Source organism: Podarcis cretensis, assembly GCF_951804945.1.
Source record: "Podarcis cretensis genome assembly, chromosome: 14".
Classification (NCBI taxonomy): domain Eukaryota; kingdom Metazoa; phylum Chordata; class Lepidosauria; order Squamata; family Lacertidae; genus Podarcis; species Podarcis cretensis.
In genome coordinates, this window is record NC_137183.1 from 19134721 (window position 1) to 19256616 (window position 121896).

General features: G+C 44.7%; 4 protein-coding genes across 9 annotated transcripts; 2 read left to right on the plus strand and 2 right to left on the minus strand.

Moving 5' to 3' along the window:
* Window positions 1-7663: 7663 nt before the first annotated feature.
* LOC307202754 (ras-related and estrogen-regulated growth inhibitor-like protein) lies at window positions 7664-15791 on the minus strand. The gene is made up of 4 exons (XM_079952956.1): window positions 15567-15791; window positions 13790-13843; window positions 12089-12165; window positions 7664-10582 (listed from the first exon to the last, which is right to left on the minus strand). The coding sequence occupies exons 1-4, from the start codon at window positions 15703-15705 to the stop codon at window positions 10157-10159; spliced, it is 696 nt and encodes a 231-aa protein (XP_079809082.1). The 5' UTR covers window positions 15706-15791; the 3' UTR covers window positions 7664-10156.
* A 6127-nt stretch (window positions 15792-21918) lies between these two features.
* On the plus strand, window positions 21919-45319 carry KIF7 (kinesin family member 7). Of its 4 annotated transcripts, none has more exons than XM_079954171.1 (19): window positions 21919-22383; window positions 23673-24069; window positions 25554-25754; window positions 26237-26654; window positions 27162-27699; window positions 28699-28842; window positions 29707-29904; window positions 30964-31157; window positions 32722-32834; window positions 34063-34215; window positions 35592-35794; window positions 35939-36136; window positions 37257-37382; window positions 38014-38190; window positions 40004-40219; window positions 40907-41113; window positions 42638-42836; window positions 42939-43085; window positions 44577-45319. In XM_079954171.1, exons 2-19 carry the CDS (start codon window positions 23742-23744, stop codon window positions 44951-44953), a joined length of 4137 nt encoding a protein of 1378 aa, XP_079810297.1. In that variant the 5' UTR covers window positions 21919-22383; window positions 23673-23741; the 3' UTR covers window positions 44954-45319. The 4 variants fall into 4 exon arrangements, with proteins under 4 accessions (XP_079810297.1, XP_079810300.1, XP_079810299.1 ...); XM_079954174.1 differs by lacking the exon at window positions 21919-22383 and adding an exon at window positions 22387-22440 and having other exon boundaries at window positions 23681-24069; XM_079954173.1 differs by lacking the exon at window positions 21919-22383 and adding an exon at window positions 22414-22435.
* Window positions 45320-45776: 457 nt separating this feature from the next.
* On the minus strand, window positions 45777-83815 carry TICRR (TOPBP1 interacting checkpoint and replication regulator). 3 transcript variants are annotated; one of them, XM_079954154.1, is made up of 22 exons: window positions 83554-83815; window positions 67207-67492; window positions 65736-65977; window positions 64964-65198; window positions 63822-63960; window positions 62134-62276; window positions 61717-61926; window positions 60392-60525; window positions 59156-59256; window positions 58292-58385; window positions 56785-56864; window positions 55119-55358; window positions 54745-54841; window positions 54398-54461; window positions 53296-53442; window positions 52016-52106; window positions 51816-51877; window positions 51240-51380; window positions 49848-49993; window positions 47496-49629; window positions 46510-46629; window positions 45777-46185 (listed from the first exon to the last, which is right to left on the minus strand). In XM_079954154.1, exons 2-22 carry the CDS (start codon window positions 67457-67459, stop codon window positions 46070-46072), a joined length of 4989 nt encoding a protein of 1662 aa, XP_079810280.1. In that variant the 5' UTR covers window positions 67460-67492; window positions 83554-83815; the 3' UTR covers window positions 45777-46069. The 3 variants fall into 3 exon arrangements, with proteins under 3 accessions (XP_079810280.1, XP_079810279.1, XP_079810281.1); XM_079954153.1 differs by lacking the exon at window positions 83554-83815 and adding an exon at window positions 68289-69197; XM_079954155.1 differs by lacking the exons at window positions 67207-67492; window positions 83554-83815 and adding an exon at window positions 68289-68416.
* A 202-nt stretch (window positions 83816-84017) lies between these two features.
* Window positions 84018-120778, plus strand: RHCG (Rh family C glycoprotein). The gene is made up of 11 exons (XM_079954330.1): window positions 84018-84387; window positions 99536-99722; window positions 101588-101738; window positions 105450-105597; window positions 105968-106134; window positions 110048-110185; window positions 112832-112968; window positions 113972-114096; window positions 117448-117521; window positions 118551-118644; window positions 119647-120778. Exons 1-10 carry the CDS (start codon window positions 84195-84197, stop codon window positions 118620-118622), a joined length of 1392 nt encoding a protein of 463 aa, XP_079810456.1. The 5' UTR covers window positions 84018-84194; the 3' UTR covers window positions 118623-118644; window positions 119647-120778.
* The last annotated feature ends 1118 nt before the right edge of the window (window positions 120779-121896 follow it).

The window sequence follows — 121896 nt, forward strand, 5'->3', positions numbered from 1 at the left end:
GAGAATCCTAAATGTGATGGTGAATGATGTGTTTAAACTAAAATTTGTTATGTAAAATTTAATAAAAATATTTATAAAAGAGAATTGTAGTTAAGCAACACCTGGGAGGCCACAGGTTCCTGCTGTAGACTTTCTGCACCAAGCCAACAAGTCCTTCTCCAGCTTTATGAATCCTTGCCAGCTGGAATTTCTCTTTAACTCTTATCCTGCCACTCCCCTACATGCACACACTTGCTGTAATGAGCAGAAATCCAGAGATGCCACACAACAGGCAGGATACAGTGTTGATGTGTGGGAGATGCTGTGGCCTCTGCCTTTGGGAATGTCAAGGTAAATATACTGCATGTCTCCGGGCTGTACTCTGGCAACCCTTTGGAGTAGGAGAAGAAGCGGGGGTGGGGGTGCGGGGCAGAACAAATCTAAAAGCCAGTAGGATTGTCACTTTAAAAAAACCTATTAATTTCCCTCTTTCAGTGTTCTGTTAGCCCCCAGGCAGACAGAAATTTGGAGCACATCAAGCTGCCAAGAAAGGCATAAAAATGCCAGTCTCGATCTATGTAAGACTTCCTGGCAAATGGTCTAGTACAGGTAAATTATTTCTTGGTTGGACCCAGGGAAGTATGCAGTACATTCCCCAAAAGTCCAAGAAAGAATATCAACAGGTTAGTATGGTAGCTATGTATCCTATTTTTTCAGAGCACTATCCTTTATTCGAAAATGTCCCTATTTAAAGGGTACTTTAGACCAGACTTGGACCAAGGTAAAGGTAAAGGGACCCCTGACCATTAGGTCCAGTCATGACTGACTCTGGGGTTGTGGCGCTCATCTCGCTTTATTGGCGTACAGCTGGCGTACAGCTTCCGGGTCATGTGGCCAGCATGACTAAGCCGCTTCTGGCGAACCAGAGCAGCGCACGGAAACGCCGTTTACCTTCCCGCCAGAGCGGTACCTATTTATCTACTTGCACTTTGACGTGCTTTTGAACTGCTAGGTTGGCAGGAGCAGAGACCGAGCAATGGGAGCTCACCCCGTCGCGGGGATTCGAACCATGACCTTCTGTTCGGCAAGTCCTAGGCTCTGTGGTTTAACCCACTGAGGCATCTAATCATAAGCCTGCATTTTTATTGAGGCCTGATCAGGGCCTGTATTTTAAAATGAGCTTAAAGATTTTCAAATGTTCATGCCAGGCAGGAGACCAGCTGCCTAAGAACCTTGGCAAGATGTTTATTCTCCTAGACAAGGGGCCCCCCTGATTTATAGCAGAAAACAATTCTCAAAGTCAAAGGGAATTACAGGCTGACAGCCAAGGTTACACTGACCCTACATATTACAGAAGATAAAAAAGCAGAGATAAACATAATTAAGAGTGGGTAAATAGTAAAATAAAACCATGTGCCTCCCATTCAACTTGAGCCATATTTTCCTAAGGTTGAAAGGTCAAGAGCAGTGAAAAAGGCAACTGGCTTGGCTGGAGAAGAGGTTTTCTTTCTATTTCTGAGGCTGGAAACTGTTCCTTACTTTGAAAAGGTTTATTCTTCTAAAAAGCTATCTATGTTATGTATTATTTATATTGGCTTAAATGTAATTATGCAAAGGAATTAGAAGCTAAGAAATGTTAAATCCTTATGCTAGATTCTTATTTCATATAGTTGGAAGAGATCACAGGGGCCATCAGCCACCAGCCCAGCCCCCCTTGCCAAGCAGGAAACATCATTAGAGCACTGGTTGTCAGGCCTTTGTTTAAAAGACCTTCAAGAGAAGGAGATCTTTCAATGATGATGTAAATTCAAGATCCTTGACATCTGTTTAAGATAAAAATTTAAGATTAACCATCTGTTTTGGAGGGCAATAGGGCGAGGTGAGCTGGTAATTAAGGTTCCTTGTTGAGACACATGTAAGATATATTACTACTTATTTGTCATTTATAGATAGAAGAATATATAGCTTTTTGTTTCCCATAAAAGGGCAGAAGGAAATGGGTGTATCTTTTGTGATTGGTTCTAGCAAACAGCCAATAGGAATTTCAACCAGGCTGATTGGACAGAGGCAGCCACAGGAGGAGCAAGGGGGCTGGATTAAGGAAATATAAGTGCTGGCCAGAATGGCAGGAGGCAGGCCAGAGCTTGGTAACCATATACCACTGTGCCTCATATTTATTTGTCTGACAAATAAATTATTATTTTAATTTCTCTATTGCTGCGTTGAATATTTCATTCCAGCTAAGCGTTAACCACAAGCAGGGTGCTACACCACAGCGCCACCCGCATCCCTAGACTTGGACCAAACTGCCCTTTAAATAGGGAACACATTCAAATAAGGTTAAAAAATACATAGGAAGGGATTGGGGGAGTCTTGAAGGAGGAAGTTACCTCTTGGCTGCCTTTCTGACTACGGTATTGTTTTTCCTATTTAAATTATAGTATTTATTTCTCGGTTTGTATCATGCCCTTTAGCGTGTGCAAATTGTACTGTTGCCATTCTCATTTCTTTTAGTTATGTGCAAGTGGACGCTATTAAGTAACACGTTCTAACATTGTGCGCATTCTGTCCAGTCTGTTATACAGCTTTTGAATCTCTGAGTTGCTCTGTTGCACTTTCCTGTCTCCATGCCTATAAATAGGGCTGATTTGTGCTTTGCATGGTCCTGGCAGAGAAATTAGCATCTAAGCCTTTGGAGCCAGCAGGTCACTTGATGGCAGCAGCAGCGAGGAAAGAACACTTGAACTGGAATAAATAATAACTAAGACTTAATATGGAGTCCAAATGGCCAAAATATTGGGAAATTTTGGAACAAGAGGGAGATAAATTGAAACTGCAGAGTTTTGAGAAATTAAAAAACAAAGTGCGAGACTGGCTTCATTATTATCAGATAATGGAGGCTTACAAATTGGACAAGAAAATTGGATTCCAGGTGGAAAAATCGAAATTAGAAACAGAATTGTTAGAACCCAAAACTAAGGTTTTGTCAAAGATGTATAACTTGCTGCTGAAATGGAACATTCAGGATGAAACGGTGAAGTCTGCTATGATTAAATGGGCACAGGATGTTGGACATAATATTATGTTTGCTGACTGGGAACAGTTATGGACCACCGGTATGAAATTTATGGCATGTAATGCCTTAAGAGAGAATATTATGAAAATGATTTACAGGTGGTACATGACCCCAGTCAAGCTTGCAAAAATTTATCATTTGCCCGATAACAAATGTTGGAAGTGTAAAGAGACTGAAGGTACATTCTTTCACCTTTGGTGGACGTGCCCAAGGATTAAGGCTTTCTGGGAAATGATTTATAATGAAATGAAAAAGGTATTTAAATATACCTTCTTGAAGAAACCAGAGGCCTTTCTCCTGGGCATAGTTGGCCAATTGGTGCCAAAGAAGGATAGGACTTTTTTTTATGTACGTGTCAACAGCAGCAAGAATACTCATCGCAAAATATTGGAAGACACAAGATCTACCCACTCTGGAAGAATGGCAGATGAAGATGATGGACTATATGGGATTGGCAGAAATGACTGGCAGAATCCGAGACCAGGGAAAAGAGTCGGCGGAAGAAGATTGGAAGAAGTTTAAAGACTATTTGCAGAAATATTGCAAAATTAATGAATGTTAGAATGATGTTGGACAGAAATTAAGTGGTTTCCAGCTGTAATGCTTTAAGAGATATGGAAAATAAGGTTTTGAATTAAGTAAAAACTAATGGTGAGGATTTGCTGAATTTATAATTTGAATTGGAATATAAGAAAGGGAGGTATGAGGAGGTCCGGAAAATAAGTTATAAGAAAATAGGTAAAGGGAAATTTTATGTGTTGTTTTTTCAGTTGTTTTTATATTTTTTCTTTCTTTTTTGTACTTTTGTATTTTTGTTGTTTCTTTTTTGTTGTTTTATAATGTATTATTCTGGAAAATTTCAATAAATATCTTATAAATAAATTTCAATAAATATCTTATAAATGGAATAAATAATAACTGCCGCCATCTATGTGAGGTTTCTGCTTGGTCTAATTACTGGCTTCTCCCAGATTTCATGAGATAAGTCAGAAAGCTCTCTCCGCTGGGGCTACCAATCTTTCACCTACTAGGAGGCTGCTGCCTTCTGTGGCTTTGTGACAAATGGATACAGCTTTGTGATACAGCTTTTTCCCATCAGTGTATGAGAGGAAAAGTCACCTGTTAAATTCCTGCCTGTTGAGGCCACCTACCACCCACTCCCCCAACTCCTGTAATTCTAACTCTGAACAAGAGTGGATCTGGATGGGCAGCTGTGTAAGTGAAATAATGTGATCAGGTCACCTCTGTGCCTGACTGTCATTCATGTGGTGATAAGAGTTGATGGGCTCTTCTGGGGCCCCTCTTCCAGTAATAATAATAATATTTTATTATTTATACCCCACCCATCTGGCTAGGTTTCCCCAGCCACTCTGGGTGGCTCCCAACAGAGTATTAAAAACACAATCAAACATCAGACATTAAAAACTTCGCTAAACAGGGCTGCCTTCAGATGTCTTCTAAAACTCAGATAGTTGTTTATTTCCTTGACACCCAATGGGAGGGCGTTCCACAGGGCGGGCGCCACCACCAAAAAGGCCCTCTGCCTGTTTCCCTGTAACCTCACATCTTGCACTGAGGGAACCACCAGAAGGCCCTCAGAGCTGGACCTCAGTATCTGGGCTGAATAATGGGGGTGGAGATGCTCCTTCAGGTGGACTTTGATAATATGATGCTTTAAGCAAGGACAAAATTTGGCACCCCTCCCCAAATATATATATTTATTTTCATGCCCTCCTCCCTCTTGCCTTCCATTCTGTGCCTCCTCAGCTTGGTGCCCTGTATGGAGGAACCATGCACACTGCCCTAAATCTGGTGCTGCCTCTTCTCCCTTTTGATGGTTCAGTATGTGGTCAGCCTTTCAAATAGAAGAGTCTTTCAAAAAGAAGACTGTCCCCTGTAAAGTTGGACAAATGTGACACTAAAAGAGCATCCTGAGCACAGCCAGCCCAAGGAAGACAAACGGCTGGTAGTTGTCGCTGTTGTTATTAAAACATTTCCCATAAGAAGAAGAGTTGGGATTTGATATCCCGCTTAATCACTACCCAAAGGAGTCTCAAAGCGGCTAACATTCTCCTTTCCCTTCCTCCCCAACAACAAACACTCTGTGAGGTGAGTGAGGCTGAGAGACTTCAGAGAAGTGTGACTAGCCCAAGGTCACCCAGCAGCTGCATGTGGAGGAGCGGGGAAGCAAACCCGGTTCACTAGATTACGAGTCCACCGCTCTTAACCACTACACCACACTGGCTCCCAGAGTAAAGTTGGAGATAAACAAAGAAGAGAAAAAGATGCTAGAAATAAAGGGAAAAGAGAATGAGGGAAGAGTGAGATAAAGAAAACAAAGAAAAAAATGCTTAGCAAAAGATGCAAGAGAATACAAACACACACACACACACACACACACACACTGTGGTACCTTGGACGTTGAACGGAATCTGTTCTGGAAGTCCGTTCGACTTCCAAAATGTTCGGAAACCAAGGCATGGCTTCTGATTGGCTGCAGCCAGCTCCTGCAGCCAATCGGAAGCTGCGGAAACCGTGTCGGGTGTTTGGGTTCCGAAGAACGTTCGCAAACCGGAACACTCAATTCTGTGTTTGCTGAGTTCGGAAGCCAAAACGTTCAAGTCGTAAGGCGTTCATCAACCAAGGTTTGATTGTACATAGGAATATGAGGCGGCGGGGGGGAATTGAATGGACAGCTTCATCCCTATTTCTGACTCACAGTGATTTTAAAGGGCTGACAGAATGATGCATCACATAATTTGGGTTGTTTTGATCTCTCAGCATATCGTTGCTTTGCTTTGGAAACCACCTACAAGTGATGTTGCATCTAAAACCATTTTTAATTTCTGAATAAGGGGATCTTCAGCATCTGGCACAAACTTACTGTTACAGCAGCAAAGCGTGTGTTGTGTTTGTGTACACGTGCTTGGCAGGTCTTCTTTGCTCTGATCTAAGCCAGGGCTCACCTAGTATGTGGTCAGTGACTGGAAAGAACAGTTTATCCAGGGAGAAGCGGAAAGCTATATAAACAGCCACCTTAGCAAAGCGACGGGTGCTGATGAAAACAAACGGGCAAAACAGGGAATATTCCTGCCTGGAATCACAGTAGCAGAAGCAGACCTCATATCTCTGGGAGTTCTGCAGCAAGGGAGGGGGACAGAGTTGAAGATGGGAGGCACTTCAAGATAAGTTGTCCTTGAGCATTCATCCTGATACACTCGAAGGGAGATCAAATGTTGGCTACTTATTGAACATTCACTCTGATTTGTTTGTGGAGAGGTTAGATGCCATTGCGTCAAAGCACGCATTATCCCACAGGTTCCAGTGCATTTTCCTGTCACTTTCCTTACTGCAATTAGCTTTGGGGGGAAGTTTGTTGCGCAATACTTCCCAAAGAACTATAGTATACTTGTGCGACATGCATGAGCCAGTGTGATGGACTGCAGTGTGATGGACTGCAGAGGAATGGTGGGAGAAACCGGCTGGGGAACCCCCAAGGAAGCAGGCTCAGAGCCTGGGGATCGGTGGTGGGATGAGGATGAGTGGTCAGAGGAAGAAAAGGGAGAAGACTGGGAGGAGTTGGTGTCAGAAGCTGAAGAGGCAACAGGGCTTAGTGAGGGGGGGTGAGTCCGTGCTAGAGAGCAGTCCAGACTCAAGAGGCAGAAGCTGAAGCAGGGGAAGAGGGAGGCCAAGAGGCAGATGTGAGTCAGGCTGGTGAAGAGCCCCTCCTGCTCCCCTCCCTCATGTAGTTTAATTCTACAGCAGGGAGCCTTTTTTCAACCTGGGGCCACTTTAGCTCTTATGCAACCTTCCAGGGGCCTCATGCCAGTGGGGGGCAGAGGTAAAAGTGGGAGGAGATCAAATGTCAGTGTTACCATTTTACCATTACGTAGGAGACTGATTACTACACACAACCCTCTCTTATCTTTCATCCAGGCATGTAAAGGTAAACAGGCCCCTGAGCATTAGGTCCAGTCGTGACCGACTCTGGGGTTGCGCGCTCATCTCGCTTTACTGGCCAAGGGAGCTGGCGTTTATCCGCAGGCAGCTTTCCGGGTCATGTGGCCAACATGACTAAGCCGTTTCTGGCGAACCAGAGCAGCACACGGAAACGCCGTTTACCTTCCTGCCGGAGCGGTACCTATTTATCTACTTGCACTTTGAGATGCTTTAGAACTGCTAGGTTGGCAGGAGCAGGGATCGAGCAACGGGAGCTCACCCCGTCGCGGGGATTCAAACTGCTGACCTTCTGATCGGCAAGCCCTAAGCTCTGTGGTTTAAGCCACAGCGCCACCCGCATCCCTCATCCAGGCATGTACCAGAGTACAAAAACATCCAAGGAGGTTGTGATCATGTGGTCTTAGGAGGGGGAGAATCTCAAGGGCCAGATAGAGACACCTAGAGGGCCACAACTGGGTTCCCCATCCCTGCCCTACAGCGTATTCCTTCTTCTAGCGTGGACAAAAACAGAAATCCAGGTAAACAAATAAACATCTTGTTCTCTGCCCATTTTCTGGGCAGTATGACAGCTGCCCTGCCCCTTGTCAGCTGGCTCCAGGAATGTTCCCTTTCCCTCACCCTGTTGAGAACAAAAGATGACCCCAAAACTGCCTGAACAAGAGGTGCATTTGTGTTTATTTTACTCCCTTGTGCACAAAAGCAAAGTACCAGCACAGAAATGAGTCTAAAAACAGCCACATCCATCTTATTTACACACTCAGCCTTCTCAGCTCACCGTAGAAAGAGGAGCACATGGTAGTGACTTGAAATTACACACATATATTCAGGAAGTGGCTATGCTTTGTGGAAATGACAGTTGTAGGCTGCAACACTAGAAAAGAAGTGGAGAATCCTGCACCCCCCCACCAAGGTATTGCTGGACAAAAGCTCCAATTCTTGATGACTGGCCATGGAGCTGATGGGAGCTGAAGTTCAACACCATGTATACCGCGATCTCATTCCAAAGAAACCAACTCCAGGTAGACCTTGTAACTTCTCTCCCCTAGGCTGCTAACTGGGGACTGGTTTCCTTTGCCTGCAAAGGATTGCTTTTAACAGCGCATATCAAGTGCGTCTCCCTCTGCACTGAACAGCCACTGCCCAACCCAACCTGTGCATCTGGGGTGAAATGGCATATCATCTCCTTGCAACCTCCTTTCTCTGCCAGAGGAGTCGACTGTTCCCAATTTCTTGTACTTTCCATCGCTTCTTAGGGGCCCCAGGGACAATTTTCCAGCAGAAGACAAGCTCCAGCTCCTCTCTGGGATCGGGCTATTTAAGACCTACCACACCCACACAAGGCCCTGGAAGGAAGCCATGTCTCCCTTTGCACAGGCGTGTGCTGTACATCACTTAAGAACAGCAGCTGCCTGCTGCCAGCCAACGGATTGGGAGGGAGGGGTGGCTGATTAGGACATGGAGTTCCAGGCACCTACTCACATCGCTGCAGCTCAGCAGTAAAGCAGTCAAGTCGAAAGCAAGCAAGACAGAACCGGAGGCTGGAGGAAGACTTGGCAAAGATTCTTGCCTCTTTGCTCAGAACACACAGCTGACAGTATGCTTCTTCCAAGCTGCTGTTACCAAGGCGGGAGGAGCGAGGACTCAACAGCAACGTGTACAGGGAGAGGCTAAGATCATACCATATAAGCTTGCCCCATTCAGCCTCCACTGAGCTTAAGAGATGGGAATGCTTTGCATGAATAAAGTCCCAGATTCTACTGTTCAGGTCCAGCATCACCAAGCAGCCCCACCAGTGTTGGAGACCGCAGCTGGGTTTTAATTTCCCACAATGCCCCATAACGTTGCTCAGGGGCACAACTGGAAATTAAAATGGTGGGGCACACACAACCCCTGCCCCAGGGCCTGCAGCAGCGCTGATAAGCTGTTGGGGGCCACCTGTGCAGAGGAAGGACCACCAGAGGTGACCGTGCTGAAGTCACCTGAATCCCTGGCCTCTCCAGTTAAAGGCTCTTGGGTAGCAGACCTGGGGAATCCTCTGTAAGAGTTGTTGCCAGCAAGCCAAATTAGGATGTACTGGGCCAGGTGGGTGACTCAGTGTAAAATAGCTCTGTACAGTGTTATTCCTATTCCAGAGCTGACAATGAGATTTGCAATCCCATGCATCAAGTGAAATTCCCATCTGTGCCATGGGATGTAAAATGAAGATGTAGGACGGTTGCATCCACACATTTAAAGCATCTTTATGGCCCCCTCCCAAATAATCATGGGAGCTGCCGTTGCCCCCTCTCAAAAAGCTACAATTCCCAATACCCCTGACAAACTACAGTTCCCAGTATTCTTTGCAGTTCCCAGTATTCTTTGCAGGGTGAGGGCACACTTTAAATGTGAATTTAAAATATGGTGTGGATGCAACCGTCGTCTCTTTCAGCCATCGGTCCAAAACAGCCTTTTTTGAACCTTGGGTTCTCAGGGGCTCTTGAACTACCTCCCACATCATCCCTGAATGCTGGCCATGCTGGCTAAGAATGACAGGAGTTGTAGTCCAACAACATCTGGAATCCAAGGTTGAGAAAGGTTGGTCTAGAGATATGGCCCTGTGCAAAAACCAAGGTTTTATAGCAGCTCTCGTGCATCAATATAGGAGATTGAAATGCAGACCCCCCCCCCAGTTTAAATCAAGGGTCTTGGGCAAGAAACTAGCTGCCCCTGATCCAATTCCTACTGTGTGAAAGTTCAGGGGGAAGGGAACGTTCATCCTCCCTTAAGGGCAGCCTGGCACCTCTTGTATTTCAACACCACAAGGAATCACTTTATTGCCTATTGAGTTGCATTGCCCTGGAGACTCCTGCCTCTGGAGCAGGGTTAGAAGAATGAGATACCCTACTCCAGGCAGTGAAGGCTGGATGCCACGGTGTTTCTCATATTCTCAGTCCATCTCACTAGTGGTGGTGGGTCCCCATTGGGACTGGTAGGGCAGAAGGCAAGGAGACCAACAGTAGGTGGCGCCACAGCCATTGACAGTCTGAGCCTGTACTGATGGGTCGTACATAAGAAGGCAGGCAGGCGGGAGCTGGCTGACGGCAGACTGAGGTTGGTGGGGCAGTACCCTGTTCGCCCTGGTGGACCATCTTCCACCATGTCTCACATGGAGTCTGTTCTCTTCCGGGCAAACACAGCAGACACGCTCTTCACGATGCTGCGGATGCCAGTGCCCTTCTTCACGGCCAGTTTGGCCTCGCAGATGCGTTCCGCCAGGCTGTTGAAGACCACGAGGGCCCCATGGTAGGCCTCTGCTGCTGACACCTCATAGAACTCACAGTCTAAGGAGAGAGCCAGGAGCCTGCCCTCCTCGCTGGAGACCGTGCGCCGGTGATGCAAGTCTCGCTTGTTGCCCACAATGACAATGGGCACTTTCTCCTGGGCTGGTCCTTCCTTGGCTGCCTTGATGAACTGGATTTTGGGTTGCACACTGTTAAAGCTGGCTCGGTCACAGATGCTGTAGACCAAGACAAAGCCATCAGCCCACTGGATGCGCTTGTCCTCGGAAGAGCTCTCATCTGTCCGCTCCTGAAAAGGAAGGAAAATGTAAGGGTTCCCATGTTTAGTCTATTGATTGGTTGCTCTTTTTTATTGATAAAAGCAATGCCCTTATTAAACAGTTGGTTTGCAAATATAAAGCATTCCCTTGGCGGGGAGAGAGAAGGAAAGATGTATCTTCTAAGCTGCAGTTCTGCAATGCTGTTGGACTCAGCCTCAAGCAGGATTGCCAATGGTCAGGAATGATGGGAGTGGCAGCAACATATTGAGCCCTCCCAACCCAATATTAAAGAAATAATAATAATAATAATAATATCTTCTTCATCACAATTATTGTTTTCCACATATGCAGATTTATGCAGTTTATTGGCTGAAGCTCATGTGACTAAAATTTAATCTAATCAGATGACAAATAAATTGAGAACCCAGGAGATGCAATAAAATAACATTAACAAGGCTGGTCTTTCAGAGGAGCACCATAGAATCATATCATCTACATCCTCAGTTTGGTTGAGATCCCGTATCAGCTCAAGTCAAGAAACAAACGCCATTGGCCAGAATTCCCATAGTTATGGTAGTCAGGTACTTCTCAAGAGACTAATCCTGTGCAACAGTCTCACACACGGCTTTTAAACTTGCTGCACTCTCGTCAAGAGGAGACTTCTATTCCCCTTGTAAAGCAATAATTCCCTGAGCTCCCTGGGAAGAGGGATTGATTGTTAAACCACTCTGGGAATTGTAGCTCCGTGAAGGGGAACAACTCTCAGCACCCTTAACAAACAATAGTTCCCAGAATTCTTCGTGGAAAGCCACGGCTGTTTAAAGTGATATAAGAGGGCAGATGGGGCCTTAGAAAGTGGAGTTTTATACACACACACACACACACACACACACACACAGAGAGAGAGAGAGAGAGAGAGAGAGAGAGAGAGAGAGAGAGAGAAATGAATTTGGCACAAAGCTTGTAATTTAAAGGTAGTGATCATCTGCCAGACCTTTGGGAACTAACTGAGAACAACTGGGAATATTTATATTCTTAACTGTTGCTCGCTTTGCATTTGTTTTAAATAGTTTACTTTCTTATTTTTTAAAAAAATCCCCACCCCCCACAATCATGGCACTGCCCGTGAATCTCTTGTCAACCTTTTGACATAGCTGTTCAAAGGCGGAGTATAAGTACTGGAAGTTGAATGAAAGTGATAGTGTGGATGGTTAAGTCCAGTCAAAGGTGACTATGGGATTGCAGCACTCATCCTGCTTTCAGGTCGAGGGAGCTGGTGTTTGTCCACAGACAGCTTTCCAGGCCAGCATGACCAAACTGCTTCTGGCACAACAGAACACCGTGACGGAAACCAGAGCGCACAGAAACCCCATTTACCTTCCTGCCACAGCGGTACCTGTTTATCTACTTGCACTGCTGTGCTTTCAAACTGCTAGGCTCGCAGGAGCTGGGACAGAGCAACGGGAGCTCACCCCATTGCAGGGATTTGAAACGCCAACCTTCTGATCAGTGATAGTGTAGGATAACCCCCTCACCTGTGAGCAAGGGAAATCCCAGATGTGGAAGAGGATCTCTCTGCCTTCCGCTGCCAAAGTGTGGGTGTAGATAGACTCTGGGTGGGGGAAAAGCATACAGTTCAGGTTTGCCAAAAAGCCACTCCCGATAGTTCTGTTCTTTCGCTTCCCCTCTCTGTGTCTGCTCCTCTGCCACTCCCTTTCCAACCTCTCCAGGTGTTAGCAACTGGCAGCCTCGTAAAGCAAGAAACGAGAACTGAAAAGTTTTATACAGTTTCGATCCCTGTATGGGACAGCGGCATATTCCTGCACTGCAGGCGGTTGGGCGAGATAATCCTCAGGGTACCTTCTAACTCAACAATTCTAGGAACCAAGATTTCTCCTTCCTCTTTAGTGGCAACTTTACACAGCCAAACCTCCGTTCCCAAACACCTCCATTTTGGAACGTTTCGGCTCCCGAAAGACAAAAACCCAGAAGTAAGTGTTCCAGTTTTCTAACGCTTTTCGGAAGCCGAACATCTGACACGGCTTCCACTTGAGTGCAGGAAGCTCTTGCAGCCAATCGGAAGCCGTGCCTCGGTTGTCGAACATTTTGGCAGCTGAATGGGCTTCCAGAACGGATTACGTTCAACAACGAAGGTTTGATTGTACACACAAAATGGTGCACTGTGTGGAGGCAGCTACTATGCAGTGTTAGTTATAAGTGGCCTCCTTGTGGCAGCTGAGCAAAAGGCTAAGAATCTGGACCAGCTGGAGGACTGAAAAGGCCCCGGGGAAAGCAGCCTCCAGGTCCTGGAGGGCCGGGATGGGCTTCTCTGGCTCTGTTGATAATGCTACAACCAGTGCTGGATAGCTTAGAGCTGCCATTTTAATTTTCCATAGTGTCCAGGAGTAGTGCTATGTTGGAGCCACCATGTGATGTTAAAATGGCAGAGGTCATAGGAAGTTCCTTTATTGGCCCACCTAGCTCAGTGCTGCCCACACTGACTGGCAGACTAGGGCATGGGTAGGCAACGTAAGGCCCGTGGGCCAGATCCGGCCCAATCACCTTCTCAATCCAGCCTGCGGACGGTCCAGAAATCAGCGTGTTTTTACATGAGTAGAATGTGTCCTTTTATTTAAAATGCATCTCTAGGTTATTTGTGGGGCCTGCCTGGTGTTTTTACATGAGTAGAATGTCTGCTTTTATTTAAAATGCACCCCTGGGTTATTTGTGGGGCATAGGAATTAGTTCATTTTTTTCTCTCCAAAATATAGTCCGGCCTACCACATGGTCTGCGGGACGGTGGACCAGCCCACGACTGAAAAAGGTTGCTGACCCCCTGGACTAGGGTGTCCAAGCCCTACCTAGAGATGTCAGGAGATTGAATCTGGAACTTTCTGCATGCAAAGAAGATGTGCTACAGCACGGAGGTCCCAGGGCTGGTTTCAAGTTTGGAGAAGCAGGCATCAGCACAGAGACAGACTCTGGCAGCTGCCTGAGAATCCCATATGCTGGCACTGGTTTTTCATAGAATCCCCTCACTGGATGGTATTCCGATCTACCCATCCCTTCCTGCTCCACATTTCACGGCAGAAGGAAACAACCCAGCCCTTTGCACAGCATCCATTTTTGCAATTGGGATTTTTTTCTTGTTTTTTCAACCATCCAGCCTCCCCAAGAGTGACATGAAATTAACAGGCACAAATCTGTCTGTGCAATGATGCAATTATGACACTCACCCATGTCTCCATATTCCCCGATGAACCTTCTAGTGAGAAAGCGCACTGTCAAAGCTGTGAAAAAGAGTGGGAGTTGTAACTGTTATGTAGGACAGATATTGAGATGGGGGGGGGGGACCTTTGTTCTATTCTCAGAAAAACAAAACAAAACCACACCGCCACAGACACAAACTCAAACCTGCAAATATGAAAGTTATCAAAATTAAGTTTGCTGGATTTGTAGCTGATCTGACAGCTATTTCCCTCCCCTGAGAAGAAAATCTTAAGTTTTACAGAGCCAAAAGCATAATTTTGCACAGGGTTTATAAGCATGTGCTAATGGTCATTTCCAATTAAAGATGTTTGCACAGTTGTAGGTCGCTACCCCTGTAAACATCTATAATTATAGCACAATCCCAATCATGTTTAGTTCCACTGAGCTGGTTTGCATGTAATGCTGTGCCAAACCATGGCTTAGAATGAACACCTGAGGAGAACTGCAACCTGCTGAACTCTTCTCCTGGTATTGTTGCCACCATACGACCTGGGCCTAAGCCATGGTTTGGTTTAGCTTTCCATTTGAACCCGAGCCTGTGGTTTGTCTCATTCTAGACAGACCATTTATAGCTAAGGTTTGTTTATTTGTTCGCAGTTCACGGTTTGTTTGGAGGAGACAAATCAAGAATCGGGGCTCAAATGGTACAGTAAGCCAAGTTATGGCTTCGCTCACATAAATGCAGCAGGAGGAGATGGAGGGCAAGGAACACACGCGATCTTCTTTCTGGGAATCTTCACACTTGTGCATTTGCACTAAACCATGGTTTGGTTTAGAGTTACATGCACACCAGTTCACTGCATTCTGTGGAGCTTGCTCCCTAATAATTGTACTCAGGATAGCAGCCTTATTTCTAAGTTCAATTGAATTTTTGTGGAATTTCCTTCATACCGAGTTCCATAACACTTGGGGAGCATATGACTGGACTGTTATGTTTCTTTATTTCTTACATTTCTGCTCCACCTTTCTTCCACCATAGAACCCAAGGTGACATAAATATAGTTCCCACACAGTCACCCATCCAGGCATTAACCAGGCTCAAGCCTGCTTAGCTATGACAAGATGGGGACTTTGTTTGCCTACAGGCCATTTGCTAGCAATGCCTCAATGACCTAACATCCAAGTTAGTATGCAAAAACTCACACAAAAAAAGATGCAGCTATTGACAAATTATAGAATATATTTCATGTATGGATGCAATCATTATGCTTCAGATTAGAGTTTCTTTAAAGTAAGGCTGCAATCATTTGTACGTCTACTTGAGAGTAAGTCCCATTGAAATCAGCAGGATCTACTTCTGAGCAAATATGCACAGAAGTCCACTGGAAATATATATTGCGAAAGAGTTAAGAAACAAAAAATAATTTTAAAAAAGAAGACATTTGAGTGAGCTGTGAAATACTGCAATCTTCCCTCTGCACTTCACATCATTTAGCAAATCTGATGAGAGGTTAGCAATTGGCTCATACAACTGGATTGTAAGGGATCATGCAACTTTTCTCGTGTGCTGTAAATATGGAACTCACAAAACATTGCTGAGTTGTGTTCCACCCTAGCTACCTTTTCTGAAAGGCAAAAGAGAACTCTCCACACGTTAAATTTAAGTTTTGCAGGCAGATCAAGTTGAGAAGTCCCCAAAATAGAGGGTTTTTGTCTTTGAAGGGGTGTATCGCAGCATCAAGTTTCCAGGTTTCCATCGTTTGGCTCACCTTTCGTTTACTTTCTCCCAGTGACAGAACTCACCTGATTTTCCCACGCTGTCTGCTCCAAGGACCACCACATTGGCTTCCACTTTGAGTGGCGAAGGAGTGGGTGCCTCCACCCCAGACTGGTGGTCTGGGGTGAAGCTGGCACTTCTACGCAGAGGGATTCGGAGAACCATTGGTGGATCTGTTCTCACCCAATCTGTCAACCACGGACTTGCCTCTTTGCTGCTTTCCTCTGTTCAGTCAGAAGGAGAATGACTCCCTTTCTCACTGCAGCTGGAGGAGTGATTTGCATGGATCATACCATTCCTAATGAACGAGAGGGGTTTCACTCATGGGAGCTGCTAGGAACAGATCCCAAGCTATTAAAAAACACACCGTGACAGCAACGTAGCAGGCTAATTTTATTCACAATAAAATTGTCAAGAGGAACTAGTGGTGAGATTGACCCCCCGGCATTGGAGTAGTGGGAGAATCCGGGTGGGGCTCATTCTTTCTATATAGGTTTCACCTCCAGTATTTTCCATTTATCATACACACAGCCCAATATGGGATAAGATGAACCACATCATGTGTTCAAAGTGCATATGATTGGTATCTAACACTGAGTAAAACTGAGTAAAAATGTACAAAACAAGTTCAAATTGTGTTGGAAATGTAAAGAGAAGGAGGGTACTTTTTACCAGATGTGGTGGACATGTACATTGGTAAAGGCTTTCTGGGAAATGATATATAATGAACTAAGGAAAATGTTTAAAAATACATTTGTTAAAAAAACCAGGAGCATTCTTACTAGGTATAATAGGTGAAGAGTTACCAAGAGAAGATAAAAGACTTGTTATGTATGCAACAACAGCAGCAAGAATGCTACTAGCCCAGAGATGGAAGGAAGGAGAAATACCAACAAAAGAAGAATGGCAGATGAAACTGGTGGGAGTATGCGAAGATGGCGAAACTGACGGGGAAGATCCGAAACCAGGAAAATCAAGTATTTTCTAAAGACTGGAGTAAATTTGTAGTTTATTTAAAAGACCACTGTAAACAGTTAAAACCTTTGGCAGGGATGTAATGATACTTGTAATGTGGAATTACTTATGGTAATTATGATTATAAAATAGATGGATAATGGTAAAAGATGCAGCAATTTTAAACTTAAACATGGAACCCATGGAGGGAGGGAAGAAGGTCCGAAGGTTAAAAGAACCTTGTATTTTAATGTTTGAAATGGTTATGTTTTATATGTATAAAATTATCAAAAACCCAATAAAAATATTTAAAAAACCAAAAACAAAGTGCATATGAAGGCCTCTGTTTGAAGGTATTTTCTGTTCCAGGGGTTTCCAAGCAGAGGTTCACAAACTTCATCCAGGTGGCCCCAGGCATGTCTGTGAAGAACATTTACAATATGAATTTTACAGAATTCACATCATACTGCAATACAAAGAAGAAGAGAACCAATAACATTGCAATCAAAAATTGCACAGCATCTAGCACAGTGCGTTACAGTTGTTGCAGCAAGCAGAAAAATCGTGAAGTGGTCCTCTGGGGTCTTCAACCATTTTCACGTGGTCCATGGTGGGGAAAGTTTGCGATCCACTTGTGGTAAAAAAAAAAAAAATTAGGGTTGTGTGTCCAGCTAAGTTCTACTCAAGAGTGGACTTATTGAAATGAATGAACCTAACTTCATGGTGTTCGTTAACTTCAATGGGTTTACTCTGAGTAGAACTAGCACTGGACACCACCCAATGAATCTTAAGAAGGGAGAGCAGGCAACATGAAGTTGCCCATCAACAGTTAACAGCACCTAAGAGTAGACTGAGCAGGCTGGCACCCAGATCACCTGGGCACAGTCTTGTTTTGCACTCTGGTATAATCTGTTGTATTTCTGTTTAAATGACCGTAATTATTTCTAAATCTGCATCTCAACATATAAATTAGGCTATGCAAATTAATAATAATAATAATAATAATAATAATGCCCTCTTTTGTCCTCTTTTTCGGCAACATGTCGCAGGCCACTTTAAGCATGGCATGTTCCAGAACAGGTAAAAAAGTAAAGGTAAATGACCCCTGGATGGTTGAGTCCAGTCAAAGGCAACTATGGGGTTGCAGCACTCATCTTGCTTTCAGGCTGAGGGAGCCAGTGTGTGTCCACAGACAGCTTTCCTGGTCACGTGGCCAGCATGACTAAACTGCTTCTGGCACAACAGGACACCATGACAGAAGCCAGAGTGCACGGAAACACCATTTACCTTCCTGCCACAGCGGTACTTCTTTATCTATTTGCATTGGCATGCTTTCAAACTGCTAGGTTGGCAGGAGCTGGGACAGAGCAGTGGGAGCTCACCCTGTCGCTGGGATTTGAATTGCCGACCTTTTGATTGGCAAGTCCAAGAGGCTCAGTGGTTTAGACCACAGCGCCACCCACATCCAGAATAGCACCTGCCCCAGAAGATATAAGGTTATGGTGTTACTTTCTTATTAACAAAATGTTACCTATTGCCTTTGCAAGATTGCTGTTAGCAATAAGGAAAACTATATATTAAAAGGATGGATTGAAATAGCTGCAGTAGCCTTTACTTTGAATTCAATTTGGAAGCACACGCTTGTCAGGATGGAGGGCACTCCTATACCATCATTATTTTCAGGTGAGATTTAATCACATCCCAGCAAACTTGGGCTGCACAATTCAAGCTAATGCAGAGCTCTTACGAAACAAACCAACTTCCCAGCACAGACAGGACTTTGGGCGATAAGAAAAGAGACGGCGAAGTGTACTAGAAAGTGTGAGATGACATTTGTTTGATATGATGTTGACTAATCTCCCCACAACGGGACGCAGGTGGCGCTGTGGGTTAAAGCCTCAGCGCCTAGGACTTGCCGATCGAAAGGTCGGCGGTTCGAATCCCTGCAGCAGGGTGCGCTCCCGCTGCTCGGTCCCAGCGCCTGCCAACCTAGCAGTGTAGCACCCTGCTTGTGGTTAACGCTTAGCTGGAATGAAATATTCAACGCAGCAATAGAGAAATTAAAATAGTAATTTATTTGTCAGACAAATAAATATGAGGCACAGTGGTATATGGTTACCAAGCTCTGGCCTGGCCTCTTGCCATTCTGGCCAGCACTTATATTTCCTTAATCCAGCCCCCTTGCTCCTCCTGTGGCTGCCTCTGTCCAATCAGCCTGGTTAAAATTCCTATTGGCTGTTTGCTAGAACCAATCACAAAAGATACACCCATTTCCTCTTGCCTTTTATGGAAATCAAAAAGCTATATATTCTTCTATCTATAAATGACAAATAAGTAGTAATATATCTTACATGTGTCTCAACAAGGAATCTTAATTACCAGCTCACCTCTTGCCCTCCTTGCCCTATTGCCTTCCAAAACAGATAATTAATCTTGAATTTTTATCTTATGCATGTCAAGGATTGAGTTCACATCAACATTGAGAGATCTCCTTCATTTGAAGGTTTCTAAACAAAAGGCCTGACAGCCATATATCAGGAGTGCTCGATTGGCGTCTTCTGTCTGGCAAGGGGGGTCTGGTGGCTGATGGCCCCTGTGATCTCTTCCAACTATATGAAATAAGAATCTAGCATTTCTTAAATCCTTTGCATAATTATATTTAAACTAATATATTTAATACATAAACAACCTTTTAAAAGGAAAAGAAATCTTAAAAGGATCTTAGTTTAAGAAAGAAACAGCTTTAGAAAAGATTTCCCAAAATGTTCTCTTTCTGCCAGCTAGATGCTTTTTCACTGCTCTTGACCTTCTTAACCTTAGGAAGAAGATATGGCTCATTTTACTATTTATCCACCCTTAATTTGTAGGGTCAGTGTAACCTTGGCTGTCAGCCTGTAATTCCCTTATTACCACTTTGAGAGTTGTTTTCTGCTATAAATCAGGGGGGCCCCTTGTCTAGGAGTAAAACATTGCCAAGGTTCTTCTAGGCAGCTGGTCTTTTGCCTGGCATAAAACATTTTAAGCTCATTTTTAAAATACAAGCCCTGATTAAACATATAAGCTTTAATAAAAATGCAAGCTTATGATTAGATGCCTCAGCAGTTCGAAAGCACCTCCGGGTGCAAGTAGATAAATAGGGACCGCTTACCAGCGGGAAGGTAAACGGCGTTTCCGTGTGCGGCTCTGGCTTGCCAGAGCAGCGATGTCACGCTGGCCACGTGACCCGGAAGTGTCTCCGGACAGCACTGGCCCCTGGCCTCTTAAGTGAGATGGGCGCACAACCCCAGAGTCTGTCAAGACTGGCCCGTATGGGCAGGGGTACCTTTACCTTTACCTTAATCTCCCCACAAGCAAATCAAGATGAATGCTCATGAAACAGGTCGTCTCAAAGCAACTGGAGAGAGGGGTGTGTAGAAACTTCTGGCTTTTGTGTGGCTGGAATGTAATCTAATGTACAAAGGTAGGAGTCACATGTGTTGCTCCATTTATGATCGCCTCAGCCCTGGCATGCGGACCCTAGAAGGGGCCATCGGACAATGTGACCGTCAGGCTGAATAAAGGTTACCTATCCCTGCCTTTACAAAGACCTGTGAAAGCATATGAGTCTTCAGCTGGTGATTAGGAATGGGCTTTGCAGTAACTGACCCAGTCACTTGTTTTCCACAATTCCCAAGCACAAAATCAATTAGTTAAGTAAAATTGTTCATAAACCTATCTGAGCTCGGCCTGTCCTCTCCACTTGTGAGAATCCCATAATTGATTCTGGTTCTTTAGACTGGCTTGCCAGAACTCCTTGTGCAATGGGTAGCATTACTTACTGTTATGCCCATTATCATCACCAAGTATTTATTTGCAGGCTGTTAGCGATACAGCAAATTTGTTTCTCTTGTGGTGCTGTTTCTTCTCATCTGCATGCAATTCCAACAGACCATCTTGTATTCACAATCTGTACCACTCTGAATCTTGACCCTTTTTTGCATTTTTTTTAAAACCCAATTTGTTAGTCACAGTTTTATGTGTTTTTTCAGAATCTTTAACGATGGACCATTTTTCCTGCATTGTTCAGAATCCTGACCCCACAGTTCAAGTTATTGTGCAATTTTTTCCCACTTTGGCATTTCTAGAATCTTGAGCTGCAGGTCACATATTAGTGCATTTTCAAAATCCTGACTCCATGAGTCACATTTTTCTATTTTGCTATTAGGGCAGCCATATATTATCCTGCTCTTAACACCATTTGCACCCGCTAAAGTTTTGGGGCAATCACACAGCTTCATTTCCAATTAGTGCCTATTTCAGAACTTCCCATTGAAATCCCGTAACTTCTAATGTCACAAATGTTCTGATTTATTTTTGTCCCCCTTTGGTTGTACTAGCTCCTCCAGACTGGAAACTTGGGGGGGGGGGACACATTAAAAAAAACTATTGCCAATGACCTGCTTGCAACATCAAATATATCTGAATGACCCATTTGCAGTATTAAGTCCCTATCTGGAAGCACCAATGATTTTCATCTCTGCTGCTGCTACATTGTTGCTTTTTCATTTTGGAATCATGTTGCTGGATTTGCTTTGTTTAACATGTCACTGGAAAGACAGTTGCTTTATTTCATAAGCAAATGTGATACAATAAAAACAAGCACTTTCCAGTTGCTTTTTTAAAACATAAAAGTCTTTCTTGTGGTATCACAAAACCCCCACTTTGCTGTTTTTTTGCTCTAAAACAGTATTTAAGGAACCACAAGACTCTGTAAAATAAGGCTTCAAGGTGCAACCGAAAACATGTGATTGGCATGCCAGAACTTTGATTACCGTTCATAAAGAATAAAAGAAAATGCATTCAAGTGGTGAACAAGGCTCTTTCGTTGTTTGGGATGTTGAAGCAGGCGTCACCCTGAGTGCAAAATGATGGGATTTATTTTTTTATATAATAATATTTATTTTCAATTATAATCCAATAATAGCCTCATTATAACAATACCAATTTATAATACAATTACCAATATCAATCATGGAACCAAATTATATAATTTAGATAAATAAGGTGGCCCAAATCTGCGTGCAAGAATTGATGATTTTGTTTCTGCATTCCAAAACCTTTATTGATTTCAATTACGTTCCAGTCATCATCATAATCCCTTATACAACAGCTGCAATATTAACAACTTCTATTTGTGTTGACACATTAAGTGATTTATGCAGGGCTTTTTGGGGCGGGGGCGTGCAGGGGTATGCATACCCCTAAACATTTTGTGAATCTTTGTACTTTTGTCCATCCATTAACTATTTATTTCCCCTGATTTGAACTATAAAATGGTGATTTCCTTGAGTCAAAAGGAAAGTATCTCCAAACATTAATTTTTTTTAGAAAAAAAGCACTGGATTTATGATTTTAGGAGTGAAGATCTCGAACTATACATCCTTGCTTTTCCTGTGTGTGACAATTATCCTGTCTGTGGCGTTTCTTCCTGTGCTTGCAAAATGTTATGTCCTATCTTCTGCAAAGCATGTATTGACTGATTTTATTTCTTTTAACTATTTCTGGTGCGTGGGTCGTTGGACTTCTGTGGGTTGCAAACATCCACACAACATAGCATCCTCTGGAGAGAAAAACAAAACTACACAGGGAGCACCAGCTTCCCTGGCTGGGCCTGAAACGAGGCCTCCTCGACGGCGCCCTGAGGAGACAGAAGGCGGCGGCGGCGGCGGCTCCTCCTCCTCCCTCATTTTTAAAAGCCACATCTCCCGCCGCCGCCGCCTCCTTCTCCTCTCCAAAAGCCTCCCTCACTCGACGGCTCCCTCGCCAAGGAAAGAGGCGGAGCCGCCTGCCGACGCCATTTCCCCGCGCCGGCCTAGTCGGGCCCGCCCAGCGCCGACGCCTCGACTCTGGGTAGGTATCGCCGCGCCAAGGCTCAAAAGGAGGCGGCGGCGGCGGCGGCGAGGTGAGGTGGGAAAGTGCACAGCGCTTCGTCAGCGGCTTCCCTGGGAAGGGTGCCTCTGAGCATGTGCAGGGAGTTCGCGGTGTCCCGCTCCCTCGGGCTTGGTGTGCTCAAGGCGTATTTCCCTGCAGGGGGCATGGAGCCGCTTTTTTTTATCCCGCCGCATCTCCCATGCAGGTCCCCCCCTTCTTAATTTCCTCGACCCTGACTGTCTCCCCCTTCCCCCCAAAAAACCCCCTCAACGCCCCTTTTTTTTTTTTGCTTATGCGACCTGTGCCCACCCCACATTTTCTCGTGGGGTGCTCAGGGGTGACTCCAGCTAGCCACACGTCTGATGCTTCTCTTTGGGAAAGTCTTTGGGATTTTGGGGCCAAGTTATTCGGAAAAAGTTACGCCTATAATTTCTACGTGCTCTGCTGCTAGTGCAACTTTTTCATAGGGCAATTAAAGTTGCCACTTATTATTATTCATTTATTGTGTTTCTAGCCCACCTTTTTTCTCTCCAAATGAGGCATACGTTGTTCCTGCCCCCTCATTTAGTCCCCACAACAACCCTGCGAGGTAGGTTAGGCTGACTGTCCCAAGTTCAGCCGCGAAGCGGCTGCATGGGGACTTGAACCCTGGTCTCCTAGGGTCCTAGTATGACACACTAACCATTACATCACACTGACTATAATGCCTTCCTTTAAAAACAGGTGCTGAGGTGCAGGTGGGCAAAGCTGGGGTAAGGGAGAAGGGTTAAAATGATGAAATTTATTTAAAAACCTGTTAGATTTCTTTGAAACTGGCTGCTGTTTATGGGTGCTTTCAAGCTGTCACTATTTTCAGGTGGGATTCAATCACGTACCGGTGCCAATTTAGGTTGCACAATTTTAGTTGATTGAGAGGTCTTGACATTTTGCAGTAGGAAAAGTGACAGGAAGATGCACTGGAAGGTGTGGGATGATAACACTTGCTTTGATGCAATGTTATTCAACCAGTTTCTGGGAATAGCGAATGGGGAGATTTCTGTTGCATTTTTGGCCACTCAGAACATGGTTCTGGACTATTTAAGTCTTTGGCCTGATCCAGCAGGGCTCGTTTTATATTCTGTATTGTATTTGTATTGTTAACTGTTTTGGAAACTTTAGTTGAAAGGTGACCTAGATATCCAAAAATACATAACATATGCCTTAACCAGTACTTTATTTTATTTTTGCTTGTGCTCTCTACTCTAACTTGGCTTTTCCTCTTTTCATAGCATGTCAGGCATAGAGATGACGCTCCTACTTGGTTTTCAGATGTCCTGACTCTTCATTTGCTACTAGCCATGGGTCTGAAAGCCAAACTCCAACCACCAACAGTGGAGGTTCCTGTCAGGGTGGCTGTACGCATTCGACCTTTACTTCCCAAGGAACGACTGCATGGGCACCAGGCTTGCCTACAAGGTGACCCAGAGACTAAGGAAGTTACTCTTGGGCGCAGCCGCCATTTCCACTTTGACACAGTCTTCACTGAATCCTCGGACCAGGAGTCTGTGTATACTGCTTGTGTACAGCCACTGGTGGAAGCTTTCTTTGAAGGTTTCAATGTTACTGTGTTTGCCTATGGCCAAACAGGCTCAGGGAAGACCTACACCATTGGAGAAGCTAGTGTCTGTGAGTTCCATCTTTTGCATGAATAGCATGTCCTGCATTCTCCTTTCCTCTCTACCCAGGGTACATGTAGCCCTATTACTTTTTACTGTAAAGGCAGGGACTGTATTGCATGTAAGCCACTCTTTAAACAAATAAGATAAATCATAACCTGCATCTGAGCAAGTGGACTGTAGTTCACAAAAGGATCCAGCCTCAAGGGCCGGATTTCATAGGTGGGTGGAGCTGCCCACCTGTCAATCACTTGATGACACAGTGGTGGCAAGTGATTGCGTGCTTTCAAGTAACAAAGTTGAGACTTTAAGGCACCCAATGTAGCTGATTTACTCTCTCCAAAAATGTGAAGCCGATTTAAATGTTTGGGGAAAATTTTTCAACCAGGTTTCTAAAAAAGCTTTTGTAAGAATGAATCACTCCAAGGGAGCTAAGAGGGTAAACATTGGAAGAAACTTGGTCCCTCGACACCCAAAGCACTGTGCCACTAGCGCAGTCGTACCTTGGAAGTCGAACAGAATCCGTTCCAGAAGTCCGTTTGTCTTCCAAAACATTTGGAAACCAAAACGCAGCTTCTGATTGGCTGCAGGAAGCCCCGTTGGACATTTGGCTTCTGAAAGTTTTTCAGAAACACTCACTTCCAGGTTTTGATCGTTCAGGAGGCGATTTGTTCGGGAGCCTAAGCGTTTGAGATCCAAGGTATGACTGTACTTTGTGGGTTACTAATGTTTGTGGAGGGACGCAGGTGGCGCAGTGGGTTAAAGCCTCAGCCCCTAGGGCTTGCCGATCGAAAGGTCGGCGGTTCGAATCCCTGCGGCGGGGTGCGCTCCCGCTGCTCGGTCCCAGCGCCTGCCAACCTAGCAGTTCGAAAGCACCTCCGGGTGCAAGTAGATAAATAGGGACCGCTTACCAGCAGGAAGGTAAACGGCGTTTCCGTGTGCGGCTCTGGCTCGCCAGAGCAGCGATGTCACGCTGGCCACGTGACCCGGAAGTGTCTCCGGACAGCGCTGGCCCCTGGCCTCTTAAGTGAGATGGGCGCACAACCCCAGAGTCTGTCAAGACTGGCCCGTACGGGCAGGGGTACCTTTACCTTTACCTTAATGTTTGTGGATTCCTTTTGCAAGGCTGCTGTATAGTCTCAGGTGGGGACAGAAGCATTTTTCAGCTTCATGTCTTACTTGAGACAACTGGGGACTCTTGGATAATCAGTGTAATATCTGCTGGGATTTGGCTGTCTGGTTTATTGAATAGATGTGTGTCCCCTTAAAGTGTGTGGGACACACTTTAAGGAGTGGATTGCTAAATTCATGCTGAACTGTTATTGAAACCTGTGTTCTGCCAGCAAAGTTGCCTTCTGAATCAGTTTGGTTAAAAGCAAACAATAACCACCTTCGGTATAATAACTTTCTTCCTGGTGATTAAATTAGTTCCCCACACATCCATTACACCCTGCAATTTCCTCCCAACAAATGTGTTTTCTTTGTTGCTTCCAGCTTCCATCAATGAGGATGAGCAGGGCATCATCCCACGAGCCATGGCTGAAGCCTTCAAGATCATGGATGAGAATGACTTGCTGGATTACACGGTCCGCATTTCTTATCTAGAAGTGTATAAGGAGGAGTTTCGGGACCTGCTGCAGGTGGAGACAGCTAGCAAGGACATACAGATCCGGGAAGATGACAAGGGCAATATTGGTAAAAACGAACAAACTTTGCTCCTTTTCCTTGCCATTCCTAGTTGGCAAATCGAGCAGGTAGCACTTTGGTTTGCCTGGTCTGCATTTTGTGGATTTAACAATCTTCCCTTTTTACCTCTTCTCCAAAACTGGAGTTTAATTCCCTTTTTACCTCTTCTCCAAAACTGGAGTTTAGTTCCCTCTAGCTTCCCTGGTATGGCTGAAAACTAGGCTTGTACAGGCTTCTTGCCCCAGGATTTACCTCTTGAATCATACATTATTTCAGGATTTGGCTCCCTGTACACAGTGACCTTGCTGTGCTGTTATTAGCCCGAGTTATTGCTTTCATTACTTAATTAATTAAATGGGTTTTACTTAGCCTCTTGTTGCTCAGCTGTTTAACTCACCTTGATGCTTTCATCAGCTGGGGCAGAAAAGCTTCATCAGCTGGAGCTCCCTTTAGCTCTTGGTTTTCCCTCTTTGCTATCCCTCTCGTTGCAGTGCTGCATGGGGTGAAGGAGACCGAAGTGGAAGGCCTGGACGAAGTCCTGAGCCTGCTGGAAATGGGCAACATGGCCAAGCACACTGGGGCCACCCACATTAACAGAAAGTCAAGCCGCTCGCACTCCATCTTCACCGTGACCATGGAGCAGCGCCGCAGTGCTGGGCGTCTTACTCGCCTCACCCTTCAAGAAAAGGTCTTGGTTCCAGCCTCTGGCCAGGTTCTTTCCTCCAAATTTCACTTTGTGGATCTGGCAGGCTCCGAGCGGGTGGTGAAGACGGGGAACACTGGGGAGAGGCTCAAGGAGAGCATCCAGATCAACAGCAGTCTTCTGGCTCTGGGCAACGTAATCAGCGCATTAGGAGATCCCCGCCGGAAAGGCAGCCACATTCCTTACCGGGATTCCAAAATTACCAGGTAAGTAGTATGCTGTTCTTTTTATCCACAGTGGCCTGCATTACGGCATAGTCCTGTGTGTCATCCTTGAGCAGTTTGCTCATGTCTGGACTGTGCTGTCTTTCCACTTGGGGGTTCTTTTCTTTCTGTGTTTCCTAATTTGGATTTGTTGCTTGGAATCTCTGCTAGTTTTGTCCTGATTGCTGCTTCTGAGGCAGGCTCAGTAGTCAGAATGTTCACTTTTATTGTCCTCCTTGTCTGTTAAGCTTCAGCCTTGCTAATAGATGTACGGTAGTATCTTGGTTCTCAAACTTAATCCATTCCGGGAGCCTGTTCGACTCCCGAAACCATTCGAAAACCAAGGTGCATCTTCCTATTGGCTGCAGGAGCTTCCTGCGTCAGACATTCCTGTGTCGGACATTCGGCTTCCAAAAAACTGGAACACTTACCTCTGGGTTTGCTGCGTTTGGGAGCCAAACCGTTTGACAACCAAGGTACCACTGTACTGATTCCTGTCATATTCCTTAGGATCCTGAAAGATTCTCTTGGTGGGAATGCCAAGACCGTGATGATTGCCTGCCTCAGCCCTTCCTCCTCTGACTTTGACGAAAGCTTGACCACGCTGAATTACGCCAACCGTGCACAGAATATCAAGAACAGGGCGGTGGTGAACTGCTGCAAGGAGACGGAGCACATGGAGCAGCTGCAGCTGCAGATAAAGAGCCTGCAGAGGGCGCTAGAGCAGCGACACCGCTCCGAGACACGTATCATCAACCGTTCCGAAGCTCCCGCCAAGCAGCCTTCGCAGGATAATGCCACCCGCTTGCATGCAGAGTGCAGCCGCTACAGGACCTGTACGGACGCCGCGTACCAGCTCTTCATGGAATTGCAAGGGGAAGGCAATCTGACTGTGGACCAGATCCTGCGGGTGAAGGAGTGGTTGTGTGCTGTGGAGAGCGAGAGGAGCGAGCTGAGCTCAGCCTCTGGCTTAGACAGTGGCATTGAGAGCACTTCAGTGGAAGATCAAAACCATAAAGCGGCAAGTTCCAAGCCAACTAAGTCTCAGGTACTATTATTCGCTGCAATTATTTTTTCAGATTTCTTAGCCACAAGGGTGAGCCACAACCATTTTTTAAAATCCCATTTTTTAAAAAACAACAGCACACACCTTAAAATAGATTACAATCAAGAAAGTAAAGTAGGTTCTAAATATTTATTTATTACAAAGAAAGGATAGTACTGCGGGCAAGAATCCGCAGGTCCTTTGGGGGGGGGGGTTTCCACATGGGAGATGAGATTCTTCTGCAAAGGTTGTCAGCTGGTCATGTAGTTGTCTTAAACTGGACCCCTTTTAGGGTATGCAAAGATGCCAGATCCAGGACAGACTTCAGTACAATTTGTTGACATTGCCAATGAAGAGTGATGCTTAGTGGTAGAACACTCTGTTCTCCTTTACGTTGGCAGATGTGGCAGTAGGTGTGTAGGGTCTCAGTGGTGGACTGGATGGGAGCCCATAAACTGATCCTCAATGGGGATACGACTGAGGCACTGATGGTGGGTAGATCCTTTAACCGGATAGGTGGGGTTCAACCAGTCCTGGTTGGGGTTGCACTCTCCCTAAAGGAGCAAATGCACAGTTTTGGGGATACTTCTGGATCTATGACTGTTCCTGAAGGCACAAATGGCCTTGGTGGCACAGAATTCTTTCCATCAGTTGTGGCTGGTGGCTCAGCTGCAACCCTCTCTGGACAGGGATAGGCTACCTTCTGTTGTCTACATCCTAGTAACCTCTAGGTTAGATTACAGCAATGCATTATACACATGCATGCCTTTGAAGATAGGCCAGAAACTATTGCAGAGTTCAGTGGCCAGATTGTTGGCTGGAAGTAGGAGGTTTGATCATATAACACCGATTTATGTAACATATAACACCAATCATGTAACCCTGACAATGGTGGCTGCCTTCTAACTTCCTGATTCAATTCCAAGTGCTGTTTTTGACCTATAAAACCTCAGGACTCCAGTACCTTAGGTAGCAAGTGTCACCCTCCTTTCTCTTTGGCAGAAGCAAGAAAACCACATGGAAGGATCTGAAGTTGTGAGAGAAGAACACATGGCAAGGTTGGAGAGGCAGGTGGAGCGTTTAGAGGAGGAGAATCGGGATTTTCTAGCCGCCCTTGAGGATGCCATGGAACAGTACAAGCTGCAGGTATCACTTAGGCCATGTGCAGACTTCCTCTCTTGTGGGCACAATGGTGATCTTCAGACAGAGAAATCCATATTTGCAGCCAGATTCTTCTTGTCCTCCCTTTTACTTTCATTAAGGTTTCGTGCTCTCTTCTTTCCTTCACTCCACTAGGAAGACAATTGGTTCATCTTTTGAAAATGAGTCCGCACCAGCATTTTTACAGGTCACCTTTCCAACCTTTGAGTTTTGGGATTTTTGCTTGCAGTCTTTGTTCAGCTAAGCTGTAACTGGATGGGGTACCCAGCAGTATCTGCTGGGCTGTTAATACATGGAAGAGTCCATCTTCTATCATCTTGTGTATTGTTACTCTAAGGTAAATACACCAAGGGATGTGGGTGGTGCTGTGGGTTAAACCACAGAGCCTAGGACTTGTTGATCAGAAGGTTGGTGGTTCAAATCCCCGCGATGGGGTGAGCTCCCATTGCTTGGTCCCTGCTCCTGCCAACCTAGCAGTTTGAAAGCACATTAAAGTGCAAGTAGATAAATAGGTACCGCTCTGGTGGGAAGGTAAATGGCATTTCTGTGTGCTGCTCTGGTTCGCCAGAAGCGGCTTAGTCATGCTGGCCACATGACCCGGAAGCTGTACGCCGGCTCCCTTGGCCAATAAAGCAAGATGAGCTCCGCAACCCCAGAGTTGGCCATGATTGGACCTAATGGTCAGGGGTCCCTTTACCTTTACTCTAAGGTAGGTCTATCCAGATGCTGTTAGAATCCAGCCTAGCCAGCAGCCCGGGATGATGAGAGCTGCAGTTCAACATCTTCTGGAGGGCACCACATTGACTACCCTGTGAGGCAACCAAAACTTGTTTCCCCCTTCCCCCACAGAGTGACAAGCTGCAGGAGCAACATGACATCATCTGCAAACTACAAACATACCTGCAGACAGAGATGCCCAGACTTGGTGTTCCTGAATTGCTGCAGAACGTCTTCTTGGTACAGCTTGACCAGAGGCCTCACACAGCTCCTGTGGATGTTGCCCAGTCTCACCACCGGCTTAGGCTTGCCCGTGATAAGCACAGCAAGGTTTGTGAGCTGCCCTGGGGTATTCTATCATGATACATTGAGTTTTGCTTCCTCTTGAGTGTTGTCTAGAAACAACCTATTTCACCTTCCCCCAGCCCATCAATTTAAGCAAGCTGGATGTCCTGGAGATTTGAATTTAAAGTGGTGAGTGATGTAAATATCATATTGCTTTTATTCGAGGTGAGGCAGAGAAGACAACGTAGACTTTGTGTGTAGGAAATATTTCTGATGCAATGTTTTTGGGAGAGCTTTTCCTTCATTACTTTTCTTCTATCAACAACTTTTCGTGTAAAATTGGGAGGTGCTTCCTCACACAGTTTTAGCATAACTCTGGAGTGAGTGGGAGGAACCACCCAGTATATCATTTGTCCACCCACTGAAAAGAATTAACAGCACAGTAAGTCTAATGTAAGACCACGCTGTAGTCTAAACCACTGAGCCTCTTGGGTTTGCTGATCTGAAGGTTGGAAGTTTGAATCCCCACGACGGGCTGAGCTCCCGTTGCTCTATCCCAGCTCCTGCCAGCCTAGCAGTTCGAAAGCACACCAGTGCAAGTAGATAAATAAGTACTGCTGTGGCAGGAAGGTAAACAGCATTTCCATGCGCTCTGGTTTCCGTCACGGTGTCCCGTTGCGCCAGAAGCAGTTTAGTTATGCTGGCCACATGACTCGGAAAGCTGTGGACAAACGCTGGCTCCCTCGACCTGAAAGCGAGATGAGCGCCACAACCCCAAAGTCACCTTTGACTGGACTTAACCACCCAGGCGTCCTTTACCTTTTACTTTTTTGCCTAGAAATATTAAGAAGCTATTTGCGGATCACAGGTATTTTGTGTGTACTTTTACTGGATATATCTGCCACAATCGCATCTTCAGGTAAGGGAGTGTCGGGGGTAGAAAACAGGTTAGATAATCTGGTGAACCTGTTACTCTTTCAGACTTCCTTGAAGGAGTTAGAGCTAAGGATCTGAAGTTTCCCCTTCAGAGGACAAATAATTTCAGGGTGCAGGCAACACGTCAGGGGTATTTCACTTAGTATTCCTTTCTCTCTCTCTGAACAGCTGTGCAGTGCCCCAACCCTCAATGGTAAGAACTTGTTGGTGTACCGCCAAAGACTGCCTTGTGGCTTGATGCGCAGCTTGGAGGCTAACAATACGGTACAAACACAGGAGATTGACAGGACTCCAGAGCAGGCAGCGGAGCCATCTGTGGAGAAGGGAGACCGTGAACAGATAAGGTCCCTTTACCGACGCAGGTGAGTGAAAAGCCTGATGCTGGACTTACAGATCCACCTACTTCGCATAACTCTGGTTCAGTCTCTAGCATCTCCACCTGGCTATCTCTTCCTGAGACTTTGGAGCAGTGTTTCCCAAACTTGGGTCCCCAGTGGTTTTTGGACTACCAACTCCCATCATCCCTAGCTAGTAGGGCCAGTGGTCAGGGATGATGGGAATTGTAGTTCATTGCTAGAGATGCAATGAGGTTGAGGGAACGTTCTTTCTTATGTGTTGGACGTGTAAAAGCGTAAAAGAGTTTGGGGAAATAATCCATAATGAATTGGAAATAATTCATAATGAGTTGGGGGAAAATGTTTAAATATACTTTCTAAAAAAAAAACAGAGTTCTTTTTTTCAGATGGAAATTCCCAGGTCTCAAAAAAGGTTATTTATGTATGCCACTACTGCAGCCCCCAAAGGGAAAACGAGTGAGGTCCCAACTAAAGAAGAATGGCAACTTGGAATATGCACAGCTTGCAGACTTAACATATAGAATAAGAGAACAAAAAGAACATACGTTTAGAGAAGATTGGAAAATGTTTCTTGAATACATGGGGGGGGGGAATTGTGTACACATGAAAATGTTGGCAGCATTAAGATAAATTCAACCTCGTAAATAAGTTATGATGGATGTAATAATAGACTACTGAATGGTTTAAGTTTGTAAAATATGCAGGGATTTATGATATGAAAAATGAACCATGGAAAGAGAAGAAGGGAAGTCATTGATATTTTAAGGATGTTTAAATGAGTATTCTAAATTGTAAAACAGAATTTAATAAATATAAATATATATAAAAGAAATGTAGTTCAAAAAGCTGGAGACCCAAGTTTGGGAAACACTGTTTGGGAGGGATACTGCTTGTGTGGGGTACCTTGCCTTTCTGCCAGACTCAGCGACTTCCTTGTATCAGTGTCTGAAATTGGAATGTCTGAGGCCCACCTCTTGCAAACACCCAGCTAACACAAGTGGGAGAACATTTTATGCATGAACTGCCCTTAACAATATAGGGGAATGTTACTGACTGGCTGAGCAGGTATGCAAATGCTGCCAGCTTGGGACAGGGCAGTTCAGATGATAAAATAGAACATTAGCCCTGTTGCAGAAAGGATGCCGCTCTGTGCACAAAATCTTCTATTTCTTGTCAAAATATATAAAAAAATTGTCCAGTGGCACTTTAGAGACCAACTAAGTTTGTTCTTGGTATAAGCTTTTGTATGCATGCACACGGAAGCTTATACCAAGAACAAACTTAGTTGGTCTCTAAGGTGCCACTGGACAATTATTTTTTTAATATATATTTTGACTATGTCGGACCAACACGGCTACCTGCCTGATTCTATTTCTTGTGTGATCCCTTCACTTTAATTCATCAAAGGTGATGAATTCCGTACAACGAAGGGGAAACTGAGTGAGATGGCACCAGCTTTACTTCTGTCTGGACTCAGGGTGGGGTGTGTGCTTTATAATTTCAACTTTTCTCTCCCGCATTGCTTATGCAAGCCCTCTGGATAAAGTGACCAATTTGGTTGCCGTTCTAGAAATGGGATCTACAGCTGCAGCCAGGAGGAGGTTTCGGAGAAGAGGAGCAGCAGACAATGGAATAAGAGCAATCCAGCCCTGATCCAGGAGGAGCCTTCAGAACCCTCGAGAGGTAAAGAGGAGATTCAGTTGCTCCTCTCGAAACTCTAATGGGGAGCCATTGTGGTGTAGTGGTTAAGAGCGGTAGTCCTGTGATCTGGTGAACTGGGTTTGTGTCTCCACTCCTCCACATGCAGCTGCTGGGTGACCTTGGGCCAGTCACACTTCTCTGAAGTCTCTCAGCCCCACTCACCTCACAGAGTGTTTGTTGCGGGGGAAGAAGGGAAAAGAGATTGTTAGCCGCTTTGAGACTCCTTAGGGTAGTGATAAAGCGGGATATCAAATCCAAACTCCTCTTCTTCCTCCTCCTCTTCTTTCTTCTTCTTCTTCTTCTTCTTCTTCTTCTTCTGATAGCAATATAAAACCAGGACACCCTAGATGCTTCAAGCTGTACCTGGACTAAGCAACTCTTTGTTATTATTATTTTTATTAAATTCAATTTTACGCTATACATTTGACTTCAAAAATTAATCATAATCATCAACATTTAGGATTCCCTGAATCCTTAGACTTCCCTCCACCCTTTTGTGGTTTCCAGTATGAAACTTTTTCTGCTGCATCATATTTTCTCAATTTTTCTTAAAATAATCCCTATTTACTTTAGTTTTCAACACATTAACAAGTGTTACTCAAATCCTGCCAAAGTTTTTAGTTGTTTACAGTGTTCTCTTAAGTAAATTGTAATTTTTTCCCATTCCTTATTAAAGTTTCTACCTAGTTTCTGATTTTCCTGGCAATTTTTGCCATTTCTGCATAGTCCATCATCTTCATCAATCAATCGTCTCGTCAGGACTTTATCTTTTTTCCATCTCTGGCCAGTAGTATCAGCGCTGCTGTCGTCGCGTGCATAAATAATAGTTTCTGCCCCTTTGGTATCTCTGCATCTAAAATTCCTAGTAAAAAATGCTTCTTCCCCCCCAAACATTATTTTAAACATTTCTTTCAACTCATTATATATCATTTCCCAGAAAGCTTTGTTATTTTGCACATCCACTGCATATGGTAGAACGTGCCTTCCTTCTCCAGCATAAATTCAATACCAACGATACATCATTTTAATATACTTCTCTTTCAACAAAAATTTTAAGTCCTTCTTTCATAACTTTTCCTAATATGAAAATTGGATATTATTCCCAGTATCTCTTTTAAGCAACTCTTGCCTTGGTGCCTTCTGTCCCTTCACCTATATGGATTGGATTCTTGCCAGGGCACTTCCATTTTTTGCTTCTTTTTTTCCGCAGAGGACTGCAGGAGGCCAGAGCTGAGCAGCCTTGGAGAAGGCTTTTCAGGGAAGGATTCAGAGTGGCGGCTGCTTCAAGCCCACCAGAAGATCCGTGAATTGGCAATCAACATCCGCATGAAGGAAGACCTGATTGTGGAACTCATCAAGACAGGTGAGGAGGACTCTTAAGTAGAGATGTAGCTTGGGTGATTGACTTGAGGATAGGGGAGTTTTGGCGCTCTGCTTGGCCAACCCCAGGGCCTCAGGAAGCTACTGCATCTTTGTATCCCAGCAGAGACCCTTCTTTCCTGTGTCCTCCATATTTTTATTTACTTTGAAAGCATTTCCCCCTTTATATATTCTCAGAACAACTGGAAGGAGCAATGTTATATTTGATTAAAAAAAATTATATATAAAAAAATCTTGGTTGTATGGCTTGAGGAAAAGCATTCACCTCTCTCCAAGCCGAATGAGAGCCATTTGGCAGTCTTCTGCCGTGTGTATGTCTACAGCACATAAAGCCAGAAAGGAATTACTTGGGTTTTCTTTCAAGAGTAGTAGCTGTATTGTTTTGTGTTCCCAAAATAAATGCATCCTCTGTATACTTACTTGAGAGCTTCTCCATCAAACCTAGAGGGACTAACTTCTGAACAGGCTTGCAATGAACTGGAAATTCTTATCTGAGGTATTCTTAGTGAAAATTGAAGCAAGACAAGGTTTTTTTTTTTTTGTGTGTGTGTGTGTGTCAATATTTTATACATGAAAAGTGGTGCGCAAGTTTTTAAAATACTCTGGTTTTATCCAGAACACTTTTGCCTCTGGCTCTGCCCCTTCCAGCATGCAGCCCCCATAACAAAAATAAGGTTGCCCACCCCCTGTGGTAAAGGGATAATTAATTATTATCTGTGTCATGCTGCAGTAACAAATATTTACTGCCATTCAGCCTTCTTATTCCTTTCCTTTCCTGTTCCCCAGCACAACTTCTGCTTGTCCTCTCTTTTTTCTGGCCTAATTTTAATTTCTATTATTCCCTTTTTAAAAAATTGATTTTTATTGGTTTTACAAAGTTAATCTCACAATTAATAAAATTAAATTATAAAATAAAAGGTGATTCTTCTGAATCATAGGACATCTCTCCTCCCCTCCCCTCCGTGGGTCCTTTGTATAGCTTAATCAACTGCATATTATAGTTCATCCAAATTACAATCCTCCAAAGTATCCAAAGTCTTTGTAACATTGCAAGAGTTATTCCTTCTCTCTTATTCCCATCCTGGCTTACAGTTATTATTACATCCTTACCAAACACTGAGCTGATAAGACTGCTGCTGTCATGTCTTCCTCTTTCTAATTGCTAGTGGAAGAAGAGACTGAAGTCTGTCTTGGAGTGTCTTGATTTTGACCTGCAATTGATCTCCATGAAGTCCCCCCCCTCCTTAAAATGATGTTCTTTTTGCTGCTCCACTCCCCCCACCACTGACTCCCCCCCAAAGACCACCCCAGGTGCCAGACTGGCCTTTTGTGGTGATGCCAAGTGTCTGTGTCTTTCAGGGAAGCATGCGCAGACGATGAACAAGCAGTATTGTCAGAAAATCCGCGACTTGGAGCAGGAAGCAGAGCTGGTGCGAGTGGAATTAAACGATGGCCAAAGGCAGCTTTGGGAGCTGGAGGGCAAGGAGCCCCGAAACCCCGCAGAGAAGCGGAAGCTCCAGGAATACCGTACCAAAGTGGCAGCAGCTCAGAGCAAGGCAAAGGTGAGCCCTGGAGCACTACTTATATTGGGGGGGGGGGTGGGGTGGCAGAGTGCCAGGGTGTCTCAAAAAGGCCTCTTCCATTTTGAGAGCCTCCTTTCAGTCCCTGGCATTAGCTGTCCTGCCTTATTGTCCATCCTGCAACAGATTCTGCAAGAGAAGAAGCAAGCGACGGAGAAGCTGGCCTCTCTCTCCGCTCAGAACGAGAAGCGCTTGCAGGAGCTGGAGAGGAACGTGCAGCTGATGCGGCAGCAACAGGGGCAGCTGCAGAGGCGGCTGCGGGAGGAGGTGGACCAGAAGCGGCGCTTGGAGACAGAGATGCACAAAGGGCAGCACCGTGTCAAGGTAGGGGTGGCTGGGCTTCAGTGCCAAGGCCAAAGAGTATTCAGGAGCAGCGATGGCCCTAGCTGTTCACAGAATTGTAGAGTCGGAAGGGACCCTTTTAAAGAGAACTACACTGGTTGCTGGCATATTCTACCTCAGGTTAAAGAGGCTAGTTTTAACCTTGAAAGCCCTTCAAGGCTTTGGGATCCAGGGCCCCCTTGTATCAACCTGTGGGAGAATAACATTTTCCACTGAGGCTCCTCTGACTGCCGCAACCAGTAATCAAGCAGGTGGAAACAAGAGAGGGCTTCTTCATTGGCCATGTAATCCATTCATTTGGTACTGATAAAAGGTAATATAAAGGTAAGGTAAAGGACCACCTGGATGGTTATGTCCAGTCAAAGGCACCTGTGGGGTGCGGCGATCATCTCGCTTCAGGCTGAGGGAGCCGGTGTTTGTCTACAGACAGCTTTCCAGGTCATGTGGCCAGCGTGATGAAACCGCTACTGGCACACAGAGGACCGTGATGAGTTCCAGAGGGCACAGAAACGCTGTTTACCTTCCTGCTGCAGCGGTACTTATTTATCTATCTGCACTGGTGTGCTTTCGAACAGCTAGGTTGGCAGAAGCTGGGACATAGCAATGGGACCCTGTCATGCAGATTTGAACTGCTGACCTTCCAACTGGCAAGCCCAAGAGGCTCAGTGGTCTAGACCACAGCTCCACCTGCGTCCCATTTGGTACCCAATTATAATTTGGTACCCATGTTATCTTTGTCACCAGGTTAAGACTTTTTTTTATTCTCGGGGGCATTTTAAATCAATTGAAGTTCTAGTTTTAATGGAGATGAACCGGGCTTTTTCTGGCACCTCTTTTTCTAGAAAAACAGCACTGGAGAACAATATACATAATAAATATAACTACCTGGAACTGAGTTACCCATTCAGCTTTCTGAATATGTTTTGATGTTATGGAGTCTTTAGAAGGTGGTCTGTTGTTTGGTATTGCATCTTAATTGCATAGTTGCATTTTGTGCCATGAGCCCCCCTGGTATATGTTGCTATGAAGGGTTGTGCATAGAAATGCCTTTAAATAAATGATACCTTGTGGGTCTGAGAATTTCCCCTCCACTCACCTTCAGGAGTTGGAGCTGCAGCATGAGCAGCACCAGAAGATCTTGCGCATCAAGACCGAGGAGATAGCAGCATTCCAAAGGAAGCGCAGGAGTGGCAGCAACGACTCCATGATCAGTTTAGAACAGCAGCAGGTAATGGGGCAAGGGCTGACATGCCTTTCATCTTCAGCAGCTTGAGGCTGGTGTGTGAAATGCCCTTCAAAAGGGCAGGATTGGGAGCAATAAGAGATGGTGCTTTTTGAAGAGTTAATACAGTTGTACCGTGGTTGACGAACGCCTTGCGAGTGGAACGGTTTGGCTCCCAAACGCCGCAAACCCCGGAAGCGACTGCCCTGGTTTGCGAACTATTTTTGGAAGCCGAACGTCTGATGGGGCTTCTGATTGGCTGCAGGAGCTTCCTGCAGCCAATGAAGAAGCCCCGCTTTGGTTTTCGAACGTTTTGGAAGTCAAACATACTTGCACAATGGATTCCCTTCGACTTCCAAGGTACGACTGTATAATAGTTAAATCGTTTCCTGGGTTTACAAGTCTTGTCTTTATTCAGTTGTGTTATGTCCTGAAATTGGGGTAACACAGGAAGCTGCATTACATTGAATTAGACCATAGCTTCATTTAGTATTGCCTACTCTGGGTGGCAGTGGCTGTTTAGGGCTTCAGGCAGGAGTCCCCCTTTCCCAGCCCTTTTGGGAGATGCCAGGGATTGGACCCTCTGACAGCCTGAGTCCCTCTGACAGTCTCTCCCTCTGCCTTGCCTTCCCATCAGAAAATCGAAGAGCAGAAGAAATGGCTGGACCTCGAGATGGAAAAAGTCCTTGAGCAACGCCGTGCCTTGGATGAGCTGGAAGATGAGCTGACCAAACGGGAAGCCATAGTGGCCAAAAAGGAAGCGCTCCTTCAGGAGAAGAATGGCCTTGAAAACAAGAGGCTCCGCTCTAGCCAGGTGAGCCTTGGGTGTGGAAGGTGAGGTCCTTGTTGTCATTGTTTTCTTTGTGGCAAGTATAACATAATCCATTCTGAATGTTTTTTCTTAGTAAATCTGGGGTGGGGGAGTACAAAAATGAAGCTTACATTAACGAATCTGTTCATGGAGAAGGTGTAAACGAAAAGAGGAGGAAACACTTCATTGCAAAATTAAAGCTCATTGACTTTTTTTGGGGGGGGGCTTAATTTACAAGTCAATATTTATAGGATTAGGGGACGCGGGTGGTGCTGTGGGTTAAACCACAGAGCCTAGGACTTGCCGATCAGAAGGTCGGCAGTTCGAATCCCCACGACGGGGTGAGCTCCTGTTGCTCGGTCCCTGCTCCTGCCAACCTAGCAGTTTGAAAGCAAGTCAAAGTGCAAGTAGATAAATAGGTACCGCTCCGGCAGGAAGGTAAACGGCATTACCGTGCGCTGCTCTGGTTTGCCAGAAGCGGCTTAGTCATGCTGGCCACATGACCCGGAAGCTGTATGCTGGCTCCCTCGGCCAATAAAGTGAGATGAGTGCCGCAACCCCAGAGTCAGTCACAACTGGACCTAATGGTCAGGGGTCCCTTTACCTTTATTTATAGGATTGGGCTGTAACAACCAAAATGTGCTGTTGGCAGAAGGAAGCTGAAGGAAGAGAGGGGTAGGGGTTGCTGCTTAGGAGAGGTGCAGTGGGGAAAGGTGGCTGTGTGGTAGAAGCAGCCCAGCTCACTCCCTTGGTCATTGTTTGGGGCCCACCTAGCAGATACAGTGTATAGTGGCTGCTGGGGGCGAGACCTGAGGAGAGAATTCCTCCTTGGTTTTTGCCTTTCACAACTCATTCCACTTGAGGGGGGACACAGAATTCTCTGCTGAAATCTGCATGAAAGCAGAAAATTGCCTGAGGGTTGAAGGGAGGTCACCCTCCGTCTTTAGGATAAATAAATTGGGTCCTCCTTCGGGTACAGGGGACTCAGTCAATGCTAGCTGCCATCCTCCCTTCAAGAAGATACAGTGGGACCTCGGTTTAAGAACAGTACAGTGGTGCCCCGCAAGACGAATGCCTCGCAAGACGAAAAACCCGCTAGACGAAAGGGTTTTCCGTTTTGGAGGCGCTTCGCAAAACGAATTTCCCTATGGGCTTGCTTCACAAGACGAAATGTCTTGCGAGTTTTTCTGACTTTTCCCCCCTTCCCCCCCTTTTCCTAAGCCGCTAAGCCGCTTATCCGCTAAGCTGATAAGCCGCTAAACCGCTAATAGTGCTAATCCGCTAAGCCGTCAATGGGCTTATTTCGCAAGACGAAAAAACCGCTAGACGAAGAGAATTGCAGAACGGATTCTTTTCGTCTTGTGAGGCACCACTGTACTGTTTACAAACAATTTGGTTTATGAACTCTGCAAAACCGGAAGTAGTGTCCCGGTTTGCGAACTTTACCTCGGTCTAAGAATGGAATCTGAATGGTGGAAGGGCACCAGCGGTGGGAGGCCTCATTAGGGAAAGCTCACCTCAGTTTAAGAACAGTTTCGGTTTAAGAACAGACTTCTGGAATGGATTAAGTTCGTAAACTGAGGTACCACTGTAATTGTTTTATTCTATGCTAAGATGTGTCCCCTCTTTCCCTTATAGTTGCTATGCTATTCCTTCTTTGAATAGGGTTAGCTCTATTAGCTCCCACCCCTGAGGAATTAAAACCAAGCGATGGTTGGTAAACCACAAGGACATAAGCTGCAACCGGCGGACTTGCCATCCTAAGGATCTCTCCCTCCCCCCGCCTTTCCCCATCCCTCGATTCTTTCTGGCTTAGGCCCTGAATGATGACATCATGCGGGTGTCCAGCCGCCTGGAGTACCTGGAAAAGGAACTGACGCAGAAGAATGGGCAGCTTTGCCACAGCAGCACGCATGATCAACAACAGATCCGGCAAGAAATTAACAACTTGCGGCAAGAGAAGGACCAGTTGCTCAAACAAAGGCTGGAGATAGACAACAAGCTACGCCAGGGGACCTTGCTGTCCACAGAGGTTAATTGGCAGTTTTTCTTGTTGCAAGTATAGTTGATGTACTAGAGATTATTTGTTTCTTTTTCTGTGATTTGTAGGTTCTTACTATAAACAGTCTACACAGGTATATTTCAGAGGGAACTTTCTCTTAAAGTGCTTTGAAAATGACCTGTGTGCATCTTCGTTTATTCATTAATTTATGCTGTTCAGTTCCTCTCATCTTTAAACAAGGGTGCGATTGCCATGAGTGCAGAACACAACTGATCAATAAGGTGGAACAAATGAGCCTCCGTGGAGTGCGGGAATCTTAAAACTAGGTCATTAGTGGAACTGGGACATGACACCCTGGGTTCATTTGGGAGGAAGTGTGGGATTTAAGTTTAATAAAATGAAAATATACTCTTGGTCTTGACTCTTGGGGCACTGTGTCCATGAGTGCCATCCTATTTCTTTCCTAGATGCTAAATTTTAAACTCAGGTCCCTGCTTGGCCAAGGACTTGGAGCAAAAAGGCTTTGAGCAAATTATGATCAGCCTTTGTACGCAAAGTGGGAGTCACACTAAAACTATATTTCAGGTTTATGAGAGCAGCTAAATGTAAGGACTGGGAACCTCTCTGCCCAGCGGAACTAAACGTTATTAGCTGCAAAACAACTGAAATTATCCTTTCCCTCTCAGTAGTTTTCTTGCTTTCTTCCTCTCCATTCAGGAGGAACGGATCCTTTTCCAGCTAGATGAAGCCATTGAGGCTCTAGATGCTGCCATTGAATACAAAAACGAGTCAATCACTTGCCGGCAACGTGTTTTGCGGTCCTCAGCCAGTCTCCTATCCCAATGCGAAATGAACCTGATGGCCAAACTCAGCTACCTCTCATCCTCCGAGACCCGGGCACTGCTTTGCAAGTATTTTGATAAGGCAGGTGTCGAATTGTGGCTCTGCTCCATGGAGCAATGCACTGTCTAGTATGAGCACATCAGAGGCCCAGGCCCTTACCCAGGGGTGCAAAACTTGTAGTCAAACTTAGGTCTCTCTCTTTCCCTCCAAGCCAGCTCCTCCGTGCAGCTTTCAGAGCAAAGCTCCCTCAATGGTTTTCCTGGTTCTTAAAATATAATAAATAAAATACATTTATTGTCAATGTACAACCTGTGTACAATGAAATTAACTGAGCCCCCCCCCCCCAACACTCGATCTCATTGCACTCTGTGTGCTTGTCGCACAACACACCAATCCCGAAAGTCAGTTGCACTATATTATTTTCCATTCAGCAGCCTAACAGCCCACGGATAGAAACTGTTTTTTAGCCTGTTGGTACCACTGATTATACTTCTATATCTCCTGCCCGAGGGTAGAAGATTAAAGAGGTGCTGGCCGGGGTGTGAATCGCCCCTGAGAATTTTTCTCACTCTCCTGAGGCATCAATCCCTTGCAATGTCATCTAGTGGGCTCAGGGGACAGCCCATGATATCATGTGCTTTATTCACCACCCTCTGTAAAGACTTTCTGTCCGTGGCTGTCAAGCCAACGTACCACACTGTGATACAATATGAGAGGACACTTTCTATTGTGGACCAGTAGGAGTTCATCAATTGTTGTTTAACACTGTTCTTTCGCAAGACCCTGAGGAAATGGAGTCTCTGTTAGTCCTTTCTGACTATCTGAGTTACGTTGATTTTCCAAGTGAGGTCCTCACTAAGGTAAACTCCCAGGAATTTAAAGGAAAAGACTCTCTCCACACAACCCCCCGATATACAACAGGACTAGTTCCCCTCTCTTCCTCCGAAAGTCCAACACCATCTCCTTTGTCTTGCTAATATTTAGGTGCAAGTTTTTCTCTAGGCACCATGTAAATACTTTTTGAACCTCCCCCCGTACACTGATTCATCTCCACCTGTAATTGGACTCATTATGATAGTATCATCTGCAAACTTAATAACTGCAGTAGATAGATCAGATGAAATACAGACATATATATACAACGAGTACAGGTAGGGACTCAGCACACATTCCTGTGGGGTACCAGTGCTGAGCTTCAGGGAGGTAGATGTAAAAACAAGCACAATACCGTAAACCTGCATTTGGACTGCCACCATTTTGGGCAGTAGGTTGCTTAGGAAGGGAGCAAGAAGGCATCCCTACACATAGAAAACTAGGATGTCGGGGGTTAGACTGGAACCCTTCTCCCTGAAATACCCATTTTCTGTGTGAGGGGATTTTTCATTTATGTTTTGCACAGAGGAGCTTCCAACCTCCATCTGCAGTGGCTGTCCAATCCAGACCCAAGTAAAGCAGGATTACATGGCTTCCCACATTGTCACTGGGTCACCCTTTTTCACCTTCATGAATCTGTCAGTGCCATACGCATACGTTGTTTCAGTTCTCTTAACAAGATGATGCCTTAGTTGTGAGAAGACCCTGCAGAAAGTTTGTGTTTTTGGCCAGGTGGTGACTCTGCGAGAGGATCAACACAGGCAGCACATTGCCTTTTCCGAACTGGAGATGCAGCTGGAGGAGCAGCTGCAGCTGGTATTTTGGCTGGAAGTAGCACTGGAGCGCCAGTGCTTGGAAATGGACCGCCAGCTCACCTTGCAGCAGAAGGAGCATGAGCAGAACATTCAGCTTCTGCTCCAGCAGAGCCGGGGTAACAAAGGGCCTTTGTAGTCATTGGCGCATCACTTGGCATGTTCAATCTCCAGTTGGACTGCGCAGCAGACTGCGTATTTAATTCCCTTCTCTCACACAGAGCACATGGAAGAGGGGCAGGCAAACAGCAGGCTTCAGTACCAAGGAAGGATCCAGGCATTGGAAAAAGAATTGGCGCATTACAAGTGGGCCAACCACGAGCTGACTCAGAAGCTGAGCGCGAGCGATTTGGAGGGACAAGGCAAAGGTGAGGATAACCTTGGCTCTGGAGACTTAAGTCTTTTTATCACCGCCACTGATGACGGTTCAGATGTGACTATTCTACACAGCAAGCCAAGCACACAGTCCCAAGCATGTCTGAAAGGCAAAGCGGTGGACTGGGTTCCTTAGAACAGTGGTGAGCAACCTTTTTCATTCAGAGGGCCAAATTCCTGTGCTGAGTGGGGTCAGGCAAAAGTGGGCAGGGCATTTGGAGTAAATTTCACCTTAACACTGTAAACTAGTTTCTGCAGGCATTTTCTGCTCTCCATCCAAACAATATACATTATCAGAATTCAAGGACACATGCCAGCTGGGCAAAAACACTGAATGTGAAGCTGAGCCACTGTGTGGTGTGGCTTAGGATTTGGACCTTAGACCTACCCGTGTCTTAAAAGTAACAGAGGCCAAAATAGACTGGTGCCTGCTGCAAACAAACAAACAAACAAACAAATAAATAAACAAACCTGAAAACAGGGAAGTAGAGGTGAATGAATGGGGACCATTGTTGTTACAGTTGGAAATGATTACTTGGTTACAGTTGGAAATGATCATTAGGCTTTGGAGAACAATGGAGTTATGGACTGGAGCAGCTTTTGAAGGCATGTTGCTCAGATGGTGGCTCTACGTGGTTGTTGTGGGCCTTCAATCTTAAAATGTTTTGGAACCTGCTTTGTAGAGAGATGTACACTGATGTTGGAAGGGCTGTAGCATATATGCCCAGCATGGAAAAATGCTCAGCTTTAATCTCCAGGTAGGGAAAAGGTGAAATCAACACAACCCATTTTAATATATTTTTTCCCCTTCAGTCCTGGCATTCTCAAAACCAGCATTGCTATGAAAGCCATTTGCAGGGGGAAACCAGTTGAGCTCACCAGCACTGTATTTATGAAAGAGATAGGGTCCAGTCTCTCTGAAGCCATATTGACCAGGGCCACATTATCAATCTCTGCCTTCAGAAAAAAATATATGTATGCTCTTGTCTGCTCCACAGCTTTTTCTCTGAGCACGTGGACAGAGATTGCAGAGGTGGACAGACTTCAGGCTTACTTTGGGTCTTTTATTAGCTCCCAAGATCCACAATCCAGAGGCAAATGCAAAAAGACATGCACTAAAAATCAAAAGAATTCTAAGCCCAGGAATGGTCCCCCATACCCTGGCACGATGATTGTTCCTGGTTAGGTCAAGCTTTCTTCGCTTAAGTATAATTTGGGTGTGTTGTTTAATGGTAGTAACAAAAAAGTGGGATTTGGAAACCCTTGCTGATCTACTTCAAATCACCCAGAGGTCTCTCCTGCAGTACCAAAGGTGGGCAGAAAGCAGGCAGTGTTGAGCTCAATGACCAAATGGCTTAATTTTACTATACTCCTGTTGGTTTTCTCTGTACAGGGAATTGCCAGTTTTTCGACCCATTTTTGTTCATTACACAGCACAGACCCTAGGAAATTACTGTCTAAAATGTTCTTCTCTTCTCATATAGCTATGGAAAGAATCACTTGTGCAGCTGAGGACAGACCTGGTTCGATTAGAATACATGGTGACTTTAGTGCAAGTAGCATGTTGGATCCCGTGCAGATAGAGCTCTCTGAAAGAACCCACAGAAGCGGGGATGAACCCCGGGACCTGGTGCATGCAGCCTTGCCATCTACCTGGAGGCGGTCTTCATTATCCAGTGCCAACACCTTAGTACCAGAAGACTTTTGCCAGAAAGAGACAGACTTCTTATCCAGAGGTGGCCAGATCAAGGAAGCATCTCTGCCACTGAGCTTAGCTCCTCTGCTGAAGTCTCACATGGAGCTGTACAGGACTGGGCTGTCATACCCAGAAATCATTGATGTCAGGAAAAACCCATTCTAGGTCCCAGCTCCTGCCTGCTCAAAGCTTGAGGGGTGTTGCCTACACAACAAGTGTATTGTTACAAGTTGCTACAAGTAGTAATTGATGGCTATGCTTAACTTAAGGTGCAAATTAGCCTTCTCTCATACTTAGAGGGGTTTTTTGGAGGACAGAAAAGCAGTATGTCAGACTTTTTCCTCTACAGCAGTGACCTTTGTATTTAGCTGCAGTACCTCCCAGAGGGAAGACCACTACCTCTGGCAAAATGCCTATCTCTGGAGAGATAGGAAAGTCAGAAATATTTGCTGCTGTAGGCCTAGAAACATGTAAATAGTTTAACTAGCCTTTTATACTGTAGCTTCTAATAAACTAGAGTAACTTTTATAAGGGCTTGAAATACATTGTTTCCTTCTTGTTCACAAAAATATTACTATTTATACTCTCTTCCTAGCAGTATTCAAGTACAGTGGTGCCCCGCAAGACGAATGCCTCGCAAGACGGAAAACTCACTAGACGAAAGAGTTTTCCGTTTTGGAGGTGCTTCGCAAAACGAATTTCCTATGGGCTTGCTTCGCAAGACGAAAAAACCGCTAGACGAAGAGAATCGCGGAACGGATTCTTTTCGTCTTGCGAGGCACCACTGTACCATAGAGCTTTGGAGGGTAGACTGATGCTAATTACTTTCAGTTAATTTATGAGCTTTAAAACCTAACAATAAATATTAGTTTCCTTCGTTTCATGGCAAGGAAGATGTGAAATTGCGTTTTGCGTGGTGCATAAAAGATAGTCAGTTCCCTAGTATTTAGCTAGCACAAATAAAGAACATTCTTTCAGTACCATAAAAGCAACTTATCATATTAATTTATTTTACAAAAGTACTTTTTAAAAGCAGTCAGTTTCACCCATCATTTATATCCTTTAGTGCTTAAACCCTGGGAGGAGCCCTATGATGACACGCTCATAGCTTAGATTTATATGGAGACAGTACAGCTTTTCCTCCCAGAACACAACTGTGAGATCATGAGCAAGAGGTGCTTCCATTGTGGCTGGCAATATTATCTTCATTTTGGTTTTAAAGTCATCCAAAATGGCTTTGTCATCAGGCTCCCAAGTATTTTCACCATCTTTTCCCCAGGCTCAGCTGAGCAGCCTTTTCCGTGAGTAGGTCCTCCTGATGGAATGTTGTCTCCTGGTTGTACTGTGAAAGGGGGAGAGGTCTTCAGCTGCAGCTCCAAATACATCACTGTTGTCTCCTGTGGAGGAAAGCAATAATATGAAAAATACTGGCAGGCATAGACAGGAGAGGCAAGCAGTTGTAAGTCAGCTATTTCCCTCTGTGGAACAGCAACTTTCCATGAGAGAGCAAAATATCGAATAGATGGTGAAAGAACCCAAAGCAGTTTAAGAATAGGTTCTCACAGAACAGGACATGAAGGCTATAAAGGGAACTGGGTATTTTATTGCTACAGGAAGGTCTTACAAGAAGCTTTGGACTATATATGTGTGGGCAATTTGGCTCTTTGCAGTTCAGGCTTCTTTTGAAACACCACTCAGAGGTTCAAATAAACTGCATTTACCTGTGGGCCATTTCCTCAGGGATGTGGTGTGGCCTTGATAGAGCAGCGGGGACTGCGTCAGTGCCCGAAGTCCAGTAGCAGAGACTGTGCTCTTCCCTGAAGACGTTGGTGGAGTCATACCTAGGAGACGTGACAAAAGATTAATATCACAAACCCTGGTCGGAGGTTCCAACACTTCTGGTAGCTATGTAGTATTCATATGTGCAAAATGGCAAAAACAGGGCTTGGGTTAAGGTGAATAGATTAATCAACTACAGCTTGATCCTTCCTTTGAGCATGTAAGTGCAACCTTCTGTTTACTAAATTCTAAAATACTGAAGGAAAGTTAAGACATATCTAAACGACTGGTCGACAGTTTGGTAATATGCAAATTGACTGTTTAGTTATCTGCCTTTAATAAATTAACAGAACAATCCTATGCAAATTTACTCTTAAGTCCCACTATGCTCGATGGAGTCTACTTCCAATGAAGTGTGCATAGGACTGCATCTTAAAAACATCTGATCCACTGATAGCCCTTGACACAAGATGTGTGTTGCTCCCAAACTGCTGGGGGGAAAGAAATACCACTAGCTCATTAGGGAAGCAATTAGACTTGTTTGTTAACCCTGTAAATTGCAATGCAGATTAATGGTGCTGTATAAATTTGGCATAATAGTGGGAGTATTAATTAAATAAAAGACAGTAGTAAGTAAGTTGAAAGTTCATAAAAGCAGAGCTGGAAGAGATTAAGTTTTGATTCAAGGCCCTTCTCAAAGGCATGACCTTTGGATCTACCATGCCACAACCAAGCAGGTACACTGTTGAATGGTTCCTGCAGCTGGGATTTTTTAAAGACTGAGCCATGCTTGGTGTGTTGGTAGGGCTGGCCAGAGGGTAATTCTAGAGCAATAAAGGTATGTGTGGAAAGATGTAAAGGAGGCTTTTCTCTGTTTGTATCCTCTACTCTTCCTTTTCACTGTAGCTGAATTTCAGTCCAAAATTACCTGAAATGCTGAAGACCTCCTCTTGCTCTTCCAGTATTGTCTTGTTTAAGGATGCCACACCTTTTCCTGTACTCAGCAGTTCGGCTGCATACACTGCCGTGTTTGGGTTGCCTCTCTTTGTGCAGTGCCTTTTTTTCACTTGCTGGCTGACTTCCTCCTCAGGAGACATATGGCCAAAGGGCCTTTTTTTGAACTTAAGGCCAGGGGTCCCTCTGCAGGTGCTCTCGTCTCCACTGGGCTCTGCATCGCTGCAAGGCGACTGGTCCTCAAGCCTACAGATGCCTTCAAGTTCAAAGTCCCCCAAAGGCAGTGCTTTATTGACGCCAAGAAGGTCGGAAGCTCTAGTTTCCCCAGCCACCTCCACATGCCTCTCGCTTTTGCTGCAGCCCACAGTGGCCCTTTTCCTTCGCGGCCAGTCCTTGATTGCTTCAGGGGTCACTTTCCCTTTATGCTTTGGAGAAGGTGTCCAGGGAAGGCCTACATTGCCCTGGGATGGGGAAGTGGAGTTGGGGGTGCAATGAGTTGGAGTGTACGACTGACATATATAGGTCTGCCCCCCGCCCCCAAACTTCGCAGGGGTACTGTGAGCGGATCGATTACAAGATGGCGAGATGGAGACGGTTTCCAGTTTCCCAGAGTGCCTGCCGCACCAGGTCACGGAAAGATCCCCTGCAGCAAGATCGCTTTCATCTCCTTTGGGCTTTCCAGACTTCAAATGAGACTGAGGATCCAAAGCTGGCCCAGAGCCAACCCTTTTAATTCGGAGCTTGGGCAGGCCAGAAGCTTGCATCTCGAGCTCAATCTCGTAAGTTCGCGGGCTCGTTGCAAGAGGCAGAGTGTGAGCAGTCCTAGGTGTGCTGAATGTTGCCCCCTTCTCGGGCTTCCCCAGCCGTGCTGCAGCCTCCCGCTGCCTTCTGTCTGGGGTGTGACGCAGTGAATAGGCACTTGAACCAGACTTTGGGGTTTCAGGCAAGGAGGCCTGGTCACACGCAGGAGGGCTCTGGAGGAGCAGAGGCTGCAGACTTACTGCCTTCTCCCCTGGCAAAACTGTACCTGGGCCACCTTCTGCTTCAGAACTGCCAGTGGCGAACACATTGGTTAGAGAGGAAGCATCTAGGCGCTCGCACAGAACCACAGCATCTGGGAGAAGCATGTGGTCCTTTGTGGAGAGCTCAGGAGGCAGGTGTCTTTCTAACCCCCTCCTCTTACTTGGAGTCCTCACTCCACGTCTCTTCACAGAGGGGGTGTTCTCTGCTTTGGTTTTAGCAAAAAGATTCAAGTTGGTATAGCACGGATGCGGCTCGGCAGGCAGGCAGGCAGGCGACTGGAGGGCTTTGGCTGGGTACATGTTTGTGACCTCCTGGTGTTTCAAAGGAGTCTTTTGGAGAGTACAAGACTTCCTGCGCAGATCCCAAGTCCCAGCAGGAGAAAGTGTGGATGTGGCTATGGCATTTGGGGGTGGGCTATATGGCAATGAGTTAACATCGGGCATCAAAACAGGATCACCAGGTGGGGAAAAGGTTTCACTAAGCTTGGTGTTCTTTGGACTTGAAGACGGTTCTGAAAGTCTGCCTCTGAATACCGCAGGTGTCATTTCTGACACCGGAGAGTCCAGCTCCAATGCTGAAAGTGGCTCTGTAGGTTGTTCTGTCTCAAGAGGCTGTTTCTGAACAGAAGCTGGAGAGGCAATTCTCCAGGCAACTCTCAAGGAGCGCCTTGGGGACGGCAGTTGTGAGAGCCACGTTCCTGGTGAATTTGATGGCAATGGAGAGAGCAGAGCAGCTGCCGAACAGGAACCACTTGCAGGCGAAGCAAATACATCATCAGGCCCCTCATCCCCTGCCTGCTTTCCAGAAGATTTCAGCTCTGCTGCCTTGTGTGGGGAAGAAAAGATTTCCTTCATCAGAGCCATGCGTGCAAGACAATCCCCTTTCATTTTCGTGGCTTCAGGCAAGGACTTGCTCTTCTGTCTACAAGGTGAGAAGAGATTTCCCAAACTTTTGGCTGCACTATGCTTTGGGGATTGGCTCTTTTGGGGGGTCTGCTGTAGCTTCTCCAGAAAAGTTCTTCTCGGTGTGTTATTAGGGGGACTTAAGAGCTTCAGGGAAGACCGAAGAGATGCTTTCCTTGGTGTCTGTGGAAGGAGAGTGAAAATGAGTAACTGCTTTTGTCTAGGACTACAGTAACAGAACAGGCTACATATTGAGCTTAATATCATTTCTACTTACAAAATCACTTATGTATTTAACTATTGACATTACATATTAAGGCTGTACACTAGTAGTGGGAAATTAAGAAGGCATGTAGACTAGATAAGTAGGTATGGAAAGAAACATAAGGCAACAATTTTACCTGATAAACAAGCTCACTGGAGGCTAAAGTTTTTCTTCTTGTTCTGGGTGAGTCCATCCCTTCAGAACCAAACACATCAAGAACTGCTCCAAAGAGAAGGCTCTTTGGGGACTGGATGGCTTTTTTCACAAGAGGAGATGCCAAGCCTGTAAAACAAAAAGATAGCAAACAGTCCACACAAGTGTCAGCTGCTTTTAAGTGTCAGCAAGCTTTTAAGGCAGCATGTACCTGGCTACCCACATTGGCATGAACTAATTAGTAACTACAAACCAAACATTTCCAACTTGTAGATGTCTGACTTGCTACACTGAGACCGTGCCATACAAACCTTGGTCTCTGTGGTGACAAAGTGGAATAATTACTTTCAGCAGCTACAACAAGAAGTGGCAGGTATCTCCTACAACTGCAACTGGAGGGACAAGTTAGCATGCAGGGACAGGTTAGACCTCCCTTTTACTATCTGTTTCAAATTGCCCTCTATCATGTACAGTGGTGTCTTGGGTTACAGACACTTCAGGTTACAGACACTTCAGGTTACAGACTCTGCTAACCCAGAAATAGTACCTCGGGTCTTTGCTTCAGGATGAGAACAGAAATTGCTTGGCGGCGGCAGTGGGAGGCCCCATTAGCTAAAGTGGTACCTCAGGTTAAGAACAGTTTCAGGTTAAGAACGGACCTCCAGAATGAAGTTCTTAACCCAAGGTACAACTGTACTTATGGCAGACATATGAATATCACTAGCGAACTAGGAGACCTGCAGAAGGAATGAATGGAAGTAGGGGTAGGACCCAGGTGACTGTTAGATAGACAGTCATTTTCTGTACCAATCCATCTACCACTGAGAAGTGGGGCTGTCCGCCTCCAAGGAAATATGGGGAGAGTAGTTTTAGGTTGTGGTACTGTACCTGTGGAATACCCTACCCAAGGAGGCTTGCTTACCTCTCCCTTCAATATTCTGAAAGAAAGGATACAGCAAGCTCACGACATGTTGTTGTGTGTTGCTGATTTTGTGTGAAAATCAGTCTGTTTGAGAAACGAGTGTCTATCATTTTTTATTATTATTGGGTAATCAATTTGTTTTGATGGAGAAACATAAGGGAGCTTGAACATCCAGCAGATGTATATTAACGTCTATTTTGTCTTTAAAAAGACCTTTTATTTATAGAGTTTTTCATGACAGTACAACATCAAACAAGCATTAGAAGAAAAGTACAAAATCTCCCAGACAAATAAACAATAGAAAAGTTGCAGGTAGCGCAAATAGCACAGTAGGAACACTCAGGTAAAATAAAGCAGCATCTACTTTGCCTCTGACTGAACTCTCATGTGTTTTCAAGCCAATCTTGTAATCAATCCCTGGAACCAAAAGCAATCTGTTGCTTGCTTCCATACCTGTTAAATTGTCTTGTACATCAGGTGCTTCCGACTGCATTTGCTGTACACTCTTCTTGCTGGGTTGAGAGCAGTAGAAGGAACCAGAGACTGCTCTATCCTGTAAAAGTTGCTTGATCCGTGGACTTCTTCTTAATCCACCTTTGGGTTTGTATGTGGGAGAAACAAGGTTTGTCTTTAAACTCAAAGCCATATAGTACCAAGTCAGTGCCACCAATAAAGGGGAATCTAAGAACTGGTGCTGCAACTCAGCATTTTGTTGTTGTTGTTTAGTCATTCAGTCGTGTCCGAGTGTTGAGATGATAAAATGGAGGGAGAACCAGTGATCTTCCCAGATATTGCTGGACTACCACTGGCCATGCTGGATGGCTGTGACTGATGTTGGAATCCAACATGTTCCCCATACTCACTGTAAACTGTCCAGAACTCCTTGAACAAAAGGTAGGATAATTTTTTTTAAAAAAATGGAATTCTTGCCACCTTCTGCTCTGTTAACAAGTGAATTTAAGCTACTGCCAAAGGAGCCGGAGCTCCCCAAACATGCAAATAAAAAGGTCACATAAAATCAATACCTACATGGTATGGCTTTTTCAGGAGATTCTTCTACAATGCCAACTTCAGATCCAGGGTCTGAATTCCTATGAAGGAAACACCGCTTTTAGAAGTTCAAGCACAATGACAAAGGACATCCAAGTGCAGAAAGCTACCCAAAAAAGTTCCACTTTCTATCAAAAACAGTAAGTTGCTTGATCAGTGAATCTGGTGCCTTCACTCACCGGCCTTTAATCTGCTTGTGCAGCAGCCGCCTGGAGATCTGCTTGTGCAACGGTGTTTCTGCCACACTCTTGGTCAGCAGTTTGAGATTATCTGAAAAAGACCAAAGAATAATTATCGTAAGGTAGCAAGTCTGCACAATGACTTGTGTTGTGTAAGCCAGGTGAGGATAACATATTTAAGGTTTGAAGTTTAGAAGGAAGTACTTTTTCAGATTGCAAACAGCTTCAGCTCCCCCCCCCCCAAGTTTTTCCCTTCCCATCACTTCCCAAATACCCTTTGACTCTCTGGGGTGGGAAGTCCTCTTGACTCCTCATTCACTTAATCCCTTTCATAGTAGACACCTTCCCTGGTGTTCCATACTTTCCCACTTACTCCTTTTGCCCTACATAAGCCAAGACAAGCAGTGGGAGTTACATTCCAAGGCACCACACATTTAAGTGAAATTGTGTACATCTGAAACACTATTGAAAAAGCCTGCAAACACCCTGTTCTGCCCATGCCTCATCCCCTTTTGTGATGTTTTTGGGTCACTTCTGGGTTTGGAGCAATGAATGTGTTGCACACAGATGGGACGCACGCACAACAGTCGCTGCCTGTACAGCAAAGCACTCATTTAAGTAACCTCTCACCTAGAGTCATTGACACCGATAGACAACGGGGCTGTTCAAGGTGCCCCGACTATAAAATTGGAGAAATTGAGAGAGAGATAGCTGCCCTGGCAGCATATCTCTTCTTTCTCATATCTAAAAATGCAAGAAGGGCCTTTACGCTCGCCAGAAGCCCAGCTCTGCCCTGGCCGGTCCTGGAAGGAGCCTTGAAAAAAGTCCCATAAGCTCAGAGACTTTGCGCCTGTTCATTGGGGGAGATAGGAAGCCCAGAGCACCTGTTCTTTAGATGTCCCTTTTATGAAGAGGCACGTAGCAAGACCACTGATCCCCTACTGTTGAGGCTCGCTGACCTCTTGGAAAAGCAAAAATTTGACCTTCTCCTGTTAGGCAAAGATCGGAAGATGCCCTGGATGGTCACCAGATCCTGTGTACAGATCTGTAGGCGCAGACCATCTCTCATCTCAAACTAGTTTGTTAAGAAAATCCCCAAACTCGGTTCTATGGGTGACTCTGGGTCAGCTCCCTGCGGTAGTTTATAGTTGTACATTGTTTTTAAATTTATTGTTGTACATTGTTTTAATTGCTTGTTTTCCTTCTGTGACTGTACCCCAAGAGTGTTTTATAAGCTGGTCTCTGACAGTAATAAATTACCTATCTATCTAACCTCTCACCTCTTGCACACTCCTTAGCTCGTTTCCGCCTGTTTTTTAAACCTTCTACAGCTGATACTGACTGGCTTCGAGGAATCTTTGATAGGGATCTTTTGCCTGGAGGAAGCATTTCTTCATTGAAGAGGTTCCTTCGTACCTTTGTCACTTCTGGAAGCATCAAAAAGCCAAAAGAAGTTTTGATTGCTGTTCACAAGACAAAACACTCTGGAGAAAATATGATCTTTTTGTGCAGTTCAAAATCCAAGAACTCATATAAACAGTCAGATTAATTTTTTTCATACTTAAATATTTTTTCTTTGTTTTAAATCCTGGACACACAGAGAACCAAAAGAGAGACGCTAGGTTGTATCCAACTAAATTCTATCCTAAGTAGACCCATTGAAATTAATGGGCTTAGTTAGTCATGTCCATCAATTTCAGTGGCTCTACTCTGAGTAGGATTACCATTGGATCTAACTCTCAAGAAATTAAGAAGATCCAGAATATGAATCACACAGAGCCCAAATGCATCGCTGCTGAATTGAATCACATATCCTGTTGAACGCAGTGGAAATACGAATTGCTTCTCTCCTCAGATTCCAGCAAGATTTTACACAGCATTTATACTTCACAATGCACAACCTGAATTCAGTGACACATTCTGGATTACTATCGATAGACACTAGGGACTCTGGCAATAAATGCACATTTCATGGCACTTATTGTTGGATCAAAAGTTTGGTAAATAGAAAAAAATTTCCATCCTCATAAGCCTGGACAAAGCTTTCAAAACATATATATGGATATTCTTTAAATAAACCAATAAAGGGTAAGCACTGTGCCAAATTTGAGAAAGTCAGCTTTAGTGGTTAGTTTTGGGATGGACTAAAAAAAGGAATAATTGAATTTCTCCTAGTGTATTGTGGGCAATTGGTCTGAAAATTGAGGACAGGAGAGATGCCTCTGGGGAAGAAACTCGCCAAATTGCAAACTAATAGGTCCACTAGTATACAGACCTCTTGCTTCACCTCTAGACAAGCCCGAAATCCCTCCAAGGGGTTAATCTGAATCAGATCACACCCTACCAGCTAGTTCTCTAATAAGGAAGGAAGAAGCAGCTTACCTTGCACTGCCACTTTCTGTACAGATGGTACTGATTTCACATCAAGGCACACATGAGAGCTGTCCTAAATTATTAGAATATAGTATTAGAATGATTTCAAAATTACATCTATTTATAGGTAATGGGGAAAATATAATGCCGGAAACTGAAATCCATTTATTTAGAAAAGGACTTCCCTTCGTTCCAGTGAAAACTAAATTAGTGCAACAGCTTTCCATATAAAGGTGTTTAACAACTGAATTTCAGAAAGGCTATTCAAACAGGCATAGAGATGCAGGAGTTTTACAGCTGCTACATGCATTTTCTGGTTTTCCAGAAAGATATTGCGGGGGGGGGGGGGGGGTTACCTTCCTAGTACGGTTTCTGGGTACTTGAGGAATCTCTATTTGGCGCAAGTTCTGCGATGCTTCTGTTACACTCCGGTGTCTGGCCAGCGTATTCTTTCTAGAAGTACAAAGTAAAATCTTGAGCAAACAATTTTTTTAAAAAGTTGGGGCTTTTCATGCGGCCACCTTGAAGGAAGGTTCATTGTTTTTAACATGAAGTGACATTCTCCCACGCTGCCCACAAGGTAATCTAACACCAACAGGAAGCCCACATGGACCCACCTTTGAAATGTTTGCAATCTCCTTTGATAAACCTCAGAAGGAATTTCCTTATTGAGAAAGAAATTGCAACCCAATCTAATTTTAATTCAATGCCATTTACGCCTTGCAATCACCTTTTCTTGGCAGATCTGGTGCGTAGTTCTTCCAGTTGTTCTGCATCGGTACTTAAGGAAGCTGTTCTGGAAACAGGAACTGAGGATGCAGAAGGAGGCAGGGATGGGGTTTGGCTCTCCTGACTGAGGGAATCGTCACTGAAGAAGTCTGCTGGCAGGACAGAGGCCAGCTTTGGGGGAATCTGTGTCCCCAGGCTGTAGTACAAATCCCCAAGGGTCTTTGGCATAGATTCCAGGTACCTACAGAGACATCATAACACAAGCATGCATCAGACATGCTACTTACCAAAGACTCTAACCTCTGTGAGATTTTGTTACCAGATTCTGCACCCGACTTTATTATTAAACTTGCAAGCTCTTGCTTTTAAGCCTATGGTTTCAGTTGAAGAAGAGGGGTGGTTGTGGCAATACAGTGGTGCCCCGCAAGATGAGTGCCTCGCAAGACGAAAAACTCGCTAGACAAAAGGGTTTTCCGTTTTTCGAGGTGCTTCGCAAGACGAATTTCCCTATGGGCTTGCTTCGCAAGACGAAAATGTCTTGCGGGTTTGCTTCCTTTTTCTTAAAGCCGTTAATACCCGCGCTCCGCAAGACGAAAAAATCGCAAGACGAAGCAACTCGCGGAACGAATTAATTTCGTCTTGCGAGACACCACTGTAATGGAAAGCATACAAATCTGCCATAAAAATAAATCAATCAGAAGGCATGTTCACTCACTACCAGCCCAATCATCCCCCTTTCCCAACTGAGTTATGTTTCCTTCATTTGACGATTTAGCCCAGCCAGGAAGTTTTCACACAACCAAGTATCCAGCTGAGCAACCAAAATACTTCTTGTGCCTTCAATGGATTAACAGTGCAATCTTAGAATCATAGAACCATAGAGTTGGAAGGGACCCTGAGGGTCATCTAGTCCAACCCCCTGGGTGGGCTCGAACCACCAACCTTCTGGCTAAGAGCCAGACACACTGACCCATTGTGCCACCTGAGATCTTCTGTATGTTTGCTCAAAAGTAGGGCCAATTGAAATCGATGAGCAGAAATCTTAACCAGTGAAATAAAGCAATATACCACCTACAGATTTGTTACACACTGCTCTGATATCTCTAATGAATTGATGGTATATAAATATGCTTACAAGTGAATAAACAAATTTACTACACTCTATCAAGTAACAGTACTGCCCAAGTACTCTGGTATATATTTGGAAACTTCAAACAAACATCAACCAAAAGAAACCAAAGTATTATTTAGATTAAACTCAGTGAAATTCATGGGCCTGGGCCTAAATTGGTCATGTCTCTTAATTTCAGTGGACCTACTCTGAGTAAGACTAACGTTGGATGCAACCCCAAATAAATTTGTAGCAGCTAGAGAAGAAAAAACACACCCTAAACTTAATTTGAAACATCCCCAGCTATTTAAATAGTGAGAAGTTGAAATACAGTCAATTTTGTTTTAATTCTGGTTCAGGAAGGCTGCAATGAGCCTAAGAATGATAAACATAAAATACTGGCAATTCAGACAACCAGCTCTTTAGCTCATGTTCTACATTAATAGCCATGCAGCTTTCAAGTCCTCTGCATAACAGAATTTGTTCAGCCTTCCCTGCTCCACTCATTGGTTTGTAAATGAATGAATAAAATTAGCCAGCACACAAGAGCACTTACGTTTCTACAACTTCTTCCAAAAACCTGGCGAGGTATCCTGGGTCTTCAGTCAAACACAAAATCCGCAGCATCTCTGTCATCTGCAAGCAAGTTGAGTGGCAAAAAATTGGTCAAGGGTTAATGATAGCAGGCCAGTTCACATGTAATGCCAGGCCAAAGCATGATTTAGCGTGAACAAACAAATGTGCAGTTCTGCTGTTTCCACTATGGCCTCATTGACCTTTGTTCAGATATAACATAAAGCCAAACCTTGACTTAAGCACAAATGAGCAAACATGCAGGTTCCTGGAGTGAACACTATGGTTGCTGTGCTCCTTTCCTAGACCCATGAGATCCAGGGCTAAGTCAACGTTTGTTTGAATACATTTTATCGAGGCTTATGAAGAAAAATAAAAAACTTAGTATCATTTTTTTCCTCTTTTTGTCCAAACTAAAATCTTAAACCTTACATCTTAAATCTTACAATAAAAAACATAAAGAGAAGTGGCGAGGGAAGGGGAGAAAGGAATAAAGAAAGAGAAAGAGAGAAATAAAGGAAAAGAAATAGAAGATACAGTGGTGCCCTGCAAGACGAATGCCTCGCAAGACAGAAAACTCGCTAGACGAAAGAGTTTTCCGTTTTGGAGGTGCTTCGCAAAACGAATTTCCTATGCGCTTGCTTCGCAAGACGAAAATGTCTTGCGAGTTCCTGCGGGTTTTTTTCCCTCCCCCCGCCCGTTTTCTAAGCCGCTAAGCCGCTTATCCGCTAAAAGCCGCTAATCCGCTAATGGGCTTGCTTCGCAAGACGAAAAAACCGCTAGACAAAGAGAATCGCGGAACGGATTCTTTTTGTCTTGCGAGGCACCACTGTAGTTTTTAAAAAATAAATAAATCAGAAGGTAGAGGACTTCGTCTGTCAGCTATATATAAACAATATTCACTTCATCTACTCCAATATAACACCCAACAAAGCCACTTTCTAAAAAACAAACCTTATCCTCATTCCTCCAATCCAAATTTAATTAATTCACTTTCTTTTTCATGCAAAATAGTCTTTAACAAATGTTAACAATGACTTATCTCCAATTAAACATGTCAACTGACATGTTTAATCGATTGGCATGGTTACGTCAATGTTTAAATTAGCAGTGCATCCCAAACCTAACAGACAAATGAAGAGTGGTACACTAAGAACAAACTTTGGTTACAAGCTTGTGACTTGTCTGGAATGAGATAAACCACGAGCCGGGGTTTGGACATTAACCCTGAGACAAACAACAGCTTATCCCTGCAAAGTCCAGCAGCAGCAAGACCAGGCGAAGAGTGGAATGGCAGTGATCTTCACACCAGGAAGCAGCACTTTTGTTCATTTGTGCTAAGCTATTGTTTGGTTCCATGTTATACGCTGGCCGGGTCACCAAGACCATAGTTGCTGCTCAACAGCAACTGAGATGTGAAGATTTCACATGCTGGCTGAGAATTGCTGTTTTCAACTTCTGGAACGCAGAGGCAAGGCTTGTTCATCTACCTCTTCCACAAGCTGTTCCATCCCATCTGTGCTGTTTTGCAAAGAAGGGCACTGCAGGCACATTTCAAGGCGCAGATAGACCTGAAGCTGACACCTATTAAAGAGAGGGAGAGGGAAATATGAATGGAAGAGAAGGTATGCCCTGCTGCTAATTTTATATCACCTCCTGAGAGTACAGTGGTACCTCGGGTTAAGTACTTAATTCGTTCCAGAGGTCTGCTCTTAACCTGAAATTGTTCTTAACCTGAAGCACCACTTTAGCTAATGGGGCCTCCTGCTGCTGCTGCGCCACCGGAGCACGATTTATGTTCTCATCCTGAAGCAAAGTTCTTAACCTGAAGCACTATTTCTGGGTTAGCGGAGTCTGTAACCTGAAGCGTATGTAACCTGAAGCGTATGTAACCCGAGGTACCACTGTAGTAGCAACATTAGCAGCAGGAAGAGCTACAAATGTTTCCACCCAGTGCCTTCCTTGCTGCCACCATCTTCCAAAAAGCTGAGCAAGGAGCCACACGTTATTGTTAAGATACCATGGATATTGACTGGTATTCTGGTTTGTTAGTGCAAGGGTGATATCTGCCTATCAAAAGCAGTACACAAACATTGTAAAACAGATTAACATAAAGTGATTTTGCAAGGTTGTTTACACATTCAGCATATTATCTAGATGGTACACACCACTACACAAAGCTATCCTTGAAAATTAAAACAAAGGGTAATTGTTATTTTTGTAGGAAAGCGTTCACTAGTGAATTCCTCCACTACTGCACAAGAGAATTTGGTAAGGCAATCTCTTCAGTACTACAGCAATCTATTCCACAATTATCAGAACAACCTATCTGGGAAAGTAATAGCGTCTCGTACTCTCTGACTTTGATTTCCTTATCAGGATCATTGCCAAGCTGCTGACGGAGGGCTTTGCTGGTTTTCAGGAGATTGCTTCGGATTGTATCCACAACAGCTGCCTGTAGATTTAAAATCAGAAAGCATGTAACGCTCCGAGGACAGACAGCAACTTTAGAAGCAACGCAATGAAATAATAGCTGAACTGTTTAATTGCAAGGGCAAAATGAAATATTTGAGTGGGCAGAATGATCAGTGTCAAGGAGACATTCAGGAGCAACAGGGTTAAGACTTCTAGGGGGTTTTGTGTTAGGATATAAAATGTTAACAATGGATCTTTACTTTCAGGCTTCCTACCAGCTTCAGTTTTTTTAAGTATTTCCTAGGTTCAGTGCAGTTACACCCAGCATGTAAACTCAAATAGCAATGGACAAACAACTAGGTTCAAGGATTAAAGGTTTTTAATTGATTTATTAAGAAAAGGGCATGTACAACACAAAAATGTGTATTTGCCACTGCCGGCAAGATTTAGCACCAAACCAGATGAGACATTAAGCACAACCATGCATGTAACATGCCATCTAATTTGACCTTAGCAAACACACTGATTCTCACCAGGAAATATATCCCAACACTGGGAATGTTGCTACTGTGCTTGAAGCACAATTCCTGCAATTTATTGCTCTGGATTAGGGTGGGGAACCTTTGACTCTGCAGATGTCGGCGGATCACAGATCCCATCACCCCCAACCGCGAGCCATACTGGTTGGTGCTGATGTGAGTTGTAGTCCAGCAACAGGTTCCAAAACTCTGCTCTGGATGAATAATCTAGGACTGAGCTGAAGGGACCCCCTTTTTGTGATGAAGTATCTTGGTTTGTGCAAGAACAGAATCCTTGTTTTGATTATTAGAGGGACTAGAGGGAGGAATGCAAACCAGCAAAAAAGAAAAAAAAACCAGCAAAATTTCCCCAAAGCATGTTGCCAAAAGAGGTCAATGGATGGTATATTTTACAGCAAAAGACATCTGTGTCCCACAAAGTTGTGCTCATTGCAGGCACACAGAGCTATGTAAAGAAAGGCCTCATGGGTGCTGCTGCCTGAATACCCAGTATTTTCTTCCATTTCCATTCCAACTCTAAAATGGCAATGAAATCGCCTCATGTTTTAAGAACCTGTTGTACATTCTCCCTACCCCCAAACCCCTTACAATACATTTATATTTAAATGGAAAAGCAGGCATGTCTAGCTACCCTACCTCATTTGATTTCTGCAACACATTAACAGCTGCCACCGTCTCCTGGGCATACGCAAACAAATTCTCTCCGCTTGTCACCGCCTTCTGGTAGTTTGTAGATATAAAAGAAAGCATCTCCTCCTCAGTCCTGAAGCCTTCAAAACAAATGCACACATAGGTAAACCAAAGTGTGTGTGTGCGGGGGAATCAAGAACTTGCCATGAACAGTTCATGCAATCAAACACTTAAAGAATAGTGCTAAAGGATTATTTGAAACACATAGCTCTTGTAGGTAAAAGAAAAGAATGGCCAGGGGTAGCCACATGGTGTCCTTCAGGTGTAGAAGGGACTTCAACTTCCATTACCCCAACCACTGGGCCATGCTGGCTGGGGCTAAGGGAATTCAAGTATGACCACAGCGGGAGGACACCGTGTTGACTACCTACAGGGTAGGCAACCATAAATGCTTTCTCCTTTTTTAAAAAATGTATTTTTATACAACCTTAAAACATAAGTGAATTCCCTTCTTTTCTTTCCATGGTTCATTTTACACAGCATAAATCCTAGCGGATTTTATATAAACTAAAACATTCAGTATTCTATTATTACTTCCATCAAAACTTGTTTACACTGTTGAATATTTCTTAATGCTGCCAGAGTTTTCAAGTGTACACAATTTCCCCCCATATATTCAATAAACTTTTTCCAATCTTCTTTAAATAAATGTTCTTGTTCTCTTGTTCTGTATGTTAGGTCTGCAAGCTGCACATATTCCATCAGTTTAAGCTGCCATTCTTCTTTGGTTGGGACCTTGCTCGTTTTCCATTTTGGGGCTAACAAAACATGGGCTGCAGTAGTGGCATACATAAATAACCTTTTATGACACTTGGGAATTTCAGTCTGAATTATCCCCAACAAAAAGGACTCTGGGGTGTTTTTTTTTTGGAAAGGTGCTTTTAAACATTTTTTCAAATGCATTATAAATTATTTCCCTATACTCTTTTACCCTTTTACAGGTCCACCACACATGAAAGAACGTTCTTTCATAAATGCTTTTTCCAATGAGGGAGCAATAAAAAAGCAATTCTACCATTGCAGGTTTCTTACACCTTGGCTCACAGATTGCAGTAGTCCCCATACTGGTGCCACCAGTAGCAAGAAATACTCCACAATTCTACTACGTTTAGAACAGTGCCTTCTACTCAGGCTCTTACAGCTAGAATATCCTAAACATTTTTCTTCCCCCTCTACTTCCAAATCCTTTGCAAAATCCATTGCTTCTCCTACAAAGCCTCTCTGCACTCTCCAAAAGACAGGGCAGGCAGAGGACTTTATCTTGTACATACCTATCTTGGTTTTCTTTGCTTCCCCCCTTTCTTCCACTTTATCATTCAATCTTCTCGGTAATAGCTTTTGGGAAACATTCTCACTGACTGGCATCTCTCCATCTGGCTGGAACTTTTGAGCCTTTACATTCAGCCTTGCAGCGTTTAGCATTTGAAGGGAGCGAGGCATGGTCTTCATTTTTTGCCTAACGGGAGTCCGGGGAACTCCGCCTACTCAAATCAATAGACATAGGCATAACTTTGAGTTAGAGAAATCATAGTGAACCACATCCAACAGAAGAAAAGAATACCACATGCATATAAAGCAGAGCTTTTTAAAAAATCAAGTAGAAGCAGCATGTTTATTAAAGCACAAGAGAGACAGCTATCTTGAAGAATGGAACAGAGGGTGGAGAAGTGACAGTGGAATGTGCATACGTCTCTTCCTGTGATCCCGCTGTTGGGATGTAGTAGAGATGCCAGAGGCTTTCTTCTGGTAAAATTCAGACAGACAGTGGGTAAGTTCCCTTTCATGATTTGGAGCCTCCTTTTCCTCAGCAGAAGACCCTGCCTGCAGCAACCTGTGTAGGGAAAGATTGCTTCTGTTTATAAATCTTATTTTGACAGCAAAGGCAAAGATTTTCCTTTCCACTACAGTTGAAAGCTTGGAATATGTAGCATGTCTAACTAGCTCCACTGAACTCTGCAAGTCTTCCTAGTGATTCTAGACCTGAGGCCAAACTCTTGTCTGAATAGGACATATTCATTCATGTTGAAATGTGAAGCTCTGAAAACCGTATCTTTTTTATTCAATTTTAAATTTGGTCTGTTTTACTGAGTAAATATTATTTTTGCTCATTACTTCATAGCTCAGTCTCTACAATGAGGTTGGGACCACCTTCATGGAATGCTTGCTAATTCAGTCTAGGCTGCTGCATTGTCATTTATTAAGCTCATGTTAGACTTTGAAAAAATTAACCGGACACCCGTACCCAGGTACCCAAGCCCCATTCTTATCAGCCAAGTGCCACCGGGGAACTTTGAAGAGTTTTTGCCAGGGAGCAGGCACAATAAAAGCCTTATGTTTCCCCCACTCCGACTCCCTGCAATCTTGATGCCATAACCCAAGGCAAGAATGGGATGGGACCATTTCTCATAAGAACCCTCCCTCAGCCTGAAGAAGTGGTCATCAGAACCTCCCTCATACATATGTACCCTCACCCATCTAACCAGGCAGTAAAGGGACTGTTTACTGAGTAGGTCTATTTTACCGCTCAAAACTAGGTACAGTGGTGCCCCGCAAGACGAATGCCTCACAAGACGGAAAACTCGCTAGACGAAAGGTTTTTCCGTTTTGGAGGTGCTTCGCAAAACGAATTTCCTATGGGCTTGCTTCGCAAGACGAAAATGTCTTGCGAGTTCCTGCGGGGGTTTTTTCCTCCCCCCCCCTTTTCTAAGCTGCTAAACCGCTTATCCGCTAAAAGCCGCTAAACCGCTAATAGCGCTAATCCGCTAAGCCGTCAATGGGCTTGCTTTGCAAGATGAAAAAAACCGCTAGAAGAAGAGAATCGCGGAACGGATTCTTTTCGTCTTGCGAGGCACCACTGTATTCATTTCAAAACCACTGAGACAAGCTATAACAATGTAACTGTAACACAGAAAATAATCTATGTGTTTTGATCCTCACTAAGAAGCCTTCATGTTGTCTGTCGCCCAGGCTTTAATAGATGCTTAGGATTATATAATTCTAATTTTGCATTTATTTAACATGGAAAGATCATGTGAAGAAGAAAAAAACTGATAAGGCATAGCCAATGCAAATACAGTAATACGTTGGTTGATGAACGCCTTAGCAGTTGAACGTTTTGGCTCCTGAACACCACAAACCCGGAAGTGAGTGTTCCGGTTTGTGAACGTTCTTTTGGAAGCTGAACATCCGGCAGTGCTTCCTGCAGCCAATTGGAAGCCGAACGTTTTGGAAGTCAAACAGACTTCTGGAATGGATTCCATTCAGCTTCCAAGGTACAACTGTATATTTTGTAAGGCTGATTATAGAATCCTCCACATCACAGATCTGCTCTTCCCGAAATTAAACTGGCTTTGAAGGCAAAGCAAAAAAGAATCACCTGAATGATTCCATCAAGTGAGAACTTGCTCCACAGAGGTTTGAGAAAGAGTACCAGCCTTCAATCACGGCAGGACTCCAGGGGTGGGTGCAGGACAGCTCCTGCTGTGCCCATTCTGGAATCAGAGTTTCTGCTGGGTCTGCAAAGACAGAATAACAGCATCCGAGAATGATATCGGCTGCAGTCTATCCCACAGTTAGGAATGAAGTTGTTGCAAATGTTATGCATGTTTATTTAGTTATTTAACTATTTATTATACCATACTTTTCTTTAAAAACAATACTTCAAGGTGGTATTTTATTTCATTTACTTAGAAATTAATCCCCCAGAGTTCAAAAGACCTTATTTTCCAAGTCATCTGCATACAATTCTACTTTCCAACAATATGGATGAGTCTATAGCAAACTAACCAGAGCAAAGATTCAAACACCCCGCCCCCCAAACACAACATAGACATTAGATACACAAAACTGCTTTAAACAGGCAGGGCATCACTGTTTCAGATCAGTGGCTTTAAAGCTATATTCCAGCAAACACTGGAGTTTCTTGGATGGTTATCTGGGGTTTCTCAATGAGAAGTTCTGATTAAAGATGCCTTTCTCCTGGTTACCAACCTTCCCCTGCAATGTGCAGCTGCAAGAGAAGGTGGGTTATGTTTTAAGGGCAAGTTTCTCAATTCAGGTAGGGCACTGGTAGTGGAGAAGGGAAGCAACTCTGGTTGATTTCTGTTGGAACTATGGGACCAAGGGCCATTGGGAAACTGCATCCCCTTCCACCCAGGAAAAACATCATGGCAAGGGGAAGACCACTCTGGCCCCATCCACTGACCAGAGAAGGAGCAGCTGTAGGGAGCTTGCTCTCTCCCCACCCACACTCTCCTGGAAATCACTTAGCTCCAACTGAACAGCTGAAGGAAGTGTGCCTTGGCTCCAGCCAGAGAGAATTCAGGGCTGAAAAGTTGTGTGTCTATTATGTGTGGTTATAATCCATTGTAAACCAGTTGATTGAAAGGTAGGCTACAAATCTAAATAAATAAATAAAACAAAACAAGAGGCACAGCAGGCCTGAGGATTCCTCAGCAGATGAAACAATATGGGTGAGGTTCGCTGGAAAGTTCTAAGCAAGCAAACATGTAAACGTACCAGAATTTGCCAGATCAAAGTCATCACCAACTTGATTTACCACGCTGCTCACGATTTCTGGAAGGCTAGACTCCTCTTTCGAAAGATTCCCTTCTAGAGCTGTTGGAAGGAAGGCTCTCTCAACTTCTGGTGCTCTCTCGGCACAGAGTAAAGAAAGAACTGCAGTGCTATTCGAGGTGGGAGAGAAAATCCCAGTACAGGGACAATAGGCCCCGGATGGAGACACTTCAGCAACCTTTTAAAAAGGTAAGGAAGAAAAAAATATATATATCATGTAGGCAGCTCTACCTTTGCTCAGAAAGGAAACACTATTCAGTATTCAGAACAACCCTCAGTATTTGTAGTGCATAGACCAGAAAACATGGACCACTTGAAAACTGTTCAGAATCTTGGTAAATCACTTAATTACTTTTCTGCCTGTTGTGGAAAGGGTAATGCACTCTGTGCTAGATGCTGTAGGATATGTCAATGTATTTTTATAGATACACCACACACTACCTGAATGAAGGTCTTGGATCACTAGCAGTTCACAGACCACAGTATAATCCCTGGACTAGAGAATGGTGCCAAAATATCTGATTCAGCTCTATATCTGAGGTTTTGCAAGGTGCAACTCTGGCTAATACAATATATCCCCTGGAAAAAGTGATACATGTACTACTGAACGCTCAACAAGTAGAATGAGTCATAAATGTGACAAATAAATATTGAAAACTAGTTAGCTCTTCACAGCTAAATGAGAGTTGCTATTTTGAACAGACACAATCCTTACCATGTGTAGCCCTTGTGCTTGGAGGGATTTTACAAATTGCTGAAACAATGAAGTCTCTTGGACTGACAGTCCTGACAGTGTGCTCCGCAGTATCCAGCTCTGTGTATGAAAGCTCCCAGCATGCACTGCATTCCAGCTGCTCATAGTGCATTTCAGAGTAATAGTGACTGGACTTTTGAGGTGCCTCTGGCTTAGAGTTAGAGGCTCTAAGACCACACCACAGCTTTGTGCCTCTTCAACTCCTGTTTAAGGAAAACACAACTGTTAAGGTTTAAGAGCTTTTAAAATGGAAAAGAAATACCGTATTTTTTGCACCATAACACTCACTTTTTCCCTCCTAGAAAGTAAGGGGAAATGTCTGTGCGTGTTATGGAGGGAATGCCTACGGGTGGCATGCCTACAGATTTTCCTCTTCTAAAAACTACGTGCGTGTTATGGTCAGGTGCGTGTTATAGAGCGAAAAATACGGTAGTTAATTAAAGCAGGAAATAAATTATTAATTAACTGAGAACTCAACGACAATGGAAAAAATAAAGAGATTTACACTTTATTTACTAGGTTGAGAAGCATAGAATTGATCCTTATACCTAGGAATAGCTTCTCGCGACTTTAGTTGAGACAAATGTTAATTTAACACACCAAGCCCCTTTCAAAAATAATACTAATGCAGGTATTACATTTGCTGTCTCTCAGTCTTCTTATAAGGATGCTCTCAGCAACAAGCTACATGTTTTAGCTAAAAGATTAACAATCTCACATTTAAGTTAAGACTCAAAACAGCAGCTTTCCAGAGTTCATTGTTACCCTAATTGTTTGCTGAAGAATTTAGAAACATCTGCAATTGGGAAACGATTTAATTGGTCAGTTTGAAAGTACAACTACTTAAAAGAATAAAGCAGGGATGGAGATCCTACAGCACATCTCTGGCCACTTGTCATGCTGGTTGGGGCTGTTGCAAGTTGGAATCCAACAACATCTGGAGGACCACAACTTACCCAGCACTGGAATAATGTATCCTTTTCACAGCACTTGAGCTGTATAGAAAAGGAAAAAGAAGTACTTGCTGGCTATAACCAGGCATTACTTTCATTACCATCATTATTGATTATCATCTTCCAAAGCAACTACTCTATTCCGAACTTAAAAATGGAAAAAGTCATGCTGGTGGTCAACAACTGGGAAACACTGGCCTGTGAGCACTCCAACTGGAGAACAGCCTTTACCAAAGGTGTCATGGGCTTTGAAGATGCTCAAACTCAGGATGAAAGGGAAAAACGTGCTAAGAGGAAGGCATGTTTGGCAAACCCTCACCGTGATCAACACCAGCCCGGAAACCTATCTCCCCACTGTGGAAGGACGTGTGGATCCAGAATTGGCCTCCACCGTCACTTATGGCCTCACTGTTAAAACCGTGTTTATGGAACACAATCTTACTCGGCTACGAGTGATTGCCAAAACAGACTTTCATTACCATCAGATTTGAGGTACAACACTCCTTCTACATGAGGGAAGGTCGCTTGCAATGAGGAAGGCGAGGTAAACAGGCAGTTCAAAGTTGAATCAAAAGGCAGGGTTGTAGTCCATGGTGTGAATGGTTGCCCAGAGGACACAGGCTCCATAGGAAAGTCAGGGGTGCCCCCTGTACAGTGGTGACTCAAACACTGAATTAAAGTCTCAGATGGCAAGATGTTGCCCCCCAATAAGCACATAAGTTCAACCAACATCCAGTAGCCAATGTGGTCTGATGTTCCAAGAAGCTGAAAGAAGGCAACAGAAAGGCTCAGGTTAGTGATATTAGTAAGATGACCAAAGGCTAATGATAAAATGTATTCTGTCTACAAGCAGAGAGAAAAGAAATATTATGGTCTGAGAGATTTAAATTATGCAATTTTTGTTATTAAATATTGCTATGAAAACAACTGTTCAGTGCTGGTTGAACATTTGCCTCTAGTGATTTGTTTTTGTTTTTAGCAAAGAACCAAGGCATATATATTAAAAGCAGGCTTCTAAAAAGTTACCTCCAGGCAATCAGGGGAAGCATCTGAAAGACCACCTGCTTCCCTACACACCCTAATGGGTCTGAGGTTCAGCAGGAGATAGCTCTGTGCATGCGTATTTGTGTATGTAGCCAAGTGCTGTCATCTCTGTTGAAGAGAACGGGTAATCCACATGAACAGAAGCTCTATGCACATCTCGTAATGTGGACTGCACACTTATACAAGCACACCCTTGTAGTGTCACTATCTGTGAAAACCAGAGGAGCATAATGGGTTGTAGAAGATATTACTGGACCCTGACCAGTGAGATCTGGGTTCAAATAGTAATTGAGGCATAAAGCCCACAATATCACCATGGGACCACTAATCTCTCTCTCTCTCTGCCTAACCTACATTACTAAGTTTGGGAGAGGATAAAATGGCAAGCCCAGCATTTGACACCATGTGCTTCTTTGGGGAAGAGAGGGAAACAAACACAATTAGCAACATGCCACATAAGATGGCAGGGTAATCATTTGCGATGCAGCATTCCTAATGATTAATTCTCTCATATTACCTTGAACCAGTCAGCAGTGTCCACCCAATACAATGAGATTTTCTGGTTAGCCATCATTTCCCGGATTCTCTTAGGGATGAACTTTTCTGTCAGATCACGTGAAGCAAGCAGTTCATCAGACAAATGAGTAGGACTTCCAGAAACAAATTGCAGCAGCTCCGTCTGGGAATGAGGGCAAGGAGAGAAGAGGAAAATAGCATTCACGAAGCCCTCAGAAGGAATGTAACTCCCTGGAGGTTTGTTCAGGGTCACAGTTAACTTGCTTTTCTGGTTTCTCAACACTGGTTTGGATGGAGAAGCAATTTCAGGCCGGTCCCACTGATAGTCAAGTAACGATTCTTTCAGTATGTTCTGAGTGAGTGTGGCTCGGGGTACCGAGCCAGATGACTTTGGGTTGCAGTCCTGGTTTCCAAACTTTGCATCCAGCTCCTCCTCAAATTCTTCCCAACTGCGGGATCCAAGCTCACGGAAATTGCCCACTCGCGAAGTTCTGCCCCGGGCGCCTGAGGAGTCAAAGAACTTGAAGCCCCACCGGATTTTAGCTAGGCCAAACTTGCAGCCCAAGTAGTTCAAGATCCTCAAGGTGCCCAGGTGAAGGTGAATCTTCCGCTCAGAACTGGCAGTGTCCAACAGGAAAACCACATTGTAGGAGCAAGTCATGACGCTACAGAAAGTGCTTTTTTTTGGTATGGTGCCTGCGTTCCGGCAGTCCAGGGCAGCGCTCACGAAAATGCAGCAGATTACTGTAAACCAGCCAGCAATCTAAGGAGGAACCCTGCTCAGCCTCCTTGCCTTAGCATCACAATGCTGCTCCTGGATACACTTCCTTAAGAAAGATTAGCCCCACTGAAGAGGCGACTGGGGGACCTTACTTCCAAGCAAGCATTCTTAGGGCCAGGCTTGTAGCCAAACTGAGACGCCAAGGGAGGGTGAAAAGACGTTTCCCTTACGATTTATGCCCTGTTGCCCCTCCACCACCCCTCCTCCTGCATTAACAAACCTCCCCAGCGAATTCCTCTCACGCCCCTCACTGCCACCTTCTCCCCCCAACCCTCCCTAAAAGGGGGCTCTTAGTAAGAATAACAGCTTAATACTAAAGGAGCACTTGGTTAACTGCTATTTTCGATTCTTGAAAGGGCCCCGCTAGCTTCTCTAAACCCCCTCGGGGTCAACCGCTCCACAGCTTCAGAATAAAAACAGGCCCCCGTTTCCTATGCCGCCGCCGCCGCCGCCGCCGCCGCCATTATCTCCTGCGCGCATCCCTCAGTCGAACTGCTGGCGCGCTCCCCTCTCCGCTCTTCTGACTGGCTTCAAGCCGCCTCGCGGCCTCCCTCGCCATTGGCCCGGGTGGCTTCCTAGGCTCCGCCCCGCTCTCGCGAGCTCCCTCGGACTCCTGTTCTTCGGACTCGACAGCGCTCGGCTTCTTCTGATTGGCTAGCTCCTTGAGTGGCGGAAGAGCGGATTCCCTCTCCTCTTCATCTAGGAATACGTCGAGGCCGAACTTCCGGCTAAAAATAATAATCCTGCCGCTCTGGACTTCTCTCTATGGAAAATCAGTTCTTAGGCCGGAAGTGCCGCTGCCCAGGGGGTTTTGCCTGTGCCAGTTGACGCTTACCTAGGAGCAAACCTCACTGAAGATTTTCTATCCCTGTTATTGGCCCTCCAGATTACTGGGTCGTCGGTTTGCTTGGCAATGTTTTGCCTCTAGGCTGTTCTAGGCATTATATTTCTTTGGTTTTTCTCCCCCATGCCAGCTTCCTGCTTCACTTTCATTGGCCAATAGCTCTGGGACGCGAGCTCCCATTGGCTGGTCATGGGGAGGCACAGATTGGACTGTAGGCGGAGTTATTTTGAATTTAAATGTTAAAGAGTTTGCATTGGAGGGGAAAGGAGGTGACTGGTGGGTGGGGAGTAATAGCAGAGTCTGTTAAGAATAAGCTCTTGGAAAGGAGCCCTGACCTAATAAGGACAGTGATAGTTTGTTAAACAGAACACACAATTACTGGTATTCAAAGGAGCATCTCTGCTAGCCTATAAGGCAGTAAAGCCAAGATAAAGTGCTATAATCTTCAGAGCTGTGTGCAATGGACAAAGAGAAAGAGGGTCTTGCACCACCTTGGCAGATTACAGTGCAATCTTGTAAAATGTTTACTCAGGAGAAAGCCCCACCGAGTTCCATTGGACTTACTTTCAGACAAGTGTGCTTAGTATTGTAATTCTGGGAGGGGTTGCATTGTAGGATAAGCTTTGATTCCCGCCTATTTTCCCGTCTATTTGGACCAGGGACTCGCCTATAACCTGAACCTACAACATAACAGCAAATTTTAATTCTTGAACAGTGCATATTTATCTCTTCTTGTCTTCTACAATCTTTCTCTTTTCCCCTCCACTTTTTGGGTCCCTCTCCCTTCTCTTAGTAAAATAATGATAATAATAACCATCCTGAATATATTTTTTGTTTTGTTTTTGTTTTAAAGTTAAATGGTGGTGTTTCCTATTGTGAAACCCATTTCTTGGTCCTGGTCAGTCAGTTCACTAATCTCTCATCATTTTCCAGGAATGTCGGGGGAACATCAATGCCAGAACTGTTAAGACGGTTATGAAACCGATAGAAGTTTGTCAGGCAAATAAGCCTTGAGATAATAAGCCTTACCGTTTCTTTCTCTTTTTTACCACTAGATGTCAATAAAGGCTCACTTATAAGGAAATGACTGCTTGTTCTGATAGAGATAGGTTATTTTCCACTCAAGTAAGGCTGCATGCTAATTGTAATAAATTCTTTATTTGATTTATATCCCACCTTTCTTCTAAGGAGCTCAAGGTAGCTTACATACTTCTACTTCTCCTTGCCATTTTTATCCTCAACAACATCCCTGTGAGGTAGGCTAGGCTGAGGGTGAGATATTTGCCTAAGCTCACCCTGGTGAGCTTCATGGCAGAGTGGGCATTTGAACCCTGGTCACCTAGGTCCTAGTCCAACACTCCAACCACTATGCCACACTGGTGTTATAAGAATTCTAAGGTCTCAAATATAAATTAAACGTTCAGAAATGTGCAAGGCAAACACATACATATATAAACCATGTGTCTGAAATAGTACAGGAGAGCAATCCTGAAGCCATGTTGACTCTCCCAATGACCTCAAATATTCCTCTGCAGTAAGGGAGGAAAATGGGGAAAGCCTTCGCATTGTCTTATGCTTGCAAATCCTGCCTTAAAGGGCGTATTTGTGTATGAATAGGGTGAGCCTGTGATCTGGATTCAGGAACTAAAGTATTTACCATCACAAAACAATGGCTAGGCTGCCCAGGTAAAGCAATCAGTGACCATTATCAGGTATCCTGGCAGACAGGATTTCTGCTGTAGGCTGCCTCCTGTGATATATTTGTGCTGTACAGTGGTGCCCCGCAAGACGAATGCCTCGCAAGACGAAAAACATGCTAGACGAAAGGGTTTTCCGTTTTTCGAGGCGCTTTGCAAGACGAATTTCCCTATGGGCTTGCTTCGCAAGACAAAAACGTCTTGCGAGTCTTGCGAGTTTTTTCCCCTTTCCCCCCCTTCTTCTAAGCCGCTAAGCTGCTAATAGCTGCTTAGCCGCTAATAGCCGCTAATAGCCGCTAAGCCGCTAATAGCGCTAATCTGCTAAGCCGCTAATAGGGATGCTTCGCAAGACGAAAAAAAGCTAGACAAAGAGACTCGCGGAACGGATTATTTTCGTCTTGCGAGGCACCACTGTACACTGCCTCCTTCTGTGATGTATGTATGATGTTTTGCAGGTGGTCTTGAGCTACAGGGTGGGCAATTTCAAAAGTCTATATAAGGGCTTGTGCACCATTCTTTCTGGATTCTTTCCTCCCTCCTGTGTGTGGGGAGTGGGGACCCTGTTGCAACAGTTCTTTTCTATTGCAATAAAGATCAGGCTTAGTAGCTGCTTTGCTTCTCAATATACTCTGGTTGGCCTCTGTTATTTTCTCCTACCAATAGGAAACCCACTTAAGGACTATACAGGTTCTTGGATACCTCATAAGGGAAAAGGAGCAGTTTTTTCTTATAACACTGGCTTTCAACACTTGCGTGAGACTGACAGTCCCATTGAACGTAGTGGGACATAAGTCCAGCAACACATGAAATGGGAGTTTCATCACTGGAAATTGAACCTTTACACCTTTTAGAGTTGCATTTTCTAAAAACAAGTCACTAGTTTATTTATTTTTTAAATCACCCCAATACACATGTAGCAGTTAGACTTGTGGACTAAGGTTGGGAAGATCTGGCTTAAATTTTTCACTCAGCTATGGAGCTCCTGGGTGATCTTGGAGCAATCACTAGCTATCAGCCTAAAGGATTGTTGTGAGGGCAAAATGGGGTGGGGTGGGGTCAGCTATGCAGTTCTGCGCTCCTGGGATGCAAAGGCAATTTATAAGTATCTATCTTTTATGCTGATTTTTGATAATTGTTTAGCAAATTAGAAATACTGGTACAGTTTCTTCCTTAGAGAGCCAGTGTGGTATAGTGGTTAAGAGCAGTAGATTCGTAATCTGGGGAACCTGGTTCGATTCCCCGCCCCTCCACATGCAGCTGCTGGGTGACCTTGGGCTAGTCACATTTCGTTGAAGTCTCTCAGCCCCACTCACCTCACAGAGTGTTTGTTGTGGGGGAGGAAGGGAAAGGAGAATGTTAGCCGCTTTGAGACTCCTTCGGGTAGTGATAAAGCGGGATATCAAATCCAAACTCTTCTTCTTAGAGCTTTGGAGTGGGAATTTGTGGCTCCCTAGATGTTGTTGGACTCCAACTGTCATCAGCCCCAGCCAACATAGCCAATGGCCGGAGATGTAGAAAAGAAATACCTGGAGCCCCTCGTCTTGACAAATAAAACTTTCACCCTGTCAGCTGCCCTCTCCTTTCTGAAAGATAATCTGTCACACTTAATAAAGTTTTTATTGAGTTTTCATAATTGTGTGGTCAATAAGAAAGAAGGCATCATCATTAACAACAACAACAAAAACCCTGTCTGCCAATTACAGATTAAGATAAGGGAAAGGAATACAGTGGTGCCCCGCAAGACAAACGCCTCGCAAGACGGAAAACCCGCTAGATGAAAGAGTTTTCCGTTTTGGAGGTGCTTCGCAAAACGAATTTCCCTATGGGCTCGCTCCGCAAGACGAAAATGTCTTGCGAGTTCCTGCGGTTTTTCCCCCCTTTCCCCCCCTTTTTCTAAGCCGCTAAGCCGCTTATCCGCTAAGCCAATAAGCCGCTAAAAGCCGCTAAACCGCTAATAGCGCTAATCCGCTAAGCTGTCAATGGGTTTGCTTTGCAAGACGAAAAACCGCTAGACAAACAGACTCGCGGAACGGATTCTTTTCGTCTTGCGAGGCGCCACTGTATATCAGCACAACTGATAGCGTCCACAGAGATCATGTTGATGAATGGCGGTAACCCTGCCACAAAGTTGTCTGAGTCAATGGGAGATGAAACATGTAAGTTCTTATGAACGGCTGTTTGTTCTCAGTTATAGTTGAAGCCACCTAAAGTTCGTAGCCATAGTGGGGTAGCGGATTCTACCTATGTGATAGAGGAATGGGATGGGTAGTGACTAAGGGGAGAGCCTTTTCAGAGGTGGCATCATGTAGAACAGGGGTAGGTGGGGCTGCATTTCCTGCTGAGCAGAGATATATCATGATATGGGACCAGAGATAAAACAGGGAGGGGAGTATTAAAGGTCAGGAAAAGGAGTTTTGCAATGATCTCAGAATGGACAGGGAGCTGGTGAAGAGATGAGATTTAAGGAAGGAAGTTGTATATTCAGAGCAACAAATGAGAGAAGATAAGTTTTCGAAACAGACTTCTGGATAGAGGTGAGTATAGCTGTGCATGGCTGGACAGGTGGACTATTTATATTATTATTAGAAGGCAACTTTCATCCTATACCCTCTTGATTATGTCAAAGATAAATACAGTGGTACATTGGTTGTCGAACGTAATCCGTTCCGGGAGTCCATTCGACTCCCAGAACCATTCGAAAACCAAGGCTTGACTTCTGATTGGGCGCAGGAGCTTCTTGCACTCAATTAGAAGCTGTGTCGGACATTCGGCTTTCAGAAAACGTTTGCAAACCGGAACACATCTGGGTTTGCAACATTTGGGAACCAATTTGTTCAGGAGCCAAGCTGTTTGACAACCAAGGTTCCACTGTAGAACTCTTCCTGGATCATCCATGCACATTTATTTATTTTTAAATTACTACACTGGCTTTCATTACGGCAGATAACCAAATGAGTTTATAACACAGAAATCCAATGAAGCTGAAATGTAACATGAAAACAGCAATAGCCAGTGGCCTTCAGAACCTGGTACTAACAGATAAGAGAAAACCAGAATGAAATCACCAGCCTCGAGCATTAGACTAGCTGCTTTCAGAAGGATGCTTACTTGATGGCCACTCGATGACTCAGAAAGAGCCGTAGTTCAGTGAGAGAGCACATGCTCTGCATACAGACAGTCCAAGGTTCAATCTCCTGGTAGAAGAAGAGTTTGGATTTGATATCCCACTTTATCACTACCCTAGGGAATCTCAAAACGGCTAACATTCTCCTTCCCTTTCCTTCCCCACAACAAACACTCTGTGAGGTGAGTGGGGCTGAGAGACTTCAAAGAAGTGTGACTGGCCCAAGGTCACCCAGCAGCTGCATGTGGAAGAGCGGGGAAGCGAACCCAGTTCACCAGATTACGAGTCCACCGCTCTTAACCACTACACCACACTGGCTCTTGGTAGGGCTGGGGAGAGAATCCAGCCTGAAACCCTGGAGAGCCTCTGCCAGTCAGTGCAGGTAATACTGAGATAGATGGACTCATTGAACAACATGTAGCAGACACAGAGCACCAATTGGATTAAGCCTGGACCCAAACCTTAATTGCCAGTGAATCCACCAGGTGCTCTGCCTCCACCATGGCATATCTAGCTAAACTCAAAGTCCCTAAGCTCTGGAGGGCTTTTACCCTGGCATGATGTCACGCCCTCCCCTCGGCTGTCATTGTAGGTCGATACAGGAAGATTGCTTACTAGGAGAGACAATGCCCCTGTGACTCTGGTCAGATAGAAACAATAGAGGATGTGCTTCTCCAGTGCCTATGCTATAGAGACATTCATATTAGCCTTATCTCCCCACTATTCAATAAGTACCCAGGGCGCACAGGACAATTTTATTTTCTACCTCCCTGCTGCTGTCAGATACCAATCCTGCTACAATGTACAATGCTGCCAGATTCTGCACAGCAGCATTCAAAATTTGTCGGGTGATGACCTGTGCCACAAACTAGATTGAATGAAAACTCACATCAGAGTGCTCTCTAAACTGAGAGTTGTAGTCTTTTATATACTAACCTTTTGTGCTCTTTCATATCCGTTTAATGTGGCAAGAGTTGCAGGGTGACCTTGGGCTAGTCACACCTCTCTGAAGTCTCTCAGCCCCACTCACCTCACGGAGTGTTTGTTGAGGGGGAGGAAGGGAAAGGAGAATGTTAGCCGCTTTGAGACTCCTTCGGGTAGTGATAAAGCGGGATATCAAATCCAAACTCTTCTTCTTCTTCTTCTTTCTAACCCTTCTTTTAGATTCTTTTAGTTTCTTTTAGATTCTTCCTATAGTCTTTTAGATATAGATATAGGTAAAGGTAAAGGGACCCCTGACCATTAGGTCCAGTCATGACCGACTCTGGGGTTGCGGCACTCATCTCGCTTTATTGACCAAGGGAGCCGGCGTACAGTTTCTGGGTCATGTGGCCAGCATGACTAAGCCGCTTCTGGCAAACCAGAACAGCGTGCGGAAACACTGTTTACCTTCCCGCTGGAGTGGTACCTATTTATCTACTTGCACTTTGACATGCTTTCAAACTGCTAGGTTTGCAGGAGCAGGGACCAAACAATGGGAGCTCACCTGGTCGTGGGGATTCGAACCGCCGGCCTTCTGATTGGCAAGTCCTAGGCTCCGTGGTTTAACCCACAGCGCCACCCACATCCCCTTTTAGATATACCTTCTGTTTTAATACTTTTTTTTTTAGCTTTCCAAAACATTTTACACATGATTGTACCCCACCCTACTTATGCTGTTCTATGACCGTAATAAATATTAGATTGATTGACTTAGATGGACCAATGGCCAGCCATGGTGCAAGATGGGCTCCCTGTGTTCTGACAGGTGTTTGAGTGGCCCATGCCAGAATGTACCTGTCGAAGCGACCTGAAAGGGACATGTAGGAAAAGTGAAGTCACAACCTGCCTTATCAGCAGTGGCAAGAGAACAGAAAACAACAAAAGAGCCTAGCGGAGTTTTCTGACTGACTTCTGATGGAAAGATAGGATCCATAAAAATCTGTCGGTTGACAACCGCCAGGTTAAGAGCTGATAACGTCAAAGCCTTGGGGTTGGAAGCTGATCCAACTGGGTTGTCCTGCTCCAGGCAAGTTGCTGTGGCTCTTTCGTTCCTCCCTTGCTCTTTGCAGTCTCCTTCCTTCACTCCTTCGTCAGCAATGCAGCTTGCTGCCAGCGTCACCTTTTTGAGCGCTCTTGTCACCAAGGAGTCCAGCATTAGCATGTATCTAAGCTGGCAAGTAGGGATAGGTGACCCAATCAGATCAGCTTCCAACCCCAAGGCTTTGACGTTATCAGCTCTAAATTACGGTTTCTCATTTTTCCAATCTTAAGTTTAGTTCTCTGCATTTCCACATCAGTTTGCAGTTTACGTGTGTGTGTGTGTGTTTTCTGTTTTACAATTTAGAATATTCAATTAAACAATCTTAAAATATCAGTGACTTCCCTTCTTCTCTTTACATGTTTCATTTTACATATCATAAATTCCTGAATATTTTACATAAACTAAAGCATTCAGTATTCCATTATTACATCCACCAAAACTTATTTACACTGTTGAATTTATCTTAATGCTGCCAACATTTTCAAGTGTACACGATTCCCCCCCCCCCATATATTCAACAAACATTTTCCAGTCTTCTTTAAATGTATATTCTTCTTGTTTGCCAAAGGCTGGCAATCGAGAATGTAATGCTACAAGCTGTAAGACTGATATGCTCTTGAAACCTTTCTTGGCATTGCCTGAAGCGAATGGAAACCTGCAACATTTGCGTTCCCTGAACTGATGTGCCATTGTATTCAAACCACCAAACAACATCCCATTCTCCTGAAACTGAAATTGATACCAGAGTGACCTCCTTCACTTGCCTTATCAGAGGACAGAGGTGGGTGGAAATGGTCATATCTCCCTTGCACTGTTGCTACTTTTTATACTCTACTTTTTATATCATTTTTACACAGTGGGAAGAACTCTGGGTGTTGTTATCATTTATAAGCATGGTGGTTGGTTTTTTTTTTAATAGAAATCACATTTCTAAGTTTTGTTTAAATACTGCACATTGCAAACACTATGAAGCATATTTTACTTTGCACCTTTCCTCCTTGCTTTCTTTATAAGCAAATGCAGATGCAGCTTTACTAGCAAACATTGAAACAAATAAATAACTAATGCCTTCTGACCCAGAACAAATGACCCAAAATTACTAAAAGCACCATCATAAGGCTAAGAGCAGACTGAAAACAGTTCAGCTATCCTTGCCCGGGGCACCATGTGGTCTAGAGACAGCCCTCTTCCTTACAAGTGAAGCAGTGAGCAACATGTTTTCCTTTAACCACACCTTGATTGGCATTTGCATTGTCCCATTCCTTGGTGATACAATGCTTTCAAATGAAAACAATGTCAAGATGTGTTTCAAAACACGGCGTACAGGAAAAACAAACCACTTGTCTCTCAGATGACTGTCCTTTCATGTTGCCCAGACTTCCATTCATTCTACCAGGATCTCCTTGTAACCATTTCAAATTTCAGCTGTTCTGTTTCAACCATTTCCAGCAGCGCTTGTCGTTCCCTTAGATCAGGGATGGAGGACCCTGTGGCCTTCTGGATGTTGTTGTAATCCAACTCTCATCAACACTGGCCAACAATGGCTGACAACCGGGAAAGATAGGGGGTTGTAGGATGCTTCCACAACATGCACAGCAAACATGCTTCCTCCCACCCCACAAATCAAGACTTGTTGCAATAAGGAAAGTGACAGGGAAAATGTGCTTGACCTGCTTGACACGGCATTGTACAACTACCCTGTAAGGAAATCAGAGAGAATGCTTGATAAAATGGCTGACATTGTCTAACCACCCCGCAAGCCTGTGCAAACATATTGTGACTTCTTCTTCTTCTTCTTCTTCTTCTTCTTCTTCTTCTTCTCCTCCTCCTCCTCCTCCTCCTCCTCCTCCTCCTCCTCCTCCTCCTCCCATCTGGCTGGGTTTTCCCATAGGTTGCTGGGAAGAAAACAAAGCATCTGAAGATAGTGTTGCAAGTAATGGCGGTGAACCTGTAGCCCTCCAGACATTGTTGGACTCCAACTCCCATCATGACCAATGGCTTGGGACGATGGGAGTTGTAGTCCGACAAATATCCAGATAGGTTCCCCTACTGTGCCTTAGCTGATGACCGGAAATATTATTATTTATTAAATGTGTATACCACCCATCCTCCGCAGATCTCAGGGCAATTCACAACATAAAATTAAAAGATGATAAAAAGAAGAAAACAACAGCAAACACAGACCAATAACCCTCTCCCTCCACCCACTCCCATAAACACATTTAAAATAAGAGGAGCATTTTTGCCTGGCACCTAAAGGTGTATAATGAAGGCGCCAGCCAAACCTCCTTGGGGAGAGCATTCCACAAATGGGGAGTCACTGCAGAAAAGCCTGTTCTCGTGTTGCCACCTTCCAGACCTCTTGTGGAGAGGGCAAGCGTGAATGATGATTGCAGGGTCCAGGTCTGTTCACGTGAGGAGAGGCAGTCCTTGAAGTATAGCCATTTAAGGCTTTGTAGGTCAAAACCAGCCCTGTGAATTGGACCCAGAAACTAATTGGCAGCCAGGGCAGTTGGGCCATGATTTTTAGCAGCCAACTGTGATCCTCACAGTGGGGTGAGAAATGGGAGAGAGGTTGTGTTTAGACTAGAGGAGAACCACTGGACCATGCAGGCAACTTCATGGTTTGGAAGACTGCCCACAAAGTTCTGATCCCAAAGACCGATAAGGTGAGAAATGGTGGAAAATAAGGCAAGGTGAGAGAGTCTATTGCTTCAGTGGAAAAGACGTTATTTGGTTCCCATAATGGGTGCAAACAAGGAAAGAAAGACTCTTTGCTTTCTTTCCAGTGGAAAAAAAAGTATTTGCTTAACTCGATCTCTGCCACCCTACAGATGTTTTGGGTTACAATTCTGATCGGCCACAGCTGGATGGTGACCGATGCAAAACAGAGGCAGAGCAAGATCACTCCAAGAGCTACATAAGTCCCAAATGGGATGAATGAAGTCTGGTGCCCATAGAGACTCATGGGGTGGGGGGAGATAGAGTCAGAGCCAATGACAGGAAGAGGCAAATACTTCTACTTTAGCCTCTGCAGAGATCTAGAATGACATTGGCGACGCTACGTCTAAAGAGGACTGGATCCCTGGACTGGATGTAAGTAAGGAGACAGGCGGCCCCGAAAAAGCACAGGATTGTGGCCCTGAAAAAGCACTTTCTTTGGGGCTGCCATGCTCTCAAGGGGGGGGGCTGTCCCAGTTTTTCCAGGACACTTGCAGGGGTGGCGCTGTGATCTAAACCACTGAGCCTCTTGGGCTTGCCGATCAGAAGGTCAGGTTTGAATCCCACGACGGGGTGAGCTCCCGTTGCTTAGTCCCAGCTCCTGACAACCTAACAGTTTGAAAGCACACCAATACAAGTATATAAATAGGTACCGCTCTGGTGGGAAGGTAAACGGCGTTTCTGTGCACTCTGGTTTCCGTCACGGTGTTCTGTTGCACCAGAAGCAGTTTAGTCATGCTGGCCACATGACCCAGAAAGCTGTCTGTGGACAAACACCAGCTACCTCGGCCTGAAAGCGAGACGAGCTCCGCACCCCACAGTCGGCTTTGACTGGACTTAACCGTCAAGAGGTCCTTTATATTTTTACCTTTTTTGCTGCTTTTGGCAAATGCTGAGGGCATATGTCTTTACTTTGGCCTTTGATACCTGAGATGTGGGGGGGGGGGGTTGGGGATGCACTTTTCCCTGTTACTGTAATTTGTTTTAACTGTTCTTAATCTTAAACTGTTGTAACTTGCCCTGGGACCTGGTGGTAAAGGGCAGATAATGCATTTAAAATAAAATAAGTAACAAAAATATAAAGCAAAACAGCACTGTGCAACTTGCTACTTGAGAACGATTGCCCAGGAGTCAATTAAAACTTGCCCCCAGGTGAACGGCAACTTAAAAACCTGCATTAGTAGTTCTAATGATGAGTATAAGTTAGATAACGGCTAACAATGTACACCGCAGTGCCCCAGTGGCAGTTGGGGGTTTTTTTACACCCAGTGACCAAGCCAGACGGTTTACATGCCATCTCCATAGAGACAGCTGCAGGCAATTCTGGAATGGCCTTCTGTGTTCCTTAGGAGGTTAGGAAAGAAAACGGGAGGAGGGAAGAGGTGAAAGGGAAGGGCAGCAAGGCCTGCTGTGAGTTGGAGGAAAACCAAGAGGCCAGAAGAAGATAAGAAGAGCCTGCTGAATGGCCCATCTAGTCCAGCATCTTGTTCTCATAGACGCTAACCAGATGCCTGTGGGAAACAAGCATGGAGGACTCAAGCACAAGAGCACTCTCGCCTCCTGGGGAAGACCAAGCATAGCCATCATGGGTCATGACCTTCATGAATCTGACTCATCCTCTTTTAAAGCCATCTAAGTTAGTGGTCGCAGTGGGACGCAGGTGGCGCTGTGGGTTAAAGCCTCAGCGCCTAGGGCTTGCCGATCGAAAGGTCGGCGGTTCGAATCCCTGCGGCGGGGTGCGCTCCCGCTGCTCGGTCCCAGCGCCTGCCAACCTAGCAGTTCAAAAGCACCTCCGGGTGCAAGTAGATAAATAGGGACCGCTTACCAGCGGGAAGGTAAACGGCGTTTCCGTGTGCGGCTCTGGCTCGCCAGAGCAGCGATGTCACGCTGGCCACGTGACCCGGAAGTGTCTCCGGACAGCGCTGGCCCCTGGCCTCTTAAGTGAGATGGGCGCACAACCCCAGAGTCTGTCAAGACTGGCCCGTACGGGCAGGGGTACCTTTACCTTTACCTTTACCTTAAGTTAGTGGTGGGGACGCGGGTGGCGCTGTGGGTTAAACCACAGAGCCTAGGACTTGCCGATCAGAAGGTTGGCGGTTCGAATCCCCGCGATGGGGTGAGCTCCCGTTGCTCGGTCCCAGCTCCTGCCAACCTAGCAGTTTGAAAGCACGTCAAAGTGCAAGTAGATAAACAGGTATCGCTCCAGCGGGAAGGTAAACGGCGTTTCCGTGCACTGCTCCGGTTCACCAGAAGTGGCTTAGTCATGCTGGCCACATGACCCAGAAGCTGTACGCTGGCTCCCTCGGCCAATAAAGCAAGAAGAACGCCACAACCCCAGAGTCGTCTGTGACTGGACCTAATGGTCAGGGGTCCCTTTACCTTTAAGTTAGTGGTCATCACTGCCTCCAGTGGGACAGAGTTCCACAGTTCAATTATGCACTGCATGAAGAAGTACGTTTTTTGATCTGTCCTGAATCTTCGAACGTTCAGCTTCATTGCTGAGAGCAGCAAGAGGTAAGGTTTTAAAATGATGGAATATGCACAGCTTGCGGACTTAACATATAGAATAAGAGAAGAAGAAGAACATACAGTACTTTTAGAGAAGACTGGAAAATGTTTATTGAATATGGGGGGGGGGGGTTGTGTAGACTTGAAAACGCTGGCAGCATTAAGATAAATTCAACAATGTAAATAAGTTTTGATGGACGTAATACAGTGGTACTTCGGGTTAAGTACTTGGAGGTTCGTTCCGGAGGTCCATTCTTAACCTGAAACTGTTCTTAACCTGAAGCACCACTTTAGCTAATGGGGCCTCCTGCTGCCACCACACCATCAGAGCACGATTTCTGTTCTCATCCCGAAGCAAAGTTCTTAACCCGAGGTACTATTTCTGGGTTAGCGGAGTCTGTAACCTGAAGCGTATGTAACCCGAGGTACCACTGTAATGGAATACTGAATGGTTTAGTTTATGTAAAATATGCAGGGATTTATGATATGTAAAATGAACTATGGAAAGAGAAGAAGTCATTGATATTTTGATGTTTAAATGAGTATTCTATATTGTAAAACAAAAAACATTAATAAAAATTATATATAAAAAATAAAATAAAATGGTGGCTTTTAATGACAGGATCAAGTCCTAGGAGTTTAAAAGCTGCATTATAAGAGAATTCCTCTGAGCATATGCAGAGTCTATTTCCCCATGCTACACTTAACAACTACAGCCAGCTTCCACCCATCTAGAATTAGAGAGTAATATATAGTAAGGTGCTAGTTCTGCATTTTATATGCCACAAGAAAACTCCTGTGTAACAGCTAGAGTTTCAGACTAGGCCCGGGAGAAAGCAAAATCCATATCTCCATACCCAGCCATAAAATCATTGGGGGATATTTGAACTGAACACTTCTCTTTAACCTAGCCTACCTCACAGGGTCGTTGTGCTGATGACTGGTAGGGGAGGGGGGAAACCATGTACACCATCTTGAAAGGTCAGAAATGTAATAAGTAAATAGCTCTTAGTGTAGTGCAGGAGATGAAAGAATGAAATCAGTGAAGGATCCTGTGGACCCAAAATACAGATACACAGGGGAGGCTACCCACTGCTTCTCTAAATCATTCCCTGCTCTGGCCTTGGTTCTTTCACACCATACATTTAAAGTGGTGTCATAGTGCTTTAAATGTATGCTGTCAATACACACGCACACAAACACACACGCACACACGTGTGCCCGAAGCAGCTCACACTACACCGCACAAAGGACAACCACAATTCAGAAACCATGTTAGGAACCATTACAAATAACCCATAATGTCAGTCTTTAAATATATCATTAAAAAATCAGCCTGTGCAAGCAACTTTGTACAAATCAATAGACTGTTTTAACAGCTTGAAACTAAACAGGTGCGAGGATCAAGCTTAGCGCAGAAATAAAACAGCAGTATATAAGGCCAAAGGGGGGGATCTCCGTTTCAAAAAACCAGTCCACATAGATTCACCACAGTTAACTTACATCCCTTGAATGTCAGCCTTCCCTCCCGACTCTCTCACCTGCTAAGTCCCTTCCCCATCGCTCACCTGGGGAGGTAAAGATTGTCACTCCTCCTACACTCACGGTCTTGATCCAACTCACAAACTGAAACAGTGAGTCCACATGAGAACGCAGTGCAACAGGTATGGTTCCTAAGCAGAGTGCAAATGTAGATGAGATACATAGAGTGGTCATTTTCTTAGCTGTGATGGCACTGCGGCTGCCTCCCCATACCAGCACAAACTCAGCCACTGTGTGTACCCCACAGATAACCCTGGCTTATCAACCTCTAGCCGCTCCCACCTTAGGATGCTGTGATGCTAATCATGGAATCCATCCAGCCGTGATGCTGAATCTATTCATCTGTGATGCTGAGCACACAGAATGCACTCAGTTTCTTAAGGCGGCCCGACACATGTGCCTCGCCCCTTTGTTTGTGGATGGTTATATGAGAGAGTGCCCTGATCTATTAAGCAAGCTCTGAAATGGGACTGGTTGCCAGTGTCCTTGAGTGTCTGAAGTGATGACTGACAGCCGCACGGTCACACCCACATCTCCCCAGATGACATAAAATGAATGAACTTCCCCCAGCAGTTGGGACTGTAACTTCGCACTTGCCAGCTCTCACACAGCTCCTCTTTCCCCTTCATCAAACAAGCAGGCAAATGACAAACTGATTGCGAGGACTATGATGGCGAGGAACACCGACATGCGCTGGCGGCTGCCGCTCGTTTGCCTCCTCTGGGAGCTTGCCATGATCATCCTTTTTGGCATCTTCGTGCGCTTCAATGCAGAATCCGATATAGCCGGCTGGGAGAAGGCGAAGCAGGAGAAGAACATCACGAGCGACGCCGAGAATGACTTCTACTTCAGATACCCGTGTAAGTAATGTTGACATTTGGCCATTAACGTTATGGGGACCTTTCCAGATTGTCAGGATTTTTGAAGGAGGGGTTCTTACTGCATACCAAGAAATTTAGGTTTGGGCAACTGATGTGGATCAAAGCATTCTGTCACTCTGCTGCAACAAAGGCACTTTTTTTAAAAAAAGAAACAGGCTGTTTGCAGTTAGGAAAGTGGCAGGAGAGTTGATGGTGTTTGAAAGTAAGGGGTGCAGGGATGATTTAGCAGAAAGTTGCATAAAAACCCTGCAAGCAAATCAGGATGAATGCTCATTGTTGTATAAACTTCCTGCAAACAAATCAGAATCAATGCTCAAGAAACACCAGGTATAAACTACCCTCCGTGTAAGCTTTGTGCAAGGGAATCAGGATGGCTGCTCAGTAAACAGGTGATCCAGAGGAGCCCAGTGGTTATTTCCCCCATTGGACCCCACCCATGGGGCACGATCTATATGTAGACCTTGGGACCCCAACCACTGCACACTTGATGTTGGCAAGCACCCACAGGAAAGGAGTTAATTGGGAATCATGATCCTGCATTGGTGAGGCAAGTTATCACAGAGGAATTATTTCAGTCCCAGATCAGTTTTTTTTAGTGTTCTGGTCATATACAGGCAGCCCTACCATTAGACAAAGTGCCATAGCTGTTTCAGGCAGCTGATCTTAGATGCTGTGAAAGGGCAGCGACGATCAGATATCTATTTTTATTGTATTTTGAGGCAGGGATTTTCCTCAGGTGCCAAAATACTGTATACCCTGACTCAGGGAGAGGTTTTCTGTTTTCTGTTCTGCTTCAGGCCAAAAAGAATTCTGGGCCAGTCCTAGCTTTAGACAAGACTAGTTTCCTCCTTACTTAGGGGAAGGGGTGGGCAGTGTGCTTCGGCATTCTGATACAGAAATAAACTATTTCTAGCGGCAAAAACGTAACTTTAATGCAGTTTTGCACAAAGGGGTCTTGATATAGTGAAATGCAGAGAGCAAAGCCTTTCCTGCAGGTGTGGATAACCTTTAGTTCTCTCCCTCAGACGTTGCTGAATTGCAACTCCCATCATCCCTTGGGCATTGGCCATGCTTGCTGGGGCTGATGGGAGATGTAGTTCAGCAACATCTGGAGGGCCAAAGGTTCACAGAATTGTAGAGTTGGAAGGGGCCATGTGGAGCATCTAGTTCAACCCCCTGCAACGCAGGAATCTCTTTGCCTAATGTGGGGCTCGAACCAACAACCTTGAAATTAACAGTCTCATGCTTTACAGACTGAGCTATCCTCACACCTGATTTACGGAAGCATTCTGAGCCAGTGACTATCCTTGAGCTTATTTGGTCGAACAATTGGTATGGTTAGGTTAGGTAGAACTGTGGACTTGGTGTTCTTATGGGATAGTGCTCTTTGGGTGGGAGACCATGGTAAGCCCACCCAACTGACTTTTGAGGGTCCTTCTGCTCCTTCTTGTGGGACGCAGGTGGCGCTGTGGGTTAAAGCCTCAGCGCCTAGGACTTTCCGATCGAAAGGTCGGCGGTTCGAATCCCTGCGGCGGGGTGCGCTCCCGCTTCGCGGTCCCAGCGCCTGCTAACCTAGCAGTTCGAAAGCACCTCCGGGTGCAAGTAGATAAATAGGGACCGCTTAGCAGCGGGAAGGTAAACGGCGTTTCCGTGTGCGGCTCTGGCTCGCCAGAGCAGCGATGTCACGCTGGCCACGTGACCCGGAAGTGTCTCCGGACAGCGCTGGCCCCTGGCCTCTTAAGTGAGATGGGCGCACAACCCCAGAGTCTGTCAAGACTGGCCCGTACGGGCAGGGGTACCTTTACCTTTACCTTTACTGCTCCTTCTGCTGAAGTGGGGGCTAGACTCCTGCCCTACAGGCATCACTGCAGCTAAGTGTGCATATTGGAGGGCAAGGGCAGCTTGAGAAAGGAGTAGATGGCCCTGCTTAGGGAAGAGATGTTGAACTAGGACCAGACCTGCGAAACCAGGGTTCAAAGCCTAACATTGCCAGGAAGCTCACCTTGCCTCTCAGCTTAACTTACTTAACAGGGTTGTTGTGTGGATTCAGTGAGGAAGGGGGAAACCATGTACCCCACCTTGTGAGCTCCTGGAAAAGTGGGATATCATCATCATCAGTGCTTTATTTCCTTTAAAAATGTTTAGAGGTACTCTCCTTTTCCTACTCATATTGAAATACTGTCCCTCAATGAGGCCAAAGTTAGATTCACAAAATGTTTAGGGGTTTGTGTACCCCTTGTGTATCACTGATAATAATAATAATAATAATAATAATAATAATAATAATAATAATTTATTATTTATACCCTGCTCGTGTGGCAGGGTTTCCCCAGCCACTCTGGGAGGTTCACAACAGAATACTAAAAACACGATAAAACATCAAACATTAAAAAGTTCCCTTAAAAAGGGCTGCCTTCAGATGTCTTCTAAAAGTCTGATAGTTGTTTATTTCCCTCACATCTGGTGGGAGGGCGTTCCACAAGGTGGGCACCACTACCGAAAAGGCCCTCTGCCTGGTTCCCTGTAACCTCATTTCTTGCAATGAGGGAACCATCAGAAGGCCCTCGGAGCTGGACCTCAGTGTCCAGGCTGAATGATGGGGGTGGAGATGCTCCTTTGGATACAAATGCAACAAACTAACTAAATAAACCAAGTTAAGAGGATGAGGTCACATCCACACTACATATAAAGCACATTTGTAGCACTTCAACAGTCATGGCTGCCCTCTGAGAATCCTGCTTACTGTTTCCCAGCCCCCTTTACAAATTCAGTTATTCTTTGGGGTAAGTCATGGGCTTTCAGTCTTGAGTGTGGATGGAGCCTGAGTCAAGTAAGAACCTCTATGGACAGTGGTGAAGAACCTCAAGCCTGAAGACCAAATGTGGCCCTCTAGGCCTCTCTTTATGGCCCTCAAAATCCTCCTCATTCAGACCCTTCACTGATTGTACCATTCACTGGCTTTACCATTATGTCTAAATGGGAATCCTATGATGAATGTTGGGCTGAGGTGGTAGTTTCTGTCCAAAGGTTATGCAATGACCTTTCATGGCCAAACACGCTTCCTTCTCAGTTCAAGTGAATACAGTGGTACCTCAGGTTACATACGCTTCAGGTGACATACGCTTCAGGTTACATACTCCGATAACCCAGAAATAGTGCTTCAGGTTAAGAACTTTGCCTCAGGTTGAGAACAGAAATCGTGCTCCTGCGGCGCGGCAGCAGCAGGAGGCCCCATTAGCTAAAGTGGTGCTTCAGGTTAAGAACAGTTTCAGGTTAAGAACGTACCTCCGGAACGAATTAAGTACTTAACCCGAGGTACCACTGTACTCTGTTCAGGACACCACACTGGGCCTCCACAAGTTATTCTGCTTAAACAATCCTAGAGGCAACTGTAATAATAATAATAATAATAATAATAATAATAATAATAATAATAATAATATGGGCAGCTCCCAACGTAATATTAAAACACGATAAAACGTCAAACATTAAAAACTTCCCTGGCAAAGGCGTTTTGGGATGCTGATTTTTTTCTCTCCCTTGTGCCATCATGTAGCAGCAATGCCCATCGGTATTCTACACAGGACAGATGTGCCAGTCTCTATGCAGAAGAATAAATGGGCACAAATCTCAACATTCCTCCCCATCCCCCTAGCCAAAATGTGAAAACAGCTAACAAGCTGAAACAAAGGAAAAAATGTTACATTCATGTAATGAGATTGCACTATTCATGAACCAGTGGGAGAATCTTTCAAACTCCCAGGACACTCTGTAACTGACCTCAAGGTTGCCATTCTGAAATAAAAGGATCACAAGGCAAGAATACAATAGGGGTGTTCATATTCAATGGGTTGCAATCCCTCTGCCTGGGTACACAGACCCTGAGCTGTACACATGCGCAGTTATTCACATGTAATATTCATAAAGTATATGGTCTGAGTACCTTTGTACACAAGCTGTGCAAATCAATAAATGTACACTTTTTCTCACAAACACTTGCACATGTGTAGAACCAGCATGTACCTGTGTTCAGTGTGAATACTGTTTCAGTGTGAAACAACAGAATTACAAAAATTCCTTCCAGTACACGAAAGCTCATGCCAATAACAAACTTAGTTGGTCTCTAAGGTGCTACTGGAAGGATTTTTTTTTATTTTGTTTCGACTACGGCAGACCAACATAGCTACCTACCTATAAACAGAATTACAATTCATTGAGATAAAGGTTTTTATAAACCACCCTACGTATACTAACTTTGCATTGTTATTTGTATTTAAAAATTGTATCCCACGGTTCATAAAAAAAAATAGCAGAGTGGGTTACAACAATTATGCATAAAATCATACGATAGAACCATATAAAAATGTTAAAATCAGAAATCAGCTAACTGTTAAGGAAAGATGCGTTCTTGATTGTCTTTGTGAGCCTAATTAGCTGCCAATGCCAGGATACAGTGGCGTAGTGTGGGGGGTGCAGGGGGGGCCGGCCGCACCGGGCGCAACATCTGGGGGTTAGGGTTAGGGGGTGCAAATCCATGGGTTAGGGGCGCAAATCCACGGGTTAGGGGGCACAAATTACTTGCCTTGCCCCGGGTGCTGACAACCCACGCTACGCCACTGCCAGGATACCTCTTGTTATCAATGGTTATCTGTATTGGTTCTTGCCTCAACACAGGTGTTAATACAATCATCTTAGCAATGCTGAGTACATTATCACTAATCTGCTACACTCTAGTTACAACTGACTTGTTGAGGTGGGGTTGTATCTCATTGTTGCCCAACTCCCAGTTTTCTCCTTTATACACCTGCCAACTAAGATTTCACTTTGCACATCTTACAGAGTGGCCTTGAGTCCACAAAAGCTTATGCGATAATAAATTGGTTCATCTTTTAAGGTGCCACAGGTCTTTGTTGTCTATTGCTGCAAAAGACTAACAACCCACCTCGAGAGAGCTAAAACAGTAGCAGCCAAAGGCAGAAATCTTCCAACAGCCACTTATTAAGTAAGTTTCACGCAAATTGGAAAATGGACAAGCTAGGAGTTTGGAGTGGGATCCAGATCTCTGCTTCAGCAGCAGCCAAATGTGTGAATTGATTAAATGTGCAATTGACACATCCATGCCATACATTTAAAGCATGTGACTCTCCCCAAAGAATCCTGGGAACTGTAGACTATAGCTATGTGTGGGGTAAACTACAGTTCCCGGGATTCTTTGGGCTTTAAATTTGTGGTCTGTATCAATTACACTCTAATGGAGAATTCAGGAACATCTGCATTACTAATTTATATTGGTTTTGTATCAGCTTAGCAGGCATGGCTCTCAAAATAAATAAATAAGTCCTGTGAACTGTAGCTTGGTGGGGATGCTGAGAATTCTCTTATAAATCTGTATGCAACTCACACAGGACCACAGCTCTTAGAAATCCATGTGGGGAGTCAATGATGGTTTCACCAGTTTAAGCACTAAGAGGAAAGACCAGGGTGGTTTTTCAGATGTTGATGAACTACAACTCCCATCATTACCTGACCATTGGTCATGCTGGCCAAGGATGCTGGGAGTTGAAGTCCAACAACATCTGAAAGGCCACAGGTTTCCTATTCCTGTACTACAGCCTGGGTGCCTTAACATTGCCATATGTAATGGGTAAGGGGCTGGGTGGGGTGGAAATCCACAACAGTGCAATACTTGTGTGAAGAAAAATTTCAATAAGTCATCAACAAATGAGTAAGCTTCTGAGTTCCTCAGAACTCTGAATCTCTTATCAGAGAGTAAATCAATGGGTCTTGCTTTGACATGAATAGGATTGCACTGTCAGGCTCACTGAGTTCAAGGGGCTTCCCTTCAGGTAAATGTACATGGAAATGAATACTGAATTTGATTAGGCTGGGGTCAGCAAAACAAGACTTTCACTTGAACCAAAGGCTATGGAGGAAAAGGAAATGTCAAACCTAAATGTCAGCAAGTCTTTGTTTCTTTTGCTATTCTTTTGGGAGAATAGGGAAGAAAAGAGCAGAGAAAAACTGGCCACTGTTAGCAAGCTTGAAGATAAATCTTAGGCAGTGCAGCTGTTCTCCACATGTGTTAAACAACTCCATTATCGGAGAAACTGTCCATTTAAGTTTCTCAATTTTTTCAAATCTTAAACTCAAGTTATCTACATTTCCATAGCAGTTTGCAATTATTAAGAAATGCTGATGAAAAATTGTCAACGTTCTAGCACTAATTTCTCCTAATGATATGTTTTTGCAGGCAGTTTTGACTAACATACTCATTTGGGCAAGCAGAATGTGCATGCGGTTTTTGGGGTTTTTTTTTACTAATATATGTATTTATATGCACACCTCCCTCTAATATATGCATGCAGCTTGGTTGGAGAATTGCACTGCAGAATTCTGAAAAGTGGACCTTACAAAGGATAAATGTCTTTTACGTTCATGTATCAGTTCGAGAGGTGTGAATTGGGTAAAGGTAAAGGTAAAGGGACCCCTGACCATTAGGTCCAATCACAGATGACTCTGGGGTTGTGGCGCTCATCTCGCTTTATTGGCCGAGGGAGCCGGTGTACAGCTTCCGGGTCATGTGGCCAGCATGACTAAGCCGCTTCTGGCGAACCAGAGCAGCGCACAGAAACACTGTTTACCTTCCCGCCAGAGCGGGAAGTGTTTATTTACTTGCACTTGGATGTGCTTTCAAAATGCTAGGTTGGCAGGAGCAGGGACCGAGCAACAGGAGCTCACCCCGTCACGGGGATCCGAACCGCTGACCTTCTGATCAGCAAGCCCTAGGCTCTGTGGTTTAACCCACAGCGCCACCCGTGTCCCACGGTGAATTGGGTAGTTTCACCTTAAATTGCAAAGGAAAGCAAATTCCTCTCCCATCCCTCTTTGTAATGTTTGGAGCGCTTTCCCCATTCTGTGCCCATCGCCCCTGAGCAGCCCATCCTCTCCATTCCTTCTCATCTTACCTTTCTTGGTTCGTGTGCCTGCTTCTTCCCTGTATACAACCATGTGGGGATGGAGGTTAATGGGTGTATCAGAATGTGTGTTGTTTTGCCCAATTTGGATAGGTGCCAAACAGAGAGAAGGTGAAGCCTGATTCAATTCAAGCGGTATAGGCTGGAGGAGAAAAGCAGTCGCAGGACTGGGGAGAAACTGTGCGCTGTTTCTTAGGTTTCAAGGAAAGAATTACTACCACCTTTTCTCAGATACATGCAAACATGCATTATATGCACTAATTCGTTGCACCTCTTTTTATAGAAAAATAACATTGACTAGTAGTATTGTTGTTGGTCTTTGCAGCCCTGTGGGTTCCACAGAATATGAAGGGACTGAAAAGGAGTCATTAGCTCTTTTGGTTGGGCCAACTAGTTTGCTTTAAAGTCAGCTGGGATCCCTGGCTAATTTGAAGGAGATTGGCAAGGACAGTGGTAGGCAATGTGGCGCCTTCAAGCTGTTGTGGACTGGAACTCCCATCATCCCTGATCATTCACCATGCTGGCTGTGACTGATGGGAATTATAGTCCACACAACATCTGGAGGGCAGCATGTTAGCTTTTCCTGGGCCAGGTTTTCTGGCTCCCAGTTGTTTAACAGTAGCAACAAGCTGACTTTTTCCACCTAAAGTAGGCTGCTGAATGGAAGAAAGATAACCAGGAGTGGTATTTTGTGTGAATGGACCGTAAGCTTAGTTCAGTTCTGGTACTGAAAACAAATTGCAAGTCTAAGCATCTGCTCAGAGGCACCCTGTTTTTCAAGGTCACACGCATTCCATACCATGCACTGAAAACACATAGCTTCTCCTAAGGAACCCTGGGAACTGTGGTTTACCCTTCAGAGAGCTACAGTTCCAAGTACTGTACCCTTGAAGGAAATGGCCTACATTTCCCAGAGTTCCCTGGGAAGAGGGATTGATTGTTAAACCACTCTCGAGGACTGCAACTCTCAGACCCTTGAACAAACTACATTTCCCAGGATTCTCTGTGAGAAGCTATGACTGCTTAAAGTGGTATGCTACTGCTTTAAACGTATGGTGCAGATGGTAACCTTACTTCATTTCAGCTGGGTGTGATGTCACTGGATGTCTTCCTCATTCACGAACTGCCACCACTTTGGGAGTATGGCAGAGCCTGGGTGTTCCCACACACCCAGGACTTTTACAATGGCACTGATATTAACAGAGTTCCGATGCGACGTGCTTGGGGAAAATCACACGCTCTTCACTTGGGTTTCATAAACAAAACACCTCACTTCATTAAACATGAGTTTGAGATGAGAATCTCGGCTAGTTCCCTCAGTCCCCGGGAAGCTTAGCTGCTCAGTCTCACCCTCACATCAGTAGAAATCCTGGATTAAGCCAGACACTGTTTAATCATTAAACTTCCTCTACTGGTGGCAGTAGTAGCGTTACATTTTCTCCTTCTGAGAGTCTACATGAATATATTATATTAGGGATAGAATATGTTGGTTATGACTGACTCAGCTGCCAGAGTTCTTCATTTGTGTCGGTTAAGGGATACAATCCGAACTGGACAATCCTGTTTCCTATTGACGTGCAATTTTATCTCTTTCCTCCTCCACTTTTGCATAGGATTAACATTCCTTTGTATTCTGCTAGGAGACCAGACAACGCTTACTTTATTCTTTCTGTACTTATTGTGCTAACTTGAAATTTAACTGACACATTTTAACTTTGCCTCTGAATCACACGAGTTCCCAAAGCGATCCCAGGAGGTTTTCCACTCTCCAAGAAGAGGGGGTGCTATGACTGTTCATAGATGCATAGAATTGTAGAGTTGGAAGCGAACACCACGGTCATCTAATCCAACCCCCGGTGATGCAGGAATCTTTTGCCCAACGTGGGCTTGAACCCACAACCCTGAGATTAAGAGTCTCAAGCGCTGTTGAGGGAACTATCCCAGCTGTTGGCTTCAAATGTTACATCAAGTAACGGCCAATCCCTGCAGAAAGGACTGTACCACCTTGTGGGGAGTCCAGTTCTGTTGGTTCTGGGTGTATGAGAAAGCTCCCTGCGTGGAAATCTTTCATGTACCTGAAGAAAGCTGGTTGGCGCCCACAGCCCATCATCTCATGAATGGGGAATTCTTTTTAATAAAACAAAACATTTTATTAATTTTACAAATAAAAAATACAAATAAACACACATCAATAAAGTAATACTATATGTGGAGATTCTCTGAATCTCACGACATTCCCCCATCCTGTCCATGGGGTCTTGTTTTAAAACATCTACAACTGCACATTAGTCTGTAATCCAGTTTTTATATTGAACCATATTGTCCATAATATTACAAGTGTGTCAAAATCCTGCTCTTGCTTCTATCAGCTTACAGTGGTCTCCTAGATAATTTGTAATTTCCCCCCCCCATTCTTTTATAAAGTCTTTATCCTCTTGAGCAGGGGTCAGCAAACTTTTTCAGCAGGGGGCCGGTCCAGTGTCCCTCAGACCTTGTGAGAGGCCGGACTATATTTTGAAAAAAAAAGAAAAGAACGAATCCCCATGCCCTACAAATAACCCGGAGATGTGTTTTAAATAAAAGGACACATTCTACTCATGTAAAAACACCAGGCAGGTCCCACAAATAACTCAGAGATGCATTTTAAATAAAAGGACACATTCTACTCCTGTAAAAACATGCTTATTCCCGGACCGTCCATGAGCTGGATTTAGAAGGCGATTGGGCTGGATCCGGCCCCTGGGCCTTAGTTTGCCTACCGATGCTCTTGGGGAATTCAATCTTGCTTAGTCCTGCTAGCATCCTTTCCACCTCTGCAGGTTAACTTTGACTAGGCTTCAATTGGTAGATTGAGCCTGTCTGGTAGCAGAAGCAAACATTAGTGAAAACAAAGCAAGATTTTATGGGATTCATTGAACAACCCCTTGCCCTTCCTCTGACAGCCTTGAGGTACATCTTTCACATACTTTTTGTGATGCTTCTGAATACCAGTTGCTGGAAACCACCGGAGCGGAGAGTGATCTTCTGCTCAGATCCTGCCTGAGTGTTTCCCATGAGCATCCAGTTGGAGTTGGTCACCGTGTCCCTTTCTGGGGGAGAGATCCCTGCCAGTCTCCCACAAAGGCCTGACTCCCCCTTTACTGTTCTGGGCTGCTTCTGGGGGCTCCAGATCCTACTTGGCCAGATCACTGGGAGATTTTGCAGTCAGACAGAACTGCATGATTGCTAGTATATGAAAGGGGTCAATGACCACAGAGTTCTAATTGCTAGAGAAGGTTCTTTTAGGTCATGTCCCCTCACCCCCAGTGGGGGAGGAAATGCTGTATATCTTATCTTCTTTTCCCATTCTCCTTTCTTTACAATGTAGCTATGGGAGCAGCATGTGTCTCTCAATAGCTCCCAGCTCCAGACACCTGTCTGAAGCTATCTTGCTGCTTTCCTTTTACCCATATGCCTGCATTTCTTATCGTTGCTGCATAGACTAATTCAGGACTGTGACATCAAATACGTAAGTAAAGTATTTTAAACTTACTTCAGTGTGTGGTCTGCTTCATTGCAGGAGGGATAGAAAGGGGGACAGTTGCTTTACACAGCTAAATGGAATAAATAAGGTTTAACAGCATATTCCCATGCCTCACTATTCTGCCTAAGGATAAGAATGAAATTCTGTTAGGGGTTTTCTCCCCATCAGAGAGACTGCTAAAGCCCCACACTTTGGAATACAGGCTTGCTGCCACTTTCCTTTGTTATTAACACACCCACACAGGTCTCTGTAGGATTAAATATGATTAATATATCCTTTTACCAATTCCCACCATTAAATCCTCCATGGAAGAGGAAGCACATATGATCTTGGGGGCACAGAGTGTGTGCTTTTTACCTTTTTCAGCTGGTTTGCCAGCTGTGTACCCATTCCCTTTAAAAAAGTTTTATTTATACTTTTCAAATTTATACATTTCATAAATTTTACCATCATTTTAACATTTCAAAGTCTGACTTCCTCCCCGCTCTTTCTGCGGTTCCTTAAATTTATTTTTTAATATCTTCTGCATATCCAAATTCGTTTAATTTGCTCATTTAATTATCTACTTTAAATATAAACTGTTACGAAACTGCAGGTTATTACAATAATCCTGCCAGTACTTTTATCTGTTTGCAGTTCATCTGTAAATATTCAATAAACCATTTCCATTCTTTTATTTAAAAACGTTTGCTATTTTGATTTCTTATTCTTCTGGTGAGTTTTGCCATTTCTGTATATTCGAAAAGTTTTTGTACCCATTCTTCCTTTGCTGGTGTACAGCTGGGACTTCTGCTTCTTTCCATTCTGAACAGGAATATGCTTAGCCCAGTGATTCATGTTCTATTTCTCAGGGATGGGCCAGATTCGAAATGCAAGTACAGTGGTACATTGGGTTAAATACGCTTCAGGTTACATACGCTTCAGGTTACAGACTCTGCTAACCCAGAAATAGTTCTTCAGGTTAAGAACTTTGCTTCAGGATGAGAACAGAAATCGTGCTCCGATGGTGCGGTGGCAGCAGGAGGCCCCATTAGCTAAAGCAGTGCTTCAGGTTAAGAACAGTTTCAGGTTAAGAACGGACCTCTGGAATGAATTAAGTACTTAACCCAAGGTACCACTGTATATGGGACGCAGGTGGCGCTGTGGGTTAAAGCCTCAGCGCCTAGTGCTTGCCGATCGAAAGGTCGGCGGTTCGAATCCCTGCGGCGGGGTGCGCTCCCACTGCTCGGTCCCAGCGCCTGCCAACCTAGCAGTTCGAAAGCACCTCCGGGTGCAAGTAGATAAATAGGGACCGCTTACCAGCGGGAAGGTAAACGGCGTTTCCGTGTGCGGCTCTGGCTCGCCAGAGCAGCGATGTCACGCTGGCCACGTGACCCGGAAGTGTCTCCGGACAGCGCTGGCCCCTGGCCTCTTAAGTGAGATGGGCGCACAACCCCAGAGTCTGTCAAGACTGGCCCGTACGGGCAGGGGTACCTTTACCTTTACCTTTACCACTGTATATAATCCACAGTGCATATGCCCTTTAAATACATGAGGGCAGAATATGGGCTGTTTCATGCAAGTTTACTTGTTTGTGTATGGTGGGAATTCCCAGGCCAAATGATGGAGGAAACATAACCCTCATCTTGGTCTTATTCAGCAGCCTAAGGACCTCCTGGACCACTGATAATTGCCGAGTGTCATTTTACATCACTGGAGCTGATTTCTATCTCGAGGACATGATGGATGGCAAGTGGCTGGAAATGTATAGACTTGTTTTGCAATGCAGACAGAGTTGCAGAAGCCCAAGGGGGTGGGTGGGAAATCTCTGTGCGCTGTGTACCTTGTGTAGTGCAAATGGCAGTATATCAGTGTGTGATACACACACACGAAAAAAGAATATTTCAATGGCAACATCAAATAACAGGATGTTTCCGGTCTCTTCTAGCGGTTTCTGAATGAGAAGTCCATAGTTTGGGGTTTCACAAATCTGCTTGCTTTCAAATAATAATAATAATAATAATAATTTATTTATTTATTTATTTATTTATACCCCACCCATCTTACTGGGTTTCGCCAGCCACTCTGGGCAGCTCCCAACAGAATAATAAAAACACGATAAAACATTGAACATTAAAAGCTCCCCTAAACAGGGCTGCCTTCAGATGTCTTCTAAAAGTCAGATAGTTGTTTATTTCTCTGACATCTGGTGGGAGGGTATTCCACACGACGGGTGCCACCACCGAGAAGACCCTCTGCCTGGTTCCCTGTAACCTTACTTCTCGCAGTGAGGGAACCACCAGAAGGCCCTCGAAGCTGAATGAAGTCTTGATGAGCCCAGAGTTGTTCTGCTTCAGTTTCAAGAGAATGATATGCAAATTCTGCTACATGCAATGGAATTTCATGGGAAACACAACTTAAGTCACTCTGAAAGAAGATACTGGAGCATACCAAATCATTTGCCGCATATGTGCACAGCAGTAGATGTAGCTGCAAAGCAACACATGGGGTCTGCACTGGTCATTGCAATGCATCGCTAGTTATTATTATTGTATAATTATAAGATTACCATAGGAAAAGCTGTCCTGCCCAACTTAACTGGGTCAAACCCCTTCACCTTGGGAGAAAAGGTTACCAAACTCTGTTCTCTCTCTTCCACTCTGTAAATCTGACTAGTAAGGAGATCCAAGCTTAGACCGCATGGCTTAAGCAAGCCATCTTTGTGTTTCTATACAAATAATTTAGAAACATTTACCATTCAGCAGCATAAGTTATACCGCCTGTCTTTTCTTGCTGTTGTATGAATCTCACCTTTGAAGAGTTGGTAAGTAAATCATTTTTTAACTTACCAAACATGTGGTCTCTTTCTATGCTAAGGGAAGTGGGGGGCTTTGGAAGCAACTTAGAAGGGGATATTTTAAAGGTCTAACAGCCTATATTTCTTTGCTTTACTTTGCTGCATGTTTGTGATTTTAAATATCTGCTGGTGCTCTCTCATCAAAGAGTACTTGCCCCAAACCTTGATTTAGGCTCCCAGGGAATTCTCCTTTTTAATATATCTAAAGTATTTCCCCTCTAACCGAAACAACAAACAAAATTTTAAAACCAACACAATTAGGTGGTCCCCTGGTCTGATACTACAGTAATCAGGAAAGGCTATAATTCAGTGGTTGAGCATCTGTTTTGCTTGCAAGAGGTCCTAGGTTCAGTCCCCAGCATCTCCAGCTGGACTAGGAAAAGGCTGCTTCCTGAAAGTCATTGTCATTGGACAATAGTATGCTAGATTGGCCAATGATCTGACTTTGTATGATGCAGTTTCCTAAGTATATTCCATTGATTCAGCAGAGCTCTGCTTATGTTTTTGTATTCTTAAGGCATCATTCGATGCCACTTGTGTGTGATAGCAGAATTTAGAGATTTTTAGGGATTTTTAGGTTTTGGGATATATTTTTTTTTAAAAAATAGTTTTATAAGTTGTGCATCTTTGTTTCTCAACTTGATCCTTTTACATGGTTTTGTAGGTACTGTGGTATTTTATGCATCGTGACACAGTTATTTTTATTGATCATAGTTTAGCAATTATTTATTGACATTGTTAAGAGTGAATTTCTGTTTAATTATTATTTGCTGGTATTTTGAGAGTTGATCTTATTGTGTACTCTTATATTCTAATAGATTATTGAATATTACTTTGTTTGATTCAAGCCGTTCCATTTTAAAGTTATGTTTTATTATGACTTTTTGTATTGGATCAGATTATCATCTGGTGTGTGTTCTTTGTTGCATATTCTGTTGCTGTAAAGCGCCTTGTGCATAGTAATATTGAAAGGTGGTGTGGGAATTAAAAGTGAAATGAAATAAAACAGGAAGCGAGCATGGTTGCTAGATATGCAGATAAAGTGAGATGAGGGTTGGGGTGAACACATACTTTTGTTTTTACATATAATTTTTATTAAATTTTCTGTTTTACAATTTAAAGTACTCATTTTCACATCCTTAAGATATCAGTGACTTCCCTTCTTCTCATTCCATGGTTCTTGTTACAATCCCTGCATATTTTACAGAAACTATACCATTCAGTATTCCATTATTAGTAAAGGTAAAGGGACCCCTGACCATTAGGTCCAATCGTGGCCGACTCTGGGGTTGCGGCGCTCATCTCGCTTTATTGGCCGAGGGAGCCGGCGTACAGCTTCTGGGTCATGTGGCCAGCATGACTAAGCCGCTTCTGGAGAACCAGAGCAGCGCACGGAAACGCCATTTACCTTCCCGCCAGAGCAGTACCTATTTATGTACTTGCACTTTGACGTGCTTTTGAACTGCTAGGTTGGCAGGAGCAGGGACCGAGCAACGGGAGCTCACCCCGTCGTGGGGATTTGAACTGCTGACCTTCTGATCGGCAAGTCCTAGGCTCTGCGGTTTAACCCACAGCGCCACCCGCGTCCCATTCCATTATTACATCCATCATAACTTATTTACACTGTTGAATTTATCTTAACGCTGCCAGCGTTTTCAGCTGTACACAGTTATTTCCCATATATTCCATAAACGCTTTCCAATCTTCTCTAAACGTTATGTTCTTCTTGTTTTCTGATTCTATTGAACACACGTTTTTGAACCAACGTCAATGAAATTTCTTTCTTTAATGCAGCTTTCCAAGATGTTCATGTGATGATTTTTGTGGGCTTTGGGTTCCTCATGACATTTCTTCAACGCTACGGTTTTGGGGCTGTCGCGTTCAACTTCCTCCTTGCCGCCTTTGGGATCCAGTGGGCTCTCCTGGTTCAGGGCTGGTTTCATACCTTTGAGAATGGGAAGATACTCATTGGAGTGGAAAGGTAAGTTTGCCCATATGGAACCTGGCTGGGGTGGGTGGGTGGGGGTCCCGTATATACTCTAAGGTTAATGTGATACACTGGTGAAAAGAACCAGTTTGTTGTACAGTGGTACCTCGGGTTACAGATGCTTCAGGTTACAGACTCCGCTAACCCAGAAATAGTACCTCGGGTTAAGAACTTTGCTTCAGGATGAGAACAGAAATCGTGCAGCGGCAGCGGGAGGCCCCATTAGCTAAAGTGGTGCTTCAGGTTAAGAACAGTTTCAGGTTAAGAACGGACCTCTGGAATGAATTAAGTACTTAACCTGAGGTACCACTGTAACAGGAAAGTAAAGTAAAGGAGAGGCAAAGGGGACCAGGAAAGATGGAAGATCCACACGTGGTGTTTCTGTCCTCACTGTGACTCTTGAGGGCCTCCTGATACAGATTCAGTTTGAACCAGCGTTGCTTCATCCTTGGGTCCTAGATGTTGGACTACAACTCCCATCATCACCCTAGCCAGCTTAGCTAATGGTCAGGATGATGGGAGTTGTGATCCAACGCAGTAGCAGGCGGCATGGGGAGGCAGTGGTGCTTGCCTGATCTCCAGAAAGTCATATGGGTGGAATTAGAGGCAGAAGGACAATGGTGTGGTGAAAATGACACGGTGATGTGCAGCAGCAGAGCCCATCCAGGGCTCCCGCAGGTCTGTTTGCACCATACTTGCTTGTCATCCAACACACGATCCGTACTGATCCAACAACGTCTGGGAACTCAAGGTGGAAGTACACTGGTTTATGCAGGTTTTTATATGCAGTGGAACCTCGGGTTGCGAACGTGATCTGTGCGGGAGGCATGTTCGCAACCCGCAGCACTGTGTCTGTGCATGCGCGGGTCGCGATTTGGCGCTTCTGCACATGCGCAAAGCGTGATTTAGCACTTCTGTGCATGCGTGAGCGCCGATACCCAGAAGTAACCCGTTCTGGTACTTCCAGGTTTGGCACGATGTACAACCCGAAAACTTGTAACCTGAAGTGTCTGTAACCTGAGGTACCAATGTATATACGGTATTTTTCGCGCTATAGGGTGCACTTTTCCCCCTCCAAAAATGAAGGGGAAATGTGTGTGCGTCCTATGGAGCGAATGCAGACTCCTTGGCTTCAGTGATAGCAACGGGAAGCCTGTGGAGCGCAGAGGGAGCGCTCCCTCCGCACTACAGAGGCTATGCGTTGCTTGCGCTGAAGCCTGGAGAGCAAGAGGGGTCAGTGTGCACCGACTCCTCTCACTCTCCAGGCTTCAGGCAGCTATCCGCAAGCCTTTGGAGCACAGCAGGAGTTCCCGCCACGCTCCGAAGGCTTGCGGATAGCAGCCTGAAGCCTGAAGCCCGGGGAGCGCAGCGCCAACTCCTGCTGCGCTCCCCGGGCTTCAGGCAGCTATTCACAAGCCTTATGAGCGCGACTCCAGCCCCGCAAGCTCTGGGAGCGGCGGCAAGGCTGCGCGCAACCTTGCCGCCACTCCCAGACCTGTTCTGGGGGCTGGGGTCAGGGGAAGCTCGGGCTTCCCCTGCCACAGTCCCGCGGCTAAAAACGAAGCCAAGACAGTGAGCGGGATCCATCCAGCTGGCTGTCTTGGCTTCTGCCAAAGCCATGCGCAGCCTCTCCCGGCTGGAGAGGTTGCACACGGCTAAAGAGGAAGCCAAGACAGCCAGCCGGATGGATCCCGCTCACTGTCTTGGCTTCTTTGCTCTTTGGGGCTGAAATAATTTTTTTTTCTTTATTTCCCTCCTAAAAACTAAGTGCGCCCTCTGGTCCGGTGCGACCTATGGAGCGAAAAACACGGTATATAAATGTGCTTCATTTCTAACCTTCCTCTTCCTCTTCCTCTCAGCATGATTGGTGCAGATTTCTGTGTGGGTTCTGTCTGCATCGCCTTTGGCGCCGTCCTGGGCAAAATTAGTCCTGTGCAGCTGCTGATCATGACACTGTTTCAAGTGACTCTCTTCTCCGTTAATGAATACATCCTACTGGACCTGCTCCATGTAAGGCTATTTAACTCTCTCTCTCTCTCTCTCTCTCTCTCACACACACACACACACACACAGGCTGGATCCAAGAAGCGTTTCAGTTAAACACGCCATAAACTTTGTATGGGAAATCTGGTTGGCAAAAATGGAACTCCACAGCACCACCTGGTGTCACAGTGTTATAATGCATATACAGCGCATATGAGGTGCTTTTTCTTTGCCAATGTAGCTGAGTCCACAGATACTTACTAGTGCCTGAGTGGTTTCACAATTAATTCTCCTTCCCAGGAAACTTTGGGAAATATAGCTCTGCACACAAGTCGATTTAGGGCAGCGTGACTGGTTCGCCCACACTGGGCGCCAAGCCTAGAGGGTGCTGCAGGGATGTTGTAACAGTGACAAACAAAGGAAGGTGAGAGGCCAGGGGGGAGGCACCAAATTTTGGTATTGCATAGGGTGCCACTGAAATCTGGAAGCCCAAAGTCCTCTGCTGCTCTGTAAGGAGAATAGGTGTCAGGGACTGGGCAGAGGAGGAATGGTGGAGACTGCCTCCCCAGCCTGACCCTTCCAGGGAAGAGGAAGAGGAAGACAGTACAGATTTACAACAAGCGGTTGAGGGAGGTCTCAACTCAGAGGCAGATTAGGGGGAAAGTTGGGAAATCAGGGGATTGGAGGAGCAGGCAGGGCCGGAGCAGCAGCTGGCTGACATGTTATCACTAGAAAGCATTCCAGACCCACCATCTCCCAGAACCTGGTGAGCCTTAAAAGTAGGAGAGCAAAGAGCTCAAAGACAAAGGGCATTTATCAGCACCCATAGAAGAGATGACGAATGAAGAAGTGGGAGAGAAGGAGTGTGGTGGAGTCTCCTTCTTTGGAGGTCTTTAAGCAGAGGCTTGACAACCATATGTCAGGAGTGCTCTGAGGGTGTTTCCTGCTTGGCAGGGGGTTGGACTCGATGGCCCTTGTGGTCTCTTCCAACTCTATGATTCTATGATTCTATGATTCTATGATTCTATGATTCTATGATTCTATGATTCTATGATTCTATGATTCTATGATTCTATTCTATGATTCTATGAGAGAAGGGGAGTGGAGATTTACTCAGGACCATGCCATTATCCAAGAGGCTGGGTTCTACGGACTCTCTCTGTAAAATATGAAATAAAAAAGGACTGTATGAAGCACTTCCTTGTCTTTATACCTTCCTGGGCAATCAGCCGGGAGCTGCTGACAGTTCTGAGAGATCTGCATTGGCTCCCAGTACACTTCCGAGCACAATTCAAAGTGTTGGTGCTGACCTTTAAAGCCCTAAACGGCCTCGGCCCAGTATACCTGAAGGAGCGTCTCCACCCCCATCATTCTGCCCAGACACTGAGGTCCAGCTCCAAGGCCCTTCTGGCAGTTCCCTCATTGCGAGAAGCAAAGCTACAGGGAACCAGGCAGAGGGCCTTCTTGGTGGCGGCGCCCGCCCTGTGGAACGCCCTCCCATCAGATGTCAAAGCGATAAACAACTACCTGACATTCAGAAGACATCTTAAGGCAGCCCTGTTCAGGGAAGTTTTTAATGTGTGACATTTTAGTGTATTTTTGGTCTCTGTGTAAGCCACCCAGAGTGGCTGGGGAAACCCAGCCAGATGGGCGGGGTACAAATAAATTATTATTATTATTATTATTATTATTATTATTATTATCCTGGCAATAGGGGATTTCCTTCCAACTCTCAGCACCCTTAACCAGCTACATTTCCCAGGATTCTTTGGGGGAAGCTATGACTGTGTATGATACTGCTTTAAATGTGTAGTGCAGATGGAGCAGAGCGACAAGCAGGGGGAAGAGTGGGGGCCCAGCCAGCCAAGTAACCCACCTGTGTGGGAAGGGGAGGGATGAAAGGAAAACTGCTTGAGGGACAGAACCAAACTGAACAGAACACCACTCATGGGATTAGCAATTGCACATTAGTAGTTGTTTTAATGGGTGAGTGGGCCAGTGGCGTAGCGTGGGTTGTCAGCACCCGGGGCAAGGCAAGTAATTTGCGCCCCCTAACCCATGGATTTGCGCCCCCTAACCCGTGGATTTGTGCCCCCTAACCCTAACCCCCAGATGTTGCGCCCGGTGCGGCCGGCCCCCCCTGCACCCCCCACGCTACGCCACTGGAGTGGGCACAGGCCTTCCCCAATTTAGATCAGGAGTCTGGCAAAACAAAGGAGGGAGGCGGTGTTGGGGGGCTTTATCCGCAGGTCTCTTATCCAAAAACCTGGAGTCAGTCCTGGCCTTGTGGAATGTGATTGCACAAGTAGGGCAATGGTGTGTAAAGGCCCCCGGAGGAAGACATTCCTCAGACCATCAGATAGAGGAACTGGACTATGCCCTGAGGGAGGCAAGCTCAAAAATAGATTTTTTTGTCACTGTGTGGGATGCAAGGACAGCCTTGGGCTTCACTCAGGCCCACCAATGTTGCAAGCGCTGGGAAATATTACTTGTTTGCCAAATTCATGTCAGTTGCACCAAATAATATTACAATGAATTCACTCCATAAACGGAAAGCCAGATTAGTTTCCTATATTTTCGCGTATAACATTCTTCTTTTATCAGCTCCAAAACGCTGTTTTTATGTGCCAAGCTCAGAACCAAACTGGACAGAACACCATTCATGGGATTAGCAATTGCACAAATCGTAGTTGTTTTAAAGCAGGCGTCGGCAACCTTTTTCAGCCATGGGCCAGTCTACCGTCCCTCAGACCATGTGGTAGGCCGGACTATATGGGGGGGGGGGGAATGAACGAATTCCTATGCCCCACAAATAACCCAGAGATGCATTTTAAATAAAAGCACACATTCTACTCATGTAAAAACACTAGGCAGGTCCCACAAATAACCCAGAAATGCATTTTAAATAAAAGGACACATTCTACTCATGTAAAAACATGCTGATTCCCAGACCGTCCGCGGGCCAGATTTAGAAGGCAATTGGGCCAGATCCGGCCCCCGGGCCTTAGGTTGCCTACCCCTGTTTTAAACAGTGAGTGAGCACAGGCCTCCCTCAATCTAGATCTGGACTCTGGCAAAAGGGGTGTGTGTGTTGGGGAGCTTTAAGCCTTTAACTTCTGCTGTGGTCCTGAGCTTGGGGAGGGTGCCTTGACTACACTGTTGAAAGCTTTCACTGTTGCCAAGATTCGCCACATTCACACCATATGTTTTACATACCACTCAACTGCCCCGATTAAATGGGAACATCCCATTTGGGGGTTCTGTTCTCTCACATGAGAGCATGGCACCTGAAAACGAGTGAGATCGCGATATCTCATGAGATCACGGAGCCCCAAAATGTGAGGTGTTTTGGCTGTGTACTCTCGCACTGGTCACGTGACTTGCCTGGGAGCGCAGCCTGGAAGATGCACATCCCAGTTTTCACCCTGAACATGTTGGAGGGCATGCATTTTAAACACCACACATTTAAAACACTTTTAACAGTCATGGCTTCTGCCAAATAATCCTGGGAGTTGTAGTTTGGTAAGGGTTCTGAGAGTTGTTAGGAGGCCCTTATTCCCCTCACAGAAATATAGTTCCCAGAATTCTCTGTGAAGAGGAATTGGATTGTTAGACCACTCTGAGAATTGTTGCTCTGTGAGGGGATTTTCTCATTGTGGTCTAGCTGCTTGTGGGACAGTCATGGAGACCCTCCCGTTCCTTCCCAAGGCTGACCCCTGTTCTCTCCCATCACTGCAGGTTAAAGATGCTGGTGGATCCATGACCATTCACACATTTGGCGCTTATTTTGGGCTAGTGGTGACCGCCATTTTGTATCGCCCCAACTTGGAGCAGACCAAAGATAAGCAGGGTTCTGTCTACCACTCAGATCTCTTCTCTATGATTGGTAAGATTTGCCTTTGGTTTTTGATGCTTTCCACCTTCAGCTTGCAGAGTGTCCAGGCTTAGGGAAGATCGGGCCCAGTTGCTAATGAGAAGAATGTCCCTTCTCTCCATCCTTAATCCTGCCAAAGTAGCTCAGAGACTGATAATGGTTACTGGCAAGGCTTGAGTCTTATATTTTAACACTTGGAGACCACTCACTGGTGGCAAAGAAGAACTACAGCCCAAAATTCATGTTACAAAGAATGAATGGGTCATGAACCCAAGTAAAATTGGATTTATGGGTTGATATACCGAAAAAGTTGGGAACCACTGATCTAGATGCTTCCGTTGATCTGATGTTGCAAGTTAGTTCTTCCCTCCTCCTCCTCCAGGCACCTTATTTCTATGGATGTACTGGCCCAGTTTCAACTCTGCCATTTCTGATCATGGAGATGCCCAACACCGAGCTGCCATCAACACCTATTGCTCTCTGGCAGCCTGTGTCCTCACGACTGTGGCCTTCTCGAGCTTGTTGCAGAAGAAAGGCAAGCTGAACATGGTGAGCAAAGACTGACGATCTTCACATTGCCACCACTAGCATGGGGTGCATAAGTACGCTCCCTTCTTTGCTCCTTGTGTTTTGTGGTCTCATAGGAACTGTAGGGAGATGCAGATCCACACACGCCTCTGGCAAGTAATTATTTTGGGGGGAGTTGCAGGGAAATTAAAGGTTTCCAAAATTCGTGGGTGTAGTGGTTTCAAACCACTTTTCCAAGGACCACCAATGGTCATTATGGAAGAGCAAGGGGGGGGGGAATGCTAACGTTTTCCGCTAAATGTTGAAGAGGCAAGCCACTATTCAGTGTGCCTTTTAAATGAGAAGGCTTATCTCTTCAGCCATGCAGCTGGCACCAGTGGAAAATAAAGAACGGAAGGATAATCAATGGAACCAAGTAGACAGAATTGGGTTCTGGAGAGCAAGAGGAGGAGCGTCACTTTCCCTTAATAAGAATATAGACTACTGAATGCAGGAAACTCCATTATAATGAGACCGTCTATAGTTCATTATTGTCTGCTCAGACTGTCAACAACACTCCAAGGATCCAGAGAGAGGTCTTTCTAATCCTGAGATTATTTCAGTGCAGATGTAGGGCAAGATCACCAAGCTTTTGAAGCTGGTGGAACAAATCCCATGGGCACCAGTCACTACCACGTCTGTCCACAGAGAGAACCTCTTTGCATGTCTCCTCTTTTCAGAAAGGAAGCGAGGGTAGGTAGGTGCCTAATCCTGGTATCCAATGAAATCTGGATATGTCTGAGGAGGTGTGTTCAGCCTAGGCGTGGCTCCAGCCCGGCACGTTTCCCTCTAGCTGTGCCTCCTGCTGCTCCGATCCCTCGTTCGCCACGAATGCAGAGTAAACACAGCGGAGCTGTTGCTTCTCGGTGTTTAGAAGATTCAAACACACCCAGTCATTAGTGTGTTTATTTGACAGTGTTTATTCAAGCAGTTAAACAAAACAGAACTCCTCAGACTCTCCCTGGACTTCTAGCGCTCATGGCTGCTACCGTCTCCTTCGGAAAACGGAGACAAACAGGCAGTGGAATCAGGCCACTCCCTCAGCCACGCCTCAGGAATGTGAGACGTCACTCAGAACTTCTTAACCCTATAAGTTCTGATTCTCTCCACAGGAGGGGCTGAGTCAGTGCAAGCAGGAACTGAGCAGGAGGAGCAAACAACCTCTCATATTTATTGAAAAATATTTATTGAGACCTTTCATGGGTGCTGTTGTGGGAATGTTGTAAATACTAGGAGAGGATATATTGATTTCATAGTATCCTTCCTAAATCATGCTTGTGAGTCAGCAGCAGAGTGACATTCCCCAATATATAGCAGGGAGGTAGTTGGTAAATTTGTTTGAACCTCTTTACTTAAGCAATCCAATCTGGCTTTGTTCAGATTGGGTTCTGTTCCTGGTGAGTCCCCTTTTATCCCTCCTAAAAAAAATAAAGACACAAGAAGCTTCTTTTAAAAGTAATAAGAAGTTTACTCACATTCAGTTCACAGTTGGATCCCTGAGGGCAGGCTTTAGCTTACAGATACAGATACAATGTGGCTTACACCCTTGTAAGGATGGGGCCATGTGCTGCTGGCAGAGAGCCAACAGTGCAGTCCAAGAGAAGAAAAGGAATCAAAAGAGGAGGATGGTTGCATGGCTGGACCTTTTGTGGGGTCTGCCAGGGTCACGCCCACCTACCTGGTCACATGCAGGGGGAGGATGCTCCAGACCAGGTGGGACAGGAAGTTCAGCTGGCTGGTTCAACATCTCCCTGTCTGTGTCCACTCTAGGCAAACAAGGAATGTTGCATTTGACTGCTCCAATGGACTACATCCCACAGCCATAAGCGGTAGGGGCAGCATATTGGTCCCTTCCAACTCTACAATTATTTGATTCTGTGACTATGATTCTAATGCCTGATAGGGAACTGAACTCTACAAAGTTGGAGAACAAACATGTGCTCTGCCATTGAGCTACAGCCCTTCTCACATTCCTTGGGTAGCCAATGTGGTCTCCCTCCAGATATTGTTCCAACTGCAACCTCCATCATCCCCGATCCTTGACTATACTAGCTGGGTCTGATGGGAGTTGGCTAGCCCTGATGCAAGGCCTGGAATTATGTTACTTAAGCTGCTCAGAATCCTGTGCATGACAAGCTCTTTGAGCAGTCATTCTGATTTGCTTGAAGAAAGCTCATGGGGTTAGATTGTCATATCTGGTGTTGACTGAGCTTTCATTCTTATTCATTTCCTGGTAGGCTATATATGACAATGACCATTCATCCCCATTTGCTTATGCAGTGTTTATATCCCGTGAATCATTGGTTCATCATACACTTTTCAACGTGTTCCCCCAACACTTCCCTAACCACAAAAGTTGTTGTTGTTGCCGTTAAGTGATTTTCTTGAGGTCACCAAAGCACTTTAATCCACTTTAACTGCACAAAGCTCAGTTTCTCAGTGTGCACTTGAACCCACCCCCTACTGACAATCTGGGCACACCTCAGTTTATTTATTTATTCTACTGTATTTAACAACATTTATGTGTCACTTGCTAGAACAGGTATACCTCCTAGGGATTTACAAAATGCGATCTAAAATGGTGATTTTAAAAACATAGAAACAAACATAAGAAATCAAGTTATGTAAAAGAAATTAAAATATAAAATGAAGCCATTATCATAGAATTGTGAAGATAGAAGGGACCCTGAGGATCATCTAGTCTGAACACCTGCAATGCAGGAATATGCAGTCATCCCATAGGGGATCGAACCTGCAACCTTGCCGTTAACCGTACCATGCTCTAATAAAACACTTATCCTAATTAAAACCACATGTCCAGACTTCATATTACGCACCAGCATTTTAGCAGGCACTGAAAACAATTCAGCGAAGGTGACTGTCGAAGATCCATGGACTGTGAAGGCTCCAATCTCAGCTGCAATGAGTGCAAAACAAACAATATGTGTGATCATAAGTAAACATAGGGTTATAGCTAATTAAATTTTAGTCAGGGTAGACCCATTGAAATTAATGGCCTAACCTAGGCCCATTAATTTCAAGGGGGTCTGTTCTGAGTAAAAATGAGTTGAAGATAACCTGCAAATGTCCAGGAGCCAAGTGCTAGCAAACAACAAGGGCAACTGAGACAAGGGGTAGATACCATGAAAGGAGAAGGGCAGAGGCTTGGCAAATGAGCTGGGAAGGTGTGGTTGGCTTCCAACAGTTTGTAGAAGAGTGATGGAAGAAGACATAACCACAGGACTCCAGAAAGAGTGGGGACAGAAGGAGAATAAGGCAAACTCCAGATGTTTTGGGACTACAGTTCCCATCATCCCTGACCACTAGTCCTGTTAGCTAGGGGTGATGGGAGTTGTAGTCCCAAAACATCTGGAGGGCCAAGTTTGGCTATGCCTACTTTAAAGCACATTCCTTCCCTCAAAGAATTCTGGGCCCTGTAATTTTCTTTAACAATTGCCAGGAATTGTAGCTGCGAGGGGTAAAGTACAGGGCCCAGGATTCTCTGAGGGGTAAAAGGTGCTCTGATTGTACTTCAGAAGTATAAATGTACACAGCCTAAGATTGTATGGACCAGCATGTGAGAGATAAGGGATGTGAGTTTCACTTCCATCCTTTGTAAAACAGGGATGGGGAACCCATGGTCTTTCAGATGTCGCTGGACTCCAGCTCCCATCAGCCCCAGCCAGCAGTGGACAACCATCAGGGATGATGGGAGTTGGAGTCCAAAATGTCTGAAGGGCACCACTCCTGGCCTAACTGTACCACAGTAATAGGAAGCCTCGTGCTATAAATGGTGGTCCTTATGGTTGTTCCGTGAACACAGCTAGACAGTCAGGGTACAAATAATAAAATTATTATTATTATTACTGAATACTGAATTTGCTGTTTTGTGCAGGTCCACATCCAAAATGCCACCCTGGCAGGGGGTGTTGCTGTGGGCACTGCTGCAGAAATGATGCTCACCGCATATGGCTCCCTCATTGTTGGTTTTATCTGTGGCATTGTGTCTACCGTTGGGTTTTTCTACTTCACGGTAAGGGCACTTCTGAGTCTTTTTAGAAAATATTAGATCTAGCTTCAAGGCAACACATGGAGATCTGCATTGATCACTGCAGTGAGGAAGCTCCAGCTGGCTGAGGGGGTGCAATACAATTTCTTGAATAGCTGGGGCACAGCCAAATGTCCTCTGGAAATTGAGGGGGCCTGGCCCCCTCGAAAATGCATTTTTGGGGGGCAAAACTACCTCAGCCCCTACAAATCGGCTCCTATGTTGCAATGTACCCCTTATTAAAGGTAAAGGTACCCCTGCCCGTACGGGCCAGTCTTGACAGACTCTGGGGTTGTGCGCCCATCTCACTTAAGAGGCCAGGGGCCAGCGCTGTCCGGAGACACTTCCGGGTCACGTGGCCAGCGTGACATCGCTGCTCTGGCGAGCCAGAGCCGCACACGGAAACGCCGTTTACCTTCCCGCTGGTAAGCGGTCCCTATTTATCTACTTGCACCCGGAGGTGCTTTCGAACTGCTAGGTTGGCAGGCGCTGGGACCGAGCAGCGGGAGCGCACCCCGCCGCAGGGATTCGAACCGCCGACCTTTCGATCGGCAAGTCCTAGGCGCTGAGGCTTTACACAATTATCAGATTATTGTATATGTTTAGAAGCTTGTGTGGCCGGCACTTTCTTGATCTCCTGCCCTCAGGCAGAAGATATAGAAGCATGATTAGTCGCACCAACAGGGTAAAGAACAGCTTCTATCCGTGGACTGTTAGGCTGCTGAATGAAAAGATAACAGCAGGGCAACTGACTTTCGGGTTTGGTGGGTGTGCGTCAGTAAACAAGGGGAATTAAGGCTAAGAGAGCTCGTGTAATCTCACTATATACAAGTTGTACAAGTGACAATAAAGTACAGTGGTGCCCCGCATGACGAATGCCTCGCAAGATGGAAAACTCGCTAGACGAAAGAGTTTTCCGTTTTGGAGGTGCTTCGCAAAACAAATTTCCTATGGGCTTGCTTCGCAAGACGAAAATGTCTTGCGAGTTCCTGCGGGTTCCCCCCCCCTTTTTCTAAGCTGCTTAAACCGCTTATCCACTAAGCCGCTAAAAGCCGCTAAAAGCCGCTAAAAGCCGCTAAGCCGCTAATAGCACTAATCCGCTAAGCCGTCAATGGGCTTGCTTCGCAAGACGAAAAAACCGCTAGACGAAGAGAATCGCGGAACGGATTCTTTTCGTCTTGCGACGCACCACTGTATTTCAAATTTCAAATATTAATTGTAGAAGGGGCATGGCTGTGAGGGAGCATAGCTGTGGCTATCATGAAAGGACCCTGCACTTCCAAATATGCCACTATATTGTGAAATGTCCCACAAGTGACACGATCCTTTGGTCCTACATGCTTTATGGCAGCTTTTCAACTGTACTTGTGGATTGGGAATCTCCAATATTCTGCACACCGTAGATCTATAATATGTGCCAGAGTCCTCGGCAATGCGTGTGAAATATACTCGGAGTCGAGAGTGGATTTCATGCTCTTTATTCAGCTCATAGTGGTGAGGAGGAATGAAAGTTCCCCCAAAATATCTGCTTTATATACATTATTTACACAATGGGCTGCACGTGATTGGCTAATTCCGGGATTCTCCTGTAGGCCAATCAGGTTGTGGATTCACTTCCACCTGGAGCTGAATTGGGTGGCTTCTGCGGACCAATCATACTGCTGCATTGTTCTAGGACCAATCAGACTGCTGCATTCTGAATCCTATTGTTCTAGGACCAATCAGATGGGGCCTATTTATTTCTCCACTATGTTTATATCTTGGCTTCTTTTCTGGGAGCTCAAGGTAGAATACATGGCTCTCCTCCCCCTCCATTTGATTCTCACAACAAGCCTGCGAGGTTGGTTAGGCTGAGAGATCCCAAGTTCTGCGGTGAGCTACTTAGCCAAGTGGGGATCTGAACCTGGGTTTCCTAGTGCCTAACCTCTACCCTGCTCTAGGCACGGAGAACCCAGATGTTGTTGGACTACATCTCCCATCAGTCCTGGCCAGAATGACCAATGGTGAGGGATGATGGGAGCTGCAGTCCAATAACAGCTGGAGGGGGGGGTGACAGGTACGACTCCCTATGTAGCCAGAACAGCATCTTCACCATAAGCAGGCAGTACTGGTAGGCTTGAGGGAACCTCAAGGTTTGCTGAAGCACAACATTACAGTGGTACCTTGGGTTAAGTACTTAATTCGTTCTGGAGGTCCGTTCTTAACCTGAAACTGTTCTTAACCTGAAGCACCACTTTAGCTAATGGGGCCTCCTGCTGCTGCCGGCGCGCCGCCAGAGCACGATTTCTGTTCTTATCCTGTAGCAAAGTTCTTAACCCCAGGTACTATTTCTGGGTTAGCAGAGTCTGTAACCTGAAGTGTCTGTAACCTGAAGCGTATGTAACCTGAGGTACCACTGTATTTTATTTTTTTTTTTAAAAAAAGACAAGCATCCTGAGGGAGAGGGAACCTTGAAACAGCTGACTGAGCAGTGACTGGCTGACTATTTGGGAACAGAAAACCAGTGTGTGGTGGCGGCCATGAAATGGAGTATTCTTAAAGAGGGTCATGGTTGAACAGGAGCACCCCACATTGCACAGTGTTTTTCAGGTTCTGCTTCTAAATGCTTTGCTCTCCCCTCATGCCTGCCAGCCTTTCCTGGAGTCCAAGCTGCGTATTCAAGACACATGCGGTATTCACAACCTACATGGGATGCCAGGACTGATTGGAGGAATTGTGGGGGCCGTCACGGCTGCTGCTGCGACTGAAGGAGTCTACGGGAAGGAAGGGTGAGCATCTCTGAAGGGTGGTGTGTTTTGTTTGGGGTGGGGGATGAAGGGGATATAGAACTTGACTCTATGGCGGTGATCCACCTGCATATTTTTTTTTAATGCCTGTTACTTAGCAGAAGCTGGAAGACTTTTTCAACTCAAGAGCCACATTCCATTCAGGGTAATCTTCCTAGGGCCGCATACTAGTGGTGGGCGGGGCCAGAGGCAAATATGGGCAGAGCAACAAATGCAAATTTCACCCTAGTACAGCAGGCTAGTTTTCGATGCACACTCACCTCTCTCATTCCCCCTTCCTGAGATTCAAAGAGGCATTATTGTTCAGTTGTTCCGCCTGGCCTTTGACTTGGAATCAATTTGATCACCTCCCCCTCTTTCCTTTTTCCTTTCTCCTTCTGTGATGGAACTCCTATTTGGGGACTTCCCTGGCTTTTTTCTGGCCCACATAGGACCGGTTTGGATAGGTGGCCTTGGTGAAGACTTGACGTTTTCATTCCCCCAAAAGTTTTTGATTTGAGTTTCTACTGAAATGAGGCTGCATTTTAATGTTGTATTTTAATCTTGTTTTTAAGTTGTATTTTAATCAATTGTTTTTATACCTGGTGTTAGCCGCCCTGAGCCCAGTCTTGGCTGGGGAGAGCGGGGTATAAATTATTATTATTATTATTATTATTATTATTATTATTATTATTATTATTTATTATCAGAGTTCAAGGGTGCAGTTCAGCCAAGTCGAAACATTCTGGGTGCAAAACAGGGCTGGTATGGGGTGTGGCACAAGGGCCTGGCAAAAAGGCCAAAGGGGCCACATTTTGGCCCTGGGCCTGGGATTTCTGAGCCCTGATTGAAGTGTAACGTGTTAAAGAAAAGCTCACAATTCTGAGGAAAGTATGGGCTTTGCTTTGGCAAAACAGTGACGCTTCTGAAAGGACTTTGGGTTGCTCTCTCTGAACACGTGGGAAAGCCTGACTCGCCTTTCCCCTGTTCCTTCCCTTCCACACAGGCTCATCCGTGCTTTTGACTTCACGGGAGACTTCAGCCACAGAACGCCCAGCGTCCAAGGCGGCTTCCAGGCAGCTGGCATCGCTGTATCATTGGGCATGGCCTTGGCAGGAGGTGCCATCGTAGGTGCGTGGTAGAACCACAGCTTTGCATACTGACGGCCCCAGGGTTCAATCCTTGACATCTGCAGTGAGAAGAATCAGGAAGCGAGCGATGGGAAGGACCCCTCTGCCTAAGACTCTGGAGAATGCCAGTCATGATTGAGTTCAAATGTGCCTTTCCATTTTGACTCAGAATTCAGGCTGTGCGTTACAATAGTCTTTTTGTCTCTTTCTGATCTGCCAGACAGGAATGCCACCTGTATTATTATTATTATTATTATTATTATTATTATTATTATTTACTCCCCAGCCACCCTGGGCGGCACCCAGCAGAATATTAAAAGCACAAGAAAACATCAAACATTAAAAACTTCCTTAAACAGGGCTGCCTTCAGATGTCAGATAGTTGTTTATTTCCTTGACATCTGGTGAGAGGGCGTTCCACAGGGTGGGCATCACTACCAAGAAGGCCCTCTGCCTGGTTCCCTGTAACCCCACTTCTCGCAGCAAGGGAACTACCAGTAGGCCCTTGGAGCTGGACCTCAGTGTCCGGGCTGAATTATGGGGATGGAGACGCTCCTTCAGCTATACTGGGCTGAGGCCGTTTAGGGCTTTAAAGGTGAGCACCAACACTTTGAACTGTGCTCAGAAATGTATTGGGAGCCAATGTAGGACTTTCAGGACCGTGTTATATGGCCTTTGTTTTATGTGACCCAGGGAGCCCAGGTTGTGTTAAGTCAGATCAGGCTTTGATCTGGGCCTACAATGGCAAATGTCCTTCTGCTCCCTTGGTATTCAAAGTACACTGCGCCACCATCCTGAGTTCTTTACTGTCTTTTCCCAGCAACTGCCTACAATTTTAGCCTCATGGTTCTTTGTGGTGTTTCACCACCGCCATCTTGTGGTATGTTGGGGTATGATTCCCCCCCCCCTAAAAAACCCCCTATTTACAATGTTTCCAATAATTCAGTTTACTGTTACATGTCACACATCAAACAGTCTTGGGCCCAAAATTAGTTTCTTGAGGAGTTTCTCTCTCTTTTTTTTAAATAATATTTTTATTTATTTTCAAATACAAATTTATATAACCAATATCAGAATTTATCACATAATCTTCTTTTTTTTACTTCCCCCAGTTTCTCTGCCAATCTTCCGTTTTGTTTATTTATTCACACATTTTCTAATTTTAATATTACCTTTGAAATATAACCTCCCCAATCTTATTCCCTTTTTTACAATATTCCTCATATTTTCACAGAACATCTTGAAAGCCTACAAACGTTGTCTGTTCATCACATATACTTTTCAGATAATCTGTAAATTTTCCCCAGTCCTCGGTGAACTAACTTCTGGTCTCGCAAATATCGAATCTTCCCCATTAGTTTATCCAGTTCTGCAAAGTCCGTCAATTTCGATCTCCATTCTTCAACCGTCGGTAATTATTCCTGTTTCCATTTTTGGGCCATGAGTATTCTCGCCGCTGTTACTACGTATTGGAAAAGTTTACAGTCTTTTTTACATATTTCATTTCCTACAATTCCTAAAAGAAAAGCCTCCAGTTTCTTAACAAATGTATATTTCAACATCTTTTTCAATTCATTATAAATCATTTCCCAGAAGCCTTTCACTTTTTTACATTCCCACCACATATGAAAAAATGTCCCTTCTTTTTCTTTACACTTCCAACACTTATTACACGTTTTATACATTTTTGCAAGTTTTACTGGTGTGATATACCATCTATATACCATTTTCATAACATTTTCCTTTAACGCAGTACATGCTGTATATCTTAATCTTTCATTCCATAATTTTGTCCTGTCATCAAATTGTATATTATATCCAAAATCTCTGGCCCAATGTACCATCACCGATTTAACTTCTTCATCTTTTGTATACCATTCCAGCAGCATTTTATACATTTTTGATAAGATTTTATAATCATTACTTAGTATTTCTATTTGAAATTTTGAATCCTTTTCCACATAACCGCACTCTTTAACATCCTTGTTAAACATTTCATTAACCTGATAATAATGCAACCAATCATATACATACTCTTTTACCTCTTCATGTGGTTTTATTTTCCATTTCCCTCCTTCTTTAATTATCAACTCTCCATATGTTATCCATCTCCCCCTCATATTGATCTTTTTAAACACTCATCACCTCTAATGGGGAGAGCCAGTGAGGAAGTTTTGGTTCTAATAGGTTTTTATACCTATCCCATATTTCTATAAGAGATCTACGGAAAATGTGGTTTTCAAAACCTTTATGCATTTTCTTCTTTTCACACCATAAGTATGCGTGCCAAACAAATCTGTTGTCAAAACCTTCCAAATCTAACAACTCTCCATTTTCCAATTTTATTCACTCTTTTAACCAACAGAGGCATGATGCTTCATAATATAATTTCAGGTCTGGCAGAGGGAAGCCCCCTCTTTCTTTCGCATCCATTAATAACTTAAATTGAATTCTTGGCTTCTTACCCTGCCAGATATACCTCAAAATTACTCTTTGCCATTCTTTAAATATTGCTGCCCCCTTGCTTATAGGAATTGTCTGAAACAAAAATAACATCTTTGGCAGCTCACTCATCTTTATCGTTGAGATTCTCCCCCAAAATGATAACTTCATCCTTCCCCACACCTCCAGATCTCTTTTTATTCCATTCCACACTGGTATATAATTATTCTGAAACAGATCAATATTCTTGGGTGTTAGCCGTATTCCCAAATATTTGATTTTCTTTACCACTTTTATCTCTGTTTGTTGTTGCATTGTTTCTATCATCTCTTGAGTTTCTTGAGGAGTTTCTCATCTCATGATCACTTTTTCCCCCTTTCAGTTTTGACAGATAGACACATTTTGGCAAGCAGTATATCCCCTAATAAAATACATTTTATTTTCACTCATATTATTCAGTTCTATCTATTCCCCTCATATGTTTTCTATGTTTGTAAACATTGATTGAAAAACTGCACCGGCAAATTCAGGTAACTGCAAATCCTGAAGGGTGGCTGCATTTCAATTCAGGTGTGCCTTTAAATGAAACAACAATCAAACTGAATCAAATTTCTGCTGCATCCCTGATTCCTAGTTGGCCTGCCCCACCAAACTGCAGCCAGGGGCCTAATGAAAAACCATATTGCCCTGAGGTGCGTGTCATATTGCTTTAATTATTTTTAACTGCTTTAATTGCCATGCTTTTTAACTGGGGCTCTCTTTTATTTTTTAATTAAAGCTGTTTTCATAATCTGTGTGTTTTAATTACACAGTTGTTAACTGCTTAGAAGCCATTTTGGCACATAAGCGGTATATAAATTAAAATAAAAAAGAATAGCATTAACTCCGTGCTCTGTTATCTTTCCTTCAGGTGGCATTTTGAAACTGCCTTTCTTTGGAGACCCCACAGATGAAAACTGCTTTGAGGATAATGTTTACTGGGAAGTAAGTGATTTAGACCTCTAGGTTCAGACACCTGAAGGATTCTGTCTTTGCAGAGTTTGATTCAGCTGACTTGATCCACAGCTCTAAAGTGTGGAATAATCTTTTGTCTTGCTGAGTATTTGGAACATGGGACATCTAGCACAGGATGGGGAAAGCTGTAAATCTCCAGATGTTGCTGGATTCAAACTCCCATCAGCCCCAGCCAGCCTGGCCGATAACCAGGGATAATGGAATTTGTAGTCCAACAAAATCTGGAGGCCTACAGGTTCCCATCTTTGATGTAATGCAAGTCAAATCTTATCTGGAGCAATGCTAGATTATGCAACAGACAGATTTAGGATGTGCTCCTGCTAAACCTCTGCCCGTAAACTGGGCCAGCTGGTTATTATAAGAACAACTGTTTGGAAATTGGTTTTAATTTTCTTCCTCCCTCCCTGTTCCTTTTTCTTTGTGCGTTGTGGTAGTAACTGTCTTGCAAGCCACTCTGGGAGCCATCTGTGGTTAAACGGTGGGATAAGAACTAAATAAATTTGCTCCGATACAAAATTCTCCCTTTACCAAAAATATGACCAAACTCAGTCCATATTGCAGGTTATCTAGTAAACAAAACTGAATAAATATGTAGATTATTGTTCATATTATCCATTCTTATCCATACTAATAACAACTACAATTCTAGGCAGACTATATTGGTTTGGACCAGCCTTTTGACAAGCTTTTGCCCTCCAGATATTTTTAGGACTATAACTCCCATCACCCTCGGTTGTGCTGACTGGGACTGATGGGAGTTGTAGTCCGAGACATCTAAGGCTTGTGTAGACTCTGTGGCGAGGAAAGTAAAGCAAGCCTCTTTAAGCCACGAGATGGTGCTGTTCCCTGTCACATGAAGACTTCATTGTATAACAGTTTTGTTTTGTTTTCCCTCTTTGTGCGTCTTCCGGGCCTCTCCTTTCTCCAGGGCCATAAAAGCTACAGATAACCATGATAAATAAATAAGTTGGGACCTAACAGATGTTTTCATCTTATCAGGTACCTGGGGATGAAGAGAGCAGCTTGTATTGTATGAACGACTCAAACGCGAAGCCTGTGACAGACCCTTAATCCACTGGAGTCTATGCCAAGGGTAAAATGGGACCCCTGTTTTTGGGACAAATGAATCTTGACAATTTCAGATTTTTCGATACTTGAGTTCAGTTCACCTGCAGGAAATTTTATGTGTGTGTTTTCATCTGGGTTTCTCCTAGTATACATAACCTGTACACGATCTCACCTAGTCCCACCTTGCACACACAATCTCACCTGATCTCGTCTAACAGTTTGGGACCAATTTACATGAAAGTTCACCTCACCCATATATATTCACTCAGTCCCTTCAATTTGCAGACCCGGCACCATTACAAGTGCCACATAATGCTTTCCCCTCATTTGTAGTAAACTGATATTTTAGTGTGACAGAACCCGCACTTCGGAAGTGCCTTCAGTGTGCTCTCTTTGGTGACTGCTAAAAACTATTTTTCTTTAGGCAAGTGTGTCTAGACATGGAGAACATTGACATGTGTTCTAGTCTGACTTTTTAGCTTATCACTGGCTTTAATTGTTTTAAAAAGGTTTTAATTAGTTCTTTATAACTGTGTGAATTTCTCCTAATGCACACTTTTTTGGATGCAGTTTTGCCTAATGGACTCATTTTTGGAAATCAGTTTCCTTCAGTGCTTTTTTCCTTAAAAAAAAATGTTTAGGGGTACTCTCATTTTCCTACTCATATTGAAATACTGCCCCTCAATGAGAGCAAACTTTCGATTCACAAAATGTCTAGGGGTATGCGTACACCTGCGTCTCCCCAGAAAAACCCCACTGGTTTTCCCTAATATAATGCATTTTCATGCATACTTCACCCTAGTATATGCAAATCAAATTAAACACTTGTTGTTCAAGCCAATGGACAGCATTTTTATGCCTTTCTGTACACATTACTTTGAGATCTACCCTGAAAAATTCAGAGAATTTCACAGGATGGCTGTGTTTCTGTTTTGGTATTTTTTTTTGAAAGAGTGAATTATAAATGCAAACTTAATGGAATTTCTCCCCTGTCTTTACACGAGCCTTTCATTTTCTTTTCTTATAGGACAATGCAGACAACCAGATCAGTATAATCAGCTTCTCATTTTGGAATTCCTTGAGTGGTTTTTGTTTTGTTTTGTTTTGTTTTGTTTTGTTTTGTTTAATCTCCTACACTCTCAAGTACACAAGAAGTTTGTGGTTTTCTGGAAGCTGTAACATTTGCTACCATCATTTGTCTGGATGCAAAGATTCTTCATGGAATAGATTATGCCATTATTATTATATTATTATTATTATTTCTCTTCCTGCGTCTTGCACCATTGTGAGGTTAGCCTGGAAGAAAGAGTGTTTACATCTTCCTGCTACATGCAAAGACAAGTGGAAATCTATAATATCATGTGATTAGAAGTGGCAGCAAAGTTCCCCCAAGTTCAGGACTTGGATACGAGCTGCAGAGCTTGTGAAAGATCACCTAAAAAGAAGAAGTGAGCTTTGCAAGCCCCAAATGTATTCACCGTCTCAGTTTGAAATCTCAGCCGGAGAATTATTGGCCTCCCCTGCTTGTCCACAACAGCTCCCCTGACTAGCCCCATCTAAAGATGCCTAGAGCAGAAATGGTATGAGCAGAAGAAAGAAGAGGGGAAGAATATTGTCCTTTCCTTCTCTCCCTCCCTCATCATCCAGGCATTCTGCATCGTTAGGCGGCAAAGCTTGAAAAATGATGGAATATGTAGCTATCCTAAAAGTGGCTTGTAATGCATTTTCCCGAACTATCAGATTGGCTTGGGATGTCCCTTCTGATTCCCCCTCTGCCCCCTTTTCTGGGAAATTCCCAAGCTGGAGCTGATCTGAGAAGAGCTTGCAATGCTGTGTTTCGGCCCCTTCATATTCCTCAGATTGGTCTGAGATCCTCTGCTTCCATCCCCCACCCCCTAGGAAGCTTCTGAGCCAGAGGCAATCTGGAAGAGAGCTTTCGAATGCCCTCTCATCTCTAAGTGCGCGGTGGACCCACTCGTGGTGGCAGCGTCTGGGGTCAGGAAGACCAAAATGCTCAAGGCTCCGAAAGCCAGCATGTGATTAGCGTGCTGAAAGATCTGTGATAACGCAGCTGGAGAAGGGGAGACTTGAAACACATGCTGTCGAAATCCCTCCTGTTGGAATCAGTGGATATTAAAAGCGCTTAATGCTAGACTGTACTCTCAAATTTGTTTTTCCTTTTCCTTCTAATAACCAGCAACGGCACTACCTTTAGCTCAGTGGTACAGCATCTGCCTTGCGCGCAGATGGTTGCAGGTTCGGTTCCCAATGGCTTCTCCAAATAGGGCTGCCAACGCGCAGTCAGAGGCACAAATGCTTCTGAATGCCAGTTGCTGGAAGCCGTAGGAACAGAGAGGTTTTTATGCGCTTGGGTCCTGCTAGGATGCTGAACTAGATGGGCCATTGGCCTGATCCAGAGGGGTTCTCCTTATGTCCTTATGGTTGGGAGAGAACCTTGCTTGAATCCCTGCAAAGAGCCGCAGTATGGAATTCACCTGCCAGAGACCTTTGGAAAAGGGAACAATGTGTAGCTGTTTATTTACTAATTCTTGAAACCTCTGAGCCAAGATTGGGGGAAATGGAGTGCTTTACTGTAAACTAAGAACATAGATGTAGTGGACACAGAAGAATCCTGATGGTATGGAGAGAACCACTGGAATGTTTTTTCCTGGTTACAAGCTCTATAGAAAGTCACACTGGGGGAACTTTAGCACTGTATGTTAGAGAGGGCATGGAGTTCATTAAACTATATTTGTTTCTAAGCCAATGCTAGTCCTATTCAGAGTTTTCCCATTGAAATTAATGAATGCAAGTTTCTAATTTCAATGGGTCTATATTGGATATCACACATTGCTACCCCGCTCTTTAATTACAAAAAGAGGCCCCCAGAGCGGCTTGCAGAGATGATTCTTTTAAGACAGCTCCTTCCATCAGGTTTAAATATAACAGACATAACACAAAAGGAAAAGGGATTGGGAGGGAGGAGGAAACTCACTGATGACTACACAATGCCAGGTGTCTCAGGAACGGCTGCCGAGTTGGAAGCCAGCACCAGAGCTCTGTGCTGCTGAAGGAAGCATAACACTCAAAAGAAGAAACAAAATAAAAGAAAAAAATTCCTTCCAGTAGCACCTTAAAGACCAACTAAGTTAGTTCTAAAAGAAGAATAAAGGCCACTTAGCCATGGTGTTGCTTGGATTTTGGGAGTTTCCTGGCCTGGGTGGGTCCCTCTGGGATGGACAGGGCCCCAGACTGGCAACCACTAGTCCAGCCCTAA

What these genes read in the sequence shown, in the direction of transcription:
- TICRR (XM_079954153.1), bottom strand. Translation starts at nt 68,948, where the DNA reads ATGACTTGCTCCTACAATGTGGTTTTCCTGTTGGACACTGCCAGTTCT. An exon ending in CACTTGATGGAATCATTCAG is followed by an intron (nt 62,277 to 63,821) that starts GTGATTCTTTTT and finishes TTCCCTACACAG; the next exon opens with GTTGCTGCAGGCAGGGTCTT. An exon ending in GGAGGTCTTCAGCATTTCAG is followed by an intron (nt 46,630 to 47,495) that starts GTAATTTTGGAC and finishes CACGTCTCCTAG; the next exon opens with GTATGACTCCACCAACGTCT.
- KIF7 (XM_079954171.1), top strand. Translation starts at nt 23,742, where the DNA reads ATGGGTCTGAAAGCCAAACTCCAACCACCAACAGTGGAGGTTCCTGTC. An exon ending in AGATGACAAGGGCAATATTG is followed by an intron (nt 25,755 to 26,236) that starts GTAAAAACGAAC and finishes CTCTCGTTGCAG; the next exon opens with TGCTGCATGGGGTGAAGGAG. An exon ending in CGGGATTCCAAAATTACCAG is followed by an intron (nt 26,655 to 27,161) that starts GTAAGTAGTATG and finishes CATATTCCTTAG; the next exon opens with GATCCTGAAAGATTCTCTTG.
- LOC307202754 (XM_079952956.1), bottom strand. Translation starts at nt 15,705, where the DNA reads ATGGTTCTCCGAATCCCTCTGCGTAGAAGTGCCAGCTTCACCCCAGAC. An exon ending in AGACAGCGTGGGAAAATCAG is followed by an intron (nt 13,844 to 15,566) that starts GTGAGTTCTGTC and finishes TCTTTTTCACAG; the next exon opens with CTTTGACAGTGCGCTTTCTC. An exon ending in CGGGGAATATGGAGACATGG is followed by an intron (nt 12,166 to 13,789) that starts GTGAGTGTCATA and finishes TCCCCCACCCAG; the next exon opens with AGTCTATCTACACCCACACT.
- RHCG (XM_079954330.1), top strand. Translation starts at nt 84,195, where the DNA reads ATGATGGCGAGGAACACCGACATGCGCTGGCGGCTGCCGCTCGTTTGC. An exon ending in TCCTACTGGACCTGCTCCAT is followed by an intron (nt 101,739 to 105,449) that starts GTAAGGCTATTT and finishes CCATCACTGCAG; the next exon opens with GTTAAAGATGCTGGTGGATC. An exon ending in GGCAGGAGGTGCCATCGTAG is followed by an intron (nt 114,097 to 117,447) that starts GTGCGTGGTAGA and finishes TCTTTCCTTCAG; the next exon opens with GTGGCATTTTGAAACTGCCT.